The sequence below is a fragment of the Kogia breviceps genome, chromosome 2, assembly GCF_026419965.1.
Source record: "Kogia breviceps isolate mKogBre1 chromosome 2, mKogBre1 haplotype 1, whole genome shotgun sequence".
Taxonomy (NCBI): Eukaryota; Metazoa; Chordata; class Mammalia; order Artiodactyla; family Physeteridae; genus Kogia; species Kogia breviceps.
In genome coordinates, this window is record NC_081311.1 from 45,890,535 (window position 1) to 46,034,713 (window position 144,179).

Here is a 144,179-nt window from a genome sequence, read left to right on the forward strand (position 1 = left end):
AATCCAGTGTGTTGAGGAGGAGGAGGAGGAGGAGGAGGAAATTGTAGAAGGAGTGGAGCACATGAAGCTCCTGGAATCAGAGATCCTCAGCAATGTGGAAGATAGAGATGACATTCCTGAGTCCCTGAAGGACCACAGGTCATTAGAGATCAGAGAAGAGCCAAACAAAACTCAAGTATAACTCAACCCCACCCTTGGAGACAAATGTGTGGCATTTGAGGAGGCGACTGGCTGAAACTCACCTTGAGGACAGCACTGCCTTTGAATGAAGAAACCAAGAGCAGCTTTACAAAGCCTGCCACTGAGCTGAGTTAGCCCAACTTGCTGAGCCATTGCAGCAGAATTTCAAAGCTTGGCTTTATAAATAAATAACTTACATTAGAGAGACATGTGCTAGCTTTATGGAGCATTTATTAGCTTTCTGTGAGCATCTATTTCAGGACTAATGGAGATGCTTCTTAGTTCGTTTAAAAAAAGAGGAAAGAAAGAGAGAAAGCAAGCATTATCAGGAAATATAAAGACCCCCCTAGCAAGGCACTTGGAAGTGGGCAACATGTGAGAGAGAAACTGTCACTGAGGCCCCTTGCCCTCCCCTTGTCTACCCAGCCAAGGAGACCCTGCAGGACCACCCCCATGGGCACAGAAGAAAGACTATTTGGGGCGTTCAGCACTAATGAGGGCCAGTCCTCTTCATGGCTTTCTTTCAGCTGGAACTAGGACATCTTGCAATTCATCAAACATCTGCTGGGAACCTGATATGTGTCAGGCATTGGGATGGGATCTAGGGATCCTGGATGAATTAGGTATAAGTCCTGTCCTTGAGGAGCCCACAGTCTATCTAGGAAGACAGTCACCTGAACACAAATATAACAGCCAGTGTGATAACAGGCAGAAGGTACAGAGGTCCTTTTGAGGTGAGTGAATGATGGAGTAAATGAATGAATGGAGATGCTAGCTTTCTACTTTTAAGTTCTCTGGCTGTCCTCTGCTACCAAAGGCATATTGGATAAGAGGAGCATAATAATTATCACCCATAACACTTTTAAAAAGAAAGGGAGACCTATGAATAATTGCACAAGGACAAGAGTGAACCAGGACTGTCTTATGCAAACTGGGGTAAATGGTAATTCTAATTATGGGAAAGTGAAAATACAAGGAAGCATAACATGTGAAGAATATTTATTTCTCTTCCACTTATTCTTTTTGTTTTAATTGAAACATTTTGTGGTAAACCATACATAATATAAAATTTACCATCGTAGCCATAGTTAAGTGTACAGTTCAGTAGTGTTAAATACATTTACATTTGGGGGCATACAATCTCCAAAACTTGTTTCATCTTGCAAACCCATGAAAGAGCAACTCCCCATTCCTCCCTCCCTCAGCCCCATGGAACCACCATTCTACCTTCTGTCTCTATGAATTTGGCTACTCTGGGTACCTGACATCATACAGTATTATTAATTTCTGTGACCTATTTATTTTTGATAAGTATTATCACAATGTCAAATTCACACTTGCAATGGCATCACTGAGAACTAAAACTACATGTTATGTATGACATCATTGCTATTCTCAACTGATTAGATTTAGTTTTAGCTTTCTTTATTTTTGTTTTATTTGCATTGGGTCAGCTACATTTCAGGCATACTTAGATGCTTGGTGTGAAGGTTCTACTGTGAGAAAACACAGGTTGTGCAAAGCTTCAAGTGTGTCATACCTGAGCTATTCGGAGAATGACCAGGCCATTGCTTTCTGGGGCTGGCATGCTGGGCCCATTGACATGCTATTTCTTCTATGGTACTTAGTCCATGGGAGATTTTGTTGGTTCAGAGATTCTTGAATTTAGGACTCATGGCTATGTTATCAGTCTGTGTAATCCTCAACTTTCTTATGGAGTGTATGACTGTTTTATTTGAAAGTATGTCGTTTCAAAGAGCAAATTACAGAGCAGCATATATATATTATGTAGATAGGAAGATAGATAGATAGATACAGATAGGTATAATGACTGAGCATGCATTAAAAGTCTGCAAAGCTACAATCCAAACTGTAAAAGTACCTAACTCGAGGGAATGCATTTTTTAAACTCAATATGATGTTATACTGTATTTATTAATAATAATAATTAATATTTTTAATGAAAAGTCTTTACAAGGCAGTCATTTGGACTCCAGGATATACACTTATCCTTGAAGTCATTTATTCATCTATCCATTTATTTATCCAATCAGCCAACAAATGCTGCATGCCAAGGACTATTCTAGATATCAAGATGTAGCAGAAACAACACAGGCATAAACCCTTACTCTAGAAGAATTTACATTTTAAAAAGGAAACAGGGGAAGAGAGTAAACAAGCAAGAAAACAATATAATAAGTCTGAGAGAGAGAAATGCTATGAAGACAATAAAATAGTTTAACGTGGTATAGAGTGGCTGGAGGTGGGATGTGGGGAAAGGATCCTTTGGATAGTGTTAAGAGAGAACCTTCTGAAGACATAATTGCAGAAGAAGCTCTCGGAGAACTGGACAGAGAACATTCCAAGTAGGCAAAATGGCAAGTTTAATGTTTAGGTTGCTGGGGTAACATAAGCCAAGATAGAAAGGTTGCCATGGGCCAAAACAAGGAAGGGAGAAGATTGTGAATAATAAATAGATCATTGATGAGGATTAAGATTGTCTGGAGATTTATGAGAAAGGCAAGAACTGGCAATCACAGAGTAATGGCTGGTTAAACATCCAAATTAGAGCCTTTTAGTGGATGGTGCTTGAGGCCTTGGGGTGGCTCAAGGAGATGTCAACTTCATGCTCCTCCAACGCCAAAACTGAAACCACTAGGAGTTCATGGACATTTTACAAAAGACTTTAGTGTTTTTAGAGAAGTTATAGCTTCACAGCAAAGCCGAGAGAAAAGTACAGATGTTTCCCATCTATATACACCCCCACCACATGCATAGCCTCTCCCAGTGTCAGCATCCCTCCCCAGAGTGGTACATTTCTTACCACTGATGAACCTACATTGATACATAGTGATCACCCAAAGTCCATAGTTTAGATAGGATTCACTCTTGGTGCTATATATTTTATGGGTTTGGAAAACTGTATAATGATATGTATCCATCATTACTGTATCACACAGAAGTTTTCACTGCCCTAAAAATCCTCTGTGCTCTGCCTATTTATTCTCCCCAGCCCCAACCCCTGGCAGCCACGGATCTTTTTACTAGTCTCCCGTCGAGTCCTCACCTTGGAGTTTCAGGGCCCACTTTTAGGTCCCCACAGTGATAAGTGGGCACAACAAGTGATGCTCACAGGGCATTGATGGATCAGGTGACGGTAAGAAAAACACGATCCAGATTATGCAGAAATAGCTGCTTGGAGCCAATTTCAAGGCCTAGGAAACCACATGACTGTAGCAAACCAGGTGTTTAAATTTAATGAACTTAAACTGCAACCTAATAGCCCTCAAGTTCCCTGCAGGCAATTTTCCTTCTAATTACCCACCAGCCTGTGTGTGCTCCAGGCCTCTCCATAGCCCTCACGTGGCACGTGTTTCTAGTATGTGTTACTCTGTATTTCTTAGATTAGTTGCTTTTGCTTAGGATGTTGACTTTGGGGCAATTTTAAATTGCTGTCTTGTAATATGATCACATAAGAACATCTGGGAAATATTTTAAGTTTTTAATTGATAGTGGTTATGCAAATAAGTTAATACATTCGAATCAAGATTCCTGTTCCCGTTTGCATTCCATTTATATCTTCCATCAACCAAGGAACACTGGATCTGAGACGTTTCCCCTAAGCAAGGGAGAAAGGACATGGCTTCAAGGAAGGAATCAAACCTGACTAACACTTATAGAAGGGAATGGTATCTGATCTTGCCGATTTCTGCTTTTCTTAGAGGGTATACAGAGGAAATGTTATAATCTCGAATAAAACAAAATGTGTATACACACACACACACACACACACACACACACACACACACACACACACACACACACACACACCAGTACCAATAGCTTCCACAACGGAATGCCATGCTTCAAAAAGGACGATTTCTGAACCTCAGACAAGACACCACCCAATTTTTCAATCATCGTCTCTCTTGCCCTCCCAAGACTGAGCTGCGAGAGCTAAGATTTGCTTACATCCACGGACCCATCTCAGTACTATTGCAATAATCATCGCCCTGCCACACAAGAGCAAATGCAGAGAGCTCTGACACCTGGGAAGGGGCAAGCGGCCTTGGGGCATGGAAAACTTGGAGGATTCTTGTGTTGTTTTATTTTTATTGAGATATAATTGACATACAAAGAGCCCAAACATCACCTAGAGCCTCTCCCGGAGGTGCTGCAGGGCTAGCTCTATCAGTATCTATCAAAAGTATCCACTCATGAGATGTTCCTAAAATTATAATGTACACTAATAAGGATTAACAAGATCACACTTACCTTAAAATAGGAGAACAAATTTGTAATTTTTTGGATTCTATAATAGAACCAAAAAAGCACATCAGTTAAAAATACTCTTTCATGATATACTTTCTGGGGGGTCGATTTAATAAGTATAATATTCCCTTATCCCTGCTCTAAATCCTTTTCTCCCAGATCCTGAGAGGCAGTCCACACTGTGAAGGTCTAGGGACAGACAAGAGTGGCCCTGGTCCATCTTGTTTCCCTGCAGGACACAGAAGCCAGGCCACCTGCCCCGCTGTGAGAGGGTGCCCCGTGCACATCCCTAGGCCTCTGGAGAGCTCGCTGCAGACTCACCCTCACCCCCTCACCTCCCTTGTGGAAATGCTGATCCCAGAACTCACCTTGAGGCCACAGGTGGTCACGGTCCTCAGTGGCCTCCCTCGTTCCTGGTGCTGGAGAGAGGGACAGGCAGGTAAGTGAGAATCCTGAGACCTAGAAGGGACAGAAGCAATGAAGGAGGATCCCATCCTGGACTTCAGCTGCCTGTTTCTCAAAGTAGCTTAAATTAAAACACACTTCACACCATGAGATTTTTTTTCAATATATATTGTTAATTTTTACTTTAAGATAATTGTTAGGTTCACATGCAGTTGTGGGAAACAGTACTGAGAGATCCCCCGGTTTCCCCCACTGGTGACATCTCACATAACTGTAGTACAATGTCACAACGAGAAAATGGACATTGATCCAACTAGCGACCTCACTCGGGTTTCACCAGCTTCACACGCACTCATTTGTGTGTGTATCTCTTTGTGTTTAGTTCTATGCAATTTTTCACATGTGGAATCATGTGACCACCACCACAAAGTACCAAGCAGTTTCCTCACCTCAAGGGTCCTTTGGGGTACTCTTTCATAACCATTCCCATCTTAGCAAGGTGTGTGCCAGAGCAGATGTGAGACGTGGGAGGTACTGAGTGTGACTGTAATGATATAAACAGTGTCAGCAAATGACATTTCCTCTCCTTCCCCCAAGAGGAAGTGTCAGGGTGGGAGAAGCCTGCCTACCCCTCAACATCAACCAGCAAAGAGGGCACAGATGAGAGAGGAAACAGGTTTGTCAGCAGATTCCCCTGTTAGAGTCTTTGCTGTGCTACATTCTGTCCTTTGTTTGGGGGAAAGTCATATAACTTCCCAGGCTGTGCCCATGTCTCTGGAGAGGGGAGAAGGGCTGCACCCCTGCACAGAGCTCGGGGCTCAGTGGGCATTCACTCTGTGGGCCAGGCAGCTCAGGGGGCCAGCCTCTCTCAGCAGATAGCTTTTGAGCCTCCGACCCACCCCGCTCACAGGATATTAGGAGGACTCATGGAGCACATGTTGCCAAAATCACATTACTTTGGATCAACCGCTCATCGGAGAGAAGGACCAGCCAGTGGTTGGTTGTTCCTGGTGGCAGATGGCTTCACTTGTGTGCATTTCCCATCGACCCAAGTCTTCCCCACCAAACTGAGGCCGGAGACCTCAGAGGAGGAGGTGCAGGGCAATAGGCCTGGGTGATGGAACGTTCTCCCTGGACCTCTTCAATGTGGATTTGGGAGAACTGTTCCCAGAGCCCCGGTGCCTTGATGCTCAGATCCCAATGCTCAGCTGGCCCCTTGTGCCTCACAGACCCATTGTGACGTCCACATGCCTTCACCAACATATCCCAAGCTACAACAGGGAAGCACGCCAGAAACCTCCATCCCTGGCTTCTCAGGTCCTGCAAAGGTGTCAGACATTTGGTTTTCACAAATGCCTTCAAGGATTTCGTCTCTAAATCTCAGGGATAATGCCAAAAAGCGACATTGCCCCCACAGTCCAAGACTCAGATGTGAGTTACGTTTCACACCTACCAACCCATGGAGGAGTTAAAAGAATCATTCTTCACTTGGGTGAGGCCCTTGTCAGGTCTGCAAACACTCGCCCATGGGGTATCCAGTCCAGTCCAAGTCACTTAATTTAGAGATGCTCATTCCTGCCTCAAATTGTCTTACAGTGTCAGGTGCCTAGTGGTGCCTTTAAAGCTCTTTTGGAAACAAACAAACCCACTGGGAAACAGAGTGGAGAGTGAGGACTTGTCTCAGATTGTTCCACTTACAGCAGGTGCCAGGATGACCAGCCTGCACACCATGCTCCTCTCCTGGTGCCCGGCCTCTCAATCCCCTGAATGTGTTAAGAGTTTAGCTTTAATATACGTACACTTTATCATTTAATTTTTGCAAAATCATAAAACATAGAGATTATTTTTGTCCTTCTTTAAAAAAGCTACATGTCTTGTCCCAGGACAGAGGGCTAGTAAGTGGAGGAAACAGGACCTGAGCCCAGTGTTTCCGCATCACACCGCCATGCCCTCACACCTGCGCACTCCCCCAAATATGGCTACTGCCCTTTGGCCCAAGGAATCCCCGGGGCCAGACCTAGCACACAGTTTTGAATTGTCCTAGCAGACACACACAAAAATCAGGGTGGTGTGGGAGATTTGAGTCTACACAACTCAGCACTTGGCAAAGAGAAACACTTTGCCTGGGTATGATTCACTGCTGACTTGTTTATTTGGGGGGAATTATTTGTGTGGGCTGTGCTTTTGACGCCCTTTCGATATCTAACATCTGGCATCTGTTCCACCTCCATGAATAGCGTGGGTGTGTGTAGTGGGGTGAATGGTGGCTCCGAAAGATATGTCCACACCCTAAACCCCAGGACCTGTGAATATCACCCTCTATGGAAAAAGATGTGATTAAGTTAGTGATCTTGTGAGGAGGAGCATATCCTGGGTTATCTGAGTGGACCCTTTATAAGAGAGGGAATTTGACACAGACCTACACAGAGGGAGAAGGTCCCATGAAGATGGTAGCAGATTGGAGTGATGTGGCCATAGCTCAGGAATGCTAAGGCAGCTGCCAGAAGCTGGAAGAAGCAAGGAAGAATTCTCCCAGGGAGCTGAGTTTGTGGTAATTTGTTACAGTAACCACAGGAAATGTGGGTAAAGACCTCTTCCCCAAGGACTGCTCCACCTGTACTTAACCTGCCCCGGGGAGGGGAGGGTCCTGGCTGGCCACTGCTGGACTGCATATGGACAATGAACTATTGCTCAGGCCAGCTCTGAGGTCACCCCTGGCCCCGTGTGACAGCAAGTCACCTATCCAGACACACAAAGGTGTCAGTGCTACCCAGCACTGTGCACCCAGGCATGAGGCTTACAGGGAGACTGAGGAAATGGGATCCTTCTTAACATACTGTCCTCCAACTCTGTTTTTAAATTAACACTATATCTGGGACCTCTTTCATTCTAACACTGGAAAAGCCATCTTTGCAGGGCTACGTGGTATCTCATTGCAGGAAACCAGAAGAAAGGCAGAGAGGCAAGGTTTGGGTGAAAGTTAGTGTTAAAGGTTAGGATTAGGATTTAAAGCTAGTGTAGGAATACAAAAATTGGCCTAAAATATCAGAATAAAAGCCTTCTGTCCAAGGAAACTGAAAAGAAAGTAGGAAACTAAAAAGAAAGTCAAAAACTGAAGAGAAACGCTGATGTAATCAATATGGCAATGAACTGAAAACCAAGGTGATTAAGGAACCAAAACCTCAGGCCACATAGGAAAAGCAGGTACCAAGGAGGATATCAGGTGATAGACCTGAAAAAGACTGTCAGGAAAGGAGTGTGCAGAAATTCACAGGGAAAAGAAGGGATTAGGGAGAGAATTTGAAATAATCCTCACCCCTGAGGTGTGTCTGTGCCCACACACAGAGCCCAGAGGAGGAATGGGAGCCCTGAGGTTTTAGCACCAGGATTGTACGTGAGCTCAGGCATCCTGAGACCGGGTGGGTGATGTCTATAGAGAACACTTGCAATGGCAGAGGCAGGGCCGAGAGAACTGGAGCCTGCCTGTCATTGCAGGAAGGTGGCGGTGAATTCGTGAAGGTCCTGGAGTGGGGAGTTGCCTGGAGGAGCCCCTGAAACACACTTTCTCCACCAGTCGTGCTCTCCTAGCGTCCTGACCACTGGGAGCCTCCCCGGCGGTGGCCCTGCCCCTGAACCTGCTGCGAGTGGACTCAGTGGTGGCCTGTGAGGAGCTCAGGTTTGCCGCTTGGCTTTTGAGAGCCCCAGGTACTGTGGCCCCTCCTGACCCTCCTTGTGGAAAAGCTTGTTTTTAGATCTTCTGCCCTTGCACCATTGCTCCACAAGGCTGGACATGACTCTCTTTAACGTCTGTGGTGCCTTGAAAGCACCTTCTCAACGCATCTGGGTCCACATGACAACGGAGCAGCTTTGTGGAACCTTAGTCTGCTTTCCTCCTCCAAAGACCTCCAAGAACCAAGACTGGGGATGGCTGTACCCTGCGAATCTGCTCATATGGTGAGTAAAGCTGATAGCTATTCTCATCTTTTTTCCATTTTTTGTATTGTTTAATCTTTATGGTAATGTCTTCTAAAAATAATCAAAACATTATAGATAAAAATGTGAATTATTCACCCAAATTGCTTACCTTCTCCCTTAGTTTTACTTTCTCCTCATTCAAGCATGTGTATTTCATCAGAAAAGGGGTGTGATAAGGCAGGTGAAAAAGACAGCAGGGTTTTTCTGGACTTGGTTACGAGGTCCAGTGGAAGCAGCTGAGTGGAACTGAATGGAAGCATCTTGGTGAACCATCTGGGTAGCAGGAAGAGTTAAAAGTACTCCATTATCACATATGGGGAGGGTGGAAAGCTACCATGCCCTTCCCCCACTCCCAGAACCATCAGCATTGGGATATAGTCTTTCAGATCGTGATATGATGCATAGCCTATGTTTTATGCAGATAATGTTTACTATACATATTTTATTGCAATTTAGTTTTTCACTTAAGATCCTGTTGAATCCATATCAATCTGTATAGAACCATCTTGGTCTTTCCAACGAATATCAGTTATTATTAATCCAGTTCTCTGTTGTAGCATAATTTATTGATTGAGTCACCTCTCAATGGAAAGTTGGGTTTTTGCAACATACCCATGTGCATGTTTCTGTATAATAAATTCGTAAAACTGAAAGTTTTGGTCAAAGGCTAGAGTATATTTTATTTGAACAGATTTGATGATATTTCCCTCCATAAACTTTGCACCAGTTTATAGCCCCACTGATAGTATATAAGAGTCTCAGACTGGCCTCTTCAGAAACCCAATATCAAGACAGAAAGTTGCCCAGAGCAGACAAGGCCATCAAGATACTAGGACAACTCATTTAATGGGGGCTTTTCCTAAGGGCACTATAGGAGTTCAGGACTGAATGGAGAAGAGTAAAGGATGGAGAGATTGAGTGAATCGGGCCAGAAACCTTTAGTTAGCTGCCGTGACAGAAGGAAAATATGCATTCAGCTAAGTTAATTAAACCAAGCTGTATTATTTTTCTTGGTATTCTTTGCTTCCCTCTTACAACTCATCTTTCTGGAAGGCAGCCTTCATTCTGGCCCTGGCAGGAAACTGATACCTCATCTAGGAATCGGGAATAGATCCCCTTTTTCTCCTTGATGGTGGATTCACCCAACAGATTCTTTGGTATTTGTATTTGTAACTGTTTCTTAATTTCATTTCACACGTGCTAAAGAAGTTTTTGACTTTTTCATGTGTCTTCTATTAAAGTGATTTATGGAAAACATGCTGAGCTGTGGCTTTTGGAAACAACACTGCCTGCCTCATAAAACCATATCCAAGAGCATGTGGGTGAGAGAAATGGCAGGGCTTCCAAGGGCTGGCAAAGTGCATCCTCAGAGAGGATCCTTGTGAGCAATACTGGGATCCATCTTTTTGGACGATGGGGTGTTGGTGAAGCAACAGCAAAAGATGTTTACTCTTACCCTCCATTGAGGCTTGAGAATCCTTTGCTATGTACCTGCCACCCCATCAAGAACCTAGTAACAGAAAGTCTTGCAGTTTGTGCTTTGTACATACTACCTGGACTTGACCAGTGCTTGTTTCTCTATTTTCTTCCACGAATATCTGTCAGTGATCAATAGAAAGTGCTCAATACAACCGAGGAGCCTGGGCCAGGAAAGCCATGTAAGCCCAGGATTCTCCTACTCAGCCGGCACGTGCAGCTCCTGCCTGGCTGGGCTATGAGGTCCCATAGAAAGTTCTCTGCGTCCTGTGTCCAAGTGATCTAAGCTGTGGTGCCTTTTCTCTAAGCAAAGCTGGATGGAAGGGTGTGAGGGGTGGGAGGAGAAGGGGTGGTGAGGTGAAAGAGGGAATGGTTAACAGTGCCCTGAGCTGCCACCTGGAGAAACGGGAAGAGAGGACAACTGAGTTTAGTAATCAAGAGGTTACTCAGATTTGGCCAAGAGTGGCCTCTGGGAATGGTTGAAGCAGGAGCCAGATGTGCAGATATCTTGCAGCAGATAAGTGGCCAGATCTGTATTCTATGTTGTTAAGGACTTCACTCTATTAAAGATCATGAAGATGGGACAGTTTTTGGAGTCAAACAGAAAAGAGTCTCCACCTGGACTCCACAACTGATTATATGTGTTACGACATATATAGGCATACCTCATTACCTGCGTTTCGCTTTATTGCATTTTTTACAAATTGAAGGTTTGTGGTAATCCTCCGTGGACCAAATCTATTGACATCATTTTTCCAACAGCATTTGCTCATTTTGTGTCTCTGTGTTATATTTTGGTAATTCTCGCAATACTTCAGACTTTTTCATTTAAAAAAATAAAACATCTTTATTGGAGTATAACTGTTTTACAATAGTGTGTTAGTTTTTCCTTTACAACAAAGTGAATCAGTTATACATATACATATGTTCCCATATCTCTTCCCTCTTGCGTCACCCTCCCTCCCACCCTCCCTATCCCACCCCTCTAGGTGGTCACAAAGCACAGAGGTGATCTCCCTGTGCTATGTGGCAGCTTCCCACTAGCTATCTAAATTACATTTGGTAGTGTATATATTTCCCTGCCACTCTCTCACTTCATCACTGCTTACCCTTCCCCCTCCCCATATCCTCAAGTCCATGCTCTAGTAAGTCTGTGTTTTATTCCCATCCTACCACTAATCTCTTCATGACACTTTTTTTTTTCTTAGAGTCCATAGATATGTGTTAGCATACGGTATTTGTTTTTCTCCTTCTGACTTACTTCACTCTGTATGACAGACTCCAGGTCTATCCACCTCATTACAAATAACTCAGTTTCATTTCTTTTTATGGCTGAGTAATATTCCATTGTATATATGTGTCACATCTTCTTTATCCATTCTTCTGTTGATGGACACTTAGGTTGCTTCCATGTCCTGGCTATCGTAAATAGAGCTGCAATGAACATTTTGATACATGACTCTTTTTGAATTATGGTTTTCTCAGGGTATATGCCCAGTAGTGGGATTGCTGGGTCATATGGTAGTTCTATTTTTAGTTTTTTAAGGAACCCCCATACTGTTCTCCATAGTGGCTGTATCAATTTACATTCCCACCAGCAGTGCAGGAGGGTTCCCTTTTCTCCACACCCTCTCCAGCATTTATTGTTTCTAGAGTTTTTGATGATGGCCAATCTGACCGGTGTGAGATGATATCTCATTGTAGTTTTGATTTGCATTTCTCTAATGATTAATGATGTTGAGCATTCTTTCATGTGTTTGTTAGCAATCTGTATATCTTCTTTGGAGAAATGTCTATTTAGGTCTTCTGCCCATTTTTGGATTGGGTTGTTTGTTTTTTTGTTATTGAGCTGCATGAGTTGCTTATAAATTTTGGAGATTAATCCTTTGTCAGTTGCTTCAATTGCAAATATTTTCTCCCATTCTGAGGGTTGTCTTTTGGTCTTGTTTATGGTTTCCTTTGCTGTGCAAAAGCTTTTAAGTCTCATTAGGTCCCATTTGTTTATTTTTGTTGTTATTTCCATTTCTCTAGGAGATGGGTCAAAAAGGATCTTGCTGTGATTTATGTCATAGAGTGTTCTGCCTATGTTTTCCTCGAAGAGTTTGATAGTGTCTGGCCTTACATTTAGGTCTTTAACCCATTTTAAGTTTATTTTTGTGTGTGGTGTTAGGGAGTGTTCTAATTTCATACTTTTACATGTAGCTGTCCAGTTTTCCCAGCACCACTTATTGAAGAGGCTGTCTTTTCTCCACTGTATATCCTTCCCTCCTTTATCAAAGATAAGGTGACCATATGTGTGTGGGTTTATCTCTGGGCTTTCTATCCTGTTCCATTGATCTAATTTCTGTTTTTGTGCCAGTACCATACTGTCTTGATTACTGTAGCCTTGTAGTATACAGACTTTTTCATTTTTATTATATTTGTTATGATGATCTGTGATCTTTGATGTTACTACTATGACTTGCTAAAGGCTCAGGTGATGGTTACCAGTTTTTAGCAATAAAGTATTTTTTAATTAAATTATGTACATTGTTGTTTTAGACATAATGTTACTGCACACTTAATAGACTTTAGTAGAGTGTAAACATAATTTTTAAATGCCCTCGGAAACCAAAAAATGTGACTCACTTTATTGCAATATTCATTTTTTGTGGTGTCTGGAACCTTACCTACAGTATCTCCAAGGTATGTCTCTCTATATGTATATGTATATACATGCATGTGTGATATACAATATGTGCATGCATGTATATGTATATACACACATGTGATACATATAATATATATATGCTGTATGTAAAATGTAAAGATATACACGTTCCAAAATGTACATAAATGTATATATAAGCAACCACAAGTTTTTAATCTTCCCCCACCTCCTTTCTGCTGTACTTGTAGTGAGTCCTTGCAGGTGTGTGTGTGTTGAGATCCCAGAAGAGGGTGGGGGAAAGAGCAGAAAAAAAAGCCCTGCTTCCCTTTCAGTGTGGTCCTGCTCCCATGATGTTGGGGGCTACCTGACACCCAAAGGCAACCACCAGGAAAAGCATCTGTTGCCCTCACTGACACTCAAATGCAGTGACATAGCCTCAGCTTTCACTGGTCTCTCAGACAAAGGAAGAGTAGGAGAGTCACTGAGATGTGTTGATACAATCAAGTTTTTTCTCAAGCAAGCCCAGGGCTGACTTGTGTCTTGGAGCGGCTGACTCCTTCACAGCACATTAAAAAAGTCAGCTGTGTCTCTGCTCTGGACCACAGGCAGCCAGGAAGTCCGAGAAGGCCGTCCATGGGCTGCTTCCGTTCCCAGAGCCACGTCTCCCACCGTGCTCCTGGCAGCCTGGCCTTGTGTGCTGCTGGCCCTCACAGCCTCCAGAGGAGGTCTGCCTTCCTGGCGCCTTTGATTCTGGTAAGGCTCTCTGTTCAGCTGCTCTGACGGTGATAACACAACATCACTAAAAACAAAGGAAGCATGCTTGTCTCTTGAAGCAGTCACATTCCAAAGGGAAGTTTCCAAGCTTCCGGGGGAGCCTTTGTTTCATCCGTGGGCCTGGGTGACTCAGGTCTGGGATGGCCCCCACCCAGCCTGGGGGAGCAAGCAGGGCTAGGAGGGAGATGCCTGCCTCTTAACCTCAGCTCTGCTACCAAGCTACCGTGTGACTTGATGCAAATCATTTTTTTTCCAGATGTAAGTGTTCCCACCTGTAAAATCAGGGAGCTGGGCTGAAGCACATTCCTCCTGTGATCATTTGTCTTTCGGGGCAGTGGTTGTCAAAGTTAGTGGGCAAGTGTTGGTCACCTGGGCCCATCCCCAGAGCTTTGATTCTGTCCATCCAAGTAGGGCTTGAGGACCTTATATTTAACAAGTTCCCAGGTCAGGCTGATGGTGTTTGTCAGGAACATACTTTGAGAACCAGCTCCAGGGCAATAATACACATTTATGGAAAACTAGACTTTTTTGTATGGATTCTAAGTTCAGGCTTGGTATCCTTAATTGATTTTTGGCACTTGCCTGTAGATTTTACATGTTAAAATGTAAACTATCAAGAGAGTGGCATAATAAGTTCTGTTAATATATGTCTTTTCTTCACCTTTATAAGTAGCCTGAAACTGAATATGGTATTAACTAGACCCATGATTAATGGGCTTTTCCATAAATTGGCTTGGGGTTATGTTCTAACAATGGGAAGATAAGCAATAGTTATCCAATCCTGAACACCCTATGGCCAGTTTCTGACATACAATTTAAAAGTGTAGGTAAGAATAAATTGTATTTTTAAAATTCTAAGTTATTGTCCTTAACTTTGTCAAAGCAAATCATGATTATATCTAGATTTTGAGTATTTGAGGTAATCTGGGTGCATATTCAGTGCTTAGTGTAAACTTTATCTTAATTGATCTTTATTGCCAACCCAGTGAGGGACATTCTATTATTCTAGTCTATGAGGATCCTTGGTGAAGTTCACTGAGGGCGCTGAGGGCACAGAGGATCAATCGCTTGTTCCAGCTCAAGCAGTTAAGAAGTGATAAAGTTGTTAATCCTAAATTTGTCAGACTCTGGATTCGTTTTCAAAGTGTGTCCCTGACCAGAAGCATCAGAATCACTTGAAAATTTGTTAGAAAAGCAAATATTCAAGCCTCACCCCAGACCTTTGGAATCAGAACTCTGGAGCCAGCAGTCTATTGCAACAAGCCCTCCAGGTGATGTTGACGTATGCTGAAGTTTGAGAACTGCTGTTCAGGAGATCAAGCCTTTAACCACTATACAACCCACTTTCCCAAACACACATTCTGTGGGAAATCAAATCATGATTAGTCCTGGTGCTTAATGAGCCATTAAGTGTCTGTATCCATGAGCAGATTGAAATTAAAGGCTGAGCCCCTCCTCCTGGGTATGGGCTTCTGGAATCCACCCAAATAGGTCAAAAAAATGTTCTTTCCTCTGTGCCCTGCCAACCACACACACACAGACTTTCCTCAGAGCTGTTGGCCCAATTCCTTGGATGGGTATTTTCTTTCTTCTCTTTCTGCCTTTGCCAGTGTAGATAAGATCCACATCCCCTTAGTCTATTTTAATTTATAAATATTTTAGAACCAGTCTATAACTTGGCTATCATACAGAGCAAGCAATCTGAGAAGGGGGAGTGATTAAAGATAAATCTTCATTGTTGAATTCTTCAGTGAAGGCAACTTGATTAATTGATAAAACAAACAATAGCAAAATGGATACTGAAAAAATAAATTCAGGAGGCTGATGCAGAAATTAATTTGGAACCCAGTTTCAAGAGACAAATGTGAGGGAAAATTAGATAAAGATGGTGAACTACACCTAATCTCATTCCCATCTCCAATTCCAAATCCTGAAAAGTTACAGAAAAGGTATTTTATAGAATCAATATTAGAGCCAGAAAACAGACAAACAAAAAATACATTTCTATAATGGGTCAGAAACTATGAGGAATCCTTAAAAGACAGAAAGTGAATGGGATCATTTTGAAGAAGGGATCTATAAGCCAAATTCACACAGAAAAGGACTTTTGCAAAAGGTGGATGCAGCCCACCAGGTGTTTGAAGCCCCAAAGGTGGTGAATCAGGAGCAGGAAGGGAATCAGGGGAGACGGACAGGGTGATTGGCTGGGCACAGAAGGAGCAGCCGGGGTTGCAGACCCTCCCCTCTCCCCACTCTGCTGCTTCTGTCAATCAGGAGAGGGTATGAGTTGAGTACCTGAGCCCAGGAGTCAGAGTAGTGACCTGAATGTCTGGAAACACCCAAGAGGAGCTGGGAAGCTCCTCACCCAGGAGAATAATGAAGAGTAATGAGTGGAACCCTTGGCCTATTGGCTCATCCCAAGCCTCTGCTGCTGGGTCACAGCAAATAGTCCCAGCATAGAGGAATGCCAGATTCAAAGATGAGCAATACCAAGAGTTACCAAGCAGCTGAGGAAGCCCAGGACCTTCAAGAGTGGAGCCAACATCTGCAAACAAGATGTGCGAGATTTTGTGTTGGGATAATTCAAGTTCTCAGAGAGAGCCAAGACACTGTTAATCCCCATGAAACAAACATAGGCTGCTATTATACAGAAATGATCACGATTCTTTTAAAAATGTATGTATGTATGTATACACACATATACATACACAAAGCTATTATTATAAAAAAAAAACTTACTATATACTCAATATACTTCATGGTAAAACAGACATAACTAAAGAAAAATCAAGCTAAGAAATTTTTCCTGAGCATAAAACAAAGGAAGAGTTGGGTATAATAATTTGAAAATTAAGAAATGTGAATAGATGTCAAAGTTCTAAAATTTATTAGCAAAGTTCTAGAAGGTACGAATATGAGAAGTATAGGAGAGGGAATATTAAAAATAAATACAACATTTTCCAAAGCTTAAGGAAAAAAGATGAACACTTAGAAGAGTCCACTGAGTGCCAAGCTATAAAGAAAAAGTAACTTTAAAAAATTTGTGATAAATTTGATGACATCAAAATTGAAAGTTCTTATATGATGAGACATTGTAATCATAGTTAAAAGACAAACCATAGACTAGAAGAAAATGTTAGCAATTTATAAAAAGTATCAATCTCCAGAATATATAAAGTACTTTTCTGTCATCAACGAGAAAGCAAATAGTCAAAAACTAGGCAAAAGATGAAAGCAGACAGTTCACAGGAAAGGGAAGCCAGATTGACAACAAACATGAAAAGCTATGTAGCCTCCACCATGACCAAGGACATGCAAGTTAAAACAGCAAGGAAACCATTGGTTTGCTCATCATATTTATGAAAATTGAAAGGAATGTGGGTATTATTGGTGAGAGTATCAATTGGCAAATCCTCTGGAGGAACATTTTGGCATTATCTGTTAAATTTTAAATGTACGTTTCTTATCTTGACATTTGTAAATCTAGGTAGCCATTTTAGAGAAACACTACATATCCATCAAGATGTTCATTGCCATATTGTTTAAGGTAGGATAAAAAGGAAGCACTTCAAATGTCCACCAAAAAAAGTGTCACATGGAATTGGGGTGTATTTTCACTATGCACTGCAATGCAGCAGTTTAAGATTAGGTACTTCTGCATGTTCTGATCTGGAAATACCTCTAAGGCATAAGTGAAAAGAGAATTTGAAGAAAGTGTGTGATATAATACTATATATGTTAAGAAAACTGCATATTTTTGCCTGTGAAAATATGTATAAAATGATAAACATTAAACTGATAACCCTTGAGGATGAGGGCCAGGATTAGAAGTAAAATCCAGGACACTGGTATCAAAGGGGGCTTTGACTTTGCGTGTGGTTTGCAGTATTTCAGAATGGAAAGTTAAAAACAGTACATTCATGTAATCATATAATTACTAAAAAAGGAAGGTGGAAACTATGAGAGAGAAATCAGAGACAGCAGGATAGATCCAAGAGCACTGATCTATTTGCTCACAGGAGCAGGGATGAGCCGGTGCCCACGAGGGTCCGCAGAGAGGAGAGGCGGCACTCAAGTCTCCTGGCCCTACCTGGGCCATGACCCGCATCTTGCTCTGCAGTTCCCCTGCTCCACCAGGAGCAAAGATGCAGGTTCCCTGCATCGACTGACATCTGCACTCCCTTGGAGTGCTGCCCCCTGGAGCTGGCTTCGGAGAGGATATGGGGGCACCCAAAGACTGCCCTTTGTTTTACTGGACCCCGAATCAGACACACCAGCCGGTCTCAAGTGCCCCTCGGTTCAGCAAAGGCCAGATTCCTGACGGCTTGAGGTTCATGAACCAGAAATACAGCATAGGAAAGCACATATGCCAAAAGTAATGCTGGAGACTAAGAGAAGAAGGGAAGTCCTTTTCCTGAACGCCTCATGGGCACACCTTGGCCTTCACCTGTCCCCCTATCGCCCAGGGAGAAAGTGAGTCTTTCCAGACCTCCCTCCTGCACTGAGTCTCTGGCCCACCCAAATCATTTCCAAGACTGTCCCCAAGGCCACCCTTTGTGACCCTGCATCTGCCATCTTTGTAATAATTGACAGGAGGAAATCTCACAATTCTTAGGACATAAAGGAGTCCACCCCTAACCCATGGGAACTTGATGTAGGGCCCGAGGTCCCTGGGACAATTCTTTGGAACACCACTACTCACTTCCATGCATCTCGCCCAGACTGTGGACTTCTGTTCACCACATCTGAGAGGATGCCTCCTGCTTGGCCAGGGAGGATAGACGGGCTGAGTGTGTTCCAGTCCTCTTGGCCTGGTCCTCACCAGGACCTGCATGGGGTGAAGAGAAATTGCTTCTTCCAGTGCAAGATTAGATGCACAGGGCCCACATACCACACCCAAGTGCACACACACACTACCTCCTATACAGACTCACCTGCACAAGCCACACACTATACACACCACAGGTGCTACACATGTACAGTAAACGAGACACGTACATTATACACTAACACACACAAGACACATGCCACACACCTATCACACACACCACCGCAGATGTGCTACATACACCTATCGCACTATACACACACACCAGACACAAAGTACTTTACACACAAATACCCACAACATATACATACTACATCACGCATGTATTACACCACATACACACACACACACATACACACACCACGTACACATATGCCAAACACATCAAACGCACTACTCTAGGCATGTGGAACACACATCACAGGTGCACACACACAACTTGCTCTATTGATAAGAATCACATGTCACAGATCACATAAACTACACAAAACTCAAACAAATACAGAAATACCTTGCCACACAGAAATACCACACACGGCATACCCATTACAGGCGTTTGCACAGCACACACACAGACACCACAAACACACCACACATCTACACACACGCACTGCATACACATATCACACATGTACACAAACCATATGCACACCAGAAAGTACACACAGCAAGCACCCAACACATATCACAGACACCACAAACACATTCACATGCACGTAGCACACACACTTCTAAAAACAAGTAGCTTTCATAAACAGCTCAGTCTACATGCACATCAACTAAAAGAACAAAACAGTTCTAAAAGAAACACAGTATTGGAATGTGTTCACCCCCTTTTATTTTATCATGTGTTTAGCTCATCGTTTTTCATTCCCAAATAGGTTCTCTGTGGCAAAGGCAAAGCCACACTGAACTAATTTTCCCTCAAACAAGGGCAAATTCAAACTTCTCCCCAGCTGCCTTGCCAACTGTGGGACCTCCAGATCTGATATGGAAAGAAGGGAGGGAGGGAAATACAAGATGTCTTTCTCTTCTAAAGCCTGTTTCATGGAAACGATTTCATTTTTTACAATTACAGTGAAATATAAGATCAAGGTTGTTTTCGTGTAATGTTTTGTTTTACAAAACTGAATTGTACAGTTACAAACTGAATTGTAACCACTGGAAAATATAAATTGGATCTATAACTTGCCAAATTCTGAACAAGCAAAAGGAAAAAAATATTATTGGGTCAACACACTGAAAGTAAAGAAAATAAAACAGAAATACTAGAAACAAGATAAATATAAAAGATGAAATAAGAATATGACCCAACTGATCAGTTATCAGAATACATTCAAAAAAATAAGTAAGCTAAACTTCCCTACTCAAAGCCCAAGTAGCTCAGAGTGCTTCAAAAGGCAAAACCTAGATGTTCCTAAAGAGAAATTAACAGAAAGATTGATACTTTGACACTTAGGAGATGGGTAAGGATCCAGCAGACATATTTTATATAGAAAAAAAGTATAAAAATAGAAAATGGGGAAAATTGTTTATTGATAAAATATACAATCAAAAATTAAGACATTGTGGTCATGAAATTTGCATTTGAAATACTGGTTTCAGAAGAAACTATGCAAAATGTAAAACATGTAAGGAAATGAATGTTTGGTATCAAAAAGTTTTAACACATTGCACAGAATTTTGCAGATCGAGGGACTTCCCTGGTGGCACAGTGGTTAAGAATCCACCTGCCAATGCAGGGGACACGGATTCGAGCCCTGGTCTGGGAAGATCACACATGCCGCGGAGCAACTAAGCCCATGCGCCACAACTACTGAGTCTGCACTCTAGAGCCCATGAGCCACAACTACTGAGCCCACATGCCACAACTACTGAAGTCCACACACCTAGAGCCCATGCTCTGCAACAAGAGAAGCCACTGTGGTAAGAAGCCCAGGCACTGCAACGAAGAGTAGCCACGCTTGCCGCAACTAGAGAAAGCCTGCGTGCAGCAACGAGGACCCAATGCAGCCATAAACAAATAAATAACTAACTATTAAAAAAAAGAATTTTGCAGATCAAAGAGATAAAAAATAAAGACATAGAGGGACTGATAGTATAATTAACAAACTTGCCATACTAGCTACAGAGGAAATTTTTATAAGCAACAAAGAGATAAAGCACATTCTTTAAAAATATTAACATGTTAATTAAATATTTATAAATAATGATCATGAACTAGGCCCAAAAGCTTTCATAAGTTCTACTTTAAATAAAGTAGAAATTTTCAAGCCTTATTCTTTGACCACAGTGTAATAAAATTAGAAAGTAATGGCCAAAAAATAGCAGTATTTAATCACATGGAAATTGTAAAACTACTCTTTCTATCAAAGAACCCCAACCCCAAAAAGGGAGGGCTTTTAAAAATGCAAATTACTGTCCGCCCTCCTTCAGATTCCATATAAATAATGCAAGTCACAGATGATTTTATCAGACCTTGATGAGATACTTAAATGCGATGCTATTTTAAAGATTCCAAAGCATAGAATGTTTTTTAAAATTGTCTTAACTGGTTATATAAGGCTAGCATCATATTGAAGCCTGAACTTAATAAAAATAAAAAGCATCTATAGAAAAAATGCACTTATGAATATAGATATAACATTTATTAATGAGTTATTTTCACATTAAACCTGGGAACACATTCAAAGAACAAAGTAGCATGAACTAGCCAGATTTATTCCAAGGAATATGGAAATACTTTATCAGCATGAAGTATGTTAATATAATTTATATTTTAAAAATTATATTTGCTAAAAAGTGGCAGATAATAACTGCTATTGATAATAATTCAATAACTGCTCCTGTGTTCTCCCCACATTATGGAGAATATTTGTCAGAAATACCCTGCCTGTGTTATACTTAGTTGTGAAACAGGGGGATATGTGGGTAAAGTTGGAAGTAAAATAAGAATGTCCCCACTCGGTATTATGTCTCAGCGTTGCTGTGGAGCCACATTTTAGCTACTCCCAGAAGGAAGGAGACATAAATAAATTACATAAATATTGGAAAGGAAGAAACAAAATGTTTATTATATTTAGATGAGACTATCATAATTCTCTGTAATCTGCAAATATAACAAAATGCCAGTCAACAACCCAACAGTGTGTATGTATATTCCAGAGTTTTTACCTGGAAGCAACAAAAATGCTGTCAGAGAGGTTCCCCTAACAGGTGTCACCATCTCTCATCATGATGTGATGCCCACAAGAAGTGCCACAGAAGCACATGGGACGAGGTATATGTGTAAAGATGTCTCTTTAAATCTATGGAAAAAGGAAGGATTAGCCAGGGAACGTGTTGTGACAGGCTACTAACCATTTCAGGGGAAAATAGTGTTAAATTCATACCTCATACTTAAATGAATTCCAGATGGGCCAAATATTTTAAAGTTAAAAAAAAAAGGAGAAACCATAAAGTCAATAGAAGAAAATATAGAGTGAAAAGTTGTATGAAAATTTAGATTGCGAAAGTTCTTTCTAAGCACGTACATAACCAAAATCTGACATATGTAAGGAAAAGATTAATACATGTTAATACATAAAAATTTAAAATGTGCTTTGAAATAAAACAACAATCTGCCAGATATAAAGTTAAGAGATAAGGAAAATTTGTAAGAGGGTGTGGGCAGGAAAGGACTTGTCAAATGCATATAAAAGGATTAACATAGCTATTATATAAAAAGGTCTTATAAAACATTAAGAAAAAGGTAAACAACCGTTTTTAAAAGCAGAGAAAGAATACAAACAGGCAATTCAGATAGAATATCATGAAATGCAAATGATCAATAAATATGAAAAAGCCTTAGTGAGATATTTGTAGCCCCAAATCAGCATAGATTTTAAAAGATCTTAAATGTTAACAAGGACCATAACTGTTCTTGCTCATAAACTCCTGCTAGAAATAGTGTTACAACCTACCTGCAGGGCAAGGGCAGGAATTCAAAGCACACTCCTGCTGACTCCAGGGACTCCAGCTTTAGGAGCCTGTTCTAAAGAAATAATTCAGGGACCCATCATGATGCTTTTTAAAATTTGACTAAAAAAGAAAAGGACAAATTTTAAATGTCTATCGATATAGTATTAAGGAAATTATGTAACCTCTGTTCTACAAAATATTATAAAGAAATTGACATATGATCTATATTTACTAACATAAAGACCTACCCATAATGGCTATTAAGTAAAAAACATGATTAAAGAATAGTATGTATAATAGAATGAAAAATAAGATGTGTGTGGGTCTGTCTAGAAAAGCATGACCCAGAATATCTCCAGTGTTTAAATGATCGGACACTCCGATTGATATTAGGAAACACTCGTGTAATATAAAACGAGAAGACAAATTGGTTATAGAATATCATCTCTAGCCCCCTGCAGCCTCAAAATTCTCTCTATATATACAACATGGATTTTAAAATTGCAAGAAAAATCACTGAAATATTAACTGAATGTTTTGCTGAGTGGTGTGGTTTAGAAAAAGTGTTGTTTCCTCCTTTTAAATTTGTCTGTATTTCCTCAATTTTCCAAGGTGGGCACGTGCCATAATCCAAGGAAAACGTTATAACAAAGGGAGAAGGGAGAGAGCAGAGAGTCAGGGTGGGTCTTTCTTGGCACCAGCACAGGCTGCCATCCCCCACCGTCCAACTCCGGGTCGGGAGTCCAGAGCAAAGAGGGCAGGTGCACTGAGCCTGCACAGGCTGGCACAGATCTGATGGCCCAGGCCAGGGATGCATATGCCGGGAGGACTGACCCAAACTTTGGATCTTTTCCCAGAGAAGCTCTGCTACCTCGGAGAGAATTCCTGTTAACAATCCAACTCTGAGAGGCCCAGCTCCGTAGAGATGTGAGCACTCAGGGTAAAAGCTTTCAGCTGATGACAACCGAGGTGTCTTTAATCCATCCCCAAAGATGACTTTCTGTGCCACATTACACAACCGAGAATTAAAATTCCTTACTGAAATGTAATGGACACAGCCTCTGCTCATATGGTGGGGCTTTGCTAAAGTCATTTCTCTCCGTGGTCCACTCTTGCATGTCTACCCCCCAGCTCCAGGATGGGCGGCAGGCAATTCTTCCTGAGTGAGAGGCTATCGGCAGGCCTGTCTGCCCCCCAGCTGCTTGCCCACTTCCTCCCATGAACACATGCCTGCCTGACCTCACCTGCCTGAGTCTGTCTGGAGTTCCTGGAAGATTCCTGGTGTTGGGTAAAATAAGGCCATTCAACCTTGCCAGAGGTAAAGAGAGTAAGTAATGTAGAGATAAGTTTGGACGTGAAGGAACTCATCGAGAAGCAGAGTTCTTGAGTCCCCACGCTATTCCCATGGCATGTGGTGTAACTTCTGTCTCAGCATTTTAACTGCAGGCTGTGGATCCTTGTGTCGATAGGGTGCCCCCAAACACACTGAGTTCCTGGGTCGCAAGGGCTTTCTCTGCAGCACAGCCCCCTGCACAGAGCTTCATTCATCTTATGAGCCTAAACTTGTCCATTGAATGAATGAATATATAAATACATAAGCAAATAAAGAGAGGTGCTTTTAGATCTAGAGATTACAATGCAAATCGATTATTACTGTTCCCATTGTTATTACTGGCTCACCTCAGCTGATATTTATCTGGTTACTTTTTGCTTGAACAGAAGATGCCTAATTACCAGAAACTAAATGATTCAGCACTGGGCCAGACTTATTGACAGACATGCCCTTGGACTTGAGCCTATGATCTGTTTCCCCGGAATTACGTGTGGTCAATGATTCTGATTCTCCAGAGCTGGTTTACTGACTTGTACTTCTTTGCTTGAGATGCAGCTAAACTAACTGCCCATTATTATTGGAGTTAAGATCCCTGTGGCCAGGGTCTTTTGGGTTATGATGGTCATGTTGACACTAGGAATGTGTATGTGTGTTTGCATTCTATCCTAGAGAAAGAGCAGCCAACGAGGGGCCAAGTCACTCAAGCCACCTGCTTCCAGCTTCCCTGGACCTAATTAATCTCCTGGTGTCAGCAATCTGTTGGCCCTGAGCCATCTGCAGGGGAAGCTGGGGCCAGTGCAGTGAACCAGGCAGAGTGGGAAGCCAAGAGCCAGCATAGGAAGTCAAGACCTGAATAATGAAGAGAAGGAGTCAAGTTGAGAGCCTGCGATGGTCCTAGACCTTTGGGCAGAGTGGCAAGTGGCAAGTGGGTGGTGATCCTTGAGAGAAGAACCAATCCCAAGATTTTTAGCAGCCCCAGTAAGGAAATATTAAGGTCTATGCCAAAGGAGGCCAAGACAGCATCAAAGTTTAAGACAGGATATCGGGGAATCTTTGCAGGAGGCCGGGAGCAGCAGGTGTGGAGATGCTCAGTGCTTCCATCTGAGGGCACTGCAGGTCCTTCCAGATCAAAGCACTCAGTATGTCTACAATGTAGTCTCTTAAATATTCTGTTAATATAGGATATTAAGAGGAATCGGGCATCAAAACTTGCACCAGGACAAAAATACCCGTGTTGTCTGACACATGCTTGGCATTTTTCCAGCTCTCTCTATTTATTACTGTCACCAAGTAAATTGAAAAATTAACAGATAGAGATATTTTAAATAACCAGATATTCTCTTCCCTGACCCCTACCATCTCCCCACTCTCATAAAAGCCGAAACCTCTCATGCTGTGAGGATTAGAGGGTCTCTGAGGAGGTGGTAGAAGAAAATTAATGGGTTCTCCACCAGAGCGATCGTTTGCAAAGAGCAGTGAATTTCTATAAGGAATTGGCTGGCTTCCTCGGGGGAGCAGAGAAAATCACCAGTGGAAATCAGCCTCGGTTCCCTTCTCAGGAGCTCCTGGTCTGGCCGCTGTAGCACACTGATGTTGGACTTGCAGTTCAAGCGGGAGAGTGTCAGCTACATCACATTAATTGGGATGAGTAAATGCACAGCCGAGGGAAGATGGGAGGGCTGAGATGACTTGAAGAGTGGGGAGAGGGAGAAGAAAAGTAGAAGAAAGTGCCCAGAAACGAATACCCTCATTTTACAAAAGAGTAAGTGTGTCAAAAGTAAATGGAACTAGAGGTAAAGGGGGAGTGTGTTAAAGTTACAATTTAACAATAGAGATGCTAGAAATAGTAATAATAATACAATTCTCTAACATTTCAAAGAGCAGAGGAGGGAAGGGATTGGTTGTAAGGGGACCAAACCCCTCTACATCTCCAGCAAAATGGAGAGCGATAAGTGGATAATGCATGTTATTTAGAGTTATGGGGAGATACTTCAGAACAATTCCCAACAGAAAGAGTGAACAGTCTCTGTAGGCTGGTTCTGGGCTATGGAGGCATCTGGTAAGAAATTGCCACTTTGTATTATAAGCCTATTTTACTATTTGATTTATTACTATGAGTGTATATTATTATAATTTTAAAAAATGACATAGGACCAATTTACTGCATTTGACAGGCATGCTGAAAGGCACGTTGTTGGCTATCGCCAGGAATTTTCTAACCTTGGGAGGCGGAGTCCCTCCAAGGTCAGCAAGGACCTAAGATGTCAAAGCACCAGAATAAAGAAAGTAGAAGACATGGTTAACATATCCTCTGAAATAGTTCTTCTATCAAAAAATATCCAGTGTCCTTTGCCTGCATCAGTAAAATAATATTACAAAAAAAGTACTGATTGCTAGCTATTCGCACACTGGGTGGTGGCTCATAAAAGCTATGAGCCTATTAATCATTGTTGATGGGTGATGATAAAATCTTTTGTTGACATTTTAGCTATTTACTCAGCCTTTCCCATCATCATCTCATCTGCCTCTGAGCCACAACAACACCCAGGGCTCATCCAGGGGGCAGTGCACAGAATACAACCTTTTGGCTTGAATTTGGTCAGCTCAGAAAAAAGAATATGTCAACCGAGTCCACAAGAGTATGAGACATTACACTCCCAGATCGCATTAACAATAGATACTTGGGTTATCTACTAACTTCTTGTGCTTCTGATTAACACGAGGTAAGTCCCACTCCCAACCCCGGCCCAAGCCCTGTACAAATGGGATATATTTTTGGACCTCTAAGCAGTTGTCCCCATTAAGCTTCAGTGTCCTATCGGATGTTTTACCTGTGCCTCTTGTGTGAATAATTAACTCAATCCATCATGAGGCTCTAAGGTAATTCAATAATGCCCAGAAATAAGAAATAGAGAGTAAAGACTTCAACATGGGAAAGGGAAGCGGAGGGACAGCCTTTGCTTTGGGCCTACCTAGCTGATTAAATCTTCATAACACAAACAAATAGACGAGTCCTCTGCTAATTAAAAAAAAAAAAAATCTGGAACTTACAAGCCCTCTTCATTTTTCCCAGTGAATCGTTGGCAGAAATCTTCCAAATTGTTTACATAATAACTTGTTTAAAAGTATAGCGTTGTAGCTGGATGCTGTGTTTACTTTTTTTTCCCCAAAAAATCAAGGGTTACAGTTGGGGTTGGCTGGTTATGATGGAAGGCGTGTGGACTATTTGGATTTTGATAAATGTCCCCCTCAGTCTGTAAGCGACTTGCTTTGGAGAACTGCCTTGGCTCCGCTTTCATTGGCTGTCATTACTCCTCCTCTGGTCCACGGTCTAGTTTCCAGGGCTCTGCCGTGGGGAAGTTTAAGGGCAGAACAGACGCAATCGTGCAGCTCTGTCAGGTACAAACGGGCACTGTGGCGCTGCTCATTTGGGCGCTGCTGGCTGCCTAGAGAAAGTGGAAAAAGTCAGTTTGTAACAAGCCAAGTCTAATGAACTGTGGCCCTTTTGAATCATAAACAGTTTATCCACTGAAAACATCATGTGGTTCAAAAAATCAGAGAACTTTTTAGAGGAATAATCCATGTGGTTTTGCGTGTGTGTGTGTGTGTGTGTGTGTGTGAGAGAGAGAGAGAGAGAGAGAGAGAGAGAGAGAGAGAGAGAGAGAGGCACCCCTGATCAAGTGAACTGGTCCTGGTGTGCATGGAGGAATTTCAGCTCTTCACCTCCCCATGCAGCCTCCTGACCCCAGATAAAGACACCCTGACTCTCTTCCTGGTGCAGACTATTCCTAGTTTGGTGCTGAGGATTCTGGGTGATGGGGAGAAACCCCGCCTGCTTATTCAGTCCACAAATGAAAGCCTGAAGTCAGGCTGCCCGCTTTCATAAGCCGGACTCTCCCACAGGTTGGGTCATCAGCAGAAGTACCACCTTTGCTGCCCACTGGACACACGGTGAGGGAGGGTGGGCTAGGGGGCCGAGGGAAAGGGACACATTTCATAAAGATGAAATGGGCCCCAGCAAGGGCCAGACGTCTCCGTAAAAACTTGACTGCCTGATGTGACTGACACAGAGACTTGGCCCTGGGAGACTCAATATGAGTCTCACTTCCCTTCATCCCCTTTTTCCCTGTGGGGAAGGCACTTGAGATGGTGGGGTTTGCTAAACCGGTGGGAAGCAGGGTGCTGGTGTCTAATAGTGCAGTCCAGGTGTGACTCGACTGGGCTTGCCCCCAGGGAAACCTGCAGAGGAATTTTCACGTTAAGGTGTGTAAAAGTGAAAAGCCACTAAGGAAACCAGAGAGGGTGGCACCGAAAAGACGGTTTTTTTGCCTCTAGGGCTGATTGGCTTCTCTTCACCTCTTAGCACGAGATGTACACAGAGTCAGAGGGTTCATTTCTGAGCAGCTGATTCCCAGAGGGCCAGGGGGAGAAACCCCCTTTCCCCCACTGCCTGTAGGTGCCCATCTTGAGACCAGGAGTGTGTGGATATGGAGGGGACCCAACTGGGGGCAGGGGAGAAAGAAGGCAGGCCTGAAGAGAACGGTGTATGGAAAAAAACTCCAAATAAAGTGGAAACGTGAGAAATGCAAGGACTGTGGTTTAGTAAGAGTTCCTGACATGCTGCACAGAGGAAGGGGCAGGAGTGGGTGGTCTGGAGTTGAGTGGCCACTGTCCCCTCCAGAGGGGCCCCAAGCTCTCCCATGGCCCCTCCCAGCCCACTTCACCTATTGACCACAGCCGCCTGTGGCCTTCAGGCCTTTGCAATCATGCCAGCGCTAGAAACCCGTGGCCCCCTAGCTCAGGTGAACAAGTTTCTTCACCCTGGACCCTGCCTGCTTCATCAGCTTCTCTCTGGACCCGGTGACCAGGCCCCTGCCAGCTGTTTTCACTTCGAATCCCATCACGTCTCCTTACAACAAACACCAGCCAGTGGTCCAGGCAGCCCAGGCACCGGTCATCAGTAAGCACGCCCTCTGCTGGCAATGGCTTCTTCTGCTGCCTGGGCCAGCAAGGTCGCAGCCTTCCTCTAGACTCAACCCTAAGGAGGATACAAACCAGTCTGATCGTCCACCACAGGCGTGAATCGAATCTGCTTGTGCCAAACACGGGAAGTAACTGTTCAGCCTCTGATTGAACACTTGCAGTGACGGGGAGTTCGTCAGCATTCCATTCCACTGTTGTCAACTCCGACCATTGGAAATAGCTCCCTATGTTAAGCCAATATCTGCCCTTTATCACTTGTTCCACTTCCCCGACTCTGTCCTTTTAAGTCACCCTGAGCAAAAATAGTTCTGTTTCTCACGACAGTCCTTCAGGAATTTGAGCCCAACCATCACCTAACCCCAGTTCCTCCCCTCTTTCTAAACCTCCCTAAGTCCTTCAGCCATCAGGCTGTGATGTGACGTCACCATTTGGATCCCTCGCTTCCAGACACAATTCATTTCTCCAACCCTCTCTCACACAGTGGTGCCCAGAAGCCCACCTGACCCTGTAGGCAGGGTCTGACCAGTGCACAAGATGAGATGGCACCTCCCAAGGCTGACGGCTGGACTTGGGCACACAGTGGAGGTCACAGCAGTTGATGGGACACAACCTTCGCACTTCCAACACACTTTGAGTTTATGTTCAACTTTTTATTTTTATAAATGCTATTAATTAATCCCATCCATTAACTGAGCCAGCAAGCATTTCATTCCTATTGAATATTACATGCCAGGCAGTTGCTATTACTGTTGTTCAATCTTGGTGTTTCTTCACAATTTTTGTATCATCATTTGGGATGTGATTTTTTTTTTTTTTTGGATATCCAGTATATCTGTAGTGCTTTCCAAAAAAATTTAGTGAGTTTGGCAGGCAGCCTTTCTATCCTAGTGCCTCTCGTTACCACAATCCATCTTAATATTTATTTAAGGAGACTGCACAGCTCCTAGAGAGCTCCCTTGGGCCCACATTCATCACTCCTCTTCGTGAGAGATTGTTCAATCAACTACCAAAGCTTTCATGAGGGGCCCATGAGGCTCTTGTTCTGTCATCTTTAGATTGATCAAAAAGCTTCCACATGTCACCTTGTCACACACCTCACAGAAATCCAGAGACACTGAGCCCATCACATATCTCTACATGCAGCTAGTAATTGCCTTCGTGCTCCCCTGCCCTGCTGTGGGGTTCTGACACTTAAAAGATGTTAATCTTTTAAGTTGCCCTTAGTATTTTCTAAGCCTATAGCTCAGCTCACACGGTTGGACACTAAGGTGAGGTTGCTGCACACAGAAGCATGCTGTGTTCGGGCTCAAACTTCTACTCTACATCCTAGACTCAGAAAGGAGGCTAGGACTCAAGCTTTGTCCCTGGGAGCATCCCCTGGGAGGGGGGCACTTTGTTTCTCTCTGTGCTTAGCAGTGCCTTGTCCTGGCTGAAATGTCTCAAGTCATGGGGCCTCCTCTGTGTCCCTGGGGAGGCTATTTTAGTCTAATAATAGATGGCACACTTAACAAAGACTTCCTGATATTATTCATAAATTGTCCTGCGCTGATTTCATACTATTATGTCTTCTTACACCTTTTGTTTTTAATAGAAATAACATCCATTTCTTCAGGGTATGCCCGAATATGTGTGCTATGTGTATGGTATGTATGACAAGGATCTTATACAAGATAGTTACTGTTTTAGATTTATTTTATAATATATAGTACACACTATATACTGGACTGTACTATATTTCATGCTATCTACTAGACTATACTTATTATATACTATAATACATATTAATGTATAATACATTAAAAGTGAGAACTTTTATCTCTCCTTAAATAATCATAATATAAATGGAGTATAACCTTTAAAAATTGTGAATCACTGTATTGTACACCTGTAATTTATATAATATTGTACATCAACTATACTTCAATAAAAACATAAATAAATAAAATAAAAAATGTGGAATTGATGTCAGAGCCTAAATATGTGCCCTTGGGAGGTGGAGGAATATGTGAGAACATGTGACTAGATGCCAGGGGTCCACTCTAACCTGCCACGTGGTGTTGCAGCATCACTTCTTTTCTCTGGGCCTCAGTCTTCTTGCTTACGTGATGAATGGCTGGGACTGGATGATGTCGAACATCCCTCCCAAGTCTCCCACCACGTCCTGAGATGATCACTCGCATTATAGACCCGTTGTCTCTGAGATCCGCACCTGGATGCTGTTACTGCTAGTACTGATAACAGTGATCAACACTCATTGACTATGCATTTGTAACTTTGAATTCAGCAATGTTTTACATCCTTGTAACAGACTTAGGAGATAGAGATGCTATTCTCATTTATAGATGAGAAAGACTGAGGCGCGGCATGCTCAAGTCACTTGCTCAAAGTGACACACCATCATGTGGCAACTGGTGGGCCGGGTCTGCCTGAATCCATCACGCTGCCTTGCCAGGCATGGTGGTTCTAACTCAGTGGATACGAGAATCTAGAACTGTGCAGCCCAGTGTCTAGTATGGAAGTCACTAGCCACATGTGGCTACAGAGCACTGGAAATGTGGCCAGCTGAAATGCAGATGTGCTGTAAGTGTGAAATGCACATGGGTTTTGTGTAAATGTAAAATATATCATTAATAATTTTTGTATTGATCATACGTTGAAATATTATTTTCAACATATGAAATATTGAGTTGAAGCAAATATATTATGAACATTAATTTCACTGTTTCTTTTTTCACTCTTCCGGATGTGGCTATAAGAAAACTGAAAATAACAGGTGTGGCTCCCATGTGTGGTTCACACATTTCTGCTGGACAGAGTGATAGAGAGCTTGCATCGAGAATCGGAGCTCCATTTTCTTGTTTGGCTTTTCAAGACAGGAAGAGCAAACAGGAATAAATGCCCAAAGAAATATTTCCAAAACCAGAAAGGGGCATTAGCCATATAACTTAATTTCTTCTGTCCTTGGGCAGGTTTATTTCTCAAGCTACATTTCAGAAATTTCTAGGAAAAAAATATGCCATTTTATTAAGAACAAGAGGGAGAGAGAGAGAGGGGAAGGATGAAAATCTTGAGTGAATGCTAACAAAATACAAAGATTGAATATTTTTTTAAACTCCCCGAGGCCTATCCTCACATTTACTTTATGGACACACAGAGCTCCCAACGAGGGGCCAGGAGCCCCTCCTCCAGCCGGCACTGAGCCCCCGTTCCTGCAGCTGCTTCCAGTCCTGGGGGCACGTGGCGCACCGCCTGCCCGATCTCCTCCACCCAGCAGCCAGCGGCCTTTCCCTTACAGCTCTGCACGGCAATGATTCCCAGAGAACCCAGATGTCGTTCAGCAGCTTTGTGGCAACCAGGGCCTGGCTGTCGTTCCAACGTGGCCCCAGAGCTACCTGTGTGTCCAACAGTTAAAGAGGAGTCAAAAACCTCAGGCCCAGCACAGGGCTGAAGGCACAAGCACGGCATCCACAGCCCAGGGAAGAGTTTCTGCTGAAGCCTTGGTAAGAACCCTATGTCTGGGGTAAGCTGCGAAGGTTCTAGAAATGGAAAGGAAAGCGTGATTCCTGAAGAGACTGATGTGCCTGGGACCACATCTGCACAAGGACACCCTTTCAGCTACCATAGAAAACTAGACCCACTGTAAACCACTCCTCCCATGTGCAGAAACTGCATGAAGATATGAAGGTAGTTCTGGGGTCAGGGGGTTTTCCTAATAAATACAGTAATAGTACTGAGGTATGTATGACTACAAGGAAAGAGAGATGATTGGAGGAAATAGCTCCTCCCACAGATAGAACAATTCCACCTTGGTGCCTAAGAAAACTCAGCTTTATTAAGGAGAAGTAAGAAAGAGGCGCTGATAATGACTCCTCACCTCCTGCGGGCCAGGAACAGGACTAGGGTGAGGCATACACAGGCGCTCAAGCTCAAGGTCGTGCTGGGTGGAGGTCGGCTCCTGAGAGAGAACACCTTCTTTAAAAGTTGGGCCCTTGGTGGGTGGCCGGCTGGCTTCACCCTAGTGCTAGCCCTGATCAGGAGGTTTGGTAAGACCTGTTAACATTAGCCTATTTAATTCGTACAAAAGCCTGTTGTTCAAAACCCTTATCCCCATTTTATAGATAGAAGACACTGAGGCTCAGGTTCAAAGTCACACAGTGAATAAGCTCACACACATTCCCTGAACTGTACAGCTCACTGGATTTCGTCTCCAATTCTCTTAGAATGATTTCTGAAGTTTTCTACCTTCAAACAACTCTGGAGGGCAGGTGGATGAATCTGGTCAGAGTCGTGACTCTGCTACTTACAAGTTGTTTGACTTTAGGTCAATTACTTTGTTTCTTGGTTTTAAATTGGGATGATTTGTTTTTAGGATGAAACGAGAAGATGCATATAAAATGCTCAGCAAAATGCCTGGCGCTTGGTAAAGTCAGTAAACACTGACTAATGCGTGTGTGTGCGTACATGTACAACAACCAACAGCACAGGATCACTCATTCAACAAAATGTTTTTATGCCCAGGTACCTCCAGCAAGTTACTGTCCTTGAGGAGCTCATAATCTGGAGGAAGGACAGAAAAAAATAAAGCAGAGCAAGTGAAGGACGGGACTGAGTCTTCCAGGCAGGTAAGGCACCCCAGGTAGCTGCATTACAGCCTCTGACCCTTTTAAGAAGCTTGAGAAGGCTTTAGATGCCTGGCGTGGCAGAAGAGGGTAGGGGACAGGAAAGTTTGGACTGAGAAAGTCAAGACACCAGCTAACAAAGGCGGTCATCACTGAGCTGTGAAATGAGCACCAAAGAAGACTTTCAATGGTAAGCTGTCAAGGTCACCTTTGGGTTCTGCAAAGTGTATTGGTCAGAGAAACTGTATCTTTGCCATGAGGGCTTCCCCAGCCCAGGCATGTGGTGCTTCTGCTGTCTGACTTAGAAAGCCTCTTCTACTGAGGAATAAGTTTGTCCAATCCTGGCATCAGAAAGAAATCAGGGAATGCTGAGAGTTCAGTGTATGTACCAAAACTTCCTTTTACCCATTTCAGGACATAATCATTGTCTCCTGCTGTATCTGATTCATACAGGGTGGGTTCTTTGTACCTCTCCCCACCCATCCACTTCCTACGTTTCCGAACATGTTGCTAAAAAAAATAAAGGGCTGCTCAGTTTGCGTTGGAATCCACCACAAACGCACTTCTGAGATATTGCCCTAGAGCTGCCGGCTTGCATGATGCTGGAGAGTGAGAGGGGAGTTGGTCCACGTAGCATGAACAGGGGCTCCCTAGCAGCCACAAGCAGAGAGAGAAGCTGGGGGGCCCTTGGGAGAGCACAGGTTTAGGAAGAGAGGACTACAGAGGGAGCTGGAGCTCCTTTAGATAGGGTCTCCTTAATTCAGATCCCCTGGCTCTCTTAACGCCTTGGGTGACCATGGTGAAGGGGGAAATTGGCTTCTCCCTCTGGGAGTGGTGAGGAGAAGAGGGATAAAGGGGGCATGATTCCCAGCAAGACCATTATTCTTACTTCCATTTCTTAGTTTGGGGTCCTGTGAGGCTCTGTTCCTTTCAAGATTACCCAGCTCACATGCCTCTGAAGTCCAAGCAACATCCAGCACTACTTGTAGCCTCTCAACCATAAAACTAGCACCAATTTTCCCAGCTTTCTGCTCTTACTTTGAATCAATTCTCTATTTTCATTGCTTTAATGACATTAAGGAGAGGATACCTATGTAGCTCTCCCCTGCCCCACCCACTTCCTTCTCTGATGAGACAAATAGGATTGGTTCTGAAAGTGCTCCTGGACAGTAACTTGGCAGCTGCCTCTCCCACCAGCCCGGCCCCTCCCACCAGCCCCAGCTCCTCCCACCAGCCCCAGCTCCTCCCACCAGCCCTGGCTCCTCTAAGCATTCCCTCAGCTCTCTTTGCTTCTGGTGACTGCAGGGCTCTTCAGGACCTCTGACCTCTTCTTTAGATACTACTTCCTGGGATCATGGCCCCTAAAAGGAGGTGGAAACCTCTTTTCCTTTGCTGCTAATATCGTGTTTCCAGACCACCACCTCAAAAGGATGTAGGAGTTTAGCTGCTCCTTAAAGGTTTGAGAGGGTAGGGGGAGGTGAAATGTCAGTAGCATGTAATAAAAAAAATAAAACTAATGTATGTTAGCCATGTGTTTCAAAGTAGTCAGCCACCCTGTGCCTCTGGGAATTTGTCACTGCACATCTCTCTTCTAAGTGGGCCATGCGGTTGTCCCCGCCCCCCACCCCACTTTTTTTCTCCCCTCCTCTAAGATGTGTCCTCTCTTCTCTGGCCTTCCCCACCCCTGCATTCCCTTTGATTTTCTAGACAATGACTTTTAACTATATCTTCCATTGTCCCTTTCCAAATAACATCTTGGGAGCCTCCTCTTTCACATTGCAACGGTGTACCGTACCAAAGTATTTTGCTAAACAAAGACCATCTACTCTGTAGTGAAATTGCTCCACTAATTCAGGTTCAGAGGCCAAAAAAAAAAATGAATTTGGGGTTTGTTTTGTTTTTACTGCACTGCACACTCACAGACACAAAGCAGTGCTTTACTTTGGACTATATCTGGTAAGGTCCAGGGTGAGAATACCATCCAATATGCGTCCCATTGTACATCCTATTGGTGCCTTCATCCCCAGTGCGGACACAAGGGACATTACTAGCCCAGTTCCGGTGCACCAAGAATGGCCAGCAAGAGAAAGTAAGCCTCTCTATTCTCTGAAGCTGTTGGCTATTACTGCGCCAAGACCCCTGGACATTTTACTTTTGGTCATTGTTTTAAGAAGTCTTCTGGCTCCATTTTTTAAATGAGCCAGCTGTGAGTGTTGTGATTGCAGTGACATGCCCCTGACAACTTCCAGATTTCCTCTTGAAAATATTTTTCAATTATAATTTAAGTTTATAATTTTAGCATCAAATCACTTAGTAGAAAATGCTACATTTGGGTCCCATCATGGGTAATCACCCCAAAGAAAGGGCTTTATTCCAGGAAATACTGAGGTCAAGAAAGCTTTTGGCGAACCCAAGGCTCACGAAGTCAACCAACCCCTTAGGGGGGCTGAGCAGCATTCAGTCCCCTAATACAACCTGGCTGGGAGGGACGAGGCACTGCCTGCCCTCACTTCCCTTCCTCTGTACCCTGAGTCAGGTGCCCTGCATCGTCCTGTGACAAAGAAGTGCTTCCACATCCCTTTCCTTCCGACACGTGGCCTCACTGCACACTGCAGAGGAAGCTGCGGTGAAGGGGTCGCAGGCCCTTAGGGGCTGCAGTAAATGTTTCGTTCCTTCCTGCGGGTGTGCAGGGAAGCAAATCTCCAGCCTTTCTTATTATTTTATCATCGTCCTATGATCCCTCTGTGCCCCAAAGAACATTGCCTGTTCTAGGCATCCTTCTTCCTTGATGTCCTGTTTCAGTTCATGCAGACATTGGTCACATGCATTTTGCACCCAGAATGTGAAAATCATAAATTGAGAGCACAGATCCAACTTGTTTGGCCATGAGGCAGAGGGCAAACCGGACCTCTCTATTTTCTACCTGACCAGTCTTCATCATCAACGTCATCACCCTCTGATGTGCACAGCACATATAAGGTTACCACATATTTTCACATCCATTCTTATCACTGGATAGTCACATACTTGGAAAGTAAAAGCAGAGGCAAGTTCCCTCATGAAAGGGTTCCATAAGTAAATCCTTACATTTATGATCAATAGATGGGTGTCAAGACCATTCAGTGGGGAAAAGCATAACCTCCTCAACAGATGGTGCTGGGACCACTGGATATCCTCATGTGAAAGAATGAAGTTGGACCCCTACCCTCATACTCCATAGAAAAATGGACGCAAAATAGATCAAAGATACAAATGTAAGAGCTAAAACTATAAAATTCTTAGAAGAAAACATAGGGTAAATCTGAATAACTTTGGATTTGTCAATGAATTTTTAGATACGATACCAAAAGCACATGCAAGAAAATTAAAAAGTTGTTAAATCAGCCTTCAATGAAATTAAAAACTTGTATATCAAAGGACACTATTAAGAAAGCGAAAAGACAGCCAATGCGGGAGAAAGTATCTAAAATATCTGTAAATCTTATATCAGATTAGGGTCTAGTATCCAGACATATAGCCCAATTTTAAAAATGGGCGAAGGATTTAAATAGACATTTCTCCAAAGAAGATAAGCAAATTGCCAATGAGTACTTGAAAGGATGCTCAACATCTTTAGGGAAATGCAAATCAAAACCACTTTGTACCCACTAGGACAACTGTAATAAAAAAAAAACAGGCAATAACAAGAGATGACAAGGATGAAGAGAAATTGGAACTTTTACATTGTTGGTAGGAATGCAAAATGGTGCAGTCACTTTGGAAAACAGTTTAGCAATTTCTGAAAAAGTTAAAAATAGAATTACCATTTGACCCAGCAATTCCACTCCTGAGTATATGCCCAAGAAAATTTAAAACATATGTGCACACAAAAGCTTCTCCTTGAATGTTTATAGTGACATTATTCATAACAGCCAGAAAGTGGAAACAACCCAAGTGCCCATCAACTGATGAATGGATAAAAAAATGTGGTATATACAAAGATGGAATATTACTTGGCAATAAAAATGAAATACTGAAACATGCTACAATATGGATGAACCTTGAAAACATGCTAAGTGAAAGAAGCCAGACATAGAAGACCACATATATATGATTCCTTTTACATGAAGTGTCCAGAATAGGCAAATCCATAGAGCCAGAAAATAGATTACCCTTGCCAAGGATGGAGATGTTTGAGGGTGGGGGTGGGGAGTAACTGTTAAATGGGTATAGATTTTCTTTTGAGGTGATGCAATGTCCTGGAATTAGATACTGGTGATGGTTGCACAACCTTGTGAATATACTAAAAACCATTCAAGTGTATACTTTAAAAGGGTGAATTTTAATTTTCCCTTTAATCATTTATTGTTCCTCTTAGGTCTAGTTGTAGTTCCTCCCTAAGTTTTGGAAAATATGAAGCAAAGGAATGAATGTCAGTTGTGGACTGATCCAAAACCAGGTGCAACTGGGATCATCCCTCCTGTCAAAGCAGCCATTCCTTTTAGGGTGGAAGTTTGGGGGTATCTGGCTGGCTGTGTGTGGTGGATCTACATGGCAGTGGGCACAATTTCAGCTGTGTACCCAGGTAATGGCTAGTCGTCACCATCCTGGCTCCTTCTACAAAATATCAGGCATTTACATCAGCCCAAGAACATGAACTCTACATACCGCCCTGGTCTACCCCTCCTTCTGAACAGTCCCTTCAAATTTTCCCCCTGTAGTATCCTGGAAGGTAATGTCACATGGACCTCCGATGCTAGGGGTGGATGGGGACGGTAGAGAGGAGGAACCATAGGAGTGAGAAAGGGCATGGGTTTCTTGATCCAGTCGCAGCTTTCCCACCAGCCCCCTGTGATGCTGTGTGAGCCAGTGAGTTCACCTGCCTGTAAAATTGGAATAATATCACTATTAGTAATACTTACCTTGGAAGAGTGTTGTGAAGATTAAAAAAAAAAAGAAAGAAAGAAAATATAGAAAGGGCCCAGAGCTGTGCCCAGAGAAAAATCACCATTAATGTTGATAAGATTTTTAAAATGCTTTCTTCTCCAGATGCTCAAAATCCTTGTGAAAAGAATAGTTCATGGAAGGATTCTGAACAGCTGTTTGTTTTGAGAAAATGTACTGAAGGAAAACTAAGACGTTGTTCCCATTTTTATGAACAACTTTTTAAAATAATATGGGCAATCCCACCAAACCAATCCCTTTCATACCCTCTGAAAATACCCAGATTTTATTATTAAATATTTATGAATATTTACCATATTTGCTGAAATGCTCATATTAGAGATCATATACATGAGATGTAATCCTATGTGTTTATAAAGCAGTTCCTACATAATTTTAAAGAATTTGGGACAGTTTACAGTACAAGTCCCTTTTACAATTCCAACGAATGATACAGTGAGGCTGGATTTTGACATGGCATTAACATTTTTAAAAGTACATGGGGTTCTCTTATACAATTAATACATATAGTGCATTCATAATTAACATTTTTGTGAGCTGCAGAGTAAAAAAATTTTCCTTCCAGTCACTAGATCTAGTTTTCTCTGTGCCTTTAAGTAGCTGTGTGACTTCAGGCAAGACTCAATCTTCAGAACTTCAATTCCATCATTGTAAAACTAGGCATATGAAAGCGTTCTGTGATGCCAAATACTATAAGAATAAAAGTCACCACTTCACATTATTTCAAGGATTTCTAGTTGCTGTGTTCACTATCTTCTTGTCTTGAGACGTATTTTTCATCTCTATGACATATACATACACGTGTGTGTATGTGTATGTAATTTTATGAAATAATTTGATCTGGAGTACAGTTCCAGGGTACCCCAGTGCAGAGATCTCTGGATTTGCTATATCAAAAACTCTTATTCTCCATTACTGGCTAGATGGCATTTAGAAAATGATTTGGCCTTCCTGAGCCCATAATGCAAATGCTCTATCTCCGCCCTTCTGCATATCTCCGCTCCATTCCAGACTTCCTGTTTCTCCAAGGACAGGGAACCAAAGACTGTTCATCTTGACCTTTGCCACAGTTGGACAAGGCCAGCACAACCCATACTGGTTATTCGGTGAAACAGAATTTTTCTTTCCTTTTATTTTTTTCTGGTCAATTATTTTTTTCACCAATTGATATGCTCATATGGATTTTCTTCTTCAGCCGCTGATATGGCATATTACACTGATGACTTTTAAATGTTAAACCAGCCTTGCACACCTGAAATAAATCCCACTTAGTGGTGGTTTGTAACTCATTTTGTGCATTACTGGATTTGCTTTACTAGTATTTATTTTTCAGTTATGAGCATTTTATTTTTTTAAGCATCTTTATTGGAGTATAATTGCTTTACAATGTTGTGTTAGTTTCTGCTGTGTAACAAAGTGAATCAGCTATACGTATACATATACCCCCATATCCCCTCCCTCTTGTGCTTCCCTCTCACTTTGTTGAGGATTTTTGCATCAAAATTCATGAGATACTAGTTTGTAGTTTCCTAATTTTTTTGTACTGTCTTTGGTTTTTTAGGAGCTTTTAATTTATGAATTCAATTTATTCCACAAGTTATAGGATTATTTGGGTTGAATATTTTATCCTCATTAAGTTTTGCTAGCTTCTGGGTTTTTGTGGGGTTTTTGTTGTTGTTGTTGTTGTTGTTGTTTTTTGTGGTACGCAGGCCTCTCACCGTTGTGGCCTCTCCCGTTGCGGAGCACAGGCTCCGGACGCGCAGGCTCAGCGGCCATGGCTCACGGGCCCAGCTTCTCCGCGGCATGTGGGATCTTCCCTGACGGGGGCACGAACCCGTGTCCCCTGCATCGGCAGGTGGACTCTCAACCACTGCGCCACCAGGGAAGCCCCTAGCTTGTGGTTTTTGAGGACTGGACCCATTTCTTCTAAGTTAATGAATTTATGAGAGTAAAATTGTTCAAAGTACTTCCCTTTTATCCTTTTAATGGCTTCAGAATCTGTAGTGACATGCTCTGTTTCATAACTGATATTGATGAGTTGTGTTTTCTCTCTTTTTTCTTGTTAGCCTTGCAAGAGTTTTATCAACTTATTATGTTTTTGAAGAACCAGTTGTTTGTTTCATTGATTTTCTTTAATTTATTTTCCTATTTTGAACTTTGTGAATTTCTACTCTTCTTTATTTTCTTTCTTCTGCTTGTTTTTGGGCTTATTTTGCTCTCTTTTTTTCCAGTTACTTGAAGTAGAAGCTTAAATTATTGATGAGAACTTTTCTCTTTTCTAAACTAAGAATTTAAGACGTTTCTCTCTAAGCACTGCATTAACTGCAGCCCACATAGTTTAATGTGTTATATTTTCATTTTGATTCAGCTCTATATACTTTTTACTTCTTTTGAGATTTATTGTTGCCCCATGGGTTATTTACAACTGTGTTAACTTTTTTTTTTAAACAAATTTAATTAATTAATTTTATTTTTGGCTGTGTTGAGTCTTTGTTGCCGCACATGGGCTTTCTCTGGTTGTGACAAGCAGGGATTACTCTTCGTTGTGGTGCATGGACTTCTCATTGCAGTAGCTTCTCTTGTTGGGGAGCACGGGCTCTAGGGCGTGTGAGCTTCAGTAGTTGTGGCACACAGGCTCAGTGGTTGTGGCTCGTGGACTCTAGAGCGCAGGCTCAGTAGTTGTGGCACATGGGCTTAGTTGTGCTGCGGCTCATGGGATCTTCCTGGACCAGGAATCAAACCTGTGTCCCCTGCATTGGCAGGCATATTCTTAACAACTGAACCACCAGGGAAGTCCTGTGTTAACTTCTAAGTTGGAGATTTTCCTGTTGTCTTTCTGTTATTGATTTCTACTTTGATTTTCATTATGGTCAGAAAACATATTTGGTATGATTCCAAGTCTTTTAAATTTATTGAGGTTTGTTTATGACTCAGCATATGGTTCTATCTTGGTGAATGTTCCATGGGTGCTTGAAAATGATGTGTATTTGGCTGTTATTGAGTAGAATACTTATGTCAGTCAAATCCTGTTTGTTGATAGTAGTTGTGCAGTTCTTACATGCCTGCTGATTTTCTGTCTTGTAGTTCTATCAATTGCTGCGAGTAGGTGTTTAAGTCTCCAACTGTAATTGTGGACTTGCCTATTCACCTTTCAGCTCTATCAGTTTTTGCTTCATGTATTTGAGGCTCTGTTGTTTGGTGCAAGCACATTTAAGATCATTATGTCTTCATAGTGGTATATTTTTTTAATTGTTATGTGATGTCCCTTTTTGTCTCTCTTCTTTCCTCTGAAGTCTACTTTATGTGATATTAATGTAGCCACTCCTGACTTCTTTTTTAGTTAATGTTTTCATGGTATATCTTTATCCATTTTGTACTTCAACCTACCTAGCTCATTGTATTTGATGTTTGTATGTTATTGTATTTGTATATGTCTTGTAGATAGTATATTTTTGACCATATTGTTAAATCCACTCTGTCAATTTCTCTCTTTTGATTGGCATTTAGATCATTCACACTTAAGGCAATTATTGTCGTGGTAGGACCGAAGTTATCATTTTGTTGTTTTCTTCTATTTCTTATTCTTTTGTTTCTCTCTTCTTGCTTTCCTTTAGGTTACTTGAACAATATCTTAGGATCCCATCTTGATTTACTTGTAGTGATTTTCTTTATTTAATTGAGAGTAGCTGCCATCTAGATGTCATGAGCTTTTCTGTGGGAAAGGTTCATTCCAGGCACTGCATGTGACTAAGGCAAAAGCCACAGCACCCATGGCCCAGGTATCTTGGGGTGGAGCACCCATAACTGAGTTCAGGGCTTTTTCCATCCTTCAGCATGAGGAATCTTTGACAGAACTTAGTGTCTGCAGCAGTGGAGCCTCTGGATGACAATAATCACCAGGGCTGATCTTCCAGGGCTGAGAAAGGATTTCTCACATTTATCATGGGAGAGTGATGCCAGATGGGGAAGATAGACTTTCCCACAGCTTTGCAGGATGAGTGCTCCAAATTTAATCCTATAAAGCTGTGTTGGCCTTAGTTTGTACCCCAATCTAGTGAAAACTATTCTAGAAATGCCAACTCTATCTTTTCCTTAGCCAGAAAAAGCGCCTAACTGCAACCTTCCATGCAGTGACATTTGGAATCCAGATTATCTGCCTTAGATGGTAGAGAAGAGTGGAGACAACTTCAGCCACCCTACACGCCCCACAGGAGATGAGAGTGCGTGTTCATAGTCCTGTGGCAAGCATTTTCCCCCAAGATGCTCAGAGCATTAGTCCTTGAGTTAAAGATCAAAGTCTTTATCCCTCTCGTATGAGTGGGAAGATTAAAGAACAGCAGATACTTGCTCGAAGTCACATGCTAAGCCAGGAGTTGAATTAGGAGTTAAACTCCCTCCTTGGATATGTGAGATAATCAACTACACCAGCTGATATCTGCAATGCTGATCATTTCTGATGCTTAATTTATAACCCAAACTGAGAATTCTGCCTTCTCAGAAAGGAGCATGTAGTCTGATTCAGGGAGACCTGACTCAGTCATGGTTTATTCAGCACGATATGTAATGTTGTGTGTGATGTATAATGATTATAGTTCACCTCTTCCCAAAGCTTTGGGGACTTCCGCTGAGAGCTTTCATTGGATTTATCCATTCGTTACTTCCTTCGTGCATTAAACAGTCTTTGTCAAATGCCACTAGAGCCCAATAATACTCCTGACTATGGAGATATAAAGCTGAAAGGTGAGGTAGGCAGCCAGGTAAACAGAGACTCAGAGATTTACGATCGAAAAGGGAGTTATGAAAAGCCTGGAGATAGAAAAGGGAGCTGAAGAAAATTTTTCAGAAGTGGCTGTCCTTTATTCAGAAATGTGGCAGGCAGGCAAAAGGGCCAAAGCTATTCTAAACAGAGAAGTGTTCCAGATAGAAGGGACAGCAAGTGCAAAGACATTGACTTGAGTGCTGATGTGCATCCATGAAAGGTGAGGAATTCCGTGTGGCTGGAGACCAGGAAGGCAAGTATAGATTTATGGCAAATTCGACCAAGGAGAGAAGCAAGGGTCAGATGATGGAAGGCCTTGAGTCTCTGCCACTTCCCAAGCAGTGCACTGGGTAGAAAGAGCACAGGCAGTGGAGTCAGATCTAGTTTTCATACCAGCGTTGCCTTGTGTATGGGATTCCTTGCTTCCCCCTCCTCCCAGCCACCCAAACAGTTGTCCAAGGTGTCTAAGGCATTAGACAAAGAATGGATTTATGAAGCCATAAAAATACCAGTGCAATGTCATCTAATAGTTTGTGTGTATGTCTGGATTTAAAATCAGCGAGATGAGGCTTGAAGCCACATTGCTCTGGTTATAGGATCTGGTGAAGCTTAAGAAATTGGCTGGGGACCAGGTCGTGCATAGTATTTGTTTGCCAGCATCTGCTTCCAAGGTACCTGGAGCCACTTTCTTCAGCATCAGATTTTCCACTGCTCCCTCACCTTCCTCTCCTCTTGGGGGTGTGTTCCCCGGGGCACAGCTGGGTGTTAGGAATGTTGACATATAGATCTCGAGACAGGTTAATTGTGTCCACCTCTGGCACTTGCCTTCACACGCTCTTCCTAAACCCCTCCCTGGGAGAGAAGCTCCTGGGATCATTATCAGTCAAGATTGATGCCTTTTCTCTTCTCCCTCTTCTTTTTTATTCCTTTATATTTCCTCCAGAGGAGATGATTTATTGAGTACAGTAGCCAAAAGTGGAAAACATCTAATACTGTGTCTATTAAACCAAAACCAGTGGACTTACCATTCCATTTAGAAAGCTGTCTACACCTACGTTGCATAACAGCTGTGTTGACAGTCCTGGGATGAATGAGGAAAATGTTACATTGATTTAAAATGTGTGACTAAGTGACTCAGTTCTCTGACGCTCCACTCTCAGAAGAGGGCTACTTGGGAAACTTGGATTTTTCTAGAGCTGAATTCAGCAACAGCTGAGAGTGGTCACAGTTTTTCAGGTTTATTTCAGAACAGCCATTCGATGGACACACACTACTTTGTACACACCTCACACCTAAGAATACACACAGACACACACCGCAAAATGTGTGCATGCATCTTCCAATTTCCAAAGGCCATTGCAAGTACTACCATTCGGCACCACCCACTTGAGGAGCCAGTGGGTCACCATTAGAGCAGTTGTGACCATGTATACTTACATGATAGCCCAGGTACTCAGATAACTAACCCTTTGAGGCAGGCATTGTCCTCTTTATTCACAGGTAAGGAAACAAAGGCTCAGTGAGGCTAAGTTATTGGCTCAAAGTCACACAGCAAGTAACTCGAAGTTTATCTGATTATCAAGTTCATTCTCTACCACTTCAGCAAACCAGACCATCTCCTACAGACAACTGAATCAAAGGAAAATATGAAGAGGCCTGATTTCCATAAAGAAGTATAATGATCTCTTCTACTTCCCATACCCATCACGCATACAGTAATTCATCCATTCAACAAATATGAATATGCAGGGTCTGCTGCCTTCCACACATTGCTCATTTTGAGAAGCCCATCCCAGCCAGAACCAAACATCCTGAGAAGCAGCTTCAGGACTAGGATTTTATTTCATTTGCATCTCACATGCCAAGAAGCAGAGATAATATCGCAAGTCAGGTCATCAAAAGAATAAGAAACTAGAGGTATCTGGAAATGTCCCCTCAACTGTTTCAACAGGGATATCCCTTCTCACTCCTGAGTAGGTGTGTTAGTGTCCTAGGGCTATCATAACAAATTGCCACAAATTGGGCAGCTTAACACATCAGAAATTTATTGTCTCACGGTTCATGAGGACAGAGTCAGAAATCAAGGTGTCAGCAGAGCCACACTGCTTCCAAAGCCTCTAGGGGAAAGTCTTTTCTTGCCTCTTTCAGGTTCTGGTTGTTGCAGTCAATCCTTGGTGTCCCTTGGCTTGTGGCAGCATCATTTCTGCTTCTATAATACATGTATTTCTGCATGTCTACTCCTTTTCTTATAAGGACACAAGTCATATTTAGGGCTCACCCTAATCCAGGATAGCCTCATCTTAACTGTTACATCTGCAAAGATCTCATCTCTAAATAAGGTCATAGTCTGAGGTTCCAGGTAGACATGTATTTGGGATGGGGTGGGGGTGGGGGACACTAATCAACCCACCATAGTAGGAAAGAAATCAGGGAAAACCTAGCTTGGCCTCTCATCTACTCCCTTGCTACCAACACGACTACCTACTAGTTTCCCAAATTTGTGTCTTGATGCCCCCTTTTCTGACCCTATACCTCTTGACTTAAGAAAACTCTTGGTTGGAAAGTCCTTGGAGTCACTATCTTGCCCCATGAATCTAAACCCTTGGGCAAGTAATCTTACTTCAGACCTGGACACCCAGGACAATGGACCCAGTGCTCCAACACTCTTACTTAGCTAGGGGAGGGTATAAACCCAGTGGTCAAGATGAGATCTGGACCAGACTAGCATGGGATTAATTTTCAGCTCTACTACCAACTAATGAGGTTTTAGGAAAGTCACTTTAGGAAAATCTCAGTTTCCTCATCTGTAGAATGGGTATGTATAACTCACGGGGTTACTGAGAGGATTAAATTAGGTAATAATTGAATGTTTTTAAATAGTAGCTTTAGTAGTAGCAGTAAAGGGAAAGAATCACAAGACCCATGGGAAGGCTACAGTGAGCTCTGCTACCTGGTTTACTCGGAGGAGTATGGCTGGGGTGAAAGGAAATCAGAACTCCCTCCCACATTCAGATTGCTCCAGAAATGGTAGGGTCTTCTACCCACTGGACCTGAGAGACCTATTCTACCTGAAGCAAGAGCTTGATTGAAAGAGAAGTGGAGTGGGGGGAGAGAGATCTGAAGAGCTCAAAATGCTTAACAGCTCATCCTTGGCTGAGCTGAATAGTGCTTCTCTGGAACTTCATGGAATTCCTCCAGGTTTTGCTTCCAACTCTCAACTCCTGTCTCACTACCTGTCTCCTTTCCTGGTAAAAGAGTAAAACTAAACGACTACCTTAAATAATTCTGAAAAGGAAGAAGAAAGGGAGGTACTGTATTAAGACAGGTAAAAGTCATATTGTATAACTATAATAATTCAATCAATGTGGTTGTTATGGACTGAACTGCATTCCCCTTCACCAAAAAACATTCATATGGTGACCCTCTAAACCCTCAGTACTTCAGAACATGAGCTATATTTGGAGATCGAGCCTTTAAAGAGGTGATCAAGTTATGATAAGGCTGTCAGGGTAGTGTCCTTACAAGACGAGTATTCTGACTGGTGTCCTTACAAGCAGAGGCTTTAGTTTCCTTGACGCCTCTGGGAATTGCCTGGTTACCCTCCCCTCTACACAGACCATCATTTCCATCCCCATTTAAAACATCTGTTCTCATTTTCAGTTCCAGGAATCTGTTCTTCTGCATCATAGCTGGACCCCTCCCTTCTTCACCATCTCTGTGATGGGCAGATGGTTCAAAGGTTTAAACCTGCTCAGCCTGGCCTGAGCATCTGTGGCCTCTCAGACCCAGGTTCCCAGGGCTCCTCCTGCATAAGAAACGAAGTTTCAACCCACAGTCTCCCCAGAATTCTAACTCTAAGCTTTGTTCATGGGAAGTCCTAGGGGTGAGAGCCCAGTTACAAGTCAGTGCTGCTGTTTCCATTGGGAAGTGGTCCAGACTGAGCAAAAAATTCAATTTGGGGATACCCAGATCCAAATGTTGAATTTCACTCCATATCAAGTCTCATTTCTCAGCTGCATTGAGGAGCATCTTCATCAGAGGTGAGAGGACCTTGGTTCAGCCTGGGGCCCAGAGCCATGGTTAAGGCAAGTTAAACAGGTCTCCCTCTGTCCCCCCGGTACTAGGCACGGTTACATCTCATCCTCTGCTGTGTTTCCTTCTCGACTGAGCAGAGACACAGCATTCACAGTAGTTCTGCTTCTCCTCTTACTAGATGATGTGTTGGATGTATGACGTTTTGCTACTCATCTGATCCATCAGTTCTGTTTTTAAATTTCAATTTTATTGAAGTATGATTGATTTACAATGTTGTGTTAATTTCTGCTATACAGCAAAGTGACTCAGTTACACATATATCGGTTATAGATATATCTATATATACATTCTTTTTCATATTTTTTCTGTTATGGTTTATCACAGGATACTGAATATAATTCCCTGTGCTATACAGTAGGACCTTGTTGTTTATCCATCCTATATATAATAGTTTGCATCTATTAACCCCAAACTCTTTGTCTGTGAGTCTGTTTCTGTTTTGTAGATGTGTTCATTTGTGTCATATTTTAGATTCCATATATAAGTGATATCATATGGTATTTGTCTGTCTCTTTCTGACTTACTTTGCTTCGTATAGTAATCTCTAGGTCCATTCATGTTGCTGCAAATGGCATTATTTCATTCTTTTTTATGGCTGAGTAGTATTCCATTGTATATATATATACCACATCTTCTTTATCCATTCATCTGTCGATGGACATTTACGTTGTTTCCATGTCTTGCCTATTGTAAATAGTGCTGCTATGAAATAGGGGTGCATGTATCTTTTCAAATTATAGTTTTATCTGAGTATATGCCCAAGAGTGGGATTGCTGTGATCCATTGATTCTTGACACAGCAGGGACCTCAAATGGGACTCTTAAAACCAGACTCTTGAGTATATCCCAGGTTTTGAGAAATCAGGACCTCTACAAGAAGTGAGAGGAACTTATGATAGGAAGGGGTCTTCTAGGGGCAGAGATTTGGTCCAGCAACAGTCAGGAAGTAGAAATGTGATGGCATGGTGGGGGTGGGGGGACTGGGCGGACATGATTGGATCACAGAGAGATTTCTCTCTTAGCTGGAGTCTGAAATTTGTGCAAGTGAATAAGTAGAAAATAAGGTCTGAAAGATAAGCCAGGGTCCTTTTTTGGAGGTCTGAGAAATTGGTACTTCTATCTGTTGAGAACGAAAACCATAATCATTTTCAGAGCAAAGTAGAGGAATCACTGGGATTTATTTTAATATCAACACTTATTGAGCTACCCAGGCTACAAGGAAATAGACACCCTTTACTGCCTTACAGAGTCACTCGGTCATAGGAAAGTGACCACACGCACCTCTATAGGAGCATCGGCTTGTCTACACCTTGGGAAGACCTAGTTGCTGACAAAGAGTTCACTGTCCTTAAGCCAGACTCTTGGTGTGTGCACTTTGCCTCTTTCCTCTCTCACATCCCATGTCTTTGCTCCACCTTCCTTTATTTATTTTATATTTTTAACGGCTCACAGGCACAGATTGCTAAGTACCCATGGAGCCTGACACTCCTGAAGTGTTCTCAAGCTCCAGAGAAGTGAGCGAATCACGGAGACCCACACACACTGTCCTCAGAGCAGTCTGGAGTGCAGTGTGCACAGGGCCCTAAAGCCACTCACTTCCATTCTAGGAATGACCCTAAAGAACGCACTCCCCACCAAGGACACATGATGATTTGTGCATTGTGCTGTTCATAGCAGCAGTGTTTATAGGAAGAGAAGCATTAGATAAATTACGGCCCATTGTATGATGAAATGGTGAGCATGCTCTCAGATGCATTTTTTTCTAAGAAACTTGAATAATGTGGGGAAAATGGGGAATTCCCTGGTGGTCCAGTGGTTAGGACTCCTCACTTCCAGTGCAGGGGGCACAGGTTCGATCCCTGGTGGGGGAACTAAGATCCCACATGCCATGGTGCAGCCAAAAAAAAAAAAAAAATGGGGAAAATGTTTCTGTTAAAATAATAAGTGAAAATCAAATCTCTGTATATTTATATATATATATAAAAGTATATATAAATAATAAGTGAAAATCAAATATATAGTATATTTATCTATCTATCTCTATATATAAAACTTTATATAAATGATGCCCCCCAGCTTTGTTAACTATGTATGTAAATGTATGCATCTATAAAACACCAGAAGAAGATATGTTTAGATGTTAACATGTATTTGTCCAAGTTGTGGAAATTAGAGAGTTTTTATTTTCCTCTTTATACTTATCTATATTTTCAAGAGTTCCTACAGTTGAACTCATATTAATTCCATAACTAAACACAAAAGGTGTTACTTAAAAAGAAGAATAAAGTACTATACTTAACAGCTATTTCTTGAATACTTATTACATGCCTGGTACTGGTCTGTTCTAAGTGAAGAAATAGAGAAGGAGAAAGGGGGAAAAAAGGAAAACAAACAAAGCCCAACTTTCTTCCAAAAGGAAAAAACACCCCCTCACGTCCTGCACTGTGTGGGCGGATCACAGGCTGGGCTGGAGAGAAAGACATGCTTCCTGCTGCAGAAGCTGAGCTCAGGTGCTTGAGACCAGGTCGGCCCACACCCCGGGAGCATTTCAAAGTGAAGGGCTGGGACTTCCCTGGTGGTGCAGTGGTTAAAAATCCGCCTGCCAGTGCAGGGGACACGGGTTCGAGCCCTGGTCCAGGAAGATCCCACATGCCGCAGAGCAACTAAGCCTGTGCACCACAGCCACTGAGCCTGCGCTCTAGAGACTGCAAGCCACAACTACAGAAGCCCACGGGCCTAGAGCCCATGCTCTGCAACAAGAGAAACCACCGCAATGAGAAGCCCATGCACCACAACAAAGTATAGGCCCTACTTGCCGCAACTAGAGAAAGCCCGCACGCAGCAACAAAGACCCAACGCAGCCAAAAATAAATAAATGAATGAATGAATCAATCAATCAATCAATAAAGTGAGGGGCCGTTCTGGACTGCAGGGTCCTGGCAGGCACCCAGCTGGGAGGCAGACCTCTGATTCCAGGCCCAGCCCTGCCCCTGCATCTGGGTGTCAGAGAGCCTTTCCCTAATCCTTTAAGTCCCCTGTCCCTTCAAGTTGCCACAAATGAAGACCCCAAGACACTCTGTCTCTGTCTTGCAGCTGTGAGATTCTCCTAGATAACACAGGCTTGCATCCTTCCTTGACGCATGCATGCCTTTCTCCCAGATCCAGCTGTCCAATCCAGATGTCTTCACAGCCCAGTTTACAGTCCAGGTCTAGACGTCGTGGAGGCAAGAAAGCCAAAGTTCAGGAAAGGTGGATTTGCTTTCTTCTTGCTCAGCTATAAACGATGCTGTTCTGAATAATAAACTGGGGATAATTACTTTCAAACCCCCTTAGATCCCCAGCATCACCACCTGCTTGACTTCCCATGGGTGCAAGGCGATTCCCTAAGGCTCCAATCACTTCCACGTGCCTCCTGAGCAGGGCCTTCTCCTTTCTGGCTTTGTTTTGTCTTCTTCCTCTCTGTCTCTTTACAGATTCTTTTGCAGAGACTACATTCTGTGCCTTTTGCAATGATGCATATTGGGAGCAAAGCGTCTGTCCCATCTGGGTGGTCTCTGAAAGTGCACATAGAACCAGCCACAGCGTCCATATTCCACAGGCTTCACCCCACACTGAAGCCCAGCATCACGTTTCAGGCACAGGGCAAAAGAGCCACTCCCCTCTGTCCCTTTGCCCGGCCCTTGGATTACCTAGAAGACGAAAATCAGCACTGCCACCAGCTTTCCTAATGAGGCCATGAGAAGGATCGATTGGACTTTCCCAGGTAAAAGAGCTCTGAGATTTTCGAGGTCTTGTGCAGGGGTAGCCATAATTATTATTAGCTGAGAGATGGTCACGACTCATAGGATACAATCAGAGACTGATTCCCTGCGAAATCCCGTGGCCCTGACTACAGCTGTGGTGAAATCAGGCTGCAGTGAGGCCAGCGTGACCACGGAGTAGAGGGACGGACGGAGCTGTGGGGAGAGGAGGATGGACGTGGAGGGAATGCCGAGAGGAGGGATGCAGGCGGCTGCGTGCAGGTGCACCAGCCTGAGCTCCCAGCCTGGGACACACAGAGCCTGCCAGCACTGGACAAGCTCAGGGGGCCCCATCCTGTAGGTGTGTGTGTCTGTAAACTCTTAGTTTGAAGGTTTCCATTTAAGTTCCAGTTGAGAGTAGAACACAAACTTCAAGAGCAAATCTGCGGTTGTGAGAGGGCTGGTGGGTGTGAATTGCAGTGGATCATGCCTGGTCTGTGTCCTTGAAAAGATCATGTAATCTCCCAGTGCCTCAGTTTCCTCATTTGCAGTGTAACGAGAGAAGCAGCCTCACTGGGTTCTAGGCTGCTCACATGCATTAATACATGAGATGTTACCTAAGACATTTTCAGGCCAGAACTTTTCCAGGTTGTACCAAATCCCACTCAGGTGTGGAGTCCTGGAGAGCAGGTCCCCCCCCTTTTGCTTCTGTGGCTTCTGCTGAAACATTGGTCAGTGAACAGGTCTGTGGGCTCAAGTCAGAGCCAGGCGACTGCCAGAGACAAGGCTAATCGCAGCGCGCTGAAGACCAGGCTTGGCCACATGTGCTGAAGGTCCACTCGGAAATGTCTGTCTGGGCCTCAACAAGTCCCTAAAACCCAGTCGACCACACACTGATGGCTGACTGGACCATTGGGCACTGGAGGGCTAACTTAATGCTTTAAATTTAAAGCTTTTAATGTTTCAGTATTTCAAACCTGCAAACTTGGCAGATTTACCAAAATATTTATTAAAGTCTCTAACGATTTATATTTGATGGATTGGCAGGGCCTAAGAGAGCTGTAGGAGTCTGGGCTGTGGTGCCTCCATATCCTGCTGTTACTGCCGGCCCCTCCCTCTCTGAGTCACGCAGTCCAGGGGGATCCATGTGCTGACTGCCTTTGCCTTTCCTCCATCAGAGAATTCCTTTACGTCCCGGTGCCCTCCAGGATCCCTACAGCAGCACAAGTGAAACATCCCTTAAAACATCAATAAGCTGATAAAATCATCACATCCAGTAAGATTGCCAACGTCTCAATAAAGAATCAAAAGAAACAAGTTGTTGATAAATCTGTTATTTATATGGTCACTGAGTTAGTCATTTTGCCAATTGATTTGTGACTTAATTGGCTTTCATTGAATTGGAAGGGCAGCTGGGGACAGCCCAGAAAAAGAGACAATGAAATCTGCACCGCTCCAGTGGGGAACCGGGCCTTGAGCAGGGAGACAGAGGGAGGCACCAGGAATGGATGTGGCCCGGGAGCTGAGGGGGATGTGCGGAAGGGGGAGAAAGGGGCCAGAAGCACTGATTCTACGACACCTCTCTGAGGATGCATAGCCTTGACTATGATTAAAAAGCAAAGAACGGTCTTCCCTTTTTTTCTCATTTGATCCTCACACAGTCTTGTGAAGCAAGGCAAGTCTTTTAATTCCATTTGCAGAAGAGTAAACAAGACTAGAGATGTGGCTTACCAAGATTAAAGTTAAGACTTTACAAAACTTAAAGCTCAAACCCAAGTTTTTAGAGTCTAAGATCCATGTTCTTGTCTGTTTCACAGGTGAACTCTCAGTAAAGGATAGACAGACCCGGAGGATGGACCACTATGTTCTCAGCGCTTTGCACACAGTAGGTGCACAGCAAATATATCTTTAATAAATGAATAATGATGATGACAACAAGGATGATAATAATTAAACTAGCTAATATATATTGAGTTTGCAGGAATTGTTTAATTTTCAACCATATGTGATAGTTCATATTATGAAACCGATTCTGCAACAGCATGATGGAACCGACAGACCTTGTAATGAAGCATGAAGAAGAAAACGCTGGACCAAGCACTGCTTTCCCCCAGGAAAACTGCAGAGAGTAGCTTGACTGTGTAACAGGAAACCGCGTCTGTAATCCAACCCCTGAGTCCTCAGTTTATACTCAGGTTCCTGGGCCATGTGGTTCAAATATTTAGAGAAATTCTCAATAGCCCAACTGTGCCTGTTAACTGTTTGTCCTCAGAGGGGATGCTGTGGGGAAGGGCTCACAGTCTTCACCAGTTTCCAAGTCCCATCCACCCAGAACCACAAGGATGTATAACGAAATGATTGTTCCTGCCGCCCACCACTAGCTCTGGGGGTGATTGGTTCAGCAACAACGGATAACTACTCCACATGCTTATTTGAAAAGTTAAATGAGACAACGAAAGAGTTTGAGTACAACCTTATACAGGAAGCACGCTGAGAGGAGGCGTCTTGTGGTGCATGCACTCGGCCATCCCCTCAACCTGACCCACGTTAAAATTTTAGGTTTTGCCTATATGCCCTCTTCCAAGTTGTCTGCTCTGGCACACAGATTAGACCCATGGTACACAAGCCACAGGCTTCTCCCAAAGCTCAGAGCAAGGCAGCAGTTCTCTTGATGGTTGGTCCTACCCAAGACCTAGGACAACTGTGACCTTGACCATCCCCTCTTGTCTCCAGTAAGGAAATGCATTCAGAGGCTGTGTGATGATGCCGGGGCTCTTGGCACAGCCATGGTCTTCAATCTGTACTTCCTCTGGCTCCTTAGATAATTATCGGGAAACGTTACCATGTCTGATCCTAATTCTGAAAGGGCCATTGTGGATTTTATAGTGGGCAGGCTGTAAGACATGGATCCACATTCCTTGGCACACTTCCTGTTGAGAGGTGGTCTACACCCCCTCCCCCTGAATCTGGGCTTAACCAACAGAGCATGGAGCAGTGACACTCTGTGACTTCTGGGGCTCAGCCAGAAAAGGCCCAGATGCTTCAGCCTTCCAATTAGGTCTCTTGGGATTGTCCCTCTTGAGGCCCTAGGTGTTAGGGTTCTCTAGAGAAACAGAACTAATAGAAACAGAACAAATAAACAGAACTAATAACATGTTTTAAGGAATTATCTCACCTGATTGTGGAGCCTGGCAAATCCAAAATCGGCAGGGTAGGTGGATAGGCAGGCTGAAGACCCAGGGAAGAGTTGATGTTACAGTCTTGAGTTCCAGGGAAGTCTGGAGGCAGAATTCCCGCTTCTTTGGGAGAGGTTAGTCTTTTTCTCTTAGGGCCTTCACCTGATTGGATGAGACCCACCCACATTATGGAGGATCATCTGCTTTATTCAAAGTCTACTGATTTAAATGTTAATCCCACCTAAGAAAAACCAAAACCAAAACCACAACAAAACAAACAAACAAAAAAAAAACACTTCACAGTGACATACAGACAGTGTTTGACCAAATATCTAGGTATTATGGCCGTGTCAAGTTGACACATAAAATTAACCATCACAGACCCTTTCACTTGGAATCCAGTGGCCAAGGAAGGCTACATGGAAAGGCAAGGCCTTCATGCTGTGGCTGGCAGTCACACTGGAGCCTAACCTGCCGGCTGTCTAGCCCAGGTGGCAGACATTGAGAGAAGGCACCTCCAGATGACTCCAGTTCAGCCCTCAGCTGTGAGCGTCACTCCTGGCCATTCAGTTCTTTCCAGCAGAGGCCCCCAAGTGCATGGAAGGGAGACCAGTCACCCGCTTCTTCCCTGTTCAAACTCATGAGCCACAGACTCCACGAGCACAGTGAAGTGGTGGTGAAGTGTCTTTATGTCACTGTGTTTGGGATGGTTTGGTCAACAGTAATACATAACTGAACTACTCACATCTTTAGGAGAAATATTCCTACGTAGTCCTCAAATATTGCTGAGGGAGGATTTTGTTGGCATGGCTGAAAGCCTATAGCTCCCCAAACAGTACTCATTACACCAAATACTGAGACTTCTCACCTCTTCCTGTCTCATCTTTCTTTGTTTTCCTTCGCCAGAAACACAGCCTTCTCTGAACCAGCTCAAGAAATCTCAATTTTAAAGTATTAACTCCCGAGTTGCCCTCATTTCATCTTTTCATGTTCCACTGAACCCTCAACAAAAGAAGTCTATAGGATGGATCAGTTTAAAGCTTTCAAAGGAATCCAGTTATACATAGGCTCTGGAATTTATATTGGATAAATTACTTAGCTGAGGCTACATCGGGGGTTACTCTATTAACCAAAAAAAAAGAACTCATAATTACTGGAGTTAGTGAGTGATTCTTTCCATCTACAAGGGCTCTCTTGTGAATTTCACAGTTTCCCGTGAGCTGGCTGCGAGCCACTTGTAATGAAGGACACTGGGGACATACACAAATAATAAGATTGCTTTGGAGGGAAATGCATTTCTTTAGGAAGGGAAGAGAAAGGAACAGGCTATTTGTTTCCCGGACTCCACCGCCCAGCCCAGACCGGTGTAAAGAGCCATGCCCACTTTTGTTGAGGGGAGGGAACAAGGGGATGGAAAATCTGGCGCTCCACATCCCGCCTGCAGAAGGACTCTAGGCTCATCCTTTCTCTTTAAACTTTTCTGAGCAAGAATGTTTGGGAAAATGTCATTAGAACCTTGGTGAATCTCTAAGATATGAAAATGGGATTGCAGTGGGCAACATGGGGCATCCTTTCCACTCGGGGTGTAGATGAGTCCCAATCCAGCTGAGAGAGGCAAGGATGACTGTCAAATGGATGAGACAAAGGGGAATCCTTGATTCCACCTTTTCCCCTGAGGGAGCGGGGAGTCTCAGAGTCCTGCTTTCTAGTCCAAACTCAGCTCTTGGTGCCATTTCTTTTTTTTTTTTTTTTTTTTTTTTTTCCGGTACGCGGGCCTCTCACCGCTGCGGCCTCTCCCACTGCGGAGCACAGGCTCCGGACGCGCAGGCTCAGCAGCCATGGCTCACGGGCCCAGCCGCTCCGCGGCACGCGGGACCCTCCCGGACCGGGGCACGAACCCGTGTCCCCTGCATCGGCAGGCAGACTCCCAACCACTGCGCCACCAGGGAAGCCTACTGGTGCCATTTCTTAAAAGGCACCTAAAAAACTTGAACAGTACGGAAGAGATCCATGGCAATAATGAAGGAATTAAAAGGCACGTCCTAAAGGAAAGAAGGGGACAGAATGCAAGTTAGTCCTCAACAAGACCTGTCGCCCAGGTCTCTCTCATCACCTGCAGACTAGGGGAAGAAGGGTTGAGGTGCCGAAAGGGCATTTGAGACGTTGGTCCACTACAGAAGTTCTGATCAAGACTTTGACCGCGTGTAGATGGGAGGAATTTCAAATGCCTTGGATGAAAGAACCAAGATCCAAAGTTAACTTACCAACCGAGAAATATGTACACAATTTAGCAAGCCCTACTGCAGAGAAAAAGACAGGTGAGAACTTGAAGGCCTTGGACATGCAGCAATCGTGCATCTTCAAGGGCTGCCTTGAAGGTTACTGAGATCTTGGGGTGTGTAGATCAGCTGCAGCCTTCCGAATGCACGCACACTTCTCCTCTGCACTGCTCAGGGACCAGGCCTTTCACCCCACATTTTGGAGACTGTCGGTCTGAAAAGGCAGAGCGCCAGGGGCAGAGGACAGGGCAGCTGTGGGTGCACGGGCAGTTAAGAGTGCCTCCATAGGGTGCCAGCCACATGTGAACCTGGACGTGGCAGCTGCCCAGATCTAGCTTCCCAACCCGACCTGCCACGCTCATTTCTTAGTTAAACTAGCGTAGCTTCAGGGCATAACTTTTCTTGCATTTAACTTTCTGTACTTTCTTCCAAGGTGGGGCTTGGAAGCATCAAACTAACATAGATTCCTCTGAGTTTCCTGTACGTTGTTAAGTTGTCCCTGGGGCTCTTTGGGGGAAGAATCCCATGACTTTTTTAGGGGTTGGGGGGACTCTGAAAGGTTAAAAAATTACATGTCCTATACTTTTAAAAATTAATCAATCTGTTCTTACAGTCAGATTCATACCAACCACTCATCCCTCCCCAAAAGTGGCTTCTTAATACAGGGTCACCTGGAACTTGACAGAACACAGGACGTGCTTTCGAATTTCAGTAAACTGGGGAAAGAGAGAACTTGGATTTCAGGGACTTGAAGGAAATGACAGGAATCTGCCACAAACTCTTAATTATCTGGAATTCTTTTGAAAGAGTTTGGACATACTGACCTCCCTGGGAGCAAGCTGGTCAGATGGAGTTCCCTAGTGACGATGTCTCTTTAAGGAGCGTTCATAGTGAGCTCTGAGGAATAGCTCCCCTTTTAGTCCGGTTGCTAGGACAAGGCCACAGGAACAGCTGGGAGGTCTCCTGCAGTTTGACCACCAGAGGGTGGATATTCCTTTCTGCCCCAAGGCCTGGGAGAGACACCATGGTGCTGCCAGGACATACTTCCCCAAGAGGCTACATCAGCACAAGAGGGCTAGGTACTGGCTACACAGGAAAGTCACATGGAAGTACCTCCAAAAGGAGAGGTCATGTGTTATATGATCTTGGCCCTCCACAATGGGTGGGATTTGAATGTGTTGAGAAATGACCCTTTAGGCAGGGGAAAGAACAAAGGTGAGCATGTGGGGAAGGAGCTCAGAGAAGCCAAACTGGAAGATCTCCAGGAGACATCCTCCTGGAAAAGGGGCGGGGCGCAGACTGGGAAAGTCCTGGAATGTCAGAGGGAAGGACTTACTATTATGTTCTCCAGCTTTGGAGAGCGGTGTTTAGGTGAGAAGCCAAGAGAGCAATGTAGTGATAAGTCACAGCAGGCTCCCCGCTTCACCCTGGTGAGCTGTGCCACCTCTAAGCTCAGTTTTCCTCTTATGTATTTATTTATCTATGTATTTATTTTATTTTTTAATTGAAATATAGTTGACCTACAAGAATATGTTAGTTTCAGGTGTACTACATGATGATTTGACATTTGCATACCTTATGAAATGATCACCAACATAAGGCTAGTTACTATCTATCCCCATACAAAGTTACAATATTATTAACCATATTTCTTATGCTGTGTATTACATCCCTGTGACTTATTTATTATATAACTGGACGTTTGTACCTCTTAATTCCCTTCACTTATTTTATCTGCTCCCTCATTCCCCTCCCCTCTGGCAACCACCCCTTTGTTCTCTGTATCTATGAGTCTGTGTTTGTTTTGATTTGTTTGTTTGCTTTGTTTTTAGATTCCACATATAAGTGAAATTCCACGGTATTTGTCTTTCTCTGTCTGATTTATTTCACTTAGCGTAATATCCTCTAGGTCCATCCATATTGCCACAAATGGCAATATTTTGTTTCTATGGATGAATAATATTCCAAGGTGTATATACACATACATACATACATACACACACATATATATATATGTGTATGTATGTATGTGTATATACACACCACATGTTCTCTATCCATTTGTCTATTGAAGGACAATTAGGTTGCTTCCACATCTTGGCAATTGTAAAACTACAATGAACACTGGAGTTCATTTCTCTTTTCAGATTAGTGTTTTTGTTTTCTTTGGGTTAATACACAGAAGTGGAAATTGTTGGATCATATGGCAGTTCTATTTTCAGGTTTTTGAGGAACCTCCACACTGTTTTCCATAGCGTCTGTACCAACTGACAACCCCACTAATATTGCACGAGGGTTTCAGTTTTCTTCTTGTACAGGGATGGGGGGAGAAATAGGGGTACCTGCGTCACGTGGTGACTTTGATGAGCAAGTTAGCCCATGTATGTGAGATGCTTAGCACACAGTAGGACATATGTGTACGTGTCAAATATTAAACCTTGGCTTGAGAAAGATTTAGCTCGCCCAATGCATTGGAATGGAGGAAAACTGAAAAGGGGGACAAATGAAGATGCTACCACATAGTACTGTTCGAAGAAGAAGACTTGAGTTGGGGAGGCAGAGAAGGGACAGGGAGGACGGCAGAGGTGGGGCTCACTGGGCTTCACCAGGGAGTGATTTCCATTTAGGTGGATGGTGGTGTCTGTTATCAATTTATTCACTCCGTGAACAGCCACTGATCACCTGCTTCATGCGAAGGGCCTAGTAACGTGTGGGGAGGTGGAGGGATACTGCAGAAATACAATTGCTTTCCAAGCAATCCTCTACTTCTCATTTTTGATGTATTCCTTCTATTTCTGTATATTACCTGATGCTCAGAGGCCAGATTTTAGTAAGTTTGAGGGGTCGATGGGGCATCAGGCCGGAGGTGCTAATAGAAAATGTGAAGCTGAACTTTGGAAGTGAAATGAGGACAGAGTGGAGATTTGAGAACGATTTACATGGAACAATTGGGCTAGATAAGCTCTGTGTGGGAGACTGGGTAGGAAGCAGGGAGAAGAGGGCTAGAGAGACCCGGCAGGGATGGAGCTAAGCTGCCTCATCTCTCTTCTCCACGAAGAGCACACACTAGAAAACGGAATTTCTGATGAGACCCGTTTCTGGAAAGAGAGTGCTTCTGACTCGGGTGTTTGCAAGCAGGGGCTCCACAGAAATTCTAACCTATGAAACTTCATATGTTGATCCCTTCAAAGTATCTCTAGCTTTTCAAAGTTCCATTTTGTTTAGTTGGTTTTACTTCAGAGAAATTACATAATCACTCAGCTCTTCCTTTGCTTCTTCCTCTGTGTCTCACCCTCTCCTCCATTTTCCTCGTCTTATTTTCTTCCGCTTTTCACCCTTTTTCTCATGTATTCCTAGTCCCTCCCTCCCTCCCCTCTCCTCTTCTCCCCTCCCTTCCCTCCCCCATGGAGATTGAGTCAGGAAGGAGGAAAGTGTCCACACTTTCCAGTTTGTTTTCCTGCACCGGAGCTGTGGCTTCAAACCAATAGAGAAACTGTTTGGGAGAAAGAGACCTCCGAGGATTCAGCCCTTATCGAAGGCACATCAGCGTCCGCCCGGGCAGTGGACTTCCTGTTTACACAGCTCTCCCCCTCTGGGGAGGCTCAGCTGAGCCTGGCCAGCTGTGGCCTGGGCAAGCCGCCTAGCTCCAAAGCCCAGCGTCCCACCGGTTGGTGTTGGGCTCAGGCTTGCTGGAAACCCACAGCATCCATACGTGTCCTCCGCCACCAGTGCCTCCCACACCTGAATATCCTCGGTTTCTGAATGCCTACTTCTCCCGCATCCCCATTCTCTCTCTGTCAGGTGCACTGGGGGCCTGCCCTCTTCAGAAGCCAGGCTGGGACACTTCCTACCTCTATTTCCCTGTTGTGGAACTGGTCCACAGCGGGCATGGCTGCCTGGGCTTCTCTGGGCTCTCCGGCCAGGACCCCCGTGTCTCTAAATTGTAAGGCACTTGGGGAAATCATCATCCATCCTCACCTATTTATTAAACCCCTACTGTGTTCTCTTCACTGTCCTAGGGGCCTGGTGACACAGGTGGAAATGAACAGGATCTCTGCCCTTATGCACGCTTATGTTCACAGACAGACGATGAGGGAGAAATTGTCAAATGATGAATGGGTTGGGGGCAGTTAGGGTGCAGGCAGGACTGAGGAGGAGAGGGGATCTGCCTGAAGACCAGAAGAGGGCTCCCTGGGGGGACTTCTTTAAGTTGGGGGTGAAGAGGGGGCAGTGTGGGGAGATGTAGGGGACAGTGCTCCAGGCAGGGGAACCCTAAGTACAAACGTCCTGGTCCTGAGGAGGGAGCAAGTGGGGCTTGGTCAAGGAACAGAGAAATGGTGGGGAGATTGGATCTCAGGAAACAGGTGATGGGGTGTTTTTTGATGAGCACTGGAAGGTAACCAGAGGCAGAGCTTCCTGAGCCTGTGGGTGGGCTCTAGAGAGATGCTTGAATTTTATTATAAAGGCACAGAAAAAAAGCATTGAAGAATTTTACTCAGAAGGGTGTGAACAAATTTATATTTTAAAGATCAGTCTGGAAGCTGGCAGCTGTTGGATGCCCAGTAGAGGGTCTGGTGCCATAGAGAACCCCACTGGTGGACACGTGTCCTGCAGCTGGGCCTGGGGTTGCATAGTGGACACGAGGAGCTGAGCCCTGAGCCACGCGGACGCTACACCCATGATCTCCGTGATCCTCCCACAGACCTGGGCCGTAGATGTGCAAAGGGAGAGTGGCCAGGGAAGGACAGAAACAAGAGTGTGACACAGTCCATGGAGACCAGCTGTCCTTCGAGTGCCATCCCGAGAGGCTCCCGTGCGAGCCTTTGCTCCCAGCCCATAGGGGTGGGACAAGGAAGTGGCTTCGGTCTTTCAGGCCTGGAGATGTAGAGCTTCAAGGAGACCCTTCCTACCTTCACCTTCACCCTGATGGACAGAGTCAAACACATAGTGCTTTTTCCACTAAGGCCCTCTGACCATGGAGGAGTGGTTGGATGGACAGAGAGGACAGGGTGCCTTTATAGGGGAATTGTCCCGTGTCCTGTGGGAGCACTGAGCTTGAATCTTATTCAGGAAAAGACTGTTCCCAAACTGCAAACGTTTAAGGTGGCAGCCCCCAAACCGCACTGAGCCAGACACAGTGCCCTCGGGTGACCGACAGCAAGATGCTTGTCCCAACTGACCACGAGGCTGGCGGCTGGAGTCCTGGGAAACTTACTGGAGGGAAGCTTTCTTCCTCAGACATCAGGTGGTAACACATCTGTGTGTGAAGTGACCTTTGAATGACTATAGACCCCCAAACTGCGGATCTTCTGCCACGTGTGGCAAAGCCCTTGAGAGGAGGCCTTGCCACCCCAAGGCAGAGCAAATTGGGCCTCAGGTATTTAGGGACCCTCAGCTGAGGATGGACAGAACAGGGGCTGAAGACCTTGGAGCAGCCCAGGCCAGACTGGGACCAAAAATGCCTCTTGCCACACATGCCATGTGAAAAACTAGAAATGTGTATATCATCATCCATCATACTGTACTTATGATTGCTCAAGATATGGAATAGCTTTTATAATAATTATATGAGAATTATCTCCATGTTTCGAGGACTTGCTGGGTGCTCATTATGCTAAAGATTGAAACTATATTATCTCATTTAATTCTCTCCACAGCTAATAGTCTGCCAATGACAAGGTTGGGGTTCAGAGAAGTTAGGTGACTTCTCTGAGGTCACACAGGCTGGTGCCCAGGTCTGCCTAACTCCAAAGCCCGGCCTTGTAGCCTCTGAGCTTGACGTAGACCTTGAAATGAATGCAGAGTAAAGTTATGACCTTCTCACTCCAGAGGGTGAATTGAGTCATCCTTGGCAAATCCTTTTGCATCATCATAATTCGTGGAGTTAAAATCTTCCCCTGGGTATTTTATGCACAGATGCAGGATGTGGGTCAGTTCTGTGTCCCCTTGGAGGTTGAAGCCTAGGCCCAGAGTGAGCCACAGGCCAGGGAGCAGTTCTCCGCCCCATGCAACATACTGACTGCTGCCTTTCCTTGCTTCTTCTCTTTGCTGTTTACTTCTTCTACTGTAAAAGTAACATGGGCTTGTTATAAGAGATGCAAACATCACGGAAAAATATAATCCGAAAATGTGAAAGTGAGCGTAGCAATCGGGGTCCCAGCAGAGATTAGACGGCACACTGCAGTTAATGGCATTTCAGGAGAGTTTAATAAAGGAATGCCTTACAGAAGTGCAGGCAGGACACAGAGTCACCTCCCCTGGAGAGGGGGGAGGGGAGGGGGAGCAGTCACCAGATACAAAGTCAGGGAGCAGGCCTGGACAGAGGGACAGAGTTCCCACCTTCCATCAGCAGAAGCGGGGCAGGGGGGCGCGGGGGGGTTGGGGAAGGTGGGATGACTTGGCTTAAGGTTCCAGGGAATAAACATCCCGTCGTCCTCAGCTCCCGCTGGTGATGCCGACAGTGGTGTTGGCCAGGTTGGTTCCCAGGGCAGAGGTCAGGCCCAAGAGTGTGGGACTGGGTCTGAAAGGTGACAGAAGATATTCCACACAGTGCCCCAGAATCCCATCCTATAAAGTAACCTCTATTGGCGGCTATGTCTCGAAATAACCATCTCAGGAACCGAGTCCTCGAGACACTCACTAAACCTGCACTGTTCCTCTGAACCAAAGCCCCGGCAGCCCACTGCCCTCAAGTTCTGCAGGGCACTGAGCGAGTAGCATGAGTTCCGCCACATACACTCAGGGGATCCCACCAATCAAACGAGAGGGAAAGAAATTAAGGAAGAGGAAGAGGAAGCAGCGACACAGAGGCTGGGTCCACAGTGACAGGCTGAGAAGAGGCGGAGGAGGGCGCCCACGGCTGAAGGCGGCCAATGGGCAGGACACCGGCCCCAGTAAGGCTGCAGGACTGGTCCTGCCTCTGCCTCTGCCTCTGGACACCCCTCCCACTTCCACGTGCCGCTCTCTCCCCACAAGCCCCGAAAGCTTCCTGAGCAGCCCGGTGAGGTATAGGCAAAAGCACGTATAATGAGGCATGGGGGCCCAGAGGCTGTGGGAAGCTATTCGAGAGTTTGATTTAGTTTTCAGACAATCCCTGGGGCTTTGTCTTTTCCCCAAGGCAAAGCATCCCAGGTCCAGAGCACAGGCTCTCTATCATCCTGTGGTCCTGGACCTGCAGCGTCACATCCCCTGGGACCCATTAGAAATGCACCTGTTTAGGTGCTGGCCAGGCCTGCTGAGTCAGAAGCTCTGGGGTGCTGCCAAAAACTGTGTCCTAAGAAGCCCTCTGATCACCTCTCCAACTTGAGCACCTCTGGTCCACAGCAGTGATTTCCCACCGTGAGTTTCCCTAAGAGCAAAGAAAGTACTGCCACCTGGTTCCCAACCCCTGACTCTGATTTTGTTGGTCACAGTCTGGGAATCGTGGTCCTAACGTGCAGCTCGGGCTGAGCCCCTGGCCTGGGCCTTCCCCCAAGAGGACTCTGTTGCCTCTAGACTTGCTCTTCCTATCTCTTTGCTTTCCTGTATTTCTTTTACTAAATCCTCTTCTTGGATTTGCCTTCTCTTTTTTCATCTACTCACTGAAAACAAGTTAGGGTGATAATCGTCTTTCCAAACAAGTACTGCCAAAAAAAATGTGCCTAAACAAGATAGATCCTTGTGAGCAAATCCTCTGGGGGTTTTGCACAGTAAGTTGAAAATAATATATTCGATTTTTCCTAACGCTTCAGCCTGTAGTCTTGGGGACTTACAGTGTTCCATATGAAACTTGCCAAATGATTTTTTTAATAAAATGAATACTACAGTTTATGTTAATGTATTAACATACATTACAAATGTAACCACATGAAAGTTTTTAGAGAAATATTAACTTACCCCATTATTCAAATTATGTCAATTTGACCAATGCAAAACCCTCAGGGCATGTAAGCAACAGCAACAAAAATGGCACTGCTTTGTAAATAGTTAACAGGAGACAGTTTGGCTGCCTTCCTTCTTGGGATAGTAGGTCAGGCTTTGGCTAAAGAGAAGCTAAACAAACTTGGGCTTGGCTGTGTGACAGGAGAAAACTTCCAGAGAGACAAGACCAAAGGATGCCAGCTGCCCGCAGAGGCTGTCCTAGCAGGGACAGCTGGGGTGCCGTGTGGAGGAGAGTGCCTGGTGGGGCTGGCAACCAGGGGCAGGGACAAACCACAGACACAGACAGGTGAACAAGGGAGTGAAGATGATGTGGAGATCTGTGCGTTGTGAGGGAAACAGGGTGGAGCAGAAATGGTTATCACAGAGGCATCTTGGTGAAGGGGAGGGTCCAGCTGAAGGATCAATAAAGCCATGGGGTGGAAGGTCTGGGAAGAGGCTTGGGCAAAGGAAAGATGCATTTGAGGACCCTGGTGAGATGGTGTGATTGAGGATGGGGAAGGGAAGTGGGGCTGCAGAGGGGAGCTGTGGGAATTTCTTGGAGGGTTTCAAATAAAGGATGTTAAGATCCACGCAGAGCATTTTTATTTAGTGCCGACAATGAATTCACACTTTCTTGAGAACACAGGGAACCCCAAAGCAAGGTGAGGCTGCTCTTTCTTCTCCAGAATCTAACACGTTGCTACCTTTGAGATACTTTTCATTCTTCTGTGAGGAAAGACACTGAATCCAAAATCTTAAAAGGCTCAAGATCATAACAAAGGCTCTCCTCACTGTTTAAAATTAAATGTTTAATATTATTTTGTAAATTATGTTTTCCTTCCATTCATTTCCATTTTTGCTTGGTTTTTCCCTCCAGGCTCTTCTTAAATCGCTGCATCTCTTTTCTCACCATGGATGACACCCACCAGCCACGTCCAGGGAATCAGGTAGCCTCTTTTGTTTCTCTTTCTGGATGCTGGGAAGTGCAAAGGTCCGAAAACATGCCTTCCCTTGTCCTAGGCATTGGGGGCATACCCCAAGAGTCACAAATCAGGCTGGAGTTACTCCCAAAGGCTGCCAGCAGCTCCCCGACTCATTCAGTTTGGGTTTGGCTGGGTGCCTGAGATGGGGTTTCTCATAAGTGTCTTTAATTCCAGCCACAATCCCAAGCCCTAACCTGCCAAAGATGCCTTCTTCTGTCTTTTGTTTCACTTTGATAGTGAATTGTGTGAGCATGTGAGCGAAAACAGTGGGGAAGTTGCATTTAGTTGCTGGAAACGTCACAAGTTTGTTCCACTTTGATCTGATTCCTGTAAAACAGCCCACGGTGTGTGTTGGGAGAAGAGATGCAAGTCATTTCCAAGCTGCCTTGGACGTTCTGTACATGTTTCTAAGCAACCTCTGGGTGGAGACTAGTTTGAGCGGTGAGTGCCTTAGGTTGAGGGGACGAAGTGGAGGACTCTGTCTGTCTTATTTTACTTGGCAACCATTTTTAATCAAAAAAAAAAATGTTTTGCATAGGAGGCCATCTGGCTGCTCTGAGAAAGGATCTGTAACACTGGCATGAGGTGGTGCTGGGGTCCCCTGGCAGGCCAGCTGGTGAAATGAAATTGCTGAAGCTGGAACAGTTGGGAGTGAAGGATGAAAGGTGGGAATTTGAACTCCCAAGAATACATATGTTCAACACTGTGGAGATCTGTGGTTTGTGAACCCTCAGCAAAATTTAGAAATGGTAAAATCCAGATAAAAGAATTTCAGTTCACAGACAAAGGAGCAAAAATGATTTTCAAACCACATCCTCATTAGCAGACTTATAATCAGATGTGCCGTGTGTGCTGAAATGTCACAGGGATGGGCAACTCTTTCTGGGTCCAGCCCAGAGCACAGTTGTCCCAACGCTTCCAGAGCTGCGGGTCAGGGAGCTGCAGCCGGCGGCAATTACATAACCCCAGTTGTTTGTTTAAATATTTTCTTCAGCAAGTAATTAAAATTTCTTGCAATGAGTGAGTGGTGGACCCAAGATGGAGACTTAGGAGCTGGAAATTTCCATAAAATTGGGCAGAGCTGGTGACTCTCGATGATGGACCCAGGGGAACAGGGCCCAAAGCCCTGGATGAGTGGGAAATCTTGGAGAAGGGCTGAGCTAGGAGCTGGGGTCCCTGAGGGTGGGGTGAGACTACAGACAGAGAGCAGCATGAGGATGAGGAAGGGAAGGGAAGCGCTTGGCTGAGCCCAGGGTGGTTGGACTGAGGGCCTGGGTACCCTAAGGCTGAGGACAGAGCCTAATCACATGAATCTAAAAAAATTCCTGAATCCTGGCTTCATGAGAACATCCTGCCCTGGGTACTTAAAACAGCCCAGGCCACCCCAGGAGGAGCCCACTGGGAGACAGCCCTAGGGAAAAAAGCTGAAGTGGGGGGCGGGGTGGGCTTTAACCCTTTATCCCAGCCTGGTCTCCAGCAAAGGAACAACCTCAACACAGACAGCTGAGGGGATGAACATCACCAAGAGCCCCTGGTACTTCATAAAGATATGGGTCTGATTACAAATGGAGGACCTAGGAGGCAGCCCTGAAAAATGAAAGAGCCTCACGTTGGCAGCTTTGAGGGGCAAAGACAGGGAGGGGAACCCCGGCTCAGCACTGCACTCCCTGGAACCCAGCATATCAAGCTGCAAAGCCCCCATTGCTAGCCTTCAAACCCACACCATGTGGAGATGGGATGGATCTGGTCCGCGTCTGCTACTGGTCCTGCGTGGCCCTGAGCAAGTCACTCCCTTTCTCCCAGGTTGAATGAGGTCGCAGATCTAGAGCAGCCAGCCCTGTGTGGCACATATTCGGCACGTGGGGAACATTAGCGGGCATCATTTTTGTCCTTGTTATTCCTGTTATTCTTTATCAGCCTCTACCTTGGCTCCCTCCATGCCACCTGCTCATGGTAAGATCTAACTCCCCCCGGCTTTTCCAACCCAAGAATGCATTTCTTTCACCCACACTCTTGAGCCCATGGCTGCGCGTGGCTGCGGGCATGTCAGTCAACAGGGTCACGTTCAGGAGACACTTCTGCATACGTTGCATGTGCAGACCCCATGAGAGTCGCAATCACGTCACCCCTTTATCCCAGGGCAGCCCCCAGCTAAGTGGATGGTGAAAGAGTATCCACTGCCGTTTAGGCTCAAAGTGACTCCCTCCTGGCATCATAACCCCTCCCCAGCCCAGCATCTCCCTTTCATCCCTCCATGGCTGATGATGGTTACTTCTGAGACACACAGGAAGGAGGACTAACTGGTGATACAATAGATGGTGCAATAAAACATGTGGAGACTCAAGGTTCTGTTACTTTTACACACATGGCTTGGGAAAGTGCTTAACTTGACTTTTCTGATATGCAAAATAGGAACACCACCTCCCTTGCAGTGAGCACCCATTAGTGTGTGTTGTGTGCAGGGCACAAGGAAGATGCAATGAATGCAACGTTGGTACCTTCCCTGCACTCAGGCACCTGCCCTGCCCACCTCCAGGGCAATCCAGGGTTGTCCCTTCTCGCTTCTCTGTGAGCTCCAGATGAGGAACCACAGACAAGGAGACCAGGGCTCAGGGAGGTACAGAGGCTTCCCTGGGTCCCCAGTGTGGTCTGGGACAGGTGGGCATTGACTGTGGGTCCAGTGACTCTTCAAAAGCTCTGGGGCCCCCCTCTTCGTGGGGCCAGCTGCCCTGTCTTGTACCTGGCCTCTGGGGAGAATGAGGGGCCCACAGGGATTCAGATACCCCAGAAAGCAGCTCTGGTTTGGGTGAGCAGAGGAGATGAGGGCCAGGGGAGGAAGTGGGACAGGGACCTGAGGCTTGTTCAGGCTTTCCTGAAGGGAAGGGAGGAGAAAGAGAGGAAAGAGGGCTGGGAGAAGCAGGCATGAGCTTAGCGGAGTCCACAAACTCATTCATCCTTTGATAAGGCGGCCATATAATTTATCATTCAAACTAGGACGTTCTGAGAGAGAAAGGGCACTATTAGTGATTTTGTTGGGACAGTAGGCAGGCACTGGGACTGTTTGGACACATCGGGGGCCAGGATGACTCCATTTTTAAGGACACTGAAAGGGCATCTTAACAGCATCACTGATACTCTTCATTGCCCAAGGGACCACTCCCTCTGGCTTCGCTCTTTGGGAATCTTGAGGTTCAGGCCCTACCCTCTCTGGAACCCAGGCTCCAGGCCCTGGCTCCTTGGGCTTCCCGAGTACAGACCGGGCTTGGGGAGGTCAGTTGGGGTCCCCTTTGGAACTAGACTCCCTGGAAAGGCATAATGATGGGGATCTGGCTCCTGCCCTCCTGTCACTTGAGAACATGGGCCAGAAAAGTACCCTGTGGGTTAGATCTGATTTTGCTATTCTAGAGAAGCCTACAGCTCTTTAGGAAAGAAAAAAAAAAAAAGTAGCAATTTGATGCATACTGTTATTATTACTGCATCCTCATTTTAGGAACATAAGAATTTTTTAAACTCGTTAAATCAAGGAAATCTAGTGCTATCCTCTAACTTCTTTCCTTCTACTCAGGGAGGGTGAGACACGTTCATCGCTGGGTTGTATGTACACAAGAGCAGTGCACTTTTGACCACTGTCTACAGTAAAAATTGCATTTGACGTTATGAAACATACACACACACATAACCACACAAGTGTGAATTGTCCTTCCCTTTAGTAAGTGTGACATAGGCCCGTATTTTCCAATTTAGTCTCTTCCTGTCTATTCAGTGCCATTTCATTTTTAAAAATTGCTGCTTCTGACAGGCTATACTGACTTCACAGCCAGAGTTTGCCTAGCATTTCTTCTAAATGGATTCTCATCTGGGGTTTGGAAATACGCTTGGGCCATATAGGGCAGAAGGGATCTGAAACCTGGCAGCCCTTGCCCACCGCCTCTGCCTGGGGCTCCGCTTTGCAAACAGCAAGGACGGGTTGTCTGGTGCACTGGAGCCAAAATGCCCAGGATCAGATCTGCCCTCTCCACGTCCCGTCCCAGCTCTGAGACATGAAGGCTCCATGGCTGCCCCGGACCTTGGTGCCTGTGTCTGTCACACGGGAGAGGGCTGGTCTCTCGTGGGATTGTTGGGAGGACAAGAAGACCATGCCTAGAAAGTACTGCTATGGGCCTGGCAGGTACAGGCTGCACCAGAAATGTCAGCAGGATGGAAAGCACCTGACCAAGGGGTTTGTTTTTCCCCACTGAGAACTCTGTCCTGCCTACATAAGGAAACTCGTGGTGAATGCATTAGCCTCTGGTTCCCCTTGGTCTCCTGAGCAGGGGGCAGGCCTTGATTGGGCAGGTGATCTATCAGGGGAAGAACTGGAAACAGCTGGTCTCTCACAGGCCTCATTCCTAGGTGCCAAGGGGACTCGGCATGGTGCTGGGGGTTCCCACAGTGGCCAGAAGGACAGTCCCCTCCCCCAAAGCTCAGGAATGCTCAGAATGGTTGTTTCCTCACGGCCTACAAGCCTGTGTGACCTGGGCTGATGTTCCCGTGTTCAGGAAAATGCCTGGGAAGAGGCCAGGACAAGGTGAGAGCCTGTGGCTGCATCTGGGGCCTTCTAGGCTGACGGGTCACTCCTTCCCCTGAGCAACTTCTACAGCCGCAGCGCAGTGCTTGGTTGCTGCTCAGGAAAGCGGAGCACAGTCCCTGCTGCCACCCACCTTCCTGAGCTCCCAGCCCCTGGCCTTACCTCCTCCTGGGCCTGGCTGCCAGCATCTGCCTTTAGGCCAAGCCGGCAGCATCCAGGTACCTGGAGCCCTCCACCTGGGAAGGGCAGTGGGAAAGACACGGGTACCCCTAGAAATGAGGCAGGGGACCCTGATGGTTATGGGGGTTGGAACCCCTCCAGTCTGTCACTTCCCACTCGTGTCCATTTGTGGTCACACAGCCTCAGTTTCCTGTAGCTGATCCCTGTAGATTGTTCTTTTCTGCTCAGTATTTCTGGAATCATGCTCCTCTAGGGCTCTTGCAGGGTCCTAAGGTCTGGCCAGCCATCCACTGCCTGTGATGAAGCACCAGCAGCAGAGATCTCGTCCCTGGGGACCTGTACTGGCTGTGGCCGTCCTCCCCCTGAGCCCCCGGCTGCAGAGACCAGGCCAACTGGACCCCAGCCCAGCACGCACCGCCCCTGTGGTCTGCACAGGGAGTGTGTGCAGATCCCCACAGCGGGGAGGAACACTCAGAAGGAGGGGCCTCTGGGGAAAGGGATGATTCTTTAATCTGGACTCACAGGAAATGAACCACTATAGCTCTTCATGTGATGGGGACTTCAGGGGGAAGGGTCAGGCACAGGGGATTCTAGAGAAGGGTCATGTGTGTGACCACTGACATACGGACAGTAGAGTAAGATGAATTGGATCCAAGTAATGACTTACCAGTGTGACCTTGGGTGCATGAATGAACGCACAACCTTGCAAGCATTGCGATCTTTATTTTAGAGGTGAGCAAAGAAAGCATCCAATATGTTAGCATCCTGTTGATTTGTCAGGCAATCATTCAAAAAATATTTCTTTAGTACCTTCTATGTGCCAGCCGCAAAGAATAATTAGTGAGTGAAACAGACCAAGCCCCTCTCTTCCTGCGTGGTATTAAACCTCTCCTGTGGGGAAGCAGTCCGCAAGCAAGTAAACAGGGCAGGTGGTGCTGTGGAAAGGAAACAGCAGGATAAGGTGCCAGGGCACATGCAGGTGAGGAGCTGCTGTTCAGGATCGGGGGTCTGCAAAGGCTTTTCTGACAAGGTGATGGCGATCAGAGATGGAAGGAAGGGAGGGGGTAAACCATGTGGTCTCTAGGCAGAGACCACCAAGTGCAAAGGTCCTCTACCAGGGGCAGTCCTGGCCTGTTCAAGGGAGAGGAGGCCAGCGTGGCCAGAGTAGAGAGAGGTGACATCAGAGAGATGGCAGGGGCCCACAGGTGTAAGCCTCCGTTGGCCACTGGAGGGTCTGAGTAGGGGTGACATCACCACGCCCGGCCACCCTTGCTGCTGTTGAGAGGACACTGCAGCACATGACGGTGGGCCAGCTTAGGGGCTAGTGTAAGGATTCAAAGAGGACATGACTGTGGCTTGGATCAGATGGTAGCATGGTGATTGGGTTCTGGATATATTTTGAAGGTAACTAATTGGGTTTGGTAATGGTTTAGCTGAGGGCTGTAAGGTAATACAATAATAAATCAAAGATAACTAAAAGGTTTTGGCCTGAGCAACTGGAAGAAATAGAGTTGTTAATTGCAGAAATCGGGATGAGCAGGTTGGGGGAAACTTGGGAATTAGCAGTTTGATTTTGCATATGGTAAATTTCAGAGGAGGAGCTGAGTTTACAAGGTGAGAGTCCAGGAGAGAGATCACTGGTTTCCTTAACCTTCACATGGAGTTCAAGGCCAGGAGAGTGAGTGAGTTCACCTGGTGCTTAAGAAGAGCATCTGAGGACTGAGTACCGGGGTGTTCCTGTCTGGATGATGTCTGGAGGATGAGAAGGAAGCAGCAAAGAGACACAAGAAGGCATGAAGCCAAAGAAACAGTCAGGAGTGGTCTCCTGAGAGCCAACCAGAAAACGTGTTTCCAGGAGGGTGTTCCACGACGTCCAATAACGCCAAGAGATTGAAAAAGCTGAGGACTGATAACCGACCATTCGATTTCCCAACAGGGCTCAATGACCCCCTCGACAAAGAGCAGCTCTAGTGGAGTGAGTGGTAGGGTGGGTTCAGGAAGGACAAAAGAGAGAGGAGGGGAGGAGGTGGACATAGGAAATACAGGCAACTTTTCTGAGGACTTTTGTGTGATAAGAAACAGAAATACTGTAGAAGTTGTAGGGGGGACCTAGGGGTAGAAGATACAGTATAGAGGCTGTTTTTATTTTTGCTTTGTTTTGCTTTCCAAGGGTGCTATCATAACATGTTAGCATGATGGAGACAGTGAAAGATTGATGGTGTAGGAGACGGGGGAAGTTAGGAGAAATGTCCTTTTGCAGGTGAGAAGCACTGGGCACCACTCCCAGGTGAAAGCAGTGACAGTGGGTACAGGATGGACAGACAGTGGATGAGAGGGGAAGCTCAAGGAAATGCCCTTCTTACCTCTTCCTTTTATTCTGACACAGAAGCCAGACCATCAGCTGGGAGTGTGGAGGGAGAGGAGGATGAAGATTTAAGGAGAGAGGAAAGTATGGAATCAGCACTCAGGAGAAGGAGGAGAAATGGAACAGGGCAATGTGGTAGCATCCAGGCAGCACTAAGGACCCACTTCAGGTGAGTGTCAGGAATTTAAACAGACTGGATAGAGGGGATGTACTTTTTTCTCTGAGCTCCAGTCAGCTACAGAGGTGCAGGCAGGCACCCGGTGGACTGAGTTAGATTGAACTGGGGATGGGTCATACAGCAATCCACGGCTACTAGCTTCCACTACAAATCCAAGGCTCCTCCCACCCAGCCTCCCAATCCATAAGCACCCCTTTTGCCGCTCTACTCTCCCCCCTCCATCTAGGGCTTCACTCTGCTTTGTTTCTGTTTGGTTTCATCGGCCAAGAGGTAGCTGCAATTCATTTGCTCTAAAATGAGTGTTAACTTCTGGAAACTTAGCAGAACAACCTCCTTGGAATTTGAGATTAGCTCCAGTCCCAGGTAGGAACACCAGGGCTTGGTTGTGGCTTGCCCGGGAAGCTGAGGCTAGGGTCTGTTCATGCCTCACAACTCGAGGACATCAGCTCACAAACACACACTATGACAAGCACTCTTCACCGCAGAGCTCCCCCATCCCCAACAGGGCATCACAGAGCCTGCAGCCCAGCAAGGGATGCCCTGGGGATGGGTGCACTTGAGAATCCACTGTCCCAGTTTGTTCTCATTGGACACGTAGGCTGTGGGTGGGCTGCAGCCTCCCCTCCACACATCTGGGGTTGGGCTAGAGACCTCCACAGGCTGACGGTTCAGCCATCTCACCACAATTTATGCTGGGCAGGTTGGGTTGGTGCTCTTCACGGAAAGAAGAGCATTTTGGTCCTAAACAGAATCTGTGTACTTTTTTATGGGGGAGAGGGGTTTAGGGGATGCTTCTGGGGCATTTATCAGTCTTAACAAGGTAGCAAGCACAGGCCTGAGGGGTCTTTCCTGGGAGTTCAAGCTGAAGCTAGGGACAAACCCCAGAAAAGACCCCTGGGGAGGCTGGGGAGGAAGCAGGGAGGTCTCCAAAATGATTCCTTGTGCAAGTGCAAGCCCATGTCCAGAGCCTCATTGCTCCCCACCTGCCTTGCCCCCTATGCCTGTCTAATTGCCTCCAGTGATGGTTATTTGGGTGTCATTAGCAGAAACCCTCATCCTAGCTCTTGAGGGGGCTTTATCGGGAACACACAGAAGCCGAGGACAGGGAGTGTGGCTGGACCTCCCTGTCCACTTCTCACCTGCATCTAGGGCCTCCTGGTCTCTCACCCCACTTCTCTCTCTGAATCTGTTTCATCCAGTTGTAGGTCCCTCTACGTCTCCCTCTCTCCAGCTACCCACACTCCCGAGAACAAGGCTCTCAGCTGTAGGCACAGAGAAACCCAGAGAACCCGATGAAGTGTGGATCACAACTCTGCACTCCTGGGGCAGAAAACTGGATGGGGCAGCCAGGGTCAGGTGTCTAAACCACGATGCAATCAGCTGTACCGAGGGCACCCCTTCATCATGTTTTCCAGCTGTCAGAACCCCATCTGCATGGGGGGCCCAGCCCTTCTCAGCCACCGTTGTGCAGTTTGTGCCTTATGCAAGGGTGCAGCAGGGGAGTGAGGGGCTGAAATCCAGCTCTCTCTGCCCTCATGCTGGACTTCCCATGGGAGCTGCGCCCCTGGCAGAATAAGCTCCCATTTCTAACTCACAGCAGGACACTGCGTGGGCTCACAAGGGCAGTCCTCATGGGTCAGTAGATACTCCCCTCCCTGGAAATAATCTACTTCTCTCAGGTCTCAGCTTCAGCAGCACTTCTTTTAAGGAGGCCTCGATGGTGCTCTAAGCTTCCCTGACCCCTGGATGCACCCTGATCTACATTACCATGCTTTACGAAAATGCTCACTTAATTGCAAGACAGTCCGCCAGACTACAGGCTCCCTGAAATCAGGGGGCATGCCAGCTCGCTCACCACAGTGTCCATACCCACCTAGTACTGGGCCTGGAGTGGCAGGTATTTTTGGCTGGCTAAAGAGGGCCATCAGCTGTGTAAAGCATGATAGGACATGGATTCAGTTATTTATTATTATTATTTTTTAATGCCACATCATTCTGAAGAGTCAGCATCATTCCGGGGAATTAATCCAGAGGTTAGGTTGTGAGTTCCTGGTGCTAGGATAGTGGTGGGACATGCTGGGACCAGCACTGCACAGGCACCGGGACACCTACAAGACCCAACCAACAGACTTTTCCCCATCTGTTGGCTAAGTGGTTGCAGCTCAACTTTTAAGATCACTTTGAGCTCCAGCTGGTATCAGAGCTTTGCTGAGGGTCCAAGCAGAGGCAGGCAGGATCTTATCCCAACGCTGTAGACCCCGGGGAGCAGTGGGGTGAGAGAGAGGGAGCAAAATGGCTTCCACGCCCAGGATCCCAGTCTAATCCTCACAACTCGGTGATTCTAAGCTCCAGCGTTATACGGGGAGACTGAGAGCCAGGCAAGGGTCTCAGATCACACAGTGAGCAGAGAGAAGACCAGGATTCAAGCACTGGCCTGCTAATCCTCACTCCCACGCCTGTCCCAGGACACTACGCTGCCTCTTGACGTGGTCTCTCTAATCCTTCCTTCTTCCTCCAGTTCATCTGCAATTTGGTAACCACATTTCAGTCACCCTAGAAATACCCTGGATGTACTGAGCACAGGGGTGACGTGGTCACATCTGGGCATGTGGGCAAGAGGGTCTGGAGGACAGAACAATCTGGATTTAGGCATTTGGGAGCTTTGGGGCTGGCCTCTCCTTTCCAGCTCGGTTGACTGTATCAGAGAGAATGTGGTGGAAAGTGTGAAAGGCTGACCGACCTCTGTGAGGACAGAACCTCGTCTGTTGGGCTCAGCCCGTGTCCCCAGTATTCAGGACACTGCTGGCTGAATCAGCATCTGGCTTCCAGCAGAGGCCCCGGTGCAGGACAGAAAATACAAAAGGTGCTGGGTGTTTGGCCATGCCTTCGGGGACAGGGCCTCCGTTGCCTAAGCCTGAGAAGTACAGAGTGGAAGTTTCCTTCCCCACGGCTGACAGGCAAACACCCGGGCCCTTGCACAAAACTATCCCTTCTGGAGTAGCGGGCTGGCTCGCTTTTAAGAAGGGATTCCAGCAAAACCAAGGACATTCAGAGAAAAGAGAGAGCCTTCCCCCTGCTAATAAGGACACAGACTAGGAGGGCAAGTCTGCCCCCAGAATTCTTGCCTATGATGAGTATGATTACAATGGCCTGTTTTTCACTGACTATTGCAGCTAGAATTACATAACCCCTCCGTGTTGGGTTTGAGGAAGAAAAACCAAGTCTGGAGAGTTCCAGATGGTAACACTAATTTCAAACCGTTGGCTGCTATATTTGAGTACATGTCTTTATTAGGAAAATTATAAGTGCATATACATCTTTTCATTGATATGACTTCAAAGTAGAAATTGTTGTTTCTCAAAAGCAGTTGTTACTTGTTAAAAAAAAAAAAAGCACACTGCATATAGAAAGCTGCCTTCTCCTGGACCATTTTCACATTATGTGGGAGATGCAATTTAAACAATACAAAATACAGTATTTATCGCATTTAACACTGAACCCATCACTGCTCAGAGACTGAGAGTCCAGCGAGGTTGCAGATTAACAGCCTATGGGATTTTTCAACTTGACAATGTCAGTGGTCTCCTCAGGGGACTTGAAGGTTTCCAGGGAACATTTCCCAGGGATGGGAAATTTCCCAGGGAATATGTGTAGAGAGATCAGGACCCCACAATTCTCATCCAGCTATAAAAGGATGCACCACCTGGGAAAGGTGATGAACTCCCAGTGAGAGATCCCATAGTGATAACACCAGGGGGCAGTCAGAAAAGGAAGGTCAAATCGGATCCAGTGAAAAGGCTTAGAAGTTCTCTGGACTTCACACAGTGGGGACTGCAACCTTTTGCTACTCAGGCCCTCTGCTCAAAGCTGGCCCTCCTTTCTCTGGAGGACAGGCAGATAAGCAGAGGGTCCTTCGTGTGTCTCGCTGGGGTCTCAGCACCTGGCCGGAGTGGGACAAAGAACAGTGCAAAACAACACAAGGCACAGATTCGGATTCCAACACACAGCACGTCTGTGAGTTCAGTCCCCCCAAGTCTTCTCTGCCTGCGTCCTGATGCAAAGGCTGGCAGTGGAGGACCACCCTGGAGGTTACATGGAGCCCAAGGGAAGGTCAGGTAGAGGCAGCAGTGGACCAGGAGGAACAGCTAGGTGACCCCTAATCAAAGTGATCCAGGAACTTGTATTTTGAAAGCAAAAGGGGATCAGGAGAGCCTTTTTCTTTGCAAATGGACTATTTAAATGCATATTTGCTTGAGCTGGGCAGTCTCCACTTAGGAGCAGATTGCAAGTAGAGGGATTGTCACACAAATGATTTTTCCTGCAGTTTCTCCCCTTATCTATTTTTCCCCCTATAGGGGAGAAACAAAAATGATTCTTAACTGTAGTCAAGATTTATTTAGGGCCATGTTAATTTTCTTGGAGAAAAAGATTTAATGGCTCTGGTTCATGGGTTCCAGGGGATGATAATTCCAAATTTTCCATGAGATTTTAAAATGTCTTGAATTACTTGGAAAATGACTCTCCCACTGAAAATTAGATCATTTCTTGTATAATTCAGGAGCCCTGTAGTGACAGGCTAACTTCAGAAGAGGGTTTTGAAACCAGCTCTGTATCCCTGTATAACTAATAAAGGCCCCTCCATACTCTATTGTTTTCAATATAACAAAGCTGGTTTGAGAATGTGAATTTTTGTTTGGTTGATGGATTTGCATCTATTTGCGTGAAGATCTAATTTAAAGGCATATTTATGGATATGCCTAACACATGTTACTGATAACCCAAAGATTATTAAATCTGAGAACACCTACAATTCAAGATTATTTTACAAGAATATACTTTCTGCATGTTATTTACATCATCCTGTCAATTGATACATTTCCTTGTTTTGCCCTTCTTTTTTTTCTACTTTCTTAATTAAAAAAACTTAACCAGAGGGGAAAAGTATTAGTGAGACCAAATGAAAAACAAAACAAGCCAAAACCCCTCAAGTGCCTACCTTTTCAGAAAGTGAGATTTTTAAACTGTTTAATGCAACTCTACAAACTGCTCTCAGTAAAGAGAAACACCCTAAATGTCAGGATTTTTAAGCTACTTTCCCAACCAGCCCATTCTTTTCTAAGAGGAATGCCCTGCTGGACATCCTGTAAGCACAAGATGACAGCGGCAGCAGAGAAGGTCCAGGGGCCACTGTGCAAAGTTAAGAGATGATGGGATCATCAAATGGTGAAAAAAATGAGGTTAGATTTTAATTGGAAAGGAATCTTCATGTCCAGGATTGACTATTTTAAGGATTGGGCTTTCAACACCGAAAAAAGTTGAAAATTCTTTTCTTGCTATTCCCCAAACAGCGCTGACACCATGAAGACAAAACTCTCTGTAGTTCTGAGGTACAAGCAATTATAGATGCCTTGAGGGTCTGCATCCTTGAAGGTCATACTGCTGCAGACCGAATTCCCTTGGGCTCTGTTGATCCAACATGGGTTGTGATCATGGGGAAAACAAGGTTCCATCCAAAAGGATCACAGCCCTAATCAGAAACCTGGTCAAAGGCCCCAAGGGGCATCTCCTCACTCTCAGGCTTTGCATTTGAGGAACTGACAGTGCATGCACCGAGGACATTGGCTTTGAACAAGAACACAGGATTGGACACTGGACAATATTCCAAACAAGCCACAGATGTGCACAGTGCTTTCGGGACCGGGTAACACGAGACATTTTGATTTACTTCTTGGTGCCCAGTTTAAAGTCAAGCTTTGCTCTTGAGAGAGTCCTTTTCCTGGGTCATGGAGACAGTCTTGGATACACATGATGATGGATGACAGAGAGAATGATGAGAAGGACGTGATGGGATGTAGAGGAGAGCTTGGGATGAGGGGTGAATCTCACCCTACCCTGGCCTCACACTCCTGCCTGTCTCAGCTCAGGGAAGCCCTGCGGTACTTGCCAAAGAGGCAGAACCCTGCTCTCACCCTGAGGAAGGGTGAGGCTCCTGCCTGGTCCCCCAGAACCTCTCCCCCGGCCCCCCGCCCCTGCACAGGGCAGCCTTCACTAAGGTCTGCCCGTGCTGACTGGTGCTGACACCTCCTGGTGGCTCTCCACCGTGGACATGGTGATGTGGGCAAGGCTCCCTCGGTCTGGGGTTCCAGCCTGCACAGCTCAGAAACCTCTGGCTAGATAAGGGGTTCTGTGGGAAGGATATTATAACAAAACAGGTAAAAGAATGGCCTTAATCTAAGTTCCTATCTTTCGCCAGTGACACTGGATAATCAGACTAAATGAGAAATAAACGCCATATATTTTGCTACATAATCAAATGGTGAAGTAAGGCAAACTGTGCAAAACAAGGCCCTTGGAAATGCATTCAGGCCTGCCTGGGTGCAGGGGAGTGGCTAGCTACAGACCCTTCCTCACACTGATTTCAGACCTGGGTTCCTACTGTAAGGTTTCCTCAGGCGTCTGACCCAACCTGCGCCTCTCACATCTTGAACCTCCTGTTAACAAGAACAGAGGGAGATACCATTAAGGCGGGTTCCTGCAGTGGCCGGGCCGCACACCTGAGACGCTGAGCCCCGCTCCAGCCGGGGACACACCCCTGATTTCCAAATCTCTGCGGTGCTTCTGCCTTCTGAGGCCCTGAGCAGGCGGACGGAAGTGAGAGAGACAGCATGGCAGAAGCGAAGGATGGATGGAAGGCGGGAAGCGGAGAGGGCAGGTGGGCACAGCAAGCACAGGGCGGATGGACGAACAAGGGCACTGAAATGGCATGGCGCAGTGGTCACAAAGCAGGACGAAGTGCGATGCCTTAGCCCAGCATAGACATTAAGCCCCAGGACCTCTGGGCTGGCGCGGCGGAGGGGCCCTGGAGCTAGGCGCCCAGGCAGCCGGCACTGGGACCTCGCATGCGCACCTGGTGGCAGACGCGCGAGCGCTGCCTAGTCAGTTTCAACCCACAACGGAATGGAGGTCCAGCTCTTCGGCTCTTCCACGGCGACCCTGCCTTCAGCGGGGCTGAGGCCTGCTGGTCAGATACAGTGAGGCCCCAGGGCCAATGGAGTCATATAAGGACAGACCGGGGCTTGCCTATGTTTTTTAATGTGGGTCCAACCCTCTGAGTCCCCGCAGCCCCGGCTCCCCCCGGAGAGGTGGCAGATGCTGTCTCCCTGGGCTCTGCAGAAAGCAGTTTGTAAGTTACTGCTTACATCAGGGAAGCAATAGCTTGACCCACAGTTGCTACAGGGCAAACAGCCCTCCCAGAACAGACCTGTCAGCCACTCTGGCACAGAAATGTACTGCTCCTGCGGTGTGAAAAAGGGAGCATGGAGTCACAGGTCTGAGCCTCTGCAGGTGCTTTTGTAAGACTAGCGCTACCCTGGCCAAGGTCCTGCAGACCAGAACTGCTGCTGGCTTCCACGGAAAGGACTGCAGCCCTGGGTAGCCCAGCAGCCATCCAGAGGCCTTCGGAGGCACCACAGGCAGGCTGAGGTAAGTGGGCAACCCACACGCCCCGGGGGGAAGGCCTGCCATCCCTGTTGCTGTCAAGAGGGCCACAGGCTGGGGTAGTTAGCCAGGTGCAAGGGATGGCAGTGGGAAATAAAAGTCTTTGGCTACGGTGCCCTAGGGGGACACTTCTCCAGTGAGGAAAAGTAATGGCTGTAATTCCTTATGCTGTAATTAAAAGGAGCGCACTAAAGCGTGAGGGGGACACAGCACTCTGTGACCCAGGTGACAGGCAAGGACCTTGGGCTTCTTCTCCTGAAATCCATGTGCTCCATCCTTCAACCACGTCGTCTTTGTGGATCCATGTACTGAAATTATGACCAGGGGTCTGGGGTACAGGGTGAGTGTGTGTCCATGTGTGACAGGGGGATGGGGAGAAGAGTAGATATTCAAGGTTTCCCTTTTCAAAGCACTACTGAAATCAGGGCCTTGCTCTCCCCTGTGATCCCGCTCCTTCCAGTCCAAATTAGAGAGACTTGGCAAGAAAGCTCAGCCATGAATCTGATGTGTTGAGGTCAGGGTGGTGAGTGAGGACGGAGGCAGCTGCGTCCCAGAACCTAATCACTTGGGGTCATGCAGAGAGGGGAAGGGGATAGGCTAGGAGTCCCCAGAGCTACAGGCCCTTCACACAGCTCCTCTGCATCAGGGACCCGTTTAAAGAATCTACAAAGTGAATTGCCCTGCAAAGAGGCTCCCTGAGAAGCATTTCCACAACTGCTCTCTGGAAATGCAGAGCTGTCAGCCATTCTCCCCACTAGGTCTGAAGAAACCCAACCAAGCTCGGAGGTAAAGCCGCTCATACAGGCCCAGGCCCAGGGAGGGAGAGGCCAGAAAAGTCCTACCCCAGGTGGCAGAGTGGTGGAGAGCCAGGCAACTGGCATTTGGGGAAAGGAGTCAGTTATCGCCTGCAAATGGCATGGCCACAGCCAGCTCTGCCCCGCAAAGGCAGTGATGCCACCGGCAATGGCAGGTGAGAGGGTATCAGGCACATGGCCCTCGCTGGGTGAGATGCCGGCTGCTGGGCCAGCAGGCCGCTCTGCACAGGCCAGGTGGCCACACGCTGGCCTCAGACGGGAATGCAGATTGTAAGAGTGTGGAGCTGTGTGAGCTCTGAGCGCTCATGATCATGGGCCTTGCGAGAGAGGGAGCGGAGGGCAGGGTGGAGACTCATCAGCCCAGGGTGATGCTGGAGAGAGACCCTGGGCCATTCTAGATGGAGCCCTGGGCCACTCCGGAGTCCCAGGCGGTTCTAGATAGAGTCCTGAGCACACAGGCTCCGTGTCATAGGCTCCAACCCCGGTCTTTGTACAACTACTTTCTTCTTAACTTAGCAGACCAGGAAAGGCCCTAAAAAGCACATAAATACAGGACCCGGGGTGGCCACAGTGGCGGCAAAGTGCTGCTCCCCCATGGAAGTGTGAGCGCCCGCCCGGGGAAGCAGGGGCTCCGCCCTGGAGGAGGGTTAGGGCAGATTTACAAAGCGTCGGGAGACACAAGAGCAGAGTGCACTGTGGTCCTTCTCGAGGTGGCAGATAACTAGTTTTTCCTTTTCTGAGCAGCCTTTCTCTTCTTCTGTCGCTTCTTTTTTCCTATCTTTTCTTTTTTCCCCACTTTTTCTTCTCTGCGCCCCCTTAGATAAAATTAGTAGAACCATTAATAACGTTGAAATAAACAGGAGTCTTTCTCAGTCTGCACAATATTTAAAAGTGGCCCGTGTATTTGTTTAACCCTGTCTTTAGTCTCAGGCCTGGAGGCCCCTGGGCAAAGCACTGTCTGTCAGTACTTCATTAAAATAAATTAGACATTTTCCCCAATTCAGAAAAATGTTAGACGGGCTTCCAGAACACAGATACCTGTGAACTGGTTATAGCAGTTGGACATTTGCCAACTTGACCCTGGTTCCCGCTATTGCCTGAGGCTTCTAACAGGGAGGAGGACTTGATATATCTGAAAGGGTGGGAAGGCACGCCCCAGGGCCAGGCTGGACTGGTCTTCTGTCTCACCCCAACCTGCTCTCCTAGGGCTTCTTTACATCTCAATGCAGAGCTGAACTCTGCTTTATCTTTAAAATCTCTGCATTTCAAATCGAATAAGCTTTGGAGGTTGGAGGCCCAAGGTTCAGATGGCCATCCAGGAGAAGAGAAAGAAGGCAGCCAGATCCCACCTTCTCCTTTCTGGATGCCTGTGCACACCCCCTGGGAATGACTGGGATTGTTCTGGAGAGCAAGGGACAGAGCTGGTTAGCAGAATTTTATTAGAGCAACTTTATTAGAGCAATTGGCTCTTGACTGTCACATTAAAATGATTCAAGCTGAATGGTATTTAATGATTTATGGGGTAAGGCCACCTGTTCCTGAGAAAGCTTGATATTAGCCATGGGCTGGAATTATGGGATTTTTACATGGGAAAATGTGAAAGCTGGATATTATGAGGATTGAGTCTCTGGAGATTACATGGCGATGTTAGGAGAACCGAGGAGCAGTAAGAAGGGGAAGAGGAATTAGTGAGTCAAATATTATTCTTCAGAAAACTAGCCCCACTGCTTCTACTGGGTTTAAAAAAAAAAAAAAAAAAAAAGACATAAAAACTCGAGCTGCAGATCTAATCTGCTCCTGAGCAAGGCCCATGTGCTGTCACTTGCATGTGAACTAGGCAGGAGGGATGCAAGGCACCTGACCAGCAGGCCAGCTTCTCTGAATAAACTCCAGAAATGTGTGTGAGCCCCATGTCTGACAACTAATGGACTTCACCTCAGGTAAATAAATTCCCACATACAGTAGGAGGTTTATACCATGAAACAATGAGCATTTTATTGCTAGTGCATATAATGTCACATTTGATACAATTTTAGTACAAGTGAAAAAATACACTGTGGGTAACATAAAAAAGCTGCAGTCACACTTATATATCACATATATTTCTTTACAAATCGCCAGTAGTTTACGGTAATAGAGAAATGTAACCTACTGACATTCATATGGCTCCACTTCAAATATAGGAATTGTTCGACTATAAATATATTCTGAAATACATTTGTTTACTAAAGTAACGTTTAAAAAATTGTGCACGAAAATATATATAAAAAAAATGCCTTGCAAAAAGTTACAAATACCACCAGGCCCATCTGTGGATCACATTTATGCAGGGGATTTCATCTTGCCAACATTTCTGATTGGAACCTGAAACCATCTTGTGGCTTCAGGAGGAGGGGTTAGTGGCAGGAGGCTCCTTGATTCATCTATTTTTTCACTTCTGATTTCAGAAACCTCAGAGTTTGTAGAGCCTCCATGGCATACCTAAGTTTCAGAGGCAATCACAGAAACCAAATTCCTCAAAGCAAGCTCTCAGATTGAAAACTGCATTTGATTCTGCAAAGACCGTCTTTTGTGGGAAGGAGGAGACATGATCTCATACCCCCAGCAGAGGGCCAGCCCCGTTCTGGAGGAGGCCAGAGAAGGATCTCACAGAGGGCCTGCAGAGGAGGGGCTGGCAAAGGGAGGAGGGGGCCGCAGGGTGGGAGCCCCTGCGGTCACCCTCCTCCAGCTGGGTGCGTACAGAAATGAGAAGCAGAAGCGAGATGAAAGCATATTCTGGGAGGCAGGGAGAGGCCGGGAGTGACCCGGAGAGGGTCTCTGAGCACAGTCCCCGGTGATGGCGGTTCTACATGGAGCCCACCCATCCAATCAGTGAGGTTGAAAGAGGAGGTGAAGGTAGCGGCCGCTGCCTAGCACTGGTCAGCATGGGGGTTGTCATTTCAGGAGAGGCAGCCCCTGCAGGAGTCGCCCACAGTCTTCCTCCGAGCCTCGGCGTCTGGAGGAAGGATGCTTATCTGAGCTCCCTGCTTGGCCATCACCTGACTGTGCTCAGACTCCCCGGGGGAGAAAAGGAGAATCTCCAAAACAAACCAAATACAAAGCTTGAAGTAATCATCGATTTTAAAAAGGGTAATGAGAATGATGATGATTGTGATGATTATGAGGGAACCGACTGGTGGGAAATGCTATTAGGATGATACAATTTCTTAGAAAAACCCCAGTTATAAAACAGCCCATGTGAAAGGTTCGGGGCACAGATGAACACACGCTGCGATATTGTACCGTAGGCTATAAATGCAGTTGTCTACATGCTGGACAAACCTCTCGCCCGTGCCCAGGTCAATGCGCTGCCCCCCCAGGCACACCTGGTCCTCACCATTCAGGCCTTCCTCCCCCACACACCTTTGCCCTTTCATCTCACACGGGTTTAGCTTTCCTCAAGTGGATCTAGTGGAAAGTCCTTTTTGGTGGTTGTGCTTACTTGTTTAAAGCTTTCTCCAGGTATTCCTGAATCCACTTCAATTTCGGGTCGATGCACACTTGTCTATTGTTGTTCTTCAGCCTTGCCCTGCCAAAACAGAAGAGGCGACAGTGTGCAGCTGATCGGAAGGGAACATGGCTGTGACCTGGACATCTGCTCATCTGACACCCAGATTAGGACCCAACCGGAACGGGGTGCCCCGCTTGGCAGGCTCAGGCTCGGGAGGAACCCCAGGTGTGCTGGGGAGACAGTGCTAGCCGTGCTGCAAGTTTTACCCCAGAGACACTGGGGCGTGAAGAAAAGTCTTTAAGGAGTCCGGGGAGAATTCACACAGGGAACATTTGAGTTGGCTTTTGAAGGATAAGTAGGAGCTGGGCAAGTGAAGTAAAGGGGGAAGGGAAAGCAAGAGCAAATAGCCCAAAGGGGTAACAGTGCAGAGAGGATGTGAGGAATTTGGGAGACAGGACACTCAAGAAGCCCGCGGCCAGATGTAAGGGGCAAAGCAGTGGGGCTTCATCTGCAATTTTGCTTATGACGGGAACTTGTGGGGTGGCAGAAGCAGATTTTTCTTTTGATGGACCATCTTGACAGTACATGGAAGACAGACTTAAGAGTAAGCCTAGAGGCAGGAGACCTACAAAGAGGTACCGCATAGTCTGGGGGATGGGGAGAGGTGAGAGTACAGTGAGGGGAGGGGCAGTGGGGGCGGGGAGAGGTAGTGTAGGTAGTTTGCCAGAAAATGGTTTCCAGAGAGATTTTACAAGTTCACTGAATGTTCATGGTCTCATTTCTTCTTTGAAAGTTCGTACTGCACCTTCCTCCCGATTCTCAGCTTTACTCAGAGCCTCCCTCCCTGAAGACTCCTGGAAGAGGACCTGGACTTGTCTCTGGATCCCTCTCCATAAAGCCCCTGGGTATCAGGTAATCTCAAGCAGCCCAAGGACACCACTGCCCAGCCACTCGGAGTCTAGGAGGACCCGTGCGGCCAGCACAGAGGCTCGTGGACACCAGGAGTCTTCACACAGCCTGCCTGTTGAGTCAACGAGCTGTGCAGAGAGCCTGGCTCCGAGCAAGGCGGATCCAGGTCCAATTCTGGGGATTGCTGTTTATTAATGCGTTTGCCCCGAAAGACACGAGGATTCTATCTGGCTTCCCTTCCCCGAGGCAAGGGAACCCACAGAGTCTGCACTGCAAAGTGGGCCTGGCTTCCCTTCCCCGAGGCAAGGGAACCCACAGAGTCTGCACTGCAAAGTGGGCCCATCCTGGCTGAATTCATTATCTGATTAAATACTTCTCAAAAGAGAGTGTTTTATTACAAGCAAAGAAAACGGAAAAAAAAAAAAAATTCATCTTCTAGTGCCCTAAAGCATATTGTAAATGACAAACACATTCAAGGCAGCAAAGGCTAGAGAAAAAGAAAAGACAAACTTAAAACCAGTTGGTGTTGGGTGGGGAGTCGTCAGGTGGGTGTAGCTTTTACTCCAACTGCTGTGTCCCCGTCCTGCTTTTTGTGCTGGGACTTTTCAGGAGGTGAGCTCTGCCCAGGAGACCCCGAGCCTCAACTCCCCGACATCTAGACACACGGCCAAGCTCGCTGTGAGCTAGCATGGGGACACACGGGCCGAGCAATGGACGGCCACGTGTGGCTTTCTTTCTGGACTTGGTTCAGCCTCCTGCTCTCCAGGAGCGATCTTAGTGTCTCATGTATGTGTGATTTTGGTATGTCTCATTTCCCACATGAATGAAATCGAATATTAGCAGCTGCCATCAACATCAGCAAAACTAAAACCTTGTGTGTTGACTTTCAGAAAATGCAGTTAAGTGAGCTGGTAATTTTGAGTTTCACCAAACAGTTTAACAATGACTTCAACTGAATTTGAGTCTTGTGAGTTTGTGCTATGTGATAAAGGACTAAATTAGGGCACCGAAGCCCTGAAATTGGCAGAACTATTACTAGCAAGGGGCTGGCTAATTTACTGTACTTCAGCAGAAAGAAACTTTGGTGAATCCCATGTTTCTCCAGTCTAAGGGTGCATCTGAATGTGCTCCCGTCTCTTGCACTAAAGGGAGGAAGCTTGGAAAGAAGAGGCAAGGACCCTCTGTGAGTGAGCACGGCACCAAGGGTTAGGCACCAAGGGTAAGAGCAGCTTTTGAAACCCCTGCCTGCTGGTACTATCAGCTGCCTCTAATTATGCCAGGTTCGAGCCTGGACACTCGGCATGTGTCATTTCTCTAGCTTTAACAAGTCTGCGAATTAGGTGTTACTATGCCCATCAAATGTAACATCCCTGGAGGATGATGTTCAGACTTACACGATCTGAAGGGCACAATTTGGAGTGTTGAGGATTTTGAGATGCTTGACATTGGCTCTGGCGACGTGGCTCTCAAAGAATCGGCAAGGGCATCTGTAGCTCAGGCTGACTGGTTTCCCTAGAGAGGTAATGAGAACAAAGCGGCGTGTTATTATCCTGCCAGGCCTTGGGGATACAAGTGTGTCTGAGTCTGCAGCCGAGTGATCAGATGGTGGAATGAGGGTAGGATGGGGAACGATGGGAGGAGACATGGGTGCATCCTGGCAGAGACCTTTTCCTTGGGCAGCACAGGGAGCTCTGAGTGGGGCTGAGGCTCAGCTTCTACAGGGCAAGAGGCCAGAAGGACCTGACGAGAGCTGGACCCTAGGAGCGTAGGGAAGCTAAAATCGGAAGGCCCCTGCTCGGGTGTCTCAAGATAAAGGACATTAATCACAGGAGAGAACTGTTTCAGTCCAAGGTACTGAGGTTCCTAGTTATTCTTTGCAAAATAAACTCCTCCAGGGCCAACTGAGAAAGACTTCCTGATTCGGGGAACAGGGAGGGGGAAGAAGGAGGCTTCAGGCTCACTCTCTCCCAGGAGCCACTGCAGCTCCCCTGGGAATGCTCCCCTCCCCCACCTGCAGTCTTCTCTGTCCTCACAAGTACCTTAAGCCCAGGCAACCACAAAAGAATCTCACTGGCTTCCTACCTGGGCGTCCCCAGAGGGCAGGCAAGGGCCCATCTTTTCTCCTGCACTTCCTCCAGGCCTGGAGGCAAACGTGGCTTTCGTTGCCTGTGCAGGGATGCTCCAGCCTCCTGGGTTGTATTACATCTTTGTTTGCCAATTCACCAATTTGCAAAATGCCATAATTGACACTCATTAGTGTAAATTAGCAAAGGGCTCCTGCAGAACCCACAGCTCACCCTGGAAGACTAGAATTGCAAGCCCCGGGGGGTGGGGGCGTGGGTACTGACATTTGTGTGTGTGTGTGTGTGCGCGCGCGCGCGCGCGCGTTTTCTAAAGATTTTATCCAAGCCCTAGTTAATACCCCAAATTATTTGAATTTGTGGATCCTTTCACCAGGGATTAAATGTAGGTCTGAGAATATTTAGTCCAGAGATTAAAAAAAAAAAAAAGTTTGCCTGTTTACAGAGCTCCCAGAGGCCTCCTGGTGGTTCTGAAGTTCCATATTTGGGGCAAGAGAGCTGGGGAGGCTTGTGAGTGAGGGACTTAATTTTATTTCTCAAGGCTGAACTCCGTCAAGAGATGGCATGGCCAGCAAGTCAGGGGGAAAGCAGACCACCTGGCCCCCCAAGACCAAACTCGACTCCCTGAAAACCAGGAAGAAGAAAGCCTGGCTTCAAGGCTCTCAGTGACTCGTGGCACTGGAGAGCCTGGAGCAGGCTTCAGGTTTACACCTGGGCAAAGTCTAGAAAGTCGCTGCTGGGGCCTGGCTTTTAGCAAGTGCACCGGGTCCCTGTAGAAGTCTGTATGGCCCTGTAACCAGATCACCTGGGAAAGTGGCCTGCAGCTGGGGGCTGGGTGGCCAGGGTAAAGGAAGAGCCAAAGTCTCCCCTCCGAGTGTCCTGCCTCCAGGTTACCCTGAAATTCTCGGGGTCCTTCAGAGCTGAGCAGAACCGGCATGTGGTGCCTACTGGTGAGGCAGGACTGGTCCCAACCCCAGAGCAGCAAACTGGAAGGTGCACAGTATGACAGCTGCTGGGGGCAGCGCTGTGCAAGATGGGGGCTGCTCCACCCCCCCCACCCCCCCGCCATGTCCCTGAGATGCTGTTCTGAGTCCATTAGCCAAGCAGTGGCGATCAGGCCAGAAATCAGAGCCCATTCTGAGCTCAGAACACAAGCTCTCTCTTTTTCTCCTCTCCCCTTTCCACCTCCTGGGATTATCCATTTCCTTCAAAGGCAATTTTTATTCCTGCTCCCAGGACCCAGTTGCCTGCCTGTCAAGTGGAGAATTTCAACAGGTTTTTTAAAGTGACAGAGCCCCAAGTGTTCTTACCAAGAGCTAGGTGCTGTGTCCACCTGGTGACCTTCCTGCCAGCTTTTTGTCAATATTACTGACTTTTCCAACTGTTTTGCATATGGTCCGTGTACAAGCAAGAGGCCTGACTGGTCCAGATGTTACCCAGGGCTCGGGGGAACTTGGCTTCTGGTGAACTTGGCTCCACTCCGGAGCAGTCCTTCCACTCTAATGCAGAGACAAGAGCCCCCAAGCCAGCCCCTCCAGCCAGGCCTGGGAATGGGGCCCACCCTGGCTTTAACCCCTAGAAGCCAGGGCATCCAGGGACCCAGCTGCTTGGCTGAAGTTAGCCAATGGAGGGAGAGCAGGAGCCTGAGTCAGAGCCTGAACAAGGGGACCCAGCATGGGTATACAGGCTCCAGGTGGTCAAAAAGTGCATTCTGGCCTATGCGTGCAAGGAGATCCTGACCAAGTGGGAGCCCAGGACCCTGACTTGGCCACTTGGCTGCCAAGAGGGCAACTCAGATGGGCAAGCAACCAGCCCTTCCCAGAGTCAGGAGGAGTCTGTGGATGAGGCCCCCACTCCTTCTGTGCTCCCCCCAGGTCAGCTGTGCCCAGGACTCAAGGACCTGGGTCCTTGCATTCTAGTCACTTTTGCAGTTCCCCAGGGGAGGGGGCAGCTAGAAGAAGCACCATTTCCTCCCACAGCTGGATGATGACACCTCTACTCTCACCAAACCACTCAATTGTTAATACCCAAACCAGAGTGTGCCCCATGACCTGGGTTGGGGGCGTCAGTGTCAGTGTAAACACACAGGCTAGGTTACTTTTTCAGCTTACAGAAAAATTCTGAATTCCCTTTGGTGCCAGTCTCTCTGCAGCTGTGACCAGCAACTTGCTACACTTTTAAAGAACACTTCCCAGGTGTTCAGCCACCAGCCAGTGAGAATGCAGCAGTGGTCTTCAGCTGGCACCTAGCAGACTGCTCGAGGACCTGGGGCCCTGCACAGACCTCAGCTGCACCAAGCACAGTGTCATTCAACCCTTTGCAGGATTTGTTGGAAACTTCACAGCCAAGAAAGCTCAGCATGGCCTGACCATGCTGACATGGTTTTGTTTTGTGTGTTCAGAGGCAACAGTTTATTTTGGTTTGCAGCAGTGGTGTCCTGTAACAGGACAGTGAGATTTCGCTTAAGCCTCAAAAGGAAAAAAGCTCTCTCCCTCTCACAGTGAAACGGTACACCATCTTTCCCCATGGCCTAAAGCCTTGGCGATTGAACTTTGCTGCAGCGCTCACTCCGAGAAAGAGTAGTGCTCGCCTGTCTGGCGACAAAGCCGCCAGCCTGCAGGTGTGTTTTGGGGGCTGGGCAGGCGCATGCATGACCCGGATCGCCCCTGGGCCTCTTCTGGGTGACCCCAGAAAGAGGCAGGGAAGGCACTGTCTGGATGAGCTTCCAGCTTCGCCGCGTCGCTGCGGACCGCATTGCGGTGCAGAAGCGCAACCAGGCGTTCGCCGCAAACCCGACAGCTGCTCGGAACGTAAGGCTGCGAGGGACGCCTCGCAGCTGCACCCGATCGCATTGCCACCACAAGCAAGTCGCGATGCCAGACAGGCTTTGCAAAGCGCTCTCTCCAACAGGAACCGCAGATCGCATCTCCAGCGCGGCGCTCAGCGGGGCCTTGGCGCGGGCCGGGGCAGAGGAGCCGTGGCCCCGCACGGAGCCAGGAGCCCATTCTACTCTGGAAACCGAGCTGGGCCGCGGGAAGGCACTAGCTGGGAGGTGGATGGTCAAGGGCCAGGGACCCGCGGCTCCCGACTTGGCTCCACACCTCTGCGCCCTCCCGCGCCGGCTCCGAAAGCGCCCTGGGCGCGCTCGCACCCAGTTATCCTGCCCGACCTCGCCCTGCAGCCCGCCAGAGGTCTGGCGGCCGCTCCCGCGTCCCGGAACCCGAGCTCGGCAGCGGAGTGAGAGCCTCGGCGCGGGGGGCGCTACGCTGGGGACTTCAAACGCCCCACGCCGAGGGAGCGCGCCCCACGAGGTGGGCTGCCTCGACCTCCCGGGTGCAAAGCGGCGCGGATTAGGTTCGCTCGGGACGGCGCGGGCCGGGGCAGAGGAGCCATGGCCCCGCACGGAGTCAGGAGCCTGGCTCCTGCCCACGCCTCCGTCGCCGGGCGCACTCACCGTCGCTGAGGCACAGCGCAGCCAGCACGAGGGCCAGCACAGCGACGATCTTGGCATCCATGGCAAGAGCGGGCGGCGGACGTACGGAGGCAGGACGCGGAGGGGATGCGACTGCGGAGAGTGAAAGTGCGGCAGCAGGAGGCGCGCGCCCAGCACTTTAGAGGCGAAAGCGGGGCGGGGTGGGGCGGGGCGGGCGCGCGGCAAGGGGCGGGCCTGGAGCCGAATTCTGCCTGCGGCCCGGGGCTCTGACCAGAGTACCCTCCCACGCGGCCGCTCCCCCTGTCCTCTCCCTCCCACCCCTGCTCCGCGCCCGGGATGCTCCTGGGACTGCGGTGCGCCCTAGCCTTTGACCTCTCGGTTGCGCTAGGCCCTGCTTTGTAGGCCTAACCTGCACCGAGCAAGCCAGACGCTCAGTGAGGGTCGGGGATAGGACTGCTTACTGTTCCCATTATGCAGATGGAAAGATTGAGTCCCAGAGGAGGGAACAGAATGAGAACCAAGGAAAAACAAACAGGTCGGTCCTAGAGGTGAGGGCCAGCTAGGCCAGCGGCGTCCCGGGTAGCTAAGAGGGTCCTTTTGGGGGAGTGTAGGACCTGGAGGTGACCACCGGCTTCAGCTCGCTGCTCAGCGTCCGGGAAAGCTGGGACTAAGGGAAACAGACTAGTCTTTGCAGTCAGAGCGACTCCGATTCGATTCCAAGCCAAAGCTATAACTTATTAGCCGATCCTCAGTTTCCTCAACTGTGAAATTGAAACTCTAAAATAGAGTGCTCTGTCAGCAAAAGGAAATAATGGCAGTTCGCCCCGGAGGCTCTTAGTAAACGTGAATTTACATAGCCCTTTGCACCTCTGCTCTTTCCACTGTGAAATGGAATAAACCCAGTTCCCACCCCGCGGAGGGGAACTGTGGGATTTGACTTGAGACACCCCTCCCGACCACCACGAAGTGCTCAGCACTGCGTCTGACACATAGTCTGTACTCAAGAAATGGAAGCTAGAAATAATTGTTTACACTTCAGTTATTTTCTCCCTCTCCCCAAAGGATGCCCTGCGCTATCCGAAGTGATGAAAGAACTCTCTCCCCCCACATCCAGGAGGGTGCTCCTTGTCTTTCTGGTGCAGAGAACTGTACCCACGGAGTCGTCTCTCGGCGGTGTCCAGCCCTCCTGGCATGTTGCCGCACCCTAACCTGGACACCCGAGATGGCCCCAGCAGAGCACAGGGTTGCAAGCAGGTGGTCTGGGAGGCGCAGGAGTGAGAAGAGTGCCCTTCTGAGCCTCGCTAGTGGTCACAAGCCTCTCCGGCCACCTCCCCCTGCTCTTTCCCTCATAACCTGACAATGGAGTGGATTCTGTCCCCGCGTCCATTCAAGGGGTGTTCGGTGGGGACAAGTCTCTGGAGTCCCGGATCTCTGGCCTTGGGGGAGTGGGCGGGGCCCTCCCGGCCTGGGCTCAGCTACTCCAACTGGGGGCCAAGGGAAGGGGCAATCAGCAGGAAGCTGCGAGAGCCCCGGGATTCCGGCCGTGGGGATGGGTGTCTTTTGCATTTTTCGTTTTGTTTTGTTTTTCCAAACTACTTTCGCGCCCAGTTGGCTGCTCTGTGAACCTGCATTCATTCATTCATTCATTCACTCCGGGCCGAGCCTGCTTCTGGGTGCTGGGTGTAGAGCCGGGAATCCCACTGACTTGGTCCCTGCCCTTAAAGAGCTAACAATCCAATGGATAAGACGGTCCTCCGGCATCCCCCGGTCTCCACCTCCTCTTGGGAGACCTGGGGCGGGTAAACTCCCAGTTGGAGCCCTAGCCCGCCGCTGACAAGGGGGCGCGCGGCGGCTGAGCTTGGGCGCCCTCTGGTGGCGAAGTCTCTCATTTCCCCCCTTTCCCCCTCCCCCGCGCCCTTGCGGTCCGAGTGGACCAAGACTCAGGCCCGCCCCGGATCACTGCACAGACAGGTGAAGCTGCAAGGTTCAGTCATATATCGGGTGGCCTGGACTTAGGGGCACACCACAGGGGCCAGAGCCCGGCGACAGCCGCGCTTGTGGAGCCTTACCTGCAAGTCCGGCCAAAGCCAATGTCAAAGCCTTTCGCTTCTTTGCTTTTGGTCACAAATCGGTTGTTGCTCCCACAGCCTGAGGGAGCCACTGGGAGGGACCCGCGTGGGCTGAAGGGAAACCAGGGCCTTCTGTCTGGCAGCACCCCGCAACCTCAGGACAGACATTAGTGTGGGACCCATCAGTGCCATCACTTCCTCCATTAATTCATTAAAATTCTTATTGAGCACCTGTTATGTTCCAGACATGGGATAAGTGTTTGAAATACTTCACTTCTGGGGGATGGGGGAAAAGAAAATGGCACTATACATAAGTAATTAAGCACATAAACTATGGAAGGTCATTAACTGCTTCGAGAAAATGGACCAGAAGGAAGGGGAGTGAGTTAGGATTTTAAATAGGGAAGCCAAGGATCTGTAAACTGTCCACAGTTTATAAGTTGGCAAGCTACTTAAATTTGAAACTCTGCATGAGTCAACACTCTGGGTACAAGACTGTGCCTTTTTAACCTGGGCTCTGTGCTCTGTCACAGGGGTGCCTCCCAAATTCAGGGTAGCAGGACCCACTACCCTTTCTCCTCTGTCTTTTGCTTATGGCACTATCTCTGCTTAAAAGACTCCACCTTTCTTTCTCTGCCAGGAAACTCAGTTCCCTGTCAAGGCCCAAAGCAAAGCCACCTTCCCTGTGAGATCTTGCAGATTTCTCCCACGCTCGGCACTCAGAACTGCGGCTCCTCAGGGACACCTCAGTCACGAGGAGTTCAAGGTGAGAGGGAGGCGGGGGTCTGGCTGTTGGGTTAACAGACAGGTGCATCTCCAAGGCTCGATTTTGTGCTATGGTCTCTAGACCCCTAGTCACAGTCCAGGTGCCTGCCCACAGCCCTCTGCCCAGCATAGCCTGTTCAAACCTTCAGAGTTCAGTGACTGGGCTTTTGGAGAAGGACCTTAGTACAGGGTTGAAAGTTTGCACACAATCATTGTTTCCCAGTGTGAAACCAACAAGATGACTGCAGGTGGTACTCTGAAAATGTTATTTTCAACAACATAGATTTATAAACTTATTTTTTAAAGTAATAAAAAATAACTAGCACATGAAAGCAGACATTTCAGATATTGCTCAAGACTGATTCCATGATTTAAGTTTTAAAAAATAAGTAGATTTAAACTAACAAAGCATGCAATAGTATAGGTGGTTGGGGAGATAGCAAAAACTCAGGGGTACAAAAAGATCTGAAGTTTGAAAATAAATAAAGAACATTTTTAAATGGCTTGATACTCCCCCTCTTATAAACAAACCATTTGGTCTCAAAGTGGTAAAACAAAATAATACAAGGGAGATATGGCATCTTCACTCTTGCCATCCAGATAAGGCCAGAGAATGCTCACCCAGGAGTGCTCAGGTCCTAGGAAGGGTGTGAGGATACATGAGATCCCAACCCCCATCCCTGGATACCCATAACCCTCCCACCCCAATCATGAGTCTTCTTTCATACAGCCTTGAGTGCAGGCCTGGAGAGGCTACACCCCACCCACCCCTACTCTCCCACCTTTGACATCTCGCATCGGGGTTCACTGGTATATGTCCTACCCTGGGAACCAGGAGGCCCGTGAGAAAGACAAAACCTCAGAGCCTCGATGCTATCATCTGTGGAATGGGTATATTATCTCTCAGGGTTGGCCTTTGGATTTACTAAGTGTGAAAGCACTTGGCACAGAGAAGGGCCTCAGGAAGATATTTACACAGCACTTCAGTTTGCTTTCTCTGAATTTGTCACATTTGGTTCTTACAAAGATGACACCAGCAGAATAAGCCCTAATATCTCAGCTTTGAAGACAGGAGCCTGACGTTCAGAGCAGTTCAAGGCCTTGGCCAACATGGCAGAGCTGGCCAAGGACAAAGGCACAACTCTCTGGACCAGCGTCTCTGGATTCTGGAACATCAGTGTGTGCGGGGATGGAGGTCACTTCCATGGCAGGTGTCTAGGGAACATCTTGGAGTCCTGTTCCCAGGGCCCGGGCTTAGCATCTGTCAGGCTGACTATGTTTTCATTGACTGGATCCCAAATTGGCCTCAGGAGCCAGTTCCAAGAGCCCCAGTTCATCCTGGAGGGAAGGACTCAGGGAAGCTGAGGCAGGGCTCCTGCATGGGGCTCGCTCTGTGCTGGGTCCTGGCTGGCTTTGGGACACACATGCAGGCAGGGCTCACCCTAGGTAAAGGTGCACGTCCAGCAAGCCAGATCTTCTGTGTAAGGTGGCTGTACCCAAAGACTCTCCCTTGATGGACACTTCTAAAGCAGGGGTGGTATTTTCTGGGACATCCTCACGCCCTCGGCCTGCACACCAGCTCCCACACACCAACGCAACTCTGCCTGCACCCCATCGCCAACATCAGTGGAGGCAGGTCCAAATTTGCTCTGCCAATGCTAACCCTACCCCTCTCTCTTAGTACCCTTGCCTCTGGGCAGACTGGCCTCAGCATCTGGAGCTCCATCAAAGTTTCTGGAGCTGGAGTATACACCAGCCCTTATCATAAACCCCTGGCTGATAGGAAGTGTGTGCCCTGGGGGATAAATAACATTTACACAGGAGTTACTCCGTGTTGTATACCTTTTGCCTCCTTTATCCCCACATCTACCTGCGAGGCGGGTTCAGTGTTAACGCCATTGCCCAGATTTGGGAACTAAGATCACACGGCTACTCTCGTTAGATCTGGTATTTAAGCCAGCTCAGCCTGCCTCTGGAGCGGAGCTGCTCCTGGTGAAGGATAGAAGAGTAGATTTGCCACTAAACTAGAGGACACTCAGTTAAATTTGAATTTCAGATAAATGTCTCTCTCTCTTTTTTTTTTTTTTTTTTTTAGCGTAAGTATGTTCCAAATATTGCATGGGACATAGTTACACTAGAAGGAATTATTCGTTGTCCATCTGAAATTCAAGTTTAACTAGGTGTGCAGGAATTTTATTTGTTGAGTCTGGTAACCCGACCCCAGGGTCTTAGACTCTTCACAACACAATGGAGCCCCTCTCTGTGGGCTCCCTGCCTGCAACTTCAGGACCTGTGGGCAGAGGGTGGGAAGGGCATTGAGAAGGTAAGTTCTGAAATCACCTACTTTCTCAGTGAGAGAATTTCTTGAATTTTACCACAACAGAGCCTTATTATGCTGGCAAGTGGTGCATTGAAGCAGTATGGGAGTGATCTTTTTTATTCTCCTTTTTGCTATGAACAGTTTAATGATGCACTAGCCCCAATCCTGACCTTCCAGAAATAGTCCTGGTCATGCCTGAGGCAAGGAGATACAGGCTTCTTCTCTCCAGCATCACCAGCCCTCCTCTCTCTCTGGTCTGGGCAGATGAATGTGAAGTCCAGCTACTGACACCCTTTCTGTCTGTTTAGGAGGCCTGTGCTGTGTATGGGGGAGGAGGAGAAGCCGTCATGCCAGGAATGAGCATCACATGAGCAGTATCCTATCTGGAGGGATTCTCAGATGTAGAAAGAGGTCAAGCTCTGCTGTGGGTCATGGAGGAGGAGCTGGGCCTACTGCCTGCACAGCTGGTCCCCTAGTCAGAGAAGTCAGGATCCTAGCCCCACTGGCCCCCCCGTTCAGAGGAGGGACTTGTACCTCTTCCTCCACCTTACATCCCTGTGGCCAGAGTCTGAAGTCTTTCTTCACAGATGTGCTGGACAAGACCGCTCATGGAGGCTGCCCAGAGAGGCTTTCAAAGCCAAGTGTGACGGCGGGTCCTCATGGCAGCCTGGCCCAGGGGATATAAGTGGGAGATGGACTCGGGTGGTGAGGATTGCCGGCACCTCTAAGGTACGTATCCTCCCACCCCACTGCTCAGAAGCAGACTGAGGAGGTTAAACAAGTTGATCATTAAAAGATATTTTTGTTTGGGAATAAGTTATCGATAAAACTTTGTAAATTAGTGGTGGTGGTGTTGTTTTTAAGCAATGCAAATCCAGGATGCTGACTGGGAGTTTGAGTCTCACCCATGAAATCTCACTGGCTTCCAGCTTCCAGCAACCTTTCTCTTCTTAGGTTCCCAGAATGAAGTTTTTATGCTTGTAATCAGACTGATGGATCACTGATGCTCCCTTTGTCTCTGTAAAGTACCCAAGTTTTGCCTCACAGCCCTAGGCTTGCCACCAAGAGGTGCTATACTTCTTTCAGAAGTCTGCAATACAATTTTCTATCCATTCGTCCATCCATCCATTCACCCTTCCACCACCCATCCATACATCTATCCATTCCTCTATACACCCACTCATCCATTCATCCAACCATCCCCCCATCTGTTCATTATCCACCCAACAATACATCCATCCACTTGTCCACTTATCCATCCATCCATCCACCCCTCCATCTGTTTACTCACCCATCCATCCATCCATCCATCCACCCACTCATCTACCTGGCTCTCCCTTTCAACCAGTCCACACCAATTCTCCCCAGGTACTGCTCTAGCCCTGAGATGCCTTTTCCACCAGGAACAGAAAGATGTACCTCCTGATTTCTGGGCCACAGGGGAAGAAGAATCAAGCATAAAGGGCCCCAAACCCAGAGATCACCCAGCAAGCCCTCACCTTGAAACAGATCAAAACCTTCACTCTCTCCTTGCTGAAGGAATGGGCTCCCTGAAAGGTAGGGAGGGTTTCCTGGCTTCCCACCCAGGCAAGGCGCTAAGGAGGGACAACATTTGAGTACTCTTTACCTCTTATTGCCCATCTCATGATTTTCTTCCATAAATAACAAAAAAAAAAAAAAAAAAAGAAAGAAAAAGAAAAAAATAGCAAAGAAACAAACCTTTATTTCACTGTTTACTCCTTTGCATTTAATGAGCAGTTGTTAACATGACTAAAGCCATCTGATGATTTTTGCCAAATGGAAAAATCTCCCTACAGGGGCAATAAAACAAATATTCAGGATAGAGAGAGGCAGTCATAAAAGGCATTACCCGGTTGTAAACAGAGACGGGTGGTGGTGATGTATTACCCCTGCCTTGGCAGCTTTCAACAAAGTTCTGAGATTCCAGGAGGGGCTCTGACCCGAGGCCATATTTACTTCTGCGGCTTCTTCCGCAGGTCAGTGTGGGTATAATTCTGTCTACCAGTTGACTGGAGCTGAGGTTTTGAGCAGGAAGCTCCAACCCTGAGCGCTCATAACTCAGGAGGGGTCAGGAACCCCTGCCCAAAGCGGGCCAAGAAAAGCACATTGTCCTGTTCTGGCTGGGCGGGGTGAGAGTCCCTGCACACCAAGCCATTATCAACAGAGATGGGTGACTTCAGTTTGTACCTGGTCCAACAGCACCACTGGTTTGTGAAGCTGTAGGCTGTATTTTGTCCCAGTGCCCTCAGGAGGGCCATACTTTTCTGATATTCCACCGTGCAGAGATAGCAGTCTTAGCTGTATAAGAATCTCGTGCCTCAGTAGAAAGAGCCCATTAGACCTCGCACATATCTTGAAGTCTGAAGGAAAAGCAAAGCTTAAACTTATGAGGACAGGCGTCCTTCCCTAGGGACCAAGCACGAAGCTGCCTTTTGAGGCTGCATTTAGCCTGAGGTCCTGTGATAACCAGGACCTGATAACCACAGTCTGGCCGAATGTCAGGTCCTGATAATTCCAGAGATGGGTCACAATGCCAGCTCAGCTGAGCTTCCCAGCAGCACTGTAGGGTAAGCGTGCTTGACCCACTCTTCAGATGCTGACACCCAGGCCCAGACAGTGAATGGACTTCCCATCGCCTGCTGAGCTGGCAGTGCAGAACAGACTCTGCCCAGAGCTCATGCTATGGCCCATGTGTTCCTGGCTTGCTCCAGTCTGGGTGTGGAGGTGCCTGTCTTTTGGTTGCTTTGGACGTGGAAGGGCACACTCCTCCCTGACCCAAGGCCCACTTTGAGGAGCACTGCTTGGTGTGTAGTAGGGATCTGAAACTTCACGGTTAGGTTCTACCCTAGAGCTGAGAGGAGGCAGTTTAATAACCCTACAGATAGCTGACCACAAAGACCAGAATGAGGCCCGCAGTCCTTCGGTCTGTGTCTGAGGCCTGCTGTGGGGTCTGCAGAGCCTTGGAGGCCCAGGCCGGCTGGAAGCCCCAGTGTGGGCCATGGGCCTCCTGTCTCATACCCATTGGCGCCTTCCTGGAGGATTCCAGGCATGGCTCTCTGGGCTCCTGACGAGGGGTCCCCTCATCCCTGCCCTGGCAGATCTGGAATCCTCAGAGCTAAGGTCATGCCCAGGCACCAGCTTCTTAGAATGGAATATTGTTTACAGGAGCTAGAAGAGGTGGTGGGATCTGCTCTTCCCTTTTGGTGGAGCCAGAAGCTTGGAGGATGGCCCGCTTCCATTCTGTGTAACTGCAGGGAATGACAGCACTTATTATTATTATTATTATTTATGTCTTCCCAATTTACAACTCTTCTTGGTTTATGAAGCAGTTCTTGCATGCATTTCTCTCTCCCACTGAACCAGGGGTTCTCATCCCCATTTTGCTGGCAAGGAATGAATCCAGGACTCAAAGACTTGAGGGAGGTTGCTCAGGTGGAGGGTGGAGAGGCAGGGTCCTGGGGGGTTTCATGCCCTCAGCTGCAGGACCTCTAAAGGCTGGGGTACACATTGAGAGGGTTGAGAGTGCTGTCAGGAAGAAGCAGCTCATGCAGGGGTGAAGGCGCAGCTGCTTCAGCAGATCTGACCTTAGCAAGACGTCAGGAAAACAATTCATTGCCTGTAGTCCCTGCCGGCCACCTCAGTCTTAACACAGAGGCTTCTCAGGCAGGTGTCTGCATGCAACTGGTCCCTACGTCAGACCTGACAGCAAGAAAAACAGGTTTTGAACACCCACTGCTCACCCCTGCCCCCTTGCTGCTTTCAGCCTGGCACCTTAACAGGCTCTTAAATGGGAGCTTATTTTCTGTAAACACCAGCCCCTGGAATTTGGGCAATCATGGTTTCAGTGAGAACCAGCCTGTCTGCAGGCCTAGGAACTGATATAGGAGATGGGAGTGAAGATAAACTGATCTCTTTACCCAGGGCAGGTCCCCATCAGCACTGGGGAAGGGGAAAGGGGAGGTGGAAGGAGACAGAAGGAGGGCAGGACAGGAGAGCTGTACTGAGGTCCGGGGAGGGAGGGCATTTCCCAGGAGCTGCATCTTGGTGGCAGGAAGAGGGTGCTTGTCTGTAAATGTCAGTCACCCTCCCTGGAGCAAGCCTCCAGTTCCAGGACCCCGGGGAAAGCAGTGAGGGCAGGGCCAGGCTGGGGTGGGCTGCCATCTGTCCGCCCTCCACCCCAAACAAGGGCAGGCCTCTCCTGTCCTGGCCACAGAATTGAGACCCTCTTTTCCCTCCTCTCACTTAGCCAGCCCAGGGGTGTCCTTACCCCAGAGTACTTCTGGGGCCAGGAGGTGGCCCAGGCTGTGAACAGCTGGATCGGTTCTGAGAATGACCAGGAACCAAGAGGGGGAAAAAATAAAAATAAAAACCAACAAACAAAAAACTTGTTTATTCAGGCAGAAATTCTTCATGTGTGCAAAATTTGACCTCCATCTCCCCAGGTTGCCAGATGGTAGATGTGCTTAGTTTGCAGATAAGATAAAGGAAGAAACTGGACTGGATGGAGAGCTACCTGTCAGACCTCACAATGGCCCGCTGCCCACTTCGGGCTCCCCTTAGTGTCTGTGCCCAGTGAGGAGGGGGACCAGTAGGTGGTAGCACCCAGCGTGCCCCTAAAAAGAGCCTTAAGCTCCCTAGCCTGGCCCCCTCCACCTTCTCAGCCCCGCCTGCAGTGTCCACGCTAGGACCCTGGGCACTGCTCAGCCAGTGCTAAGTTCAGCTCAGATCCCAGCCGTGGAGGGAAGAGGGACATTTAGCACTGCAGCCAGCGGGAGTCTCCACCCAACAGCCAGGCACCTTGGACAGAACCCATTTGGCTCACATAGCTGCAGATTTGGGATGCTTTGGAGCCCAGCATGAGTGTGAGCCCCACATTTTCTGCCTCTGGCAGGTCAGCTCAGGGAGGGTGAGTTAATGGTGAGACAGGCCAGCCAGCAGCCATGAAGGCTCTGTGTTCCTGCCCAGTAAGCCCCCCGCCTCCTGGGATCTATTTGGGGCAAGAATCTGGAAAGGCACCTCTACTCCTGTCCTTGGGCACTCAACGGCCTCCCTGGCCCCTCTTCCCACACCCTGTGTATTTGCTTTCGCCGAGCGACCAACAAACCGAGTCGTCTCAGCGATGCCACATCTCCAGCCCCAGCGGTCACACCTGAGCACCGGGACTGGTCCTGGGCGCCCAGCGCCGCCCTCGGGTGTTCCTTGCTTCCAGTCTGCCCTGCAGTGGCAAGGGCACACTCCTCCCTTGTGGTCCCCTCGGCTCTTCCTCCCTCCCTTTCAGGGGGTAACTGGAGGTCCTGGCAGAGGATGACCCCCAAGAGCACGGCTTTCAGGAAGAAGCCAGAGTGGACAACCCCAGCTCCCCAGAAGCTCTTCTGCTACCTGGATGAAGAGTCCTCAGAGCTCCCCTGGCGCCTACACGTTGTTACCCATCCCTCTGTCGCAGATGAGGAAACTGAGCCTCGGGGAGTTTGTCACCAATAAATGGAAAAGATGGGATCTTAACTCACACTTAGCCACAAATCCCAGCTCCTCCCCTCCTTTATGCGGCACACACCCTCTCAGGGCAGGAGGAAGGGGATGTCTCATCAGGATGGGCCTGAGGTCTTGAGCTACAAAAAGGAGGGGTGGAGGGCCGAGGAGAGGCACATCGAGGGGGAGGTTTGAAAGGTTGGATGAAGGAGGAGGGTTCCTAAATGCTTAAGACTGAAAAGATCTAAAAAGTAAAGATGAGGCAGGTGGAGGGAGAGGGTTAGGGGAGCAAAAGAGAGGTCAAGAACCTTGTCCTCGGGGCATGTTGGAGGCACCTAGGAGCATGATTTGCTGGAGTATCAGATGCTGAACACTGAGGGCAGGTTGTGAGCGGGTCACAGAGACCTCAAGTGTCTGACCAAGGAGTAGGGTAGTATTACTCACTTGTCCCCACCTTTCCCAGCCTGTGGGCACAAATGGGCTTCATCGGCAGGAAATGGTCTCTCTGCCTCCTTTCACTGGAGCACCCCCCCACACCACTTCACAAAGACCCTGCTCCAAGGGCATCTGGCTGCAGCCGGCTATTTCATGTCCGGCCCGCACAGCTATTTGAGGACACGCTGACACCGGCCCTCCTGCTGGGACTCACCCTAAAGCCACAGTGCGTGCCACGGGCTGAGTGGGACCAGGCTTTTCCAGCTGCCAAGGCAGAGGCCGTGCTCCTCCTGGGGCTGGCTGGAGCAGCCCCTGTTTTATCCCTGCGCCATGCTCCAGGCCTCAGAGCTTCCATCTTTGCAGCTGTCCACCTTTGGCCGTCTCAGACCCACTCAGGGGGCTTGGCCAGGAGCCAGAATGCCCCCCACAGCCCTCCTGTCCCACCACCTACAGCTTCATGTCTCTGCTTTTCTCTCTAGACACTCTCTTGGCCATGTGAGTCCAGCCAGTCCATCCATGGCAGGACTTGCTCAGGATGACCTGAACCCCCATGGCTGACCTCATTGGACCATGGTGGGGAGTGCTGCAGAGTTCTGGAGGATAAAGGGGGCCCCTGAAAATGTTTGAGCCCAGGACTACTGGGATCGCAGATAATGTCTTTATTTACCTGTGTACTTTGTTAATGTGCAGCAAATTTATTCTGGAGTGCACCCGAGGCTGATACCTGTGGAAGGGGAGGGAAGGAAGCAGGACTGAGCAGAGGGGGATGTCAAGCTATGAGGCAGCCTTAAAAAGGTGCCAGTTGGGCTTCCCTGGTGGTGCAGTGGTTGAGAGTCCGCCTGCCGGTGCAGGGGACACGGGTTCGTGCCCCGGTCCGGGAAGATCCCACGTGCCGCGGAGCGGCTGGGCCCGTGAGCCATGGCTGCTGAGCCTGCGCGTCCGGAGCCTGTGCTCTGCAATGGGAGACGCCACAACAGTGACAGACCCGTGTACCACAAAAAAAAAAAAAAAAAAAAAAAAAAAAAGGTGCCAGTTAAGAGCCCAGACTCTGAGGGAAAGGGGCCCTCATGCTCCCACCCTGCTGCTGGGTTGCTGGTGATGCCACCCTGGGAAGAGTATGACCATGGGTGAGGCTGCTCTCTCCAGCAGAGGGCAGCTTCTGATGGGGCAGCTGCAGGGTGGCCTTCAGCCGGTGACACTCCCAGCACTTGGAAGAAACAAGTCCTTCGGGCCGGAAAGGGGACCTGGTGACCCATCACAGCGTCTACTACAGTCCCCCCCTTGCCTGGCCAAGCCCTGTCTCTCAGGAAGTGTTTTCTGTTAGAAGGGGACCTGGCCTGTTAAGGCTCTGGCCTTGGAGACCCTCGCACACGCACGCAGGAAGCTCCTGGGTGTGGGTGGTCTGTTTGGACAAGCCGGGTGGACAAGGCCTCTGAAATCTCAGGGTGCCCAGTGAAGTTTCATGGGACACCTTTCAGAGTAGCGTTTTGGCTTGGTTTAAGATGAAATGTAATTTTAAGAGCTTTTATAATGGAAACAGCAGGGATATAAAAATTCCACCAGCTTGTTAGAATAGAACATCTACAAACCTTTTGCAAGGGTTTTTTACAGGCACAGGTGACTAAAACGCAACTGAACAAACTCAGGCCAAGGTTGGGGGGGGGGGCACGACATTGTAAATAGACGGAGGAAGGGAAGATTAGATCTCTGGTTCTCTCCTCCTTTGCATATTTAAAGAATAGAAGGAGCAGTTGCTCCAGAGAAGAGGATGTGGATCCCCTCCTGTATTTCATGCCTTGGCTTGTTCCTAAGGCAGGTCGGGGGGGCCTCCGTGGGGCCCCTGACCAGGGAGAGGGGAGGAGCAGAGCAAAGGATGCCTGGGAGTGCTCGCTGGAGAGCCGGGGCAGCCCGGCCCCAGCGGTTCATCCAGGGGTGCAATAGATCTGGGTCTTGTGGCTGCTGTCGCGATCCTGGTGGAGGGTCCTTTCATTCTAATGCCCTTCCACTCCCTTTCTTCCCCAGTTGCTGGGATATAGATGAGGCCAGGCCAAGAGTGGGGAGCTAGCAAGATGAGAAGCAGGGGGCTGGCAGGGTTCAGAATCCAATGGAGGCTCTCACAGCTGGCTTTTTTCTGCCTTATTTCTTAGTGTTGGAGTTTTTTCAGAACGTAGTAGGATACTCAGGATGTCTGGTCAGAGACAATAATACACTTCCTCTGGGTCATATGGCCTGGCGAGGCCCCTTGAGGGTGAAGAGTGGCATTGTGGGGGGCTCACATGGATGCTTTGAGGGATTTGGTCCTCATGGGCCCCTTAATCCTGAGCTCACAGTAGACGGTGCCAGACAAGGAGGGGGTGGAGGGTACCAGCTGCCAGGTGACCCGAGAGCCAGGTCTGGGCATCACCAACCTGATGCAAGTGCACAAATTGAACATTCTCTTCTGGTTACTCCTGTCTGTTAATATCTGTGCAATACCTACAGTGCAGGAAACACGGTGAAAGAAGCGAGGAGGTGAACTTAGCTCTACTGAGCATATACTGTGTGTTGACATGCTCCTGGGAAATAGACATACGTTAGATTTTTAGTTGACACAGGAACTCTACAAAGCAGGCAATCTTATTGCCATTTGTTAACTTAAGAAAGAAACAGGCATAGGAGACATAAATAATTTGCCCAACCGAAGAGCTGGTAAGTGACCAGGACTAAAATCTGGGCTTTCTGATTGAATCCTGGGAGGACCACACTGCCTGTCTCTATCAGGCAGCACTCCTGCTGTGTTCCAGGGAAAGTCATGTAACAGTGCTGAGCCTCCATACTATCATCCTTGCTTGCAAACAAGGCTGACCAAAGCCTTTGGTTACAAAGAATAAGTATGTGAAAGTGCTTTGGAAACTGTGAAGTGCACATTGCACCTCAAGGTGCCACAATTCTTACCATCTCGGCTGGTCACAACACGGATCCATCAAGGTTACAAGGGCACCTCTGTTTGCTTGCTTTCTGTTGATTTACAAAAGCCTCAGAGGGTAATGGGAACAGTGATGTCTCATTCCATTAACGCAGCACCTGGCCTGTTGTCATCTGCTGGCAGGTGGTTTTGCAGAGGAGGCTCTGAATGCAAAGCTCAGAAGGTGAACTAGATTCACTATCAATGGAATGATCAACCTCTGCTTTCCTGACCTTGGTACCCTGATGCCCGGTGGATGCAAAGCACAGAGGACCCCTCTGTGCTTCCTGGAGGTCACTCCAGGAAGTTCTCTGAAGGATTGATGTGGAGAGAAGTTAGACGACCTGTCCGAAGTCGGTAAGCCTGGGGATCTGACCCCAAGTCTCCTGATGTCCAGTGTGGGCAGATTTGACCAGGAGAGCTGTTAAAATAGAGGGAGCTGCACCCCAAACCACGTGTCTTTTTAAAAATTAACGCTGGTGGGCCCAGAGGTGGAAGGACCTGAGTTCCTTGTTACAAAGACCTCAGGTAGCCCACTTCTCCCCACTGATCTGCAAACACCAAGAGCTCAGGGACCGTACAGGTGCCAGACTCTTCTCCACCCCAACTGAGCCTGGGAAGCACAAATTGATTTACTTCTCTTTTGAGGAAGGCAGAGCTCAGATGCACTTCAAGGTAGAGATTTCTGTTTGTTTCTTCCCCCAAGAAAAGCACAACTAAAGGCACCAACACATTCTACACCCTCTTTGCAAGGCCTATTAATAAGGGGCCTGGGGCCAAATCATAAACATGGCAAACTCCGTAACCACGGAGGCCAGCAGAGCAAGGGCTGCATTAAGGGGGAATTTCAGCAAAATGCCGCACGGTTCCTAAATTCATACCAGATGAGCTCCAGAAGATTAAAGTTATTACAATAAAGCCCCAGGGAATCAATCATGCTCTGCCATATAACCTTCTCGCTTTACCTCATCATTTACACAAATCACTTTCTCCAGGGCCTTGAGGAGGGTGTGGAATCAATGGAGGTAAATGTGGCAAAGAGCAGAGGGACAGCTTCGTGGGTTCAGAAGACTCTGGGGCATTCCAAGCTGGGCTGGACTTCAAGCTGGAAAGCCCCAACAGTGGGGAGAACGTGGCCTGGATGGGTGGCTGGGCCTGGCATGTGACTTATTTTGTGACTCATCATAGTTGGAGGGGGAGCACAGGAGGGGAGGTGTGTGCTCCCTAACTTCCCAGCCTCCCTGGGTGTGGTCATTGTCCAAACCTTGACAAGAAACAGGCTAAAAGCTGTAAAGAAGCTTGGTAAGTTGTAAAGCATGGCACATTTCTCTTTGTCTTTTGTTGCTACTTTGATGTTTTCACTCTTTACACTTTTATTTTTCTCAAAGTTCCTCCCCACCATCTAAGATAAATCTCCTGTGTGCTCAGGAACTATGAAGCCTCTGGGTCTGGGCTCCAGGCTCCTGTCTTGCAGACCACTCTGTTCCTGCTTAGAGGAGAGTTCTCTCTCCCAGAGGCGGCTGTGGTCACCCCACGCTCCTGCACCTCTGTCCTGGAGGGGGAGCCCAGCCCTCATTGCCCACCGCACCTCTGAGGCCAGGCGTTAATGCTCACCGCTACTTTCCAGCAGAGTCCCAGAACAATTCACAGAGGCGTTTCAACCTCTCAGACTCAGACCCACCTAGAGTCTTTGCCTGGTACCTGCATTTTGCTCCAGACCCATCCTCTACAAACACCCCTAGCTCAGCTGCACTTGGTCAAGCCCCGGAGGTGCGTGGTCCAAGCACTCAATCGCATTCCATTTCCTCCAGCCAGGACCCTGCTTTCAGTCTCGGAAACGTAGTTGGATCCAAAGACCAAGAAAGATACTCACAAATTGGCTACCATTGGCACATTGCCCCATTTCTCATTTATGCATCCTTACTTAAGCTAATATTTAATTTAGGATTTATGCATCAATATCTGTGAGAGTTTTCTATACTTTTTCTGTGCTATCTCTTTTAGTTTCATGTCAGAGATGTACTACTAGCTTTCCAAAAAATAATTGAGAGGCTTTTTTCCTCCCTAACTTTACAGTCTGGATCAGTTTAAATTCAGTGTTTGCAAAAAGCTCAGCTAGAAAAACATTTGGATCAGGTGTTTTATAGGGCATAGTTCTTTGAAAACTGTTTGGATTTGCTCTTTAGGCTTTCCTATCTCTTCTGGAGTCCATTTTGATAATTTGTATTTTCCTAGAAAAGAGGGCATCTTATTCAGGTTTTCAGAGTCATTAACATGTATGTATAATTGTTTCTTCTTTTTTAATACCTAAGTTTGTATATTTGTGCTTTCTCTTACTCTACTTTTTCCCATCTTCCTTCCTTCCTTTTTCTTTTATTAGTTTATTTTTGTTTTTCTTGACTAAACAAATAAATATTCTATTGTATTCTATTCTATTCTCCTTCCTCCCCCAAAGAAATACCTTTTGTATGATTAATTGTATGCTGCTTTTCTGTGTTAACTTCTTAATTTGCTTATATTCTGTTTAATGTCCTTTTTAGCAAATTTAATTTTTTAAATGTATAAAATGGAATTCTCAATTCACTTGTTTTTGTTTTTTTCATATTTATTACTAAAAATATTAATGGCTGTACATTTTCCCATGATTACAGTTATAAACAGAATCCCACATTTTTTTTTAAACATCTTTATTGGAGTATAACTGTTTTACAATAGTGTGTTAGTTTTTCCTTTACAACAAAGTGAATCAGTTATACATATACATATGTTCCCATATCTCTTCCCTCCTGCGTCACCCTCCCTCCCACCCTCCCTATCCCACCCCTCTAGGTGGTCACAAAGCACAGAGGTGATCTCCCTGTGCTATGCGGCAGCTTCCCACTAGCTATCTAAATTACATTTGGTAGTGTATATATGTCCCTGCCACTCTCTCACTTCGTCACAGCTTACCCTTCCCCCTCCCCATATCCTCAAGTCCATGCTTTAGTAGGTCTGTGTTTTATTCCCGTCCTACAACTAATCTCTTCATGACATTTTTTTTCCTTAGAGTCCATATATATGTGTTAGCAAAAGGTATTTGTTTTTCTCCTTCTGACTTACTTCACTCTGTATGACAGACTCCAGGTCTATCCACCTCATTACAAAAAACTCAGTTTCATTTCTTTTTATGGCTGAGTAATATTCCATTGTATATATGTGCCACATCTTCTTTATCCATTCATCTGATGATGGACACTTAGGTTGCTTCCATGTCCTGGCTATTGTAAATAGAGCTGCAATGAATATTTTGGTACATGACTCTTTTTGAATTATGGTTTTCTCAGGGTATATGCCCAGTAGTGAGATTGCTGGGTCATATGGTAGTTCTATTTTTAGTTTTTTAAAGAACCCCCATACTGTTCTCCATAGTGGCTGTATCAATTTACATTCCTACCAACAGTGCAAGAGGGTTCCCTTTTCTCCACACCCTCTCCAGCATTTATTGTTTCTAGAGTTTTTGATGATGGCCAATCTGACCGGTGTGAGATGATATCTCATTGTAGTTTTCATTTGCATTTCTCTAATGATTAATGAGGTTGAGCATTCTTTCATGTGTTTGTTGGCTATCTGTATATCTTCTTTGGAGAAATGTCTATTTAGTTCTTCTGCCCATTTTTGGATTGGGTTGTTTGTTTTTTTGTTATTGAGCTGCATGAGTTGCTTATAAATTTTGGAGATTAATCCTTTGTCAGTTGCTTCGTTTGCAAATACTTTCTCCCATTCTGAGGGTTGTCTTTTGGTCTTATTTATGGTATCCTTTGCTGTGCAAAAGCTTTTAAATTTCATTAGGTCCCATTTGTTTATTTTTGTTGTTATTTCCATTTCTCTAGGAGATGGGTCAAAAACGATCTTGCTGTGATTTATGGCATAGAGTGTTCTGCCTATGTTTTCCTCTAAGAGTTTGATAGTGTCTGGCCTTACATTTAGGTCTTTAACCCATTTTGAGTTTATTTTTGTGTGTGGTGTTAGGGAGTGTTCTAATTTCATACTTTTACATGTAGCTGTCCAGTTTTCCCAACACCACTTATTGAAGAGGCTGTCTTTTCTCTACTGTGTATCCTTTCCTCCTTTATCAAAGATAAGGTGACCATATGTGTGTGGGTTTATCTCTGGGCGTTCTATCCTGTTCCATTGATCTAATTTCTGTTTTTGTGCCAGTACCATACTGTCTTGATTACTGTAGCCTTGAAGTATAGTCTGAAGTCAGGGAGTCTGATTCCTCCAGCTCCATTTTTCGTTCTCAAGATTGCTTTGGCTATTCGGGGTCTTTTGTGTTTCCATACACATTGTGAAATTTTTTGTTCTAGTTCTGTAAAAAATGCCAGTGGTAATTTGATAGGGATAGCAATGAATCTGTAGATTGCTTTGGGTAGTAGAGTCATTTTCACAATGTTGATTCTTCCAATCCAAGAACGTGGTATATTTCTCCACCTATTTGTATCATCTTTAATTTCTTTCATCAGTGTCTTATAGTTTTCTGCATACAAGTCTTTTGTCTCCTTAGGTAGGTTTATTCCTAGATATTTTATTCTTTTTGTTGCAATGGTAAATGGGAGTGTTTTCTTAATTTCACTCTCAGATTTTTCATCATTAGTGTATAAGAATGCCAGAGATTTCTGTGCATTAATTTTGTATCCTGCAACTTTACCAAATTCATTGATTAGCTCTAGTAGTTTTCTGGTACCATCCTTAGGATTCTCTATGTATAGTATCATGTCATCTGCAAACAGTGACAGCTTTACTTCTTCTTTTCCTATTCGGATTCCTTTTATTTCTTTTGCTTCTCTGATTGCTGTGGCTAGAACTTGCAAAACTATGTTGAATAAGAGTGGTGAGAGGGGGCAACCTTGTCTTGTTCCTGATCTTAGTGGAAATGGTTTCAGTTTTTCACCATTGAGAACGATGCTGGCTTTGGGTTTGTCATATATGGCCTTTATTATGTTGAGGAAAGTTCCCTCTATGCCTACTTTCTGCAGGGTTTTTTATCATAAATGAGTGTTGAATTTTGTCAAAAGCTTTCTCTGCATCTATTGAGATGATCATATGGTTTTTCTCCTTCAATTTGTTGATATGGTGTATCACGTTGATTGATTTGCGTATAGTGAAGAATCCTTGCATTCCTGGGATAAACCCCACTTGATCATGGTGTATGATCCTTTTAATGTGCTGTTGGATTCTGTTTGCTAATATTTTGTTGAGGATTTTTGCATCTATGTTCATCAGTGATATTGGCCTGTAGTTTTCTTTCTTTGTGACGTCTTTGGTTTTGGTGTCAGGGTGATGGTGGCCTCATAGAATGAGTTTGGGAGTGTTCCTCCCTCTGCTATCTTTTGGAAGAGTTTGAGAAGGATAGGTGTTAGCTCTTCTCTAAATGTTTGATAGAATTCGCCTGTGAAGCCATCTGGTCCTGGGCTTTTGTTTGTTGGAAGATTTTTCATCACAGTTTCAATTTTAGTGCTTGTGATTGGTCTGTTCATATTTTCTATTTCTTCCTGGTTCAGTCTTGGCAGGTTGTGCATTTCTAAGAATTTGTCCATTTCTTCCAGGTTGTCCATTTTATTGGCATACAGTTGCTTGTAGTAATCTCTAATAATCTTTTGTATTTCTGCAGTGTCAGTTGTTACATCTCCTTTTTCATTTCTAATTCGATTGATTTGAGTCTTCTCCCTTTTATTCTTGATGAGTCTGGCTAATGGTTTATCAATTTTATTTATCTTCTCAAAGAACCATCTTTTAGTTTTATTGATCTTTGCTATTGTTTCCTTCATTTCTTTTTCATTTATTTCTGATCTGATCTTTATGATTTCTTTCCTTCTGCTAAATTTGGAGTTTTTTTGTTCTTCTTTCTCTAATTGCTTTAAGTGCAAAGTTAGGTTGTTTATTCGAGATGTTTCCTGTTTCTTAAGGTATGATTGTATCACTATAAACTTCCCTCTTAGAACTGCTTATGCTGTATCCCATAGGTTTTGGGTCGTCATGTGTCCATTGTCATTTGTTTCTAAGTATTTTTTGATTTCCTCTTTGATTTCTTCAGTGATCACTTCGTTATTAAGTAGTGTATTGTTTAGCCTCCATGTGTTTGTATTTTTTACAGATCTTTTCCTGTAATTGATATCTAGTCTCATAGTGTTGTGGTCAGAAAAGATACTTGATACAAGTTCAATTTTCTGAAATTTGCCAAGGATAGATTTGTGACCCAATATATGATTGATCCTGGAGAATGTTCCATGAGCACTTGAGAAAAATGTGTATTCTGTTGTTTTTGGATGGAATGTCCTATAAATATCAATTAAGTCCATCTTGTGTAATGTATCATTTAAAGCTTGTGTTTCCTTATTTATTTTCATTTTGGATGATCTGTCCATTGGTGAAAGTGGGGTGTTAAAGTCCCCTATGATTGTGTTACTGTCAATTTCCCCTTTTAAGGCTGTTAGTATTTGCCTTATGTATTGAGGTGCTCCTATGTTGGGTGCATAAATATTTACAATTGTTATATCTTCTTCATGGATCGATCCCTTGATCATTATGTAGTGTCCTTCTTTGTCTCTTGTAATAGTTTTTATTTTAAAGTCTATTTTGTCTGCTATGAGAATTGCTACTCCAGCTTTCTTCTGATTTCCATTTGCATGGAATATCTTTTTCCATCCCCTTACTTTCAGTCTGTATGTGTCCCTAGGTTTGAAGTGGGTCTCTTGTAGACAGCATATATATGGGTCTTGTTTTTGTATCCATTCAGCCAGTCTGTGTCTTTTGGTGGGAGCATTTAATCCATTTACATTTAAGATAATTATCGATATGTATGTTCCTATTACCATTTACTTAATCGTTTTGGGTTGTTCTTGTAGGTCTTTTCCTTCTCTTGGGTTTCTTGCCTACAGAAGTTCCTTTAGCATTTGTTGTAGAGCTGGTTTGGTGGTGCTGAACTCTCTCAGCTTTTGCTTGTCTGTAAAGGTTTTAATTTCTCCATCTAATCTGAATGAGATCCTTGCTGGGTAGAGTAATCTTGGTTGTAGGATTTTTTCCTTCATCACTTTAAATATGTCCTGCCACTCCCTTCTGGCTTGTAGAGTTTCTGCTGAAAGATCAGATGTTAACCTTATGGGGATTCCCTTGTGTGTTATTTGTTGTTTTTCCCTTGCTGCTTTTAATATGTTTTCTTTGTATTGAATTTTTGACAGTTTGATTATTATGTGTCTTGGCGTGTTTATCCTTGGGTTTATCCTGTATGGGACTCTCTGTGCTTCCTGGACTTGATTGACTATTTCCTTTCCTATATTAGGGAAGTTTTCAACTATAATCTCTTCAAATATTTTCTCAGTCCCTTTCTTTTTCTCTTCTTCTTCTGGGACCCCTATAATTCGAATGTTGGTGCGTTTAATGTTGTCCCAGAGGTCTCTGAGACTGTCCTCAGTTCTTTTCATTCTTTTTTCTTTATTCTGCTCTGCAGTAGTTATTTCCACTATTTTATCTTCCAGGTCACTTATCCGTCCTTCTGCCTCAGTTATTCTGCTATTGATCCCATCTAGAGTATTTTTCATTCATTTATTGTGTTGCTCATCGTTGCTTGCTTCCTCTTTATTTCTTCTAGGTCCTTGTTAACTGTTTCTTGCAATTTGTCTATTCTATTTCCAAGATTTTGAATCATCTTTACTATCATTATTCTGAATTCTTTTTCAGGTAGACTGCCTATTTCCTCTTCATTTGTTCGGTCTGGTGTGCTTTTATCTTGCTCCTTCATCTGCTGTGTGTTTTTCTGTCTTCTCATTTCGCTTATCTTACTGTGTTTGGGGTCTCCTTTTTGCAGGCTGCAGGTTCGTAGTTCCCGTTGTTTTTGGTGGCTGTCCCCAGTGGCTAAAGTTGGTTCAGTGGGTTGAGTAGGTTTCCTGGTTGGGGGGACTAGTGCCTCTGTTCTGGTGGATGAGGCTGGATCTTGTCTTTCTGGTGGGCAGGTCCACGTCTGGTGGTGTGTTTGGGGATGTTGGTAGCCTTATTATGATTTTAGGCAGCCTCTCTGCTAATGGATGGGGCTGTAGACCTGTCTTGCTCTTTGTTGGGGATAGGGTGTCCAGCACTGTTCGTTGCTGGTCCTTGAGTGAAGCTGGGTCTTGGTGTTGAGATGGAGATCTCTGGGAGATTTTCGCCGTTTGATATTGCGTGGAGCTGGGAGGTCTCTTGTGGACCAGTGTCCTGAGGTTGGTTCTCCCACCTCAGAGACACAGCCCTGGTGCCTGGCTGGGGCGCCAAGAGCCTTTAATCCACACGGCTCAAAATAAATGGGAGAAAAAATAGAAAGGAAAGAAAAGGAAGGAAGGAAAGAAGGAGGGAGGGAAGGAAGGAAGAAAGAAAGGAAGGGAGGAAGGAAGAAGGGAAGGAAGGAAGAAAGGAAGGAAGAAATGAAGGAAAGAAGAAAGCAAGAAAGGAAGGAAGGAAGGAGGAGAGGAAGAAAGGGAGGAAGGAAGGAAGGGAGGAAGGAGGGAAGAAAGGAAGGAAGAAAGGAAGAAAGAAAGGGAGAAGACAAAATAAAGTAGGATAAAGTGTAGTTATTAAAATAAAAAATAATTATTAAGAAGAAAAATTTCTATTAAAAAAAACAGAAAAACGGGTCGGTCTAACCCTAGGACAAAGATGAAAGCAAAGCAATACAGACAAAATCTCACACAGCACCACACACATACACACAAAAAGAAAAAAAGGGGGAAATAATAGTATATCTTGCTTCCAAAGTCCACCTCCTCAACTTGGGATGATTCGTTGTCTATTCAGGTTTTCCACAGATGCAGGGCACTTCAAGTTGATTGTGGAGCTTTAATCCGCCACTTCTGAGGCTGCTGGGAGAGACCTCCCCCTCTCCTCTTTGTTCGCACAGCTCCTGGGGTTCAGCTTTGGACTTGGCCCCGCCTCTGTGTGTAGGTCGTCCGAGGGCGTCTGCCCTTCGCTCAGACAGGACGGGGTTAAAGGAGCGGTTGATTCATGGTCTCTGGCTCACTCAGGGTGGGGGGAGGGAGTGGCACGGGTGCAGGGTGAGTCCGCGGCGGCAGAGGCCGACATGACGCTGCACTGGCTCAAGGCGTGCCGCACGTTCTCCCGGGTAAGCTGTCCCTGGATCCCAGGACCCCGGCAGTGGAGGCCTGCACAGGCTCCCGGAAGGGGCGGTGTGGAGAGTGACCTGTGCTCGCACACAGGCCTCTTGGTGGCGGCAGCAGCAACCTTAGCGTCCCACAGCCGTCTCTACTGTCCGTGCTGACAGCCGCGGCTCGCACCCGTTTCTGGAGCTCCTTTATGCGGTGCTCTTAATCCCCTCTCCTCGCGCCCAAGAAGCAAAGAGGGAAGAAAAGGTCTCTTGCCTCTTTGGCAGCTCCAGACTTCAACCGGACTCCCTCCCGGCCAGCCGTGGCGCACTAACCCCTTCAGGCTGTTTTCACTCTGCAACTCCAGACCTTTCCTTGGGATCCGACTGAAGCCGGAAGCTCAGCTCCCAGCCCCGCCCGCCCCGGCAGGTGAGCTGACAAGCCTCTCGGGCTGGTGAGTGCCTCTCGGCACCAATCCTCTGCGGGAATCTCTCCGCTTTGCCCTCCGCACCCTGTGGCTGCGCTCTCCTCCGTGGCTCTGAAGCTTCCCCCTCCGCCACCCGCAGTCTCCGCCCGCGAAGGGGTTTCTAGTGTGTTGGAATCTTTCCTCCTTCACGGCTCCCTCCCACTGGTGTAGGTCCCGTCCCTATTCTTTGTCTCTGTTTAGTCTTTTTTCTTTTGCCCTACCCAGGTACGTGGGGAGTTTCTTGCCTTTTGGGAGGTCTGAGGTCTTCTGCCAGCGTTCGGTGGGTGTTCTGTAGGAGAAGTTCCACATGTAGATGTATTTCTGATGTCTCTGTGAGGAGGAAGGAGATCTCCGCGTCTTACTCTTACGCCATCTTTAAGCCGTCTCCTCCCACATTTTTTGACAAGGAGTTTTTAGGAAGTTCTATGAGCTATCTTCAGCTTTTCTTGACCAAAATATTGTTTGAGGAAGAGGTTTTTTTTGTTTGTTTGTTTGTTTGTTTTTTTTCTGTACGCGGGCCTCTCACTGCTGTGGCCTCTCTCGTTGTGGAGCACAGGCTCCGGACGCGCAGGCTCAGCGGCCATGGCTCACAGGCCCAGCCGCTCCGCAGCATGTGGGATCTTCCCGGACCAGGAACCCGTGTCCCCTGCATCGGCAGGCGGACTCTCAACCGCTGCGCCACCAGGGAAGCCCGAGGAAGAGTTTTTAAAATTCTAAAATTGTTCCTGATTATTATTGGCAGTGACTAACCTTTGTTATGTATTTCTAGTATGACTATTGATTTTATAGAAAGTAGTTTCTGCTATTTTTCATTTTATTTTCTTTTTTAATTTGAGATCTTCATGAAATAATATAAGAAAATGGACAGTAGAAAACAATGTAAACTTTCTGTTTGCAATGCATGGAGACCTATTCATATAAATAAACGTGTTTATATAAATATATGTATGTATTATATATATGATCAGTCTAATTAATTATATTATTTAGATCTTCTGTATTTTAATCATCCTTAATTTCTTGACATTGGTTTGAATGAGAGAGCTGCATTAAAATCTTCTAAAGATTTTGTGATTAGCCAAATTTATACTTTTATTTACTCTGTCTATTGCTTTGTTTATTAGTGCTATGCTATTTAATAAATAAAAATGACTCTAAATCACTGAACAAAAAATCATACAGTATTTTATATTTTTATATTGAATATTTATGTTGAGTACAATATTTTTTTAAATTTTTTTTTTTTACAAAGTACAATATTTTTATATTGAATACAGTTCAGTATTATTATGACACAATCCTCTTTTTTGGCCCTGAATGTAACGGTGTATGATATTAACACCCAGATTTCTACTTAGGTACAATGAACTTGGATATTTTTGCTATTCTCTTTACTTTCAACCTTCCTAAGTTCCTTTATTTTAATTGCATATTTTTGTAGAGTGCCTGAGATTTGTTTTGTTTTGGTCCTGACTGAGATAAGCCTTTCTTCTGTGAGTTAGGTTTATACATTTATATTTACTGCATAAAATAGATGCTGTAAGACATAGCTTTTGTGTTCTATTTTAATGCTTCTTTGGTGTTTTAAAATTTTTTCTATATTTTGAACTATGGTCTGTTTTCTTCCATCTCAAAAACCATCTTCAGGAATTTGGAAGGGATATAGTTGATTTTTAGTTTTATTGTATAACTTAAAATTTAAAATAAATAGATATACTACCGTGTTATAAGACTTGATATGTTAGTACAAAGTCAGATTAGAAAAATGCCTTGTGGCTCAAGAACTTTTCATGATTCGACCTCAGTGTATTTTTTCCTCTATCGAGTCACTTGTGATCTATTGTTATAAAGTCAGATGTCTCCTCACCTCACCCCTCCTGTCTGTGAAACCTGGTCACAGAAAATAGAAACTTTATTTGGTAACATGTTTCTCTAGTCCTTTTGCCCAAATGGACCAGCAGTGGGTAGGAGAAGTGAATTTGGATTTACCCTTGAGTCTCAGGGGAGTGCCAGCCGCTGGCCCTCACCCTCCTTGCTGGAGGGCAGTGGGGACACGTCCTCAGCAAGACAGCGTTGTCCTGGGGTGGCTAGTTTTGTGATGTGACGACCTCTGTCCCTGAGCTCATTCCCAACTGTGGTGTGTCTGAGGCTAGTCTACACAGATTCTGAAATGAGGCGGGAGTTCCCTGGTTTTGTGTAGAAGAATATTTTTCATTTTTCCTAGTTTAAGTTATTTTGGTTCATTTGAGAAATTACTGAGCAGGAGGCTTGGCTACATTTAATTGAAATGCCATTTTAAATTAATTCTAAGTCTTTCTGTCTTCTCCAGGATGTAACTCTTTGAGGAGGAGTAGTGTCCTTTTCATGTTTGGGCCTCTAGTGCCCCGTCTAGATGCCAGAAGGCAAGCAGGGCTCAGGGCATGTTTGTGGAGCCTGTACCTTGATGGTGTGCAGGCTGGAAGCCTCTAGTCTCCAGCACAGACAACTGATGGTCAGGTTCGGATTCCCGTCACAGTTGCTACCAGGTAGGCCATATGCCCTTTCTGTGTTATAAATACCCAATTTGGACAATGTGACCCTTTGTCTTTCATCTTTATTGTAGCTAATAGTACTGTTTTGAGATAAGAACCTGGAGCACATTATGTTATGTGAAATAAGTCAGACACAGAAAGACAAATACTGCATGATCTCACTTATATGTGGAATCTTTTTAAAAAGTCGAATTCGTAGAAGTAGAGGGCAGAATGGTGGTTGCCAGGAGTTGGGGAGGTGGGGGGAATGGGGAGATGTTAGTCAAAGAGTACAAAGTACAAAGTTCATCTCTTGATGAATAAATTCTAGAGATGTAATGCACACCATGGTGACTATAGTTAATAATATGGTAATGGATACTTGAAATTTGCTAAGACCATAGATCTCAGATATTCTTACCACACACAAAAAATGGTAACTATATGAGGAAGTTGGATATGTTAATTAGCTTGACTATATCATTTCACTATGTATAGGTATATCAAAATATCATGTTGTAAACATTAAATGTATACAATTTTTATTTTAGAATAACTAAAAATTTACAAATACCTCCCCAGAAAAAAGAAAGCTTTATTTTTAAAAAGGAAAGATTTACTCTTTAAAACAAGCATTAAAAAAAATTTGGAGCTCATTTTCTCATGATCTTGATTTTTATTATGAAAAAATCCAGAAATTCCTTGAGAAAAATTATTAATGCCAAAGTTCTGAATGGAATGTTTGACTTTCATTGAAGAAGAACCATTTTCAAGTTCATATATGCAGTAAATTAGCCTCTGGAGCAATGATGCTGTCCTCAAGAGCCTCAACCATCTGGAGAAGTTGTTTCCCTGTGAAAATTTACAGTTGCTTGGTTGTATTTTAGTGCTTTTAGTTTGGTTTCTCATGAGAAATTTCCTTTTGGTGAAGTTATTTGAATTTCGATATGGCTTGCGTGGTGACCACAGTTCCAAATTCTAATTATAAGAGAGACAGTGCCTCGGCTATATGTAGATGGTCCTTCTTTTTGATAGAATTTAATCTGAAGATGGATGTCTGTTTTTTCTAAAATAAATTGCTGTTCTAAATTTGAAAGACTATTTCTAGATTCTATGTCAACAACCCTGACAAATGCTGGTATAGAAATCACCGTTTTTTCTTTTTTCTCCTCTCCTCTCATCTTCTCTTCTCTCTTTTTGTAGTCATGAATAATCAATGGATTGGTGAATTTAAAGGATTTAATGTTCTGTCAGTAAGAAGATAATTGTGTACATGCCTATTTCCCAATTTGGTAATTTTTCATTGTTTAGAAGCAAAAGATGGATAAAAAGATAAAAGTCAACAGGCTAAAATATATATATAATATATTAATATATAATATTAAGAACAGTGTAGCTCGTTACTGATAAATATGCCGCATTATGTAGGCTTTGTTTTGGTCAACAAAGTTTTTTCAAGTATGTCTGGTATTTTTGTTGTAATCCCCTTGGCCACTGTTGACTTGAAGTACTAGATACAGAACTGAAAGATAAAGGAAATTATTCAGTAAAATCATTTTATGAGTGGACAAGTTGTCTAGTAACAAAAGGAAGTACTGATTTTTGCATAAGCTAAGGAAAAAAAGACAGTTGTGGACACTGGTCCCAAGCAATACTCTTGATTTTAACCAAGTGATCACAACCCCCACCCACCCACCACCACCCCCAACCCTGCCTCCTTCCAGCTCTGATTCACTCCACACCTGTTTAGACTCTGTTGAAATAAATCCTTACCTAGTCTATTTCTATTTTATGTTTTCAATTTAAGTATGTCTATATCCATACACTTAAAAAAAATCTTTTAGTCGTTGTGTTAGGGTTTACAATATGCATTTAAAAATAATCTGAGTTCACCTTCAAATAATATTATACCACCTCACATGTCATATAAGGATCTTTATTTCCAATTTTCCTCCCATCTTTAGTGCTATGGCTGTCATATATTTTACTTTTACATAAGCTATAAATATACTATACATTTTTACTAGTATTGCTTTAAAGATATTCCATTATCTTTTAGAGCAATTAAAAATAATGAATTTTATCTAACCTTCATTTATTCTATTTCCAGTGTTCTTCATTTCTTTGTGTAGATTCTGTTTTCTAACCTATGTCATATTTCTTCTTCCTGAAGAAATTCCTTTAACATTTCTTGTGGAGGAGGTCTGCTGGACTGAATTATCTCACTTTTTGTTTGTCTGAGAAAGTCCTTATTTTTCCTTCATTTTTGAAAGATATTTTTACTGGCTATGGAATTCTGTGCTAACAGGTTTTTTTTTTTCCTTAAGCATTAAAAAAAATCACTTCATTGTAATAATTTCTAATGAGAAGTCTATTGTAATTTTGTGTTGTTTTGATGTTTATCCTGTTCAGTGTTCTTTGAGCTTCTTGGATCTGTGGTTTGGTGTCTGTCATTAATTTGGGGGAAATTCTTGTTCTTGTTGCTATTTCCTCAAATATTTCTTCTACTCCATTGTCTTTCTCTTCTCCTGGCATCACAACTATGTGTGTCTTAAAATACTTGGTATTGTCCCATAGCTTTCTAATGTACTTTTTTTTACTCTTTTTTTTTCTCTTTGTATTTAGGTTTAGCTAACTTCTATCAACTTATCTTCAAATTCTTTGATTAATTCCTCAGCTATGTCATACCCATTGGTGTCATACCCATGTTGAAGGCATTTTTCATCTATGTTACTATGTTTTTCATTTCTAGCATTTCTACTGAATTCTTTCTTAGAATTTCTATCTCCCTTCTGAAATTACCCTCCTGTTTTTGCATGCTGTACTTTCTCCATTAGAACCTTTAACATACTAGTCACAGTTATTTTAAATTCTTTGTCTGACAGTTCCAACTTCTGATTCTGGTTCTGATGCTTGCTTTGTCTCATGCAGTATACTATTTTGCCTTTTCATATGCCTCCTATTTTTGTTGTCGTTGTTGAAAGTTGGACATCTTATGTAGGATGGTAGTTATTGAGGTAGGGATATAATTTTATGCTTGGATATGAGCATGCCTTTACCTCTGCTAGGCTTTTTGTTTAGGGGTTTGTGTTAACATAGTTAGGAGTTGGGTTATGTTTGAAGTTTGTTGTTGCTCTGGTTACCCTCAGCACACCAGAGACCAGAGATCTCAGATTCCTCCGGTAATACCTGTGTTCAGGGTGTAGCCTTATTTTCCAAAGGGTTTTTCCCACTGTCTGCACCCTGCTTGGCTTGGGGTCTAGCTGGTTTATGTTCAGTCCCCACTTTGTATTGCTCCCTAGAGAGAGTCTGTTTGTTGTCACTCTCCCAGCTATGTCCACTGTTATGTTTACTTGATGTTTGTTATCATGGTGTTGGGGAAAAGGGAAAAAAGCAATCTCTGCTGTTCTGGTTAAGCCTCAGTCTCAGGCAGGCACAGTGAAGCTGGGTGTCAGGGGGCATGACTTTCATGAGTCCTCCTTTACCTCCTTCAGCTATAACGCTGGGCCTAGCACATTTTTCTGGGCTTCTCCAGGCATAGAGATTTACTTTAGCTGTTCTCCCAGATGCACTGTGTTTCTACCAGTGCCCTAAGGTGGCAATATTTGGTGCTCTTATTCTGAAGATTAAGTCTGTTTTTACCTTTCCCCATCCATCACAGTGAGTTAGACTATTTTAGAATTTGCCAAATCTTCCCTGTAAGTGCCTGGTGGTGGCTTCATGGAGGAAACGCCTGCCAGAGGCTGCTAATGTCCCTATACCTCCATTCACCACCCCCTTCTCAGGAGTTTCATTTGCTCATGCTAGCCCACAGGTGGCATTTATCAACTTATCAAAATGTTTTAGTTGAATCTCCTTACCAGTTTATATGACACCCAGTGGTGTCTGCCCCAGGTAAGCAAACACTCAAATCCTGGTTCTCCCTGAATGCATCTGTCTCTCCCCAGATTTGGGGTTGGTTGGTTGACCTGTGACCTCAGTTCTCTGATGGGTTCAAGAAATTTCATTGATTTGCAATTTGTCTAGTTTCTTTCTTGTTGTAAGGATGATGCTTTTCTCAGCTCTCTGCATCTCTTGAGCTGAACCTGGAAGCCCCTTCCTCAGATCTAAGCCCACATAGAGCAATGCTTTCTCAGATATGTGAGCCAGAACTACTGCTTGCCTCTTTTTCCTGGAGAGAGGTCCCATATGAACTGGCTGGTGAGGCCCTGCTCTTGATTTGAAAAACACATCTGTGCATGTTTGTATTTGCCAGAAACCTCAAGTCGTTTAGCCAGTCTCCAGAGCACTATAATTTTCCCATTTTGGAAGAAGCTTTGGAAAATGGGAATGAAGATTAAGTTGTGCTTTAACCCGGGTTTATGTATTCTGACATGAGGGGTGCCGGCTAGAAGAATTGTTATGGATGGAATGGGACCAAGGCAGAAACCAAGCTGGGTCATTAGGATTGTCAAGGTAAGCCCTGGAGAGCCTTCTTAGTGCCCTGGCGCTGGATGGGCTCCCAGTTCCCTGGAGAAGTTTTTGTAATAGTGGTTTGAGAGAGGAAGTAAAAGCTTCCTCTTGTAAGCCATGTCATAAACTCCCTCCACCAAGTTGTTTGTTGGAAGTGGTAGAACAAATATTATTTAAGGAACAGTATGGAGAGATTAGGACTCTGTCCAGCCAAGGAATGTAATCTCACCTGAGGGTGAAGTGAATACGTCCAGTTGCTAAAGAATGTTAAGTAAGCAAACTAAGCCTGAACTTTTGGCCACATATTCTCCCCAAGGTAATAATGGAAAGTGCCCTTCCCATAGGACCAGGGGAGAGAAGAAACTGGGGAGTCATAGGAGAGCAATTTGGAAATCATCTTATGCAGCCTTTGTATTAGTTTGGTAAAGCTGCTGTAACAAAGTACCACAGACTTGGTGGTTAAAACAACAGAAATTGGGTTTCCCTGGTGGCGCAGTGGTTGAGAGTCCGCCTGCCGATGCAGGGGACACGGGTTCGTGCCCCGGTCCGGGAAGATCCCACATGCCACGGGGCGGCTGGGCCCGTGAGCCATGGCCTCTGAGCCTGTGCGCCCAGAGCCTGTGCTCCGCAATGGGAGAGGCCACAACAGTGAGAGGCCCGTGTACTTCAAAACAACAACAACAACAACAACAAAATAGAAATTGATTGTCTCACAGTTCTGGAGGCTAGAAGTGTGAAATTGAGGTGTTGGCAGGATTTGTTCCTTCTGAGCGCTGTGAAGGAAGGATCTATTCCAAGGCTCTCTCTTTGGCTTGAAGATGGCCATCTTTGCCCTATATCTTTACACTATTCCCTCTATGTCTGTCTCTGTGTCCAAATTTCCCCCTTTTTTAAGGACAACAGTCATATTGGATTAGGGCCTATCCTACTCCAGTATGACCTCATGTTGACTTAACAAATTCCATCTGCAAAGACCCAATTTCCAAATAAGGCAACATACTGAAGTACTGGGGATTAGGACTTCAGTGTATGAATTTTCAGAAGGCATAATTCAATCCATAACACTCTTCGTTTTATTTATTTATTTATTTATTTATTTATTATATATATTTTTTGGTACGCGGGCCTCTCACTGTTGTGGTCTCTCCCATTGTGGAGCACAGGCTCCAGACGCACAGGCTCAGTGGCCATGGCTCATGGGCCTAGCCGCTCTGCGGCATGTGGGATCTTCCCGGACCGGGGCACGAACCCGTGTCCCCTGCATCGGCAGGCAGACTCTCAACCACTGCGCCACCAGGGAAGCCCAACACTCTTCATTTTAGAGATGGGCTATTGAGACTCAGAAGGGAGACGAAGTGGGAGCGAGGCATTCAACAACAGGTATTTACTGAGGGCCAGCTGTATGGCACTGTCTGGGGCTAGCACTATGATTAAATCTAACTCGATTCCTGTTCTGTGGACTTCACATTCTAGTGAGAAGATTGTGGAGACAACACACACACACACACACACACAAAAAAAAAAAAAAAAAAAAAAAAAAAAACAATTCCAGGGACGGTTAAGTATTTTGAAAAATATTAAAGAGGGTGCTGCCCTATATCTAGAGATTACCTGGGTGGGTATGTTTTGGGGAAAAGCCCCTTCATCTGGCAGTGGCCATGGAAACCTTGGTGAGAGTGAGATTTAAGCTGATATCTGAATCATGATGTGGAGACAGTCACAAAATGGTGTGGCAGAAAAGTGTTGCAGAGAGTGGGAACATCTCATGCAAAGGCCCTATGGTGGGAACATTATTGGTGTGTCTGAGAAAAAGAAAGAAGGGCAGCCTTGTTGCAGTGGGTGAGAGGAGATGAATTGAGACGAGTTTGGAGAGGTAGCCAGAATCCAGATCATGCAGAGCCACAGGGGCCAAGGGCAGGAACGTGGGTGTTACTCTAAGTGCATGGGTGGCCAGTGGAGGGATTTGAACTTGGTGGCTACTTGGCATTATTTACTTTTAAAGAAGATCATTCTGATGGTTGGGAGAATGCACAGATAAAGTGGTCCATAAATTCCCTTCTAGCCCTCAAATCCCACGTTTCATCATATCTGCACTTCTAGGGCAAGGTAATGGGCATTTAGCTTCTTCTATTTCCACATCTCTCAAAATATTACCCATCCTTTAGGTATCCTTTAGTCTCAGCCTCAATGGCACTTTTATTGTTGGGTCAACTCTGGTTTCCCAGCTGGAGGTTGGGTCCTTTCTCCATGAATCCCTGAGGACTTGGTAGGTTCCCCTCTCCTGGCACCTTTACATCCTGCCATGTGGTGGAGTTATGTGCATAGCTCATCTTCCCTAGAGGGAGGCATCTTCAGGGCTGGGCTCTGCAGTGCACAGGACCACACTCGGATTTGTTCACATGGTAAGTTCTGGATCAGTGTTTGAGGAGCAGAGGAAAGAAGAAAGGGGGGAAGAAGGAAATAAAATAAGGAGGAATGAAGGAAAAAGCACTGCTAGTTTAATACTGTGGTCGTATTTCAGGGTTAAGTTGGCTCAGTGAGCATCTATGAAGGGTGTGGGTTGGTGGGGGGTGTGGAGGATGGTGTCTTCCTTGCCTAGACAGCACACCTACACTTTCAAAAGAAAGAGCTGGAAGGGTGGTGGTGATGATGATATTCCATCTCACAGTATTATATAAAATAGTTATCACAGGGGGATTTAATAAAAATTGCATTCATTGCTGTGTTCCACAAAGTCTCCCTGTATCTGGAGAGTAGGTCCAGGACACACAATACTTCGCTTCAGTGTGATCAGTTCCCACTGTCCTTATTTCACCGAAAATTTTCTGGAAACCCATTTTCTCCAGAAGGTCCTCTCAGACTTATTAACTCAATTATTTTCTGTCAACATGTGTACCATGAGGCACTTTGAACAACAACAACAAAAATACATATAACCACCATTTAACGAGAGCTACCATAGGGTGGATACGTGCTAAGGGGCTTACGTGCATCATCTGAATTCTCAGGTAACCTTGAGTATAGCACTATTATTATCCCCATTTTATAGATGAGTAAATTGAAGCTCAGAGATGCCAAGCAAGTTGCGTGAAATCACAAAGCTACTGAGTAAATGGAAGAACCAGGGCTTGCACCCAGGCCTGACCTGCTCTGACACTCACCTAGAAAAACCATGGCTCTCTAGCTCGGCACTGCTCAGGGCTGCTGACCAGGCTTGTGGGAGCGCATGCTGACAAACACACTGCCAGCTCAGCTTTAAAGGAAGAAATTATTGATCATGGACTCCAAGGGAGGCACGTGAGAGTACAAAGCGCTACCATATTACAAAATCAGATGGCAGTAGTGCCGGGCCTTCTGCGGAGCTGGGAAGAAGAGATTCTGTCAGGGATCTAATTACCTAAGTGCACAATTAAGTGTTCAATCTGTGCCTCTATACACAGTGGGGACACAAGTTGGGAGGCCACAGGAGTCTTTGGAACTCTGTGTTTTTGATGTCGCATTTCTCTTTCTACCATTCTGATCCTTGGGTGCTCTACAGCTATACAAATCTGCCTGCCACTTTCATTTACAAAAACATCAGCACCTTCTTAGAATCATATAGCAGGTCACCTAGCCACCTACCAGGATCCAATCCCCTCTGCAGGTTTACTGCATTTAAGTTACTAGCTGGAAAACACTAAGCAAAACATGATTGCTGTTTTTATATATAAAAGTGAATTTGAGCCCATAATTGTGTAGTCAGAAGATTGGAAGCAATGTGGGGAGCTCAAGGCCACTGTCAGAGTTAGATTTCCTTGGCTGTCTTAGCCAGTGTGTGGACTGTTGAGGTTTTTTTGCTCAGCCAATGAGATTGCCATTAGCTCCAGTGTCAGGAAGAGTGGGGACCATCAAGGAACTGGAAAGGACATCTCCATCCTTGTCCTGCCGCATGGTAACAGTGCCCACCCTTAGAGCACCTCTGTCAGGAGACACGGATGTGTTTTGTGAGCATCAGTGATCAGTCATCCCAAAGTGGGAGGCCTGTGAACTCCACATTAACTCTCTATGAGTTAATTTATCTGATTGGTTTGCCCTAGTAGGACCACTGTTGTCTATAGTAAAGCTACCTTTTAAGAAATTATTATTATGCTTTATGTATACACATCTTGTCTATGCTGTTAGATTTGGTTTGATAGGAAAGGTAAAGAAAAATAGATGTGTGCTTATTGACAAGAAGCTGTCCATTGATTCTCTGGAAAGAAGTAGGGGACTGTCTTTGGGACAGCTGATCATGAAGGACAGTCAGGAAAAGGAAGACTTCTGCCTTGGCCAATCTGGGTTTAGTTAGAAAAAAGTGTCAGGCATTTTTGGACTTGATGAGTAGGACCTGAGTCTGAGCTGTCAGTGCCCCACAAGCCACTTCCCAACACACAGGCCAGCCTGGGTGTCCAGAGGGTGGGCTGGTAGACTGTCCTCAGAGCCCACACTTTAGGACACTTTTCCAGAGCAGAGCCTGACTCTGTCTCTCTGGACAAAGCAATCTCTGCGCTTCAGGCCTGGCTTCCTCTCTTTGCGTTTCCTTTGTTTGTCTGAGTCTCTTCCTGAACAGTCTCCCTGGGGCTAAAGTACATAAGTTTTCCCCCTGAAAATATGGAGTCCCATAATTGCCCATCTTTGACAGTAATCTTGACAGCTCCCTGGAATATTCTCTTTGAGAGTTGCCATCTAGGTCAAGGCACTCATGCTTAAATAGGCCCTTCCCCTCCAGACAGGAATCAGCCAAACCCAGATCCCTTAATCCTATTTGTTGAGAATTCCCTGCATGGAGTAGCCTGCCATTGCTCCTTGCTGGGACACATGACAAATACATGCAGAAAGAGATTTATACAGTTGAGCAACAATGATTGGTTGCTCCTCTGGTTTGTGCGAAGTAAATGTCACTTAGCTTTCAGAGTCTAGCCTTTTTGGGCCTTCCTGCCCTCTCTGATTCTGAAAAGACTGTGTGTGTGTGTGTGTGTGTGTGTGTGTGTGTGTGTGTGTGTGTGTGTGTGTTGGGGGGAGAGCTCATAGAAGTGGGAGACTTTGGGCTCGGGCCAATGCTTCAGTCAAGTCCATCTGTCTTGTTCACACCACAGCAAATCCCATCTGTGTGTCTCCAAACAGTCACTGAAATTTCACATTCTCCAGTTAAGCCATTCTTGTTTGTGTTTTAAAATCTGTCATTATCAAATTTAAATAAATGGGCACTTTTTCTTCCTAGTGAACAATCCTCCAACCACTCTGGTATCCTCAATACCCATGAGCGGGAGTAAGAGCTAATACAGAATAGTGTGTTTTAGCAACAACACACTCTGAGGGAGGGGACGAGGAGAGGCCCTGCTCAGACACGGCCAGTTTGTAAATGAAATCCAAGGGCACACTCCTGCTTACTGTGGCATTTCCCCACTGGATTTCTCGACGCTTTCTGTGGGAGACACCCAGCCTTTTTTCACATTTGAGGCATTTATTAAATACGTTAAGGACAGAGTTTAACTGGGGTCTGGAAGTCTTTGTTTTCTTTTTACTTGGAGGTTAACAACCAGACTTTGGAGAAGGAGCAGGGATGCTCAGAGCATATGTTACCTAAGACAAAGCCCACAGTCTCCCTCTGAGCTGCTGGGGCCCGCCCTCCAGCCACTGCTCCTTTCTCATTCACTCATTCATCCATGCATTCATTCCACAAGCACAACTCAGGGCTTACTGACTGGACTAGGCATATATAAATTAATAGGAGTTGATATCTGCCCATAAGGCACTCCCAGTGGAATGAGAGTAGACAGACAACCAAAACATAGTAAAAAGTGTAAGGACAAAGGTGCTAAGGACAAAACCAAGGGGAAGCTCGTGGCTCAGGGTGCACAGGGAGGGGGCCAGGGAACTTGTAGGGAAGCTTCCAGAGGGTGAGATGCCTCAGCTTTGCCTAACAAAGAGAGTGGGGGAAGGACATCCTGAGCTGAGGGGCAGCTTGAACAAAGACATGAGAAAGAATCACAGCCTGGTGCTTCCACTGGGTGGTGGGAGATGGAGGCCTTGCCCCTTGCTTGGTGAGAGACCGCAAGGGAGGCCGTCCCTCACGACTTCTCTGCAGATCTTACAGTGGGTTGAGCGGCCTGCCCCTGCTTCACGCAGCTCCCACCCACACCTCCCTGCCGCTGGAAGTCCATCTGCAGGGGTAGGGGTGGTCTGCAGCCCCAGCCCCCTGACAGCCTGTCCTTCACCCCAGCTGCCTTAAATCTAGAGGACACCTTCTTGCTTCCCTGTACTTTGTTCCCCACTTCCTGGCTCCTGGATTTTCATTTCATTCTTACATTTCTGCCTCTTGACCATGAGCTGGAGTGGGAGGTGGACCTCCCCAAATCTCTGAATGTCCTACTCGGCCCTCTGGCCCTGGACAAGCCCTGCTGTCCCCTGCACATGCCCCATAATGATCAGGACACAGCTGACCCCCACCACGAATATTCCAGATAGGAGCAAGAGGAAGAATCTTTGCTTTGGGAACTCATTTAATCCTCAAAGTTCCCTTCTCTTGAAAGCCATCGAAGGCATGATTAAATGAAGTGCAGCTTCTACGGGGCTAATCAAGAGGTCTGTACGCTGATTGTGCCTCCCAGACAGTTTTCTTTTCATATTTTGACAGTAGAGACCCTGAAGACATCTGACCCTAATGTTTACCCGGGACCCATTATCTCGGCCTCTCTGCTTATTAAGAAAACAAGGCTGGGCGTCGACTCTGCACAGCCCCTGGGTGTCCACATCCGAACAGAATCTCCATCAAGCTTTGGGCTGATGGATTGGCCAGGGAGGAATTCCTCAGCACGCCCACTCCTGCCTTGGTGGCCCACGGCTGCGCCCCTCCACTGGGGTCAATTTTTAAAAATGATTATTACTTTGGCCAAAAGCCCAGCGCCAAATGTGGCTTTTGTCCAACAACAGCCCACAGGCCAAAGTCTGTTATTTCTTCTTCACCCCAGATGCTGTAACTTGATAAAGGGACATTGTGAACCCAACAGAACCTGATTTCAGATCTGAGGTCTCCTTTTACAGGGCTGCAAGTGACACCCGAGAGAAGATGCAGGAGCTCCCCCATGGCTTATGTGGCTCTCGGGATGGTGTCCAAAGGGTGGCCTCCATGGGCACACTGGGTTTCCCAGGAAAGTGATAACAGGGACAGCTGTGCCTGGTAAGGCCTCAGCGAGGTCACTATGAGCCCCTTACAGGGACTGCAGTAGGCAAGGGAAGAGGGTGGCTCTGCGGCCATGGGTTCCAGGTGGTGAGCTGAGGCTCAGCTTCTCATAAGATGCGTGCTCTTGGGAGAGGCATTCCAGCTCTCCAGGGACAGCGTGGGGGCGATGCCCACCCTGCAGCAGACACAGGGGCTAATGGGAGGACCCCTGTGGAGGGCCCAGCACAGTGTTGGGAACACAGGAAATGGAGGCCAAAGCAGCTCTCCTCTGGCATTCATTTCTCTCCGGCCCCTTGTTTGTCATGTCATCCATGCTCTTCGGTGTCTGACTTGTGTGTCTTACTAGACCACGTTGACCTCCTCTGAGAGCCTGTGCCCCCAGGCTGGCCTTTCCTGCCATCACAGAGAGACACCGGGGCTTCCCAGAGCAGTCAGAGAGGCCCTGAAAGGGCGACCCGACATCGGGGTTGTCCCGTGGATGTGAATGGTTTGCTCAAGAGAGTGGTGAGTCAGAGAGTTGGGGCCACGCCTGGAGCCCAGAGGGGGAGCCATCCTGCCCTGGCCTTGGGTGGGCAAAGCAGAATCGGGGTGTTTGCTATCCAGGATCAGGACCTGAACCTCATTTCATTTCCATCTCTCTTGAATCAAGACAAGAGGATCCCAAGGAAGGCTCACAGCTGCCATGCTTCTGCTTATGCAGATTTCTATATGCCTGCCTTTCTCTATATGCCTGAGCATCTCCAGCACGCTCAGAGAAGGGCAGGATTAGCTCCATCACACTACCTAATTTAGGGTCTCAGGCGGGGCTGTGGAACAAAGTGGTGACTCGCTTTCCACTCTCGGAGAGCGGGTAGCAGTGCGGCATAAAGTGGCCTCTTGGTTAGGTTGGAGACCCTCGCTGCATCTCACAGGACTCCTGGTGAGGCCAGCGTCACTCCCAGAGGCTGGCTTTCCAACAGCAAAAGGTGAACTTGAATGGTCTGGTCTCCTTGTTTAAAGCTTCCAGGACTCGAGCAGGGCATTGGATTCACCAAAGTGATTATTAAGGCAGTGGGTGTGGCCCCCTGAGGCTTGTGGCGGCCTTGTGTCCAGGATGCTCAGGGGAGCTGATGCCAGGAGGCTGCTGGTTAGAAGTCTGCCTGGATGCCTGGGGTCCTGCTCCTCATATCTTACCTGCCCTGCGCATCCCCACACCCCATCTGTGCACACCTGTTCCTTTCCAGTCCCAAGTGGACAGCCATGTGTCTGGACATGCATGGACAGTAGAGACCTCTGGGGACCATCCACCCAGGTGTCTGAACTGGCCAGCGCCCCTAGTGGCCATTAAGGTGCAAATATATAGTCATAAACATTAACATAGAGAGGCTCAAACAGTGGATCAAACAGAGGATCAAACAGAGGATCAAACAGTGATGCGGACGCAAGAACTAGGGAGAGGGCTGCAGACTCCCACACAGCCTCCCTGCCTGCCACACAGGTGGCAGCTGCTGATGGTGGTCAGGGACACAGGTAGAGCATTGGGGCTTGTGAGCAGCTGGCAGTGACCAGCCTGCCTGGCATCTGTGACTGGCCTTTGGTCTTGTCTGTGGATACAGGGCTTGGATTCTTGCCTCCTCGGTGGTCTCATAAAATGTCCCCTGGCTGCTGTTTGTGCCAGTTGTACGCCCTTTTATCTGATGTTTCTGGCAGAGGAATTCTTGAGGCCTCTGGGCATAATTAGCTCTCAGGATGGGAACCATCAGGCCTGAATATGGCCCATTACTTGGATTCATTCACTGGTCCCTGAGCTTGTTGCTGAGGCCTTGGGACCAGTGTCCAGGTGGCGTGGATGCAGGAAGCCTGGAAAGCTCCAGGCCCAGCAAGAAGCTGCAGCTGGAGCTCTCTGCTCATCCTCTGAAAGGAAGGGTTATGGTGATTGTTTCAGGCTTGTTGCATGAGGGGAGCCATGGGAACAGATTCTGGAGGTAGGCAGGCTGGGTTCAGGTTTCAACCGAAAGTTTGTGACCTTGGCAACACCTTTACCTCTCTGAGCCTCAGTCTGCACCTCTGTCACCTGCGGATAGAGCATAAGTCATTGGGAGGGCCTGAGGACTTACCGAGCACAATGCTAGACAAAAACCAATCCTCCATAAATCAGAGCTAACATGAGGGTTAGTGTGGATATCAAAGGCACAGAAAATAGAAAATCCAATCCTTGTTCTGCTTACCAAACCCCAGCCAGCCCACACCCTTCCCTTTGCAAACCATCATGTCTCAGGTTCCTCACTGAGGCATTTACCACCCTGGAGGTACAGACTATTTTATTTACTTAACCTTTGCTATGACAAATTAATGACCTCAGCTTCTACCTTAGGAAACCAGAGAAAAAGAGCAAGTTATGCCTACAACACACAGAAGAAAGAAAATATTTAAAAATTAGAGTAAATATCAATGAAATTGAAAAGAGGAAAATGATCAAAAACTAAAAAAAATAAAAAGCTGGTTCTTTTAAAAATCAATATAAGTGATAAACCTTAAGCCAAGTTAACTGAGAAATAAAGAAAAGATTCAAATTACCAATATAAAAAATTAAAGAGAGGTCATCACTCCTGATCCCATGGACATTAAATGAATAATGAGAGAATACCATAAACAACATTTGTCCACAAATTTGATAACTTCAGTGAAATGGCTGGCTTCCTGAAAGATACAACCGACCAAAACTCACTCAAAGAGAAATAGATAACCCTAATCAATATAATTTATTAAATAAATTGAATTAATAATTAAAAACCTTCCAGAAAAGAAAATTTAAAAAGAAAGTATCAGGCCCAGATGTTTTCACTGGTAAATTATATCAAACATTTAAGGAAGAAATAATATCAATTCTCTATAATCACTTCTAGAAAGTAGAAGAGAGGGAATACTTTCTAACCCATTTTTTTGAGGCCACATTACCTTGATACTGAAACAAGATAAACTATTATAAGAAAACTACAGACCAATATTTCTAAAGGACATAGCTGCAGAAATTCTTAACAGAATATTAGAAAATTGATTAGGTAACATATAAGAAGGGTAATATATCACAACCAAGTGGCATTCAATTCAGCAATGCAAGGATAGTTCAATATTTGTAAGTCAGTCAATGGAATTAATCATAGTAAGAGACTGAATAAAAAATATTTAGTCATATCAATTGATGCAGAAATACATGTGTCAAAATTCAATATCCATTCATGATTAAAAAGTCGCAGCAAAGTAGGAATAAAAAGTAACTTCCTTAACTTAATAAAGGATATATTTGGAAAAACTACACCTAATACCATACTTAATGGTGAGAGAATAATGCTTTCCCCCCAAGACTGGAAACAAAACAAAGGTGTCCTCTCTCAACATTCCTATTCAATATAATACTAGAGATTCTATTTAGTACAATAAGAGAGTAAAAAGAAATATATGATGCAGAGATTTTAAAAGTCATAATAAAACTGTCTTTATTCACATATGGCATGATTTTCTAGGTAGAAAACACCAAAGAATCTACAAAAAACAAAAACAAAATCCCTGGAATAAATAAGCAAGTATAAGAAGGTAGCTAGATACAAGGTCAATTTACAAAAGTCAGTTTCTTTTCTATTACCAGAAATGAACTATTGGAATTTGAAATAAAACAAAAATACTCTTTACAATAGCACCAAAAAGATGAAGTATTTTATTATAAAGCTAGCAAATATGTTGAAAAACTATAAGAATTTTATGAAAGAAATAAAAGAAGACATAAATAAATGGGGAGTAAGTAGTCCATGTGTATTTATTGGAAGACTCAATGTTTCTGAAATGTCAATTCAGAATTGAATCTTTAGATTCAATGTAATCCCAGTAAAACTTTAGCAATCTATTCTGTAGATATCAACAAACTAACTCTAAAATTATATAGAAAGACAAAGGATTTAGAATAGCCAACACAATATTAAAGAAGAACAAAGTTAGAGGGCTCATTTTTCCTGATTTCCAGCCTTACTAAAAAGCTAAGCAATCAAGACAAATGAGTGTTGGCAAAATAATTGACACATAGCTCAATGGAATGTAATAGAGAGCCCAGGATTAGACCCAACAAATATAGTCAACTGATCTTTGACAAAGGCAATCCAATGGAAAAGTAGTTTTTTCAGCAAATAGTGTTTGGAACAATCAGATGTCTGTATGTGAATAATGAACATGGACACATACTTTACACCCTACACAAGAATTAACTCAAATGGATCATAGCTTTTGTATTAGTTTCCTATTGCTGTTGTAGCAAATTACAAGAAACTTGTGGCTTAACACTTAAAGATTTATTATTTTACAGTTTTGGAAGTTAAAATATAAGAGGGTTCTCAATGGGGTAAAATCAAGGTATTGGCAGGGCTTCACTCCTTTTTGGAGGCTCTAGGAGATAATTCTTTTTTTTTTTTAACATCTTTATTGGAGTATAATTGCTTTACAATGTTGTGTTAATTTCTGCTTTATAACAGAGTGAATCAGTTATACATATATATATGTTCCCATCTCTCTTCCCTCTTGCGTCTCCCTCCCTCCCACCCTCCCTATTCCACCCCTCTAGGTGGTCACAAACCACCTAGCTGATCTCCCTGTGCTATGCGGCTGCTTCCCACTAGCTATCTATTTTACATTTGGTCATGTATCTATGTCCATGCCACTCTCTCACTTCATCCCAGCTTACCCTTCCCCCTCCCCATATCCTCAAGTCCATGCTCTAATAGGTCTGTGTCTTTATTCCCATCTTGCTCCTAGGTTCTTCATGACCTTTTTTTTTCCCTTAGATTCCATATGTATGTGTTAGCATATGGTATTTATTTTTCTCTTTCTGACTTAATTCATTCTGTATGACAGACTCTAGGTCCATCCAACTCACTACAAATAACTCAATTTCATTTCTTTTTATGGCTGAGAAATATTCCATTTTATATATGTGCCCATCATCAAAAAATCTAGAAACAATAAATGCTGGAGAGGGTGTGGAGAAAAGGGAACCCTCTTGCACTGTTGGTGGGAATGTAAATTGATACAGCCACTATGGAGAACAGTATGGAGGTTCCTTAAAAAACTACAAGTAGAACTACCATATGACCCAGCAATCCCACTACTGGGCATATTCCCTGAGAAAACCATAATTCACAAAGAGTCATGTACCAAAATGTTCATTGCAGCTCTATTTACAATAGCCAGGACATGGAAGCAACCTAAGTGTCCATCAGCAGATGAATGGATAAAGAAGATGTGGCACATATATACAATGGAATATTATTGAGCCATAAATAGGAGAGAATTCTTTTATTTATTTTTTGTTTTTCCAGTTTTATAGGCTGCCCAGATTCCTTGGCTCATGGTCCTCTTCAATCTTCAAAGCCAGTAGTGGTTAGTTGAGTCTTTCTCATATAACATCACTCTGATCTGTCCACCCTGCCTCCTTCTTTCCCTTATCAGAACCATTGTGATCATATTGGGCCCACCCTGATATTCTGATAATCCGTGATAATCTTTCTCTTGAGATCCTTAACCAAATCACATTCACGAAGTCCCTTATTCAAAGTAAGATGGCATATTTACAGATTCCAGGATCTTTGGGAGATATTTTTTGCCATCACAGTCCACCCTCTGGCCCGAAAGCATCTCTATCCCACGTGCAAAATATATTTGCCACATGCTAGTGGTCCCACAGTCTCAATCCATTACAGCTTCAACCCAAGTCCAAAATTTCATCTAAGTTTTATCAAATTGAAACTCCCAAATCTCATCTAAATCATCTAAATCAGGTATGGGTAAGGGACTGGGTGTACTCCAGGCTCTGGCACAATTCCTCTCTATTGTCTGAAATTTCTTTATTCCATTTGTATGACATTCTGAAATGAGCAAAATGATAGAGTTGGTATATAGATCAATGGCTGCCAGAAGTTTGGGGATGAAGGAGGATTGAATAGATGAAGCATAGGGGAATTTTTATGGTAGTGAAACTATTCTTCATGATATTGTAATGATGAGTATACAGCACTGTGCATTTACCAAAACCCACAGAACTTTATAGAATAAGAATTGGAATTTAATAGATGCAAATTTTAAAGAAGACTAGGAGGTCAGTGGATGCCAGGATGGACTGCACACTATGACAAAAAATGTAACTAATATAACTGTATTACAAACATATGAAATAACTTCATTAAACAGGAAGGGGAAAAAGGTGCTGACCTAAGGAACTTTAGAAATGAACGTGGACTATTAGATTAAAGGCAAAAAGATCTGTACAAAAACACTGTGCTCTAGCCGTAAAGTCGTTTCCCACAGTGGTTTGGGTTAACAGTTTTAAAACCACTACACGTGTATACTGGAATCAAAAATTAACAGATGGCAGTTAGTGGGTGCCAGGTTTCTAACTGTTGGAGTAGGAGGTTACAGGCAAGCAAGGGTCAGGGAAAGGGTAGAAATCCATGTGATACTGGATTAGAGTTGGAGATATAGGTCTTAACTCATATTACCTTAATATAGATACAGAAGGATACACATAGAAATGGCTATAGATATACGTATAAATACAGTTGAGAGGTTTGAACTGTGTGGGTCCACTTATACATGGATTATTTTTTGATTAACATGTACTACAGAACTACACAATCCACAGTTGGTTGAACTTGCAGATGTGGTACTGTGAATATGGAGGGCCAACTGTACAGTTATACATGAATTTTCAACTGCGTGGAAGGTTAGTGCCCCTCCCCCTGCATTGTTCAAGGGTCAACTGTATTTGGATCAGTGTACTCACATATATTTCTTTGCTGTCAGTTGAGAGGGCCTAGAAGCAGCGGCACCCCAGTAGCAACAAGCACTCATGACACACAAATCTTGGTTTCTAATAGTATTCTCTAATAAAAAAGAATCAAGGTTCCTTGGAGATATGGTTGATTCTAGGGCTGAGGCATTGTATATACGAGAAGAGTACCTCATAGTGCCAGAATATAAGTTCACGCACACGGGTGCACGCAGTGACACGTGAACACACACACAATGATGGAGGCATGTCAGAGGGGCACAGGAGCCACTGAAAGAGTTCCAAATGGCCAAAGCTGGAACAATTTAAGCAATAAAATGAATAAAGTAATGTTGGTTCATAGCCCAAAGTTTAAAATAAATATCCATTAGGTCATACTGACATCAATATATGATTGAATAAATAACAAAAAATGGTGGAGAACAGACAAAATTTCCATGCAGAAGAATTCCAAAAAATTGATACTCCCCTCTCAAGGGAGTGGGTCATAACTCCCACTTCTTACCTTAAGTGTAGGATGTACATAGTGACTTCCCTCCAAAGGAGACAGTGTGGAAAAGGGGAAAAAAGAGTAACTTTACAGTAAAGAGACCTGACAAACAGCACCCCAGCCAGTGATGAAGGCTAATGAGGCTAGTTATGTTGATAGCATGTACCTTGAATATGATGTGGTGAGAATGGCACCTTACCACTATGGTTTTCTTCTCAAAACCCCATAACTCTGTCTAATCATGAGAAAAATAACAGGCAAAGGCCACTTGATGGACATTCTGCAAAATGCCTGATAAGTCCTTCTCAAAACTCCTCAAAATGTCAAGGTCATCAGAAGCAGGGTAAGTCAGAAACCGTCACAGTTTCTCAGAGGCTCGAAGAGGACCCCAAGGAGACACGATGGCTACATGTAATGAAAATCCTGGATGGGATCCTGAAACAGAAAAAGGATGTTAGATGAAAAATGAGGAAATCTGAATAAAGCCTAGACTTTAGCTAATAATGATGTATCAATATTGGCTTATTTGTTGTGACACATGAACCATACTAATATAGCATGTTAACAATAAGGGAAAATGAATGTGGGGTATGTGGGAACTCTGTACCATCTTCACAACTTTTCTAAAAGTGAATCTAAAACTCTTCTAGAAGTAAAAGTTTTCTTTTTATAGACTAAATAGGATTAAGCAAGGGAAGGGAAGAGGAGTGGAATAAGATAGGGGTGGGAGGTGCTCTAGGTACAGAGGGAACAGTATATGCAAAGGCCTCGACGGAAGACAAGGGAAGAGGAGGGAATGAATGGTTAGTCCATAGAAGTTCTTCAATAATATGGATTTAGGGACTGGGTAAGGACTGATCTCAACATTATTTAGTGCTACTGCTTCTTAAAATGTTAGTCATATCCAATTGCCTTTTCCTCCAATGGAAAATGTCTCAACTAAACAAGCACTAGCAAACACATGTTTTCAAGTGGCAACAGCTATGTGTGTCCTGTTATTGAGGACACCTGCAGCTAGCTTGAACATGCAGAGATGTCAGGGAAGGTCGTGTCCAGTAGGAGAATGGGGTGGGTGAACCCAGTAGTCCCCCAGGGAGGCCTACTGAACCCACGGAGAGGCCATCCATGCCCTCCTGCATGGTCAGAGCCAAGCATCAGGACCTTAGCAGCAGTCCCTGCAGATGCACTTTCTGCCTCTGCTGGGTCACAGCGGTCACTAGCCTTCTCAAAGGGGGCCACCAAGGTCTGAGCTTCTGGCCCCTGTCCAGCTTTGACCTCCTGGGAACCAGCCGCTGCAGAGTTCTGTTCTTGGGCAGCTGGGGCCGAGGGTCTAATCTATGAGGGGTCACTGGGTATTGCTCCAGCCATGACCTCAGAGGGTACTCAGCTCCCACACAGATGGCTTCCCACAGAGGGCTACAGGATGGACATGACTCTGCACAAATTCTTTCCTGCTCCTTTAAAGCAACTCAACACACAGGCGCTACAGTCTAAACCAAAGGCCATGTGGCCTACAGCATGGACAAGCATGTTAGGTCAACAACGAGCATGTCCCAAGTTCATTTTGACAACGTGAACAGTCTCAGAACGCCATGACCCAGGCACACAGTGGTTCATACCTCTCAAGCTGGTGAAGGCTGGTGTTCATCATTGGGCTTCACTCTGCTAATGCAAACCTTGGCTTTTATTACAGCTTAAACATATGCCTTTTAAGGATTGAATCATGTTCAATTTTCAGCAGCTGCTTTATGGGTTATACTTTCAGACAGCATAGGCTAATTGTTGTGTGATCATAAATAATCACCTATGGAGCTTGTTAAATTGACAGATGTTTCTGGGACCCATCCCAAAGGAAGATATTTTTAATAGGCTTGCTGGGCGATTTTGTAATGTGGACCTTAGTGTCTAGGAAATGCTACAGAAAGTTAATGCAAAAATGTTTCTTTCTAAGTTATGGTTCCCACACTTAAAAAAAAGTAGAATGAGGAGGAAAGGGAGGTTGGGAATCTGAAACTAAGTGTTACAAAATGTCAGTTAGAAGGAACCTAAGAGGTCAAGTTCTCCAAATGACACTTCACAAAAGGGTACTGGATTCACCAAGGTGAGGGGTCTGATCAAAGTCATTCAAATAACAAAATGCCAGGGCACCTGTATAACACAGGGAACTCTTCTCAATACTCTGTAATGACCTATATGAGAAAAGAATCTAAAAACGAGTGGATATATGTATATGTATAACTGATTCACTTTGCTGTACAGCAGAAACTGACACAACATCTTAAATCACCTATACTCCAATAAAAATTAAAAAACAAAATGCCAGGCAAGACCAGTGGCAAGTCCCCCAGTCTCCTGTTCATGACGTCAAGACTCAAAGACAGGCAGGTAATAATTCTCCTCCCTAGGCAGGTAATAATTCTCACTTGAATTAAGATGAGGACCTCTCAGTTCTCTAAGGCACCGGGCAATTTATTGTACTTTGAAGGCCTCCTGAAGACATTTCCAAAGATGCTCAAGGGCTTACCTGGTGGTACAGTGGTTGAGAGTCCGCCTGCCGATGCAGGGGACACGGGTTCGTGCCCCGGTCCGAGAAGATCCCACATGTGGTGGAGCGGCTGGGCCCGTGAGCCATGGCCGCTGAGCCTGCGCGTCCGGAGCCTGTGCTCTGCAACGGGAGAGGCCACAACAGTGAGAGGCCTGCGTACCGCAAAACAAAACAAAAAAAGTGCTCAAATTAAAACTTGAAAGTCAGCACACAGTTGCTTGGGGTGACTTGCTCTGTCCTTCCCGAAACTCTCCTTGGCCCCAAACCCCCATTATCCCCATCCCCCCTGCTGGGTCCTTTCTGAGTTTGGTTCCAACCTCCATGTCTCTCCCTCACCCCCTCCAAGCTGACTCGTCCTGTGGAGTTTGCAGCCTCAGCCTGCCTGTAACTGAGCCTGGGGTACCAGCCCAATGAATCAGGCAGGACCATGGAGCAGGGCTCTGCTGGGGTCCAGGGGAGTCACTTCTGGTCTCTAAGGGGACACTGCTTTCCAAACAGGGGCAGGTCCACACACGTTCTTTTATTATTTATTTACTTATTTATTTTTAACATCTTTATTGGAGTATAATTGCTTTACAATGCTGTGTTACTTTCTGCTGTATAACAAGGTGAATCAGCTATACATATACATATATCCCCATATCTCCTGCCTCTTGCGTCTCCCTCCCTCCCACCCTCCCTATCCCACCCCTCTAGGTGGTCACAAACCACCTAGCTGATCTCCCCGTGCTATGCAGCTGCTTCCCACTAGCTATCGGTTTTACATTTGGTAGCATACACGTTCTTTTAGACTATAGAGCTCACGCCCCGCATCAGGGAGAGGGAGGCTGTGGATCTCAGGGGCCTGATTTATCACTGAGTATTTATCACCAGGGCCTCTGATGCCTCTCTCCACCCACCATCATCTTAATAATGACAGAAAAACAGGAGCGCTGTTTATTGAATAGTGTTGCCCACTGGGTTGATCAACTAATATGTTTTATTTCCAGTTTTCACAACAGCCTCATGAAAAGGCTGAGAGAATGAAGGTCAGAGAACGTAAGCAACTTGCCTCAGGTCTCACAGCCTCTAAGAGATAGAGCCAGGACTGGACCGGGAGATGGCAGCTCAGGCTCTTTCTGCTGCATCAAGCTCCCATCCCATCTGCAAATTGTAAAACGCTTTGTTCAACTCTTACACCTGTTCTTCTGGCACATTTCTGGTTCCATACTCTCCCTGGAGCTTTCCTCTAGAAACAGCTGTTCTCAATGACATTCCAATGTCTCACGGTTGCTCAGTACCCAAACCATATGTCGTAATTTTGTGGTTACCTTGGGTCAGGGGAATGGTGGAAGCAGGCTAGTGCTGCACAGATCCCTCTGTTCCCAGGTGGGGAAAGGGCTGTCAGAAGAGCTGGGTGGCATCAGAAGACTCATCATGACAATCAGCCTTGTTCTGAGCCTAGGTGTCAGGCAGCGTGCTAGATGCTTTCTATCTGTGAGCTAACTGAATTGTCATGCAGACCAACTCTTGTGATACCCATTTTTGAACAAGAAAATGAAGCTTAGGAAGTTTTAAAAATTCCCGTAAGTGAACAGAGCTACTGAGTATCAGAGCCAGATTCAAATGAATGTCTATCTGACCTCAGAGTCCATGCACTTGATCCCTGCAGTAGACTTCAGCAACTTTCCTTGAAGGACCAATATGGTATGCTCTTTTCAGCAAATATTTCTGGAGCATCTATGCTGAGAGGGGTCCTGTGAGGCCTTGGAGCTATAAAGAAGAGTGAAACATTGACCTGACTATGTGTGGTTACTCCCGTGGTGGAACACACGCACGGTGACGATGAATGAGCCTGACACCTATGGTGCAGATTAGATTCAATGTACTATGGAAATTCAAAGACAGGAGGAGTTCATTGGTTTCTCCCCAAGGGTGACATGTGGGCAGAGGAGTGGAGTTCAACAGGTAGGGGTGCACGCTGGGCAGGGGGCACCCTGTGCTTTCCCTCACTGAGCATGCTCATGGTCTTCTCTGGACCAGGTGGACACGACAGGCACAAGACATAGTCCATCCTCAAGGAGCATGGTGCCTGGCATGTGCTTTAGGAGAAAGGTGAACAAATTGAGAGAATAACTCCCTGGTGTGTATGTGTGTGTGCGTGTGTGTGTGCGTGTGTGTGTGTGTGTGTGCACGTGCATGCACAATGGGGGAAAGGCAGGGGTGTGAGTGATGAGGCTGGAGAGAGAGGCGTGAGCCAGACTTGGACGATTCTGTGTGCCCAAATCAAATGTTGGCATTTTATCTCACAGGCAATGGAGAGTTCTGTTGTTTTAAAAAGTGGAGAATCAACAACATCACTGCCAACACTTTTTCTTCAAGCTTGACAGATGCACGTGGCAAAGTTATCCTTTCCCTTTCCCACACTAATCCTCTTCCTTTATGACCCCACCAGCCCTAAGCTGACCAGCGGGGATACTGCTGCCGGCTCTCCCATCCATCCAGCGTCCAGCTGGCAGTCCTACTTCCTGATCAACCCCTTTACTCCATGATAGTGCTGCTGTCCAGTTCCCCATCCTTTCTCAGCTGAGCAATGGCAAGTGTCCTCTAATTTGTCTCTGTTGTGGGCTGAATTGTTTCCCCTCTAAAAAATATGTTCACGTCCTAATCCTTGTTTGAATATGGCTGGTGTCTGTACAAGAAGAGGAGAGACAGACACACAGGAGAATGCCATGAGAAACGTGCCTCCAAGCCAGGGAACCCCAAGTAGTGCCAACAACACCAGGGGCTAAGAGAAAGGCATGGAACAGATTACCTCTAGAGCTGTCAGTGGGAGTTTGGCCCTGCCAATACCTTGATTTTGCACTCCTCGCCTCTGTAGCTGTAAGAGGATAAATATTTGTTGTTTAAGTGCTTCCCCCCAAGCCCCCCCAGCTCCTCCCCCAGTTTGTTGTAATTTGTTAAGGGCAGCCCTAGGACACTAATGTGGCCCCCTTGCCTCTGTGTTTGCCTGCCACCTCCTCTCTCCATCCTCCGTAGAGTTACCAGGGTGATCTTTCTAAACTGCAAATGGGCTCTTGTCATTTTTTCATTTACTAGTGGCAGTGGATCCCTGTGCATTGTCTACCTCAGCATAAAATCCGACCCGCTGACCACCCCCCGCCCCATTTCCAACATCTGCTCCACGTGTGCTACCAGGAAGTTTTGGTTCTTTTTCTGTGATTGGAATGTCTGCTTTTCATTTTTATGTCTTTTGACGCCTTCTCATCCCTACCTCATCTGCAGAGCAACCTGAGCTATGCTGCCTTCTCTGTGCTCGTTCCTACCTGTGCACACCTCTGCAACGGCACAAAATCCCAGTCTACCTGCCTCTCCCTGTCACTGACATTGAACTTCCCTAGAAGTAGCAACAGACTATTTTATGTCTCTATCCTCAGTGCCTATCACTAGAATATAGGAAGTAAAGATGATTCTTTCTTGGCTGAGTAAGAAGATAACCAAGTGGATAGCATAATCATTCAGGAAAAGTCTAGGTTTCTATCACCTGTCAATATGCAGAGTTCAGAAAAGCAGGAAAGGATTTGGTATCAGAGCCAAGCACAGCTTTCTACTCTTTCATTTACTATCTATGTGACTCAGGGTAAACTATTTCACCTCTCTGAAATTCACTCATCAAGAAAGAAAAAAGGAATATATACATCATAGAATTGTTAAGAAAATTAAGTGAAATGGTGTAGGTGAATGACAAGCTGGTGTAAAGCTGGAGCCAGCCCCAGGTCTGTGTCTTCCCTTTCCCAGTTAAACCTATGTGCTCATAATCTAACAGTGTATTAAAATATTCCAAGTCTGAAATCTCATTAAATATGGGACAGAAACTGCCCTTTGTATTTGTCCATGAGGACATGCACACGCATGACCCCTGCAGTAGAAACAGCACTAATTATTTGTGTGGAACAATAGCAAAAGCCATGAGGAGGTCACTTTAAACACAGGAGGGGCAATTAATCACAGCCCATTGGAATATTGCTTTTGGTCTTGAACTCAGTTCGCCTTATATACAGGAAATGAAATGCAGTAATTATTGCAGTCACTTGAGACTCCGGAGTCCTGGCTTCAATTCCCAAATCCTTCATCATTTCAATCTGGCTATGTCTACACGATGCCAAAACATCTGGCTCAAAAATGAAAATGCCATCAATTTTTCAACTGATGACTCACTGAATATTCTACTTTTCCTTTTTCTGTTGTGGTAAAATATACATAACATGAAATTACCATTTAACCATTTTTAAGTGTCTAATTCAGGGCCATTAAGTTCATTCACATTGTTGTACAACCATCACCACCACCCATCTCAACAGTTTTTTGAAACTGAAACTGTACTCATTAGACAAAAACTCTCTATTTCCATCTTCCCCCAACCTCAAGCAAACACCCTTCTCCTTTCTGTTTCTATCAGTTTGACTGCTCTAGGTACCACATATAAGTGAAATTATACAGTACTTGTCCTTTTATGTCTGGCTTATCTCACTTAGCATAATGGCCTCAAGGTTCATCCATGTTGTAGCATGTGTCAGACTCGCCTTCCTTTGGGGAGTTACATAATATTACATTATCTATCTATCCATCTATCTATCTATGTCACATTTTGTTTATCCATTCATCTGTTAATGAACATTTAGGTTGTTTCCACTTTTTGACTATTGTTAATAGTGCTACGATAAACATGAGTGTACAAATAATCTGTTCAAGTCTTTGCTTTCACTTCTTTGGGATATAGTATCCAAAAGTGGAATTGCTGAATCGTGTAGTAATTTTATGTTTATTTGGGGGTGGGGAACTGCTATACTGTGTTCCACAGCAGCTGTACCATTTTACATTCCCACCAGCGAGGCACAAGAGTTCCATTTTCTCCGTAGCCTCACCAACACTTCTTTTTTTCCTCTTCCTCCTTCTTCTTCCAGCCGTCCTAATGGGTGTAAATTTCATCCTTCTTTGCTTTCTTATGTGTTACAAGAATTCACATTTTACATAATTTATTCATTCATTCATTCTCTTAATTTCTTCACCTATTATAAAAATAGAAGGTTTGTCTGAACCTCTTGCCCAACCTTTGTTTAGGACTCTGAGTCTGCAGTGCAATCCTGGATTTTCACATTTTTGACCGGGTTGCCTTAAAATTTTTCTGTAGCCCAAGTGGACTTTTGCAGGACAAAGCACAGTCAGAATCAGAGGAGGCAGTAAGTGATGAGGAACGAGGGTGAAGGGAATTGTTCCCACGCTGATGGATAAAGAGAGGTCAGTGTCCCTGTGTCTGTGTGTCAGGGTCAGACTCCACTCCCCCTCCTGGCACTGCTACAGGCCCCCATGGCTGCCCCTTCAGAGGACTGCATTGCTGAGCGGACTATAAGCTTCTTGAGGAAATGGAGCGCCACTTACCCATCTGTGTATTCTCAGCACCTAGTCAAGACCAACTCATGGCAAATGCTCAACTACTTTTTTTCCGAAAAATTTTAGACACTTAATTACATTAAGAGAATTAGTGAATCATTAATACTCTTATACAAGCAGAGGAAGCAGTAAGAAAAGCAAACAAATTTCTTGTTAAAACAAGTTTATTTGTAGATTTTATAAAATTCTTCCCTGTGCAATTTTAATTCATGTGATTTTACTGATAGTAGCTTACTTGGTCTCCCAGAGCACTGCAAACTTCCCCAAGGCTATTATAAATGTTGATTTGGATCTAAACCCCTA

At 45.7% G+C, this 144,179-nt stretch overlaps 1 protein-coding gene and 1 long non-coding RNA gene across 4 annotated transcripts; one reads left to right on the forward strand and one right to left on the reverse strand.

The window, feature by feature from the left end:
* The first annotated feature begins 4,630 nt into the window (after positions 1 to 4,630).
* On the forward strand, positions 4,631 to 65,770 carry LOC136793534 (uncharacterized). Its single transcript, XR_010838896.1, has 7 exons — positions 4,631 to 4,891; positions 8,353 to 8,811; positions 33,355 to 33,458; positions 50,726 to 51,015; positions 52,810 to 52,877; positions 65,224 to 65,293; positions 65,567 to 65,770. It is a non-coding gene; the product is annotated as an uncharacterized lncRNA (long non-coding RNA).
* Positions 62,632 to 91,063, reverse strand: CXCL12 (C-X-C motif chemokine ligand 12). 3 transcript variants are annotated; one of them, XM_059053571.2, is made up of 4 exons: positions 90,866 to 91,044; positions 86,725 to 86,842; positions 84,413 to 84,499; positions 62,632 to 62,967 (listed from the first exon to the last, which is right to left on the reverse strand). In XM_059053571.2, the coding sequence occupies exons 1-4, from the start codon at positions 90,924 to 90,926 to the stop codon at positions 62,883 to 62,885; spliced, it is 351 nt and encodes a 116-aa protein (XP_058909554.1). In that variant the 5' UTR covers positions 90,927 to 91,044; the 3' UTR covers positions 62,632 to 62,882. The 3 variants fall into 3 exon arrangements, with proteins under 3 accessions (XP_058909554.1, XP_058909555.1, XP_058909553.1); XM_059053572.2 differs by lacking the exon at positions 62,632 to 62,967 and adding an exon at positions 75,888 to 79,110 and having other exon boundaries at positions 90,866 to 91,063; XM_059053570.2 differs by lacking the exon at positions 62,632 to 62,967 and adding an exon at positions 75,888 to 81,746.
* Positions 91,064 to 144,179: the final 53,116 nt, after the last annotated feature.

Bases quoted from the DNA above. Each gene is read 5' to 3' on its own strand.
- CXCL12 (XM_059053570.2), bottom strand. From the start codon at position 90,926: ATGGATGCCAAGATCGTCGCTGTGCTGGCCCTCGTGCTGGCTGCGCTG. The intron at 86,843-90,865 runs GTGAGTGCGCCC...TTACCTCTCTAG, and splicing joins TGCGCTGTGCCTCAGCGACG to GGAAACCAGTCAGCCTGAGC. The intron at 81,747-84,412 runs GTAAGCACAACC...ATTTTATCTAAG, and splicing joins CTGGAGAAAGCTTTAAACAA to GGGGCGCAGAGAAGAAAAAG.